Source organism: Nerophis ophidion, linkage group LG23 (assembly GCF_033978795.1).
Source record: "Nerophis ophidion isolate RoL-2023_Sa linkage group LG23, RoL_Noph_v1.0, whole genome shotgun sequence".
In the NCBI taxonomy this organism is placed as follows: domain Eukaryota; kingdom Metazoa; phylum Chordata; class Actinopteri; order Syngnathiformes; family Syngnathidae; genus Nerophis; species Nerophis ophidion.
In genome coordinates, this window is record NC_084633.1 from 22,740,200 (window position 1) to 22,884,378 (window position 144,179).

Here is a 144,179-nt window from a genome sequence, read left to right on the forward strand (position 1 = left end):
TTCTAACAGGCTGCACTAAATTAAATTAAATATTTTTTCATTGAATATGTATTATTTTGTTGTATTATATTCTCAAAACATGAAGGTCTTTATTGTCTACACAAGCACAACAAAACTTTGTTTTCAGCACAAACCCGTTCAAGATGAGACAAACAAACAGTGTACAAGGTTACGGAACAGGAACGCTGATAAAAGATGGGAAAAAGGTCAACGCTGGGGAAAGATGAGTTAAAAAAAAAAAATACAATCCAGATATGGCTGCAAGGGGGGCCCAGTCTGGAGTGGGGAAAAAACCTCCATAGCAAAGCACATATACATATTACTTTCCAATACGCTTTTGATACTTGGTCTGACCAAGTCAAGTCAAGTCAGCTTCATTTGTCAGTTTCTTTACATGTAAAGACATACAAAGGAATCAAAATTTTGTTTCGCATTCTCCCATGCGTAGACAAAAAGAAAAGAAAACACAACAGTAAAGTGCAACGTAAATATATCTACCTACTAAAAGAACAATATAATTACAACATCCATCTCCAAACTTGCAACAGGGGAGGGAGTGGGGGCCACGGTGGTGGGCTGCAGCTCTTCAGGCGCTGCCCAGCCGTCCATCACACCTAAGGGATTTGCGTCAAGGGCGGTGTGTGTGTGTGTGTGTGTGTGTGTGTGTGTGTGTGTGTGTGTGTGTGTGTGTGTGTGTGTGTGTGTGTGTGTGTGTGTGTGTGTGTGTGTGTGTGTGTGTGTGTGTGTGTGTGTGCTGTGCATGTGTTTTGTGGATGCGTGATGGATGATGAATGATGGAATAATATCACTTAAGCAGGAGTGTATAAATTCTTTGACTGGGGGTAATATGTAGCCAAAGGCATGTTATGCAACTCATATATATACTGTGTGTATATATATATATATATATATATATATATATATATATACATACACTTATATATATATATATATATATACACTTATATATATATATATATATATATATATGTATATATACATATATATGTATATATAAATATACATATACATATATACTTGTATGTATATATACATATATATATATGTATTTATGTATGCACCTGGGGATAGGTTGATTGGCAACACTAAATTGGCCCTAGTGTGTGAATGTGAGTGTGAATGTTGTCTGTCTATCTGTGTTGACCCTGCGATGAGGTGGCGACTTGTCCAGGGTGTACCCTGCCTTCCGCCCGATTGTAGCTGAGATAGGCGCCAGCGCCCCCCGCGACCCCGAAAGGGAATAAGCGGTAGAAAATGGATGGATGGATGGATATTTATGTATGAATATATATGAATTTATATTTATCTATGTACATATATATATATATATGCTTATGTATGTATATATTAGGGGTGGGCAAATTAATGCGTTAATTATGAGTTAACTCATCAACCTATTAACGCCGACAATTATTTTATTGCGCATTTGCGTATGTTGTTTACATGCTTTTATTTTGTTAACGCCTTTTCTTAACAAGATGGCATCTCCCGGATGTACTTCGGCGTGGAGGGGCTCATGGTAAAGATGGAACATTTGTCAAAAATACCGGACAATTCTGCAAATGTCATGGCTGGCTTACAGCGTGGTCACTCCGGGATCACTTACGACCGCCAGACAATTCTGGATGTGGATAGATCGGGCCGTTTTGGACTGAATGAGGCGTGCTTGCTAGAGCGGCTAGCTAGCATGGGAATACTTTGCCGGCTACATCCAGCGGCCTGTGAAGCAGCGGAGTATATGTGTTGTCTGTCTATTTATGAATAATGCAGACCAGGAGTGTTGGCTGAGTTCTTAACGTTTGCTTTCAGAGCGTGCATATCACAACATACAAGATGCCGTCATGGCGACACACAACCTATACATGCTCCTCACTCCTGTTGCATGCTGGGTAGGGTAGTTCTTTTTTCCCTGGCTCATAACATCACAATATAGTACCATGTATATGATGCCTTCAGTTTATCAAAGCACCAAGCAAACAATCGGAAAATTCCCATCATATCAATTCCTAGATATGGTCATAATTATTTTAAGTGCACTACGCAGAATAAACACAACATTATTAATATTGCTACTACGGATAATTTGATCCAAAATTCCCTAAAACAGCCCACTACCTATATTATAGGTTTTTTTAAACATAAGATCCCTGATAAAAAAAATGTATCTGCTGTTACCTCAGAAATTGCCTTTTCAGATGTTATGATTGTGGCTCAGAGATTTGTATGTAGATTATATTTATTTTCCATAACAAACAGGATAACTTAAATACCCTGGCAGTGGCAATAAGCTTAAATGTTTGTATTTACATTTTTGGAGTTGATTTTCATCAAATATGCTATTTAACTGCTACTGTTTAACAGGGACTGATTTTAATTGTGTTTGCACAACAAATGTTTTGGCGCTTTTGTTCATGTGGGAGAATATTCCAATAAAGGTGCACTACACACTACTTTTGAATTCATTATTGGGCTTTGTGTATACAATGCAGTTAATCGCGATTAATCAGAGAAACAGTGCGATTAACTTTGATTAAAATTTTTAATCGTTGCCCAGCCCTAGTATATATATATATATATATATATATATATATATATATATATATATATATATATATATATATATATATATATATATATATATATCCATCCATTTTATACCGCTTATTCCCTTTTTGGGGGCGCGGGGGGCGCTGTCGCCTATCTCAGCTACAATCTGGCGGAAGGCGGGGTACACCCTGGACAAGTCGCCACCTCATCGCAGGGCCAACACAGATAGACAAACAACATTCACACTCACATTCACACTCTAGTATATATATATATATATATATATATATATATATATATATATATATATATATATATATATATATATACATCTGTGTGTATGTATGTCCATCCATTTCCTACTGCTTATTCCCTTTTGGGGTCGCTGGCGCCTATCTCAGCTACAATCGGGCGGAAGGCGGGGTACACCCTGGACAAGTCGCCACCTCATCACAGGACCAACACAGATAGACAGACAACATTCACACACTAGGGCCAATTTAGTGTTGCCAATCAACCTATCCCCAGGTGCATGTCTTTGGAGGTGGGAGGAAGCCGGAGTACCCGGAGGGAACCCACACATTCACGGAGAGAACATGCAAACTCCACACAGAAAGATCCCGAGCCTGGGATTGAACCCAGGACAACTCAGGACCTCCGTGTTGTGAGGCAGACGCACTAACCCCTCTTCCACCGTGAAGCCCTGTGTGTGTATGTATGTATGCATGTGTTTGTGTATATATATATATATATATATATATATATATATATATATATGTGAAGTGAATTATATTTATATAGCGCTTTTCTCTAGTGACTCAAAGCGTTTTACATAGTGAAAGCCAATATCTAAGTTACATTTAAAGCAGTGTGGGTGGCACTGGGAGCAGGTGGGTAAAATGTCTTGCCCAAGGACACAACGGCGGTGACTAGGATTGCGGAAGCGGGAATCGAACCTGCAACCCTCAAGTTGCTGGCACGGCCGCTCTACAACCGAGCCATACCACCCCATATATATATATATATATATATCCCACAAGACTTGGAAAGAATGCAAAAGGGCTGCAATTCCCCGGGGACTCGCGCTGGACACCTCGGTGTCTGGTTCTTTCACGAAGGCCCACTTGGAAAAAATGCAATTCTTTTTGGGGTGCAACTGCGGTGAAAGTCCACAGGAGGGCGCACCTCCCCCTCCAAAGTATATTGCTGTCATTAAAAGACACTTGGGCCACAGCCAGAGTTTATTTCTTCATTATTCTAGGCCTCTCACTAAGGCACACTTGGGAATAATGCATTTCTTGCATCCCGCGGCTTTGGTGAGCAAACTGGACTCCCTTGGATTCAGTGGCTGCTTGACTTCCACAGTCTGTGAGAGTGGGCAACAACTCCTCCAGTGCCATCTCCCTGAGCACCGGCTCCCCCCAGGGCTGCGTCCTGAGTCCTGAGTTCACGTTGATGACTCAGGACTGCTGGACCAGGTCCACTACTAACCACATCGTGAAGTATGCGGACGACACCACAGTCGTGGGCCTCCTTCGTGACAACAACGACATGGACTGCAGGGAGGGGGCGAAACATCTGGTTGACTGGTGCAGAACCAACAAGCTGGTCCTGAACGTCGACAAGACCAAGGAGATCATCGTCGACTTCAAGAGGCAGCAGTCCAGCCACGCTCCACTCTTTATCAACGGCACAACGGTGGAGATGGTAAGCAGCACCAAGATCCTGGGGGTGCAGATCACTGACCGGGTGCCCTACACACTGGAGCTCTTGTAAAAAGAGCTCAGCAGCGCATGCACTTTTTGCGTGGGATGAAAAGAGAACAACTCTCTCCCCACATTCTACAGAGGCACTATAGAGAGCCTACTATGAATGGCAACACAAAGCCTGCAATGCCTCGGACTGGAAGTCTCTCCAGAGAGTGGTGAGAACGGCGAAAAGATCATCAGGACTCCTCTTCCTCCTATCCAGGAGATGGCAAAAAGCCGCTGCCTGACCGGGGCTCAGAAAATCTGCAAAGACTCCTCCCTCAGGCCATAAGACTCTTGAACGCATCATAATTAAATGATCCCCTCAATTCCCCCCAAAATGTGTTAACTGGCTGGAATATAAAGACAATATAACATACATCCATAAACATGGATGCATATGAAAAAGTGCAATATATTTATCTGTACAGTAATCTATTCCTCTATATCCGCACTTTAATTGCTGTTTTATCCTGCACTACCATGGGCTAAGGCAGGGGTAGGGAACCTATGGCTCTAGAGCCAGATGTGGCTCTTTTGATGACTGCATCTGGCTCTCAGATAAATCTGAGCTGACATTGCTTAACACGATAAGTCATGAACTATTCCACTGGTAATCAAAGTGTTAAAAATAACATTCAAAATGTAAAAAAATGGTCATGCATTTTAATCCAACCATCCCTTTTCTATCACACCTGTTCAAGATGTAGCATTGATGGTAAGAAGTATTATATTTATTATTGCTTAACTTTAGAATAACAATGTTATTATATAGACTTATTATAATGTTGGTCTTACTTAAAAAGGCACGCATTTAGTTGTATTCAGTGTTAAAAAATATTATATTGCTCTCGGAAATACATTTTGAAATATTTGGCTTTCATGGCTCTCTCAGCCCAAAAGGTTCCCGACCTCTGCACTAATGCAACCAAATGTATTTCTTATTTGCAGAGGTGGCTAGTAACGCGCTACATTTACTCCGTTACATCTACTCCAGTAACTTTTGGGATCAATTGTACTTCTAAGAGTAGTTTTTATGCAACATACTTTTACTTTTACTTGAGTATATTTATATAGAAGAAACGCTACTTTTACTCCGCTCCATTTATCTACAATCCGCTCGTTACTCGCTACTTTTGTTTTTATCGATCTGTTAATGCACGCTTTGTTTGTTTTGATTTTGTCAGACACGCATTTAAAGTAGGAACTGCGCATGCCTGCGTTTCACCAATCAAATGCAGTCACTGGTGACGTTGGACCAATCAAACAAAACCAGGCGGTCACGTGACCGTCACACGTCGAATCCGACCTAAAAAAGTGGACAAACTTATTGGGGTGTTACCATTTAGTGGTCAATTGTACGGAATATGTACTGTACTGTGCAATCTAATGATAAAAGTTTCAATCAATCAATCAAAAGTGTAAAGGAAAAAAGACACTTTTTATTTCAACCGTACTTCCCGTCAAAAGCCTAAAGACTGATCGCACAGTTCCTGTCGTCACAATAAAAGCGCCGCTCCATCGCGCCTGCGCTAACAAAATAAGAGTCTCCGAAAGCCAGCGCAAACAAGCTAGCAAGATACGGAGTCTGCCGCCAATGTATTTCTTGTAAAGTGTATAAAAACGAATATGGAAGCTGGACAAATAAGATGCCAAAAACCAACGTTTTTCATGTGGTATTAGACAGAAAAGAGGACCTTTTTTTCTCCTCCATTTGAAAATGTGGACATTATCAGCACTATACTGTCTGATTCCAATCAATGCAAGTCATCAGAGTCAGGTAATACACCAACTTATATTCTTGTCTTCATGAAAGATAGAAATCTATGTGTTAAACATGCATGTATATTCATTAAAACACCTTCAACATGTCAACAAAACCGGCAAAATAAATAACTATAAATTGAATACTATATATATATATATATATATATATATATATATATATATATATATATATATATATATATATATATATGAGGTAGATCACCTCGACTTGGTCATTTATTAAGTAATTGATTAACGTTGAAAAACTTATTGGGGTGTTACCATTTAGTGGTCAATTGTAGGGAATATGTACTGTACTGTGCAATCTAATAATACAACCTTTAATCAATCAATAACTGCCTACTGAGCCTATGGTACTGTTAGTTATTGTGGCTCAATTTGCCTTATTTTTTTTTATTTTGATGTATTACTATTTAATATATATTATTGTTTTAGTTGCTTAAGAGATATTCCTGTCTATGAATTTGCTCATTGCTATTTTTATGTTTTTGTGCATTATTTGTTGCTGTAATCATTAAATAGACAGGTTACTCATCAGTTACTCAGTACTTGAGTAGTTTTTTCACAACATACTTTTTACTTTTACTCAAGTAAATATTTGGATGACTACTCCTTACTTTTACTTGAGTAATAAATCTCTATGTAACTTTACTCTTACTTGAGTACAATTTCTGGCTACTCTACCCACCTTTGTACTGTAAAGTTCAAATTTGAATGACAATAAAAAGGAAGTCTAAGTCTTTTTGGGATGCAATTGCCGTGGTAGTCCACAGAAGGGCGCACCTGGATCTACCCTCTGTTTTGTGCTGCCTTTTTTTTGTATATATATATTTTTTAATTATTATTTTGTATATATTTGTTTTTAAATAAATGTTATTGGCTGCAGATGTTACTTACACTGTGATATATCCAACCCTGACCCTAGCACCTCGGTATTTTGGACAGTATTGGACAGTATCTCGTGGGCTATGACGACATGTAAGTAGATTTTGATGATTTATGTAAAAAAAAAAAAAAACAATGATAAAGTTGTTGACAACTATAAAACACATATTTATAAATACATAAAACATATTATCAATAATCCAGTGTGTTATTTTGAATGTTTTTTACCGGTGACACTTCCGGCTTTTAGGCAAGACTCCGCCTTGTCCGTGACGTCACCGCATACTTCCTCGCAGAATGGGCGGAGCTACTAACCGGAAGTCACTTCCCGCGCTCTCCGACCAGAATTGAAGAAGAGTGGCGGGAGTGTTCTTCTGCCTGCGAGCCGCCGTGAAGAAGCCAGCTAACTCGCAGCCGACTTGGCCACAAACTTCACAGACGTCAGTATTTCCACGCTTGGGTAAGATGGACGATGGACCCACACGGGCGTGTTTATCCTGCTTGCTTACTTGCTAGTTTGTCGACTGTCGCAGCTGCTTCGTCGAACTCTCGCACAACGTGGAGGATTTGCAACCATTTATGTCTGCTCGCGTCAAGGGAAATGTGAAATAAGGATGCACTAAACTAGTCATCCAGGTGACACACTGCTGATTAAACACGATGGAGCTCATTAGCAGCTAACTAAAGTAGTATATTTACAGCAGGTGACACATTAGAATCTGCATACAAATACAGTAAAGTAGTATATTTACAGCAGGTGACACATTAGAATCTGCATACAAATACAGTAAAGTAGTATATTTACAGCAGGTGACACATTAGAATCTGCATACAAATACAGTAAAGTAGTATATTTACAGCAGGTGACACATTATAATCTGCATAGAAATACAGTAAAGTAGTATATCTACAGCAAGTGATGATACTCAGTATTATAATCTGCATAGAAATACAGTAAAGTAGTATATCTACAGCAAGTGATGATACTCAGTATTGTAATCTGCATAAAAATACAGTAAAGTAGTATATTTACAGCAGGTGACACATAATCTGCATAGAAATACAGTAAAGTAGTATATTTACAGCAGGTGACACATTATAATCTGCATAGGAATACAGTAAAGTAGTATATATATACAGCAAGTGATGATACTCAGTATTATAATCTGCATAGAAATACAGTAAAGTAGTATATTTACAGCAGGTGACACATTATAATCTGCATAGGAATACAGTAAAGTAGTATATCTACAGCAAGTGATGATACTCAGTATTATAATCTGCATAGAAATACAGTAAAGTAGTATATTTACAGCAGGTGACACATTATAATCTGCATAGAAATACAGTAAAGTAGTATATCTACAGCAAGTGATGATACTCAGTATTATAATCTGCATAGAAATACAGTAAAGAAGTATATTTACAGTAGGTGACACATAATCTGCATAGAAATACAGTAAAGTAGTATATTTACAGCAGGTGACACATTATAATCTGCATATAAATACAGTAAAGTAGTACATCTACAGCAGGTGACACATTATAATCTGCATAAAAATACAGTAAAGAAGTATATTTACAGTAGGTGACACATAATCTGCATAGAAATACAGTAAAGTAGTATATTTACAGCAGGTGACACATTATAATCTGCATATAAATACAGTAAAGTAGTATATATACAGCAGGTGACACCACTCAGTATTTTAATCATCATATAAATACAATAAAGTAGTATATCTACAGCAAGTGATGATACTCAGTATTATAATCTGCATAAAAATACAGTAAAGTAGTATATCTACAGCAGGTGACACATTATAATCTGCATATAAATACAGTAAAGTAGTTTATTTACAGCAGGTGACACATTATAATCTGCATAGAAATACAGTAAAGTAGTATATCTACAGCAAGTGATGATACTCAGTATTATAATCTGCATCTAAATACAGTAAAGTAGTATATTTACAGCAGGTGACACATTATAATCTGCATATAAATACAGTAAAGTAGTACATCTACAGCAGGTGACACATTATAATCTGCATATAAATACAGTAAAGTAGTATATATACAGCAGGTGACACCACTCAGTATTATAATCAGCATATAAATACAGTAAAGTAGTATATCTACAGCAAGTGACACCACTCAGTATTATAATCTGCATAGAAATACAATAAAGTAGTATATCTACAGCAAGTGATGATACTCAGTATTATAATCTGCATAGAAATACAGTAAAGTAGTATATTTACAGTAGGTGACACATTATAATCTGCATAGAAATACAGTAAAGTAGTATATTTACAGCAGGTGACACACTATAATCTGCATAGAAATACAGTAAAGTAGTATATATACAGCAGGTGACACATTATAATATGCATATAAATACAGTAAAGTAGTAGATCTACAGCAGGTGACACCACTCAGTATTATAATCAGCATAGAAATACAGTAAAGTAGTATATCTACAGCAAGTGATGATACTCAGTATTATAATCTGCATAAAAATACAGTAAAGTAGTATATTTACAGCAGGTGACACATTATAATCTGCATACAAATACACTAAAGTAGTATATCTACAGCAGATGACACCACTCAGTGTTAGAATCTGCATAAAATACAGTAAAGTAGTATATCTACAGCAGATGACACCACTCAGTGTTAGAATCTGCATAAAATACAGTAAAGTAGTATATTTACAGCAGGTGACACCACTCAGTGTTAGAATCTGCATAAAATACAGTAAAGTAGTATATCTACAGCAGGTGACACCACTCAGTATTATAATCTGCATAGAAATACAGTAAAGTAGTATATCTACAGCAAGTGATGATACTCAGTATTATAATCTGCATAAAAATACAGTAAAGTAGTATATTTACAGCAGGTGACACCACTCAGTATTATAATCTGCATAGAAATACAGTAAAGTAGTATATCTACAGCAAGTGATGATGCTCAGTATTGTAATCTGCATAAGAATGGAATACGATAGAAAATACAGTGTTCTCTAAAAATAAATATTTTCACTTTTTCTTCTTTCCGGTCACAGTCATGAATTTGAACAAGAGGCGCAACGGGGGCCTTTTGGGGGCCGTCAAGGACCTGGCCAAACGCAGCAAGGCGGCCGGTGAATGGGAGGACAGCCCCTCGCACTTTGAGGAGGAACTGTCCACGTTTGAGGACGCCGAGCTGGACTCGGAGGAGACGGAGGGGCAGGCGGGACACGACGTCATCCCTGTTGGTATGGAAGATATACTGGCAATGTTCTTGTTGTCAAATAACCTTTTAGAACCGTGTGTTGCCAGGTGACCTCTTTTCAGCAGATCTCAACCCGCGTTGGCGGAGGCCTCACGCCCCCCCGCTGCAGCCAGACTCTGACTCTTTAGTCTTCCAGCAGATTGACCTGGACTATTACTTAGGTACTTCATCCAGCATTTGCAGCGTTTCCCGCCGCCTTTTTCATCTTGTGTTGTGTCGTGTTCTGCAGGAGCGGCGGTGGCGGGCATGCCCGGCCAGCTACAAGGAAAAGTGCCCATCATTCGAATGTTTGGGGTGACGGACGACGGCAACAGCATTTGTTGTCACATTCACGGTTTCGCGCCTTACTTCTATGTCCCGGCTCCGAGCGGTGAGTACCGCCTGTCCTTCATTTCAGGAAGTCTACCACTGGCACACGAGGAATTAAAAAAAAAGCAAAATTAAAGCTGCAAACAGCAATGGACGGGACCGGCTTTTGCTGGTGTTTCCTGCCTTTACCCATTCAACATATCTTTACCTGCACGTTACCTACCTTCTCTGTATCCTGGAGTCAAACTGGTGCCTCCTTCTTTCCCCCAGTCAACTTATCGTTACCTGCACATTACCTACCTTCCCTGCTTCCTGGGGTCAAACTGGTGCCTCCATTCACCCAGTCAACATATCTTTACCCGCACATTACCTACCTTCTCTGCATCGTGTGGTCACGCTGATGCTTCCTGCTTTTAAGCGGCCATCTTGAGATGGCAGAAGCATCAGCGCAGCAGTTCTTTGAAGGCTCGTAAAATCAAAACCGGAGCAGTTAGAAAAACTCTTTCCGCACCTCTTAATCAAAAGGTTTCAATCTCTTTACTGTGCGAGTTTGAAGCCGACACAACAAACACGCTCAGAGGAGATAATGTTTGAAAAAAGGTGACGTGTTTTTACAAAACTTGTTTTGAAGGGGTAATTACCAACTTCCTGTTGATTTTTGCTGAATGATGTAAACGAATGAAATGTAGGTCTGAGTGAGACCTACATATAGGTTTATGTTTCATGTCTCTACGACATTCCTACCGGTAGTTACAAGCAGTTTTGTCTGTGTTTTCTTCCAAGGAGCAGTTTTGTCTGTTTTGTTCCTAGGGGGCGCTAGAGCGCAATTTTGAGTTTTGGGGTTTGGTTTTTTTATTAGATCGCAATTTTCAACAGTCCTGATGTGTGTGTCCAGTTTGGTGAGTTTTGAAGCATTTGAAGGGGGTCAAATTACAGCTCAAAGAGGCAAAAATGACATTTTTAGGAAACTTGTTTTGAAGGGGTGTTTGCCAACTTCCTGTTGATTTTTGCTGAAGGATGTGAGTGTATGTTATGTAGGTCTAAGTCAGACCTACGTAGCGGTTTTTGTTTCATGTCTCTACGACATTCCTAACGGAAGTTACAAGCAGTTTTGTCTGTGTTTTTTCCTAGGGGGCACTAGAGCGCAGTCTTGAGTTTCGGGGTTTGTATTTTGGATTAGATCGCAATTTTCGCCAGTCCTCATGTGTGTGTCAAATTTGGTGAGTTTTGAAGCATACTAAGGGGGTCAAATTACAGCTCAAAGAGGCGACGGAATAATAACAATAAGACCTTAGAAATTCAATAGGGTCCTCTGTCCCAAGGGGACATCGGTCCCTAACAAAACAAAAAAAAAACACTTTATATGGGACTGTGTGACTGTACAAACAGTAGGTGGGATTGTAACTCCACTTCCTGTCACATCTCACACGCACCTGGTCTGTCAGAGAATAAGAAGACCTAGCAGGAGGGATCAATGTTGCCAACTTTGTGACTTTGAGTTTTCAGATCAGGGCTGATTCATACGGCCAAAAAAAGGATCCCGATTTAGTTTTTTCATGTCTCAAATTTATAAGCGCAGGCCTAAATTTACCGCATGCCTTTGGTAAATAATTGGTGCCCCCGTGGCAATTTAAGGAAATACGTTCTAAGTCTAAGTTACAATCAAACAGTTGGTGCTTCATAAGTACAATACTTGGAGTATTAACACTTCTTGGGGCACAACAAAGACACACCATAAACTTCCCACGCTGGTGCGGTGTCTTTTTGGGACTCACATTGAGTTGGCAAAAACGGACAAATCTTGTCAGAAGGTGAGAAAACCACAGAAACGCCTCCCCAAAAATGCTGCGCCCTGCTTTTTGTCTGCAGGCAGGACACAAAGTGAAGGAGGACTTGGTAAACAGAAGTGGTCACATTTATTTCTGTCTGCTTCCAGGGTTCACGCCTGATCACTTGAGTGAGTTCAAGCGCGAGCTGAACTGTGCGGTGTTGAGGGACATGCGCTCCAACAAAGACAACATCTCCATCACGGTGCTGGCAGTGGACATCACCCGCAAAGAGAGTGAGTACATGTGACCGTCGGACAAGAGACACCATGAAGCAAATGTCCCCCCCTCCCTCCCCAGACATGTACGGTTACCACGGGAAGAAGGTTTTGGACTTCTTACGGATCACCATGGCCATGCCGCGACTCCTTGCCCCCGCCAAGCGGCTGCTGGAGCAAGGCTTGAAGTGCGGACCCTTTCCCCTCCAGAGTTACCAATCCTTTGAGGCCAACATAGATTTTGAAATCAGGTATGTGTTTTCAAAGGACGTGGGGGGAAAAATGGTGGAATACCGTATTTCCCTGAATTTCCGCCGGGTATATAGTATGCGCCTGCCTAGAATTACTGCCGGGTCAAACTCGTTTCGCAAAATAATTAGCATATGCCAAGAATTTCTGCCGCTATTCAGTAGGATTTAAGGTCCAAGCTATTGAATATGCTAAAAAGAACATTAAGCAGCTATGTTTTATTAATATACCGTAGCTGCGTGTGTCAAATATGAGTCATTAAATGACTCCTGGTGGTAGAGGGCGCTAGTGATCCTTCTTTCGACTACTCGGCTGCAGAAGAAGTGACAACAAGCAGCAAAAGTGAGCAGCGTGTGTTTATTTTTTCCTCTCGCTTGCACTTTTAACATGGAGGATTACATATCTAAAGTAAAACAGTTTTCTAAACTGGACTTTCAATCGAAGCAGGAGGTAATAAAGGAAGATCTCCATCGAGACAGAGGGAATTTTAAAACTGAAGAAAGATAAGGAAGACTTCTATAAACAAGTTATCGATGCTTTTGATCAGAAGGAGCTGCGCATGGACTTCATTTATAAGTAAAGGTAAGACCATAATAACGTTGTTTTTATTAAATGTGCTTTTCATGATGGTATCCTTACATCACACTCAAATTTTTAAGCATAGGTCTAATTTTACCACATACCTTTGGTAAGTGCCGGAGTGATAAGAGGTTTTAAAATAATTAGCGCATGCTTGCCTTTACTGCATGCCTTTGATAAACACCAGAGTGAAAAGAGGTTTTAAATTAATTAGCGCCCCAGCAGCAATTCAAGGAAATACAGTAACTGAAAACATGTTTTATATTGTTTCTTCAAAATAGCCACCCTTTGCTCTGATTACTGCTTTGCACACTCTTGGCATTCTCTTCATGAACTTCAAGCACACCTGTGAAGTGGAATCCATTTCGGGCGAATACGTCTTGAAGAGTGTGCAAAGGGTGGCTCTTTTGAAGAAACTACAATACAAAACATGTTTTTTGTGAAGTACATACAGTAACTCCACATGTGTTTATTCATAGTTTTGACGTGACAATCTTCAATGTAAATACTAGGGGTGCAACGATACGTGTATTTGTATTGAACCGTTTCGGTTCGGTGCGGAGGTGTACCGAACGAGTTTCCACATGGACATATTAAGTAGCGTAAACAATACTCAAAATGCAGGACATTTGAGGCATTTAAGAAACTCCACCCGGACAGCCCCGCAAAAGACGATATGTCCGGTGAAAAGAGGACGTATGGTCAGTCTATTCTAGCCCAGTTGCTGCTAGCATGCTAGCAAAAGGGGACATGTCCGGTGCTAGCAGCGGCCGAGCTTGGATAGACTGACCATACGTCCTCTTTTCACCGGACATGTCCTCTTTTGCGGGGCTGTCCGGGTGGAGTTTCTTAAATGTCCAGCATTTTAAGTTATGGTTGCGTGTATTAACAATGTACGTTCAGGGTTAAGAAGGGGTTAAAAACAAAACAAAAGGTGCGCGGAGCAGCAGCATTGGTGAGGGAGGGGCAGAGACAGAGAGAGTTAGGATAAAAGCGCATGCGTCGCCAGGCTCTGCTTTTCATCCATTGATTGTTTTTGGATACATTTTTTTATTATCTATGGCAGGGGTGTCAAATGTGTGCCCCGGAGGCCATTTGCGGCCCACAGCTAATGTTTTAAAGGCCCACGGCACATTCTAAAAATACTATTAAAATAAACAAAAAGATATGCAAAAGTGAAATAAAAAAGCTTAAAGGCTAAATGTAATTTAGAAAAAGTTGCAACGTTGACTAATAAAACAAAGCTGTTTTTTTTTCTTTCAGACTGTCATTGCTCAAAACATAATATTGAATCAAGATCAATGTTATTATGAATTATTGACCTATCCAAGGTTCTCATTACTTCACATCAAATTTTCCACTAAGAAAAACATTTTTGCTGGAAGATTTACCAAATTTGTTAAATAAATAACCAAAAAACGTATATTTGGTTGTTTTCTTACTGTACCGAAAATGAACCGAACCGTGACCTCTGAACCGAGGTACGTACCGAACTAACATTTTTGTGTAGCGTTACACCCCTACTGTATAGATTGAGTTATACCATATCTTGGTATTATATCTTTGCATAATGCTTTTGCTACTGTTAGCGCGAGTGCTTTTCCCGTAGGAAATATGTCTACCCATTTTGAAAATGCATCTGTTATGACCAGACAATAGTTTTCCTTCACTCTTATTTTGTTCAATAAAATCCATGACTGAGAAGCTGGACAGGACAAAAAAATAAAAAAAATCCTTGTTTACTTTTTGATATCAGTATAAAACACAAAGCAGTTTGGCTAGTAAAGTCGAAGTCTAATAAACAAGCTTTGGCAAACAAAGAGGAGTGACGCCATCGAATACAAAATCTGCGCAGCCTGCGTTCAATTTGATAAGATGACAAAACGTCTTCCCACCTACAGCTTTCTTCTTTGACGTCTCCATTATTCATTGAACAAATTGCACGCTGGTACAGTTAAATAAAGGAGTGAACGTCCCAGTAAACACAGTAAATACTTTATAAACAAGTTGTGGCAACGTTCAGGACACATAACCTGCTGCATGTTTCATTAACTCTCAGTCACAGCAGCTGATGGACGCTGTATTGAGAAAATAAAAGTTAATAGTTTTCTGTATACTTTTAGCGCGGGGACAATATTGTCCACACTTGTCTCCATCTAAACACTCTCTAACACGCACGGGGAAATCTCCACAGCAAAGTCTGTGTAGTTAGTCCGCCATGAGTATCAAGCCAAACGACGCGAGCGCATACGCCTGACTTCCTGTGGCCTAAAATGCATTAACATGACGTTTTTTCTGGAATTAAAAATATGACTTATTACTAGCCGTCGGGAATTTTATCGCACATTATCTTTATACTGTTTAATTGTTACATCCTCAAAGGCCTACTGAAATGACATTTTCTTATTTAAACGGGGATAGCAGGTCCATTCTATGTGTCATACTTCATCATTTCGCCATATTGCCTCATATTTTAGTAGAGAACATCGACGATAAAGTTTGCAACTTTTGGTGCTGATAAAAAAGCCTTGCCTGTACCGGAAGTAGCAGACGATGTGCGTGTGACGTCACGGGTTGTGGAGCTCCTCACATCTGAAGATTGTTTACAATCATGGCCACCAGCAGCGAAAGCGATTCGGACCGAGAAAGCCACGATTTTCCCATTAATTTGAATGAGGCTGAAAGATTTGTGGATGAGGAAAGTGAGAGTGAAGTACTAGAAAAGAAAAAAAAAAGCGGCTGGAGCGATTCAGATGGTATTAGACACATTTACTAAGACAATTCTGGAAAATCCCTTATCTGCTTATTGTGTTACTACTGTTTTAGTGAGATTATATTAGTATTTGCTGCCAGCAACACGGGACAAAAAAGTTGGGAAAGGTGGCAATAAATACTGATAAAGTTGAGGAAATTTTGGTCCATTTATGTCACCAGCCACTCTACCAACCGGTTGGTAGAGTGGCCGTGCCAGCAACTTGAGGGTTGCAGGTTCGATTCCTGCTTCCGCCATCCTAGTCACTGCCGTTGTGTCCTTGGGCAAGACACTTTACCCACCTGCTCCCAGTGCCACCCACACTGCTTTGAATGTAACTTAGATATTGGGTTTCACTATGTAAAGCGCTTTGAGTCACTAGGGAAAGAGCGGTATATAAATATTATTCAATTCAATATGGTCGTAACTGTACAACCTGAAGGTCGGCCCCGCACCTTTCTTCAGAACCAGTGGACAGGTGGTGGCGATGCCCATCCCTGCCCTTCGCAAGGGACCCTCTTCGAAACACGATTTTTCAAAATGATGGCTGCATAATACACTGTACTTTGTGTGTGTGGTCCAATCCAACCGTGATCGCTTGACCGCTCTGTTCCATAGTAAAGCTTCACCGTCATCTTTGGGGAATGTAAACAAGGAAACCCCGGCGGTGTTTGTGTTGCTAAAGGCGGCCGCAATACACCGCTTCCCACCTGCAGCTTTCTTCTTTGACGTCTCCATTATTCATTGAACAAATTGCAAAAGATTTAGCAACACTGATGTCCAGAATACTGTGGAATTATGCGATGAAAACAGATGACTTGTAGCTGGGAACGGTGCTAGAACAAGATGTCCTCTACAATGCGTGACGTCACACGCACGCGTCATCATACCGCGACGTTTCAGCAGGATACTTTGGCGCAAAACTTAAAATTGCAGTTCAGTTAAGTAAAAAGGCCGTATTGGCATGTGTTGCAATGTTCATATTTCATCATTGATGTATAAACTATCAGACTGCGTGGTGGGTAGTAGTGGCTTTCAGTAGTCCATTAGGGGAAAAGTCCAGGTTGGTCACGGCATGCTCTTGCCATAGATGTTGCTCCATTTATGTCACCGGCTGCTTGCGTTGAAGCCATAATTGTGTTCCATGGATCAATAACAAGCATCTTTGGCAGATTCATGGTGGACTGTGATATCGTGGGATGCTGCTGGATTGAACTTCCTAAAAGCAAATACAGAGTCCGAGAGGAGAGGAGTCCAGGAGACACAGATCCTTATCGTCCAGGCAAAGTAGGCTCTTCAGGGTTGATTTGAGCGGTCTTACTTGAAAGTGTGTTGGTAACATCTCCATGGCACAGGTGTCCCTGTGTCAGTACGAGGTGGACGTGGCCTGGACCCACCTGACCAGTCACCCGGCAGAAGGAGACTGGCAGAGGATCGCTCCTCTCCGAGTCCTCAGCTTTGACATCGAATGTGCCGGAAGGAAAGGTGCCTTCAAGTCTGCTCAGATGGCCTGACATAATTGGTCATTATTAGTAGTCCTGATATTTGAAGCAGATAGTCCAAGTTATTTCAACAGCTGGACTAGACTTGCAATAGATCTTAAATCGTATTGTATAACGAGCAAACCCAAGTTCATAGATGAAACATAAGAATATTGGTACTAAAATAAAAAAAGACTTGACGTTGTTTTAAACATTTGTAGGAATGTTTGATGCTGTTTTTAATTTAGCAGCTTTATTACATGTGTCCAAGTGGAACATCAACATTTTATTTAAAAATATGAACAATCTCCAGGGAAAATGGGTAAAAAAAAAAAGAAGAAAACATTTCGCTACAAATCCCGTTTCCATAAGAAGTGGTTTTCTGAAGTGTTCCTGAGCCCACGTGGTGATATCCTTTAGAGATTGATGTGGGTTTTTGATACAGTGCCGTCTAAGGGATGGAAGGTCACGGTCATTCAATGTTGGTTTCCGGCCATGCCGCTTACGTGGAGTGATTTCTCCAGATTCTCTGAACCTTTTGATGATATTATGGAGCGTAGATGTTGAAATCCCTAAATTTCTTGCAATGTCACTTTGAGAAAGGTTGTTCTTAAACTGTTTGACTATTTGCTCACGCAGTTGTGGACAAAGGGGTGTACCTCGCCCCATCCTTTCTTGTGAAAGACTGAGCATTTTTTGGGAAGCTGTTTTTATAGCCAATCATGGCACCCACCTGTTCCCAATTAGCCTGCACACCTGTGGGATGTTCCAAATAAGTGTTTGATGAGCATTCTTAAACTTCATCAGTATCTATTGCCACCTTTCCCAAGTTCTTTGTCACGTGTTGCTGGCATCAAATTCTAAATTTAATGATTATTTGAACATGAAATATGTTGTCTTTGTAGCATATTCAACTGAATATGGCTTGAAAAGGATTTGCAAATCATTGTATTCTGTTTATATTTACATCTAACATAATTTCTCAACTCATATGGAAACGGGGTTTGTACATCATAATAACTACTACTCCATTTTTTGGATTTATTGTGCTAACGTTTGAATAAAAACACTTCTGGACACCTTTACCGAGATTATAGTTGAGACATTTTTCAAGATGGCTGAAATTTTGTGTAGGATGTTACACAAAGTAGGAGAATGTGTGAGCTGCTGCCTCACCTTCTTTACTTGTATAAAAAGTCAGGCTATTAACCCACATTAAGGGTTTTTCTCGGATATCTTTTCTGTCGTTGTCACGTCCGTCTTTTAGTTACTGGACTGAGTCATGAAAGTCGCCGCTCCCCTTAAACGAGCACACATTCCACGGCCTTGTCGTGCCACTCCATTGCTGCAGCGGCAAAGACCCCAGGAAAGAAGAACTAAAACTGGAACCCATAGTTTTACATGTTCATGTCAGAAGAGAGAGGGGGCGTGGTAGACTGGGGAAGAATTCTCACAAGAATTCCAATAAATTCCCTGTAAGATATGAAAACTTATTTGGGGAGAATTATTAACAATGAGAGTGACTTTTATTCTGAAATGACAAGAAAGTGTTAAATACGTGACTAATGATTATTCTTTAAAGCAGGGGTCAGCAACCTTTTTGAAAGCAAGAGCTACTTCTTGGGTACTGATTCATGCCAAGGGCTACCAGTTTGATACACACTTCAATAAATTGCCAGAAATAGCCAATTTGCTCAATTTACCTTTAATAAATAAATGTATATATAAAAAATGGATATTTTTGTCTGTCATTCCATCGTACATTTTTTTCCTTTTACGGAAGTTTTTTTTTTAGAGAATAAATGATGAAAAAAACACTTAATTGAACGGTTTAAAAGAGGAGAAAACAGGAAAAAAATAAAAATTGAATTTTGAAACATAGTTTATCTTCAATTTCGACTCTTTAAAATTCAACCGAAAAAAATGAAGAGAAAAACTAACTAATTCGAATCATTTTGAAAAAATTTAGAAAAGAATTTATGGAACATCATTAGTAAATTTTCCTGATTAAGATTAATTTTAGAATTTTGATGACATGTTTTAAATAGGTTAAAATCCAATCTGCACTTTGTTAGAATATATAACAAATTGGACCAAGCTATATTTCTAACAAAGACAAATCATTATTTCTTCCAGATTTTACAGAACAAAATGTTTAAATAAAATCAAAATGCTTTGAAATAAGATTTAAATTTGATTCTACAGATTTCTGGATTTGCCAGAATAATTTTTTTTAATTTTAATCGTAACAAGTTTGAAGAAATATTTCACAAGTATTCTTCGTCGGAAAAACAGAAGCTAAAATGAAGAATTAAATTAAAAAAATTTTACTATTTTTTTACAATAAAAAAAATAAAATTACTTGAACATTGATTTAAATTGTCAGGAAAGAAGAGGAAGGAATTTAAAAGGTAAAAAGGTATATGTGTTTAAAAATCCTAAAATCATTTTTAAGGTAGTATTTTTTTTTCTAAAATTGTCTTTCTGAAAGTTATAAGAAGCAAACTAAAAAAATAAATGAATTTATTTAAACAAGTGAAGACCAAGTCTTTAAAGTATTTTCTTGGATTTTCAAATTCTATTTGAGGTTTGTCTCTTTTAGATTTAAAAATGTCCAGCAAAGCGAGACAAGCTTGTTAGTAAAAAAATACAATTTAAAAAAAATAGAGGCAGCTCACTGGTAAGTGCTGCTATTTGAGCTTTTTTTAGAACAGGCCAGCGGGCGACTCATCTGGTCCTTACGGGCGACCTGGTGTTGGTGAGCCCTGCTTTAAACAGTAAATATTAGCCCATTTCGTGTATAAATTGTGTAATTCTGTTGTGCTTGCAAAAACAAAGTTCCATACCAGTTTAATGGCAAGAAAATACCAACTTTTCCATTGTTTTCTTTTTAGGGATCTTTCCGGAAGCCGACAAGGATCCGGTGATCCAGATCGCGTCCATGGTGCAGCGTCAGGGTGAGACGGAGCCTTTCATCCGTACGGTTTTTACACTCCAGTCCTGCGCCAGCATTGTGGGCTCCCAGATCTTGTGCTTTACTCAGGAGAAACAGCTTCTGCAGGTATGGGAATACTTCTTTGATGCAGTATTATGTCAGTTTGTTGGGACTAATCTGTGTGTGTGATAGAGGAATGTTTGATGCAGTATTATGTCAGTTTGTTGGGACTAATCTGTGTGTGTGACAGAGGAATGTTTGATGCAGTATTATGTCAGTTTGTTGGGACTAATCTGTGTGTGTGATAGAGGAATGTTTGATGCAGTATTATGTCAGTTTGTTGGGACTAATCTGTGTGTGTGATAGAGGAATGTTTGATGCAGTATTATGTCAGTTTGTTGGGACTAATCTGTGTGTGTGACAGAGGAATGTTTGATGCAGTATTATGTCAGTTTGTTGGCACTAATCTGTGTGTGTGACAGGAATGTTTGATGCAGTATTATGTCAGTTTGTTGGCACTAATCTGTGTGTGTGACAGAGGAATGTTTGATGCAGTATTATGTCAGTTTGTTGGCACTAATCTGTGTGTGTGACAGGAATGTTTGATGCAGTATTATGTCAGTTTGTTGGGACTAATCTGTGTGTGTGACAGAGGAATGTTTGATGCAGTATTATGTCAGTTTGTTGGCACTAATCTGTGTGTGTGATAGAGGAATGTTTGATGCAGTATTATGTCAGTTTGTTGGGACTAATCTGTGTGTGTGACAGAGGAATGTTTGATGCAGTATTATGTCAGTTTGTTGGCACTAATCTGTGTGTGTGATAGAGGAATGTTTGATGCAGTATTATGTCAGTTTGTTGGGACTAATCTGTGTGTGTGACAGAGGAATGTTTGATGCAGTATTATGTCAGTTTGTTGGGACTAATCTGTGTGTGTGAGCAGAGGAATGTTTGATGCAGTATTATGTCAGTTTGTTGGGACTAATCTGTGTGTGTGAGCAGAGGAATGTTTGATGCAGTATTATGTCAGTTTGTTGGGACTAATCTGTGTGTGTGACAGAGGAATGTTTGATGCAGTATTATGTCAGTTTGTTGGGACTAATCTGTGTGTGTGATAGAGGAATGTTTGATGCAGTATTATGTCAGTTTGTTGGGACTAATCTGTGTGTGTGACAGAGGAATGTTTGATGCAGTATTATGTCAGTTTGTTGGCACTAATCTGTGTGTGTGACAGGAATGTTTGATGCAGTATTATGTCAGTTTGTTGGCACTAATCTGTGTGTGTGATAGAGGAATGTTTGATGCAGTATTATGTCAGTTTGTTGGGACTAATCTGTGTGTGTGACAGAGGAATGTTTGATGCAGTATTATGTCAGTTTGTTGGGACTAATCTGTGTGTGTGACAGAGGAATGTTTGATGCAGTATTATGTCAGTTTGTTGGCACTAATCTGTGTGTGTGATAGAGGAATGTTTGATGCAGTATTATGTCAGTTTGTTGGGACTAATCTGTGTGTGTGACAGAGGAATGTTTGATGCAGTATTATGTCAGTTTGTTGGGACTAATCTGTGTGTGTGAGCAGAGGAATGTTTGATGCAGTATTATGTCAGTTTGTTGGGACTAATCTGTGTGTGTGAGCAGAGGAATGTTTGATGCAGTATTATGTCAGTTTGTTGGGACTAATCTGTGTGTGTGACAGAGGAATGTTTGATGCAGTATTATGTCAGTTTGTTGGGACTAATCTGTGTGTGTGACAGAGGAATGTTTGATGCAGTATTATGTCAGTTTGTTGGGACTAATCTGTGTGTGTGACAGAGGAATGTTTGATGCAGTATTATGTCAGTTTGTCGGGACTAATCTGTGTGTGTGACAGAGGAATGTTTGATGCAGTATTATGTCAGTTTGTTGGGACTAATCTGTGTGTGTGACAGAGGAATGTTTGATGCAGTATTATGTCAGTTTGTTGGGACTAATCTGTGTGTGTGACAGAGGAATGTTTGATGCAGTATTATGTCAGTTTGTTGGCACTAATCTGTGTGTGTGACAGGAATGTTTGATGCAGTATTATGTCAGTTTGTTGGCACTAATCTGTGTGTGTGACAGAGGAATGTTTGATGCAGTATTATGTCAGTTTGTTGGCACTAATCTGTGTGTGTGACAGGAATGTTTGATGCAGTATTATGTCAGTTTGTTGGCACTAATCTGTGTGTGTGATAGAGGAATGTTTGATGCAGTATTATGTCAGTTTGTTGGGACTAATCTGTGTGTGTGACAGAGGAATGTTTGATGCAGTATTATGTCAGTTTGTTGGGACTAATCTGTGTGTGTGAGCAGAGGAATGTTTGATGCAGTATTATGTCAGTTTGTTGGGACTAATCTGTGTGTGTGAGCAGAGGAATGTTTGATGCAGTATTATGTCAGTTTGTTGGGACTAATCTGTGTGTGTGACAGAGGAATGTTTGATGCAGTATTATGTCAGTTTGTTGGGACTAATCTGTGTGTGTGATAGAGGAATGTTTGATGCAGTATTATGTCAGTTTGTTGGGACTAATCTGTGTGTGTGACAGAGGAATGTTTGATGCAGTATTATGTCAGTTTGTTGGGACTAATCTGTGTGTGTGACAGAGGAATGTTTGATGCAGTATTATGTCAGTTTGTTGGGACTAATCTGTGTGTGTGACAGAGGAATGTTTGATGCAGTATTATGTCAGTTTGTTGGGACTAATCTGTGTGTGTGACAGAGGAATGTTTGATGCAGTATTATGTCAGTTTGTTGGCACTAATCTGTGTGTGTGATAGAGGAATGTTTGATGCAGTATTATGTCAGTTTGTTGGGACTAATCTGTGTGTGTGACAGGAATGTTTGATGCAGTATTATGTCAGTTTGTTGGCACTAATCTGTGTGTGTGATAGAGGAATGTTTGATGCAGTATTATGTCAGTTTGTTGGGACTAATCTGTGTGTGTGACAGAGGAATGTTTGATGCAGTATTATGTCAGTTTGTTGGGACTAATCTGTGTGTGTGAGCAGAGGAATGTTTGATGCAGTATTATGTCAGTTTGTTGGGACTAATCTGTGTGTGTGAGCAGAGGAATGTTTGATGCAGTATTATGTCAGTTTGTTGGGACTAATCTGTGTGTGTGACAGAGGAATGTTTGATGCAGTATTATGTCAGTTTGTTGGGACTAATCTGTGTGTGTGACAGAGGAATGTTTGATGCAGTATTATGTCAGTTTGTTGGGACTAATCTGTGTGTGTGACAGAGGAATGTTTGATGCAGTATTATGTCAGTTTGTTGGGACTAATCTGTGTGTGTGACAGAGGAATGTTTGATGCAGTATTATGTCAGTTTGTTGGGACTAATCTGTGTGTGTGACAGAGGAATGTTTGATGCAGTATTATGTCAGTTTGTTGGGACTAATCTGTGTGTGTGACAGAGGAATGTTTGATGCAGTATTATGTCAGTTTGTTGGGACTAATCTGTGTGTGTGACAGAGGAATGTTTGATGCAGTATTATGTCAGTTTGTTGGCACTAATCTGTGTGTGTGATAGAGGAATGTTTGATGCAGTATTATGTCAGTTTGTTGGGACTAATCTGTGTGTGTGACAGGAATGTTTGATGCAGTATTATGTCAGTTTGTTGGCACTAATCTGTGTGTGTGATAGAGGAATGTTTGATGCAGTATTATGTCAGTTTGTTGGGACTAATCTGTGTGTGTGACAGAGGAATGTTTGATGCAGTATTATGTCAGTTTGTTGGGACTAATCTGTGTGTGTGAGCAGAGGAATGTTTGATGCAGTATTATGTCAGTTTGTTGGGACTAATCTGTGTGTGTGAGCAGAGGAATGTTTGATGCAGTATTATGTCAGTTTGTTGGGACTAATCTGTGTGTGTGACAGAGGAATGTTTGATGCAGTATTATGTCAGTTTGTTGGGACTAATCTGTGTGTGTGACAGAGGAATGTTTGATGCAGTATTATGTCAGTTTGTTGGGACTAATCTGTGTGTGTGACAGAGGAATGTTTGATGCAGTATTCTGTCAGTTTGTTGGGACTAATCTGTGTGTGTGACAGAGGAATGTTTGATGCAGTATTATGTCAGTTTGTTGGGACTAATCTGTGTGTGTGATAGAGGAATGTTTGATGCAGTATTATGTCAGTTTGTTGGGACTAATCTGTGTGTGTGACAGAGGAATGTTTGATGCAGTATTATGTCAGTTTGTTGGGACTAATCTGTGTGTGTGACAGAGGAATGTTTGATGCAGTATTATGTCAGTTTGTTGGGACTAATCTGTGTGTGTGAGCAGAGGAATGTTTGATGCAGTATTATGTCAGTTTGTTGGGACTAATCTGTGTGTGTGAGCAGAGGAATGTTTGATGCAGTATTATGTCAGTTTGTTGGGACTAATCTGTGTGTGTGACAGAGGAATGTTTGATGCAGTATTATGTCAGTTTGTTGGGACTAATCTGTGTGTGTGACAGAGGAATGTTTGATGCAGTATTATGTCAGTTTGTTGGGACTAATCTGTGTGTGTGACAGAGGAATGTTTGATGCAGTATTATGTCAGTTTGTTGGGACTAATCTGTGTGTGTGACAGAGGAATGTTTGATGCAGTATTCTGTCAGTTTGTTGGGACTAATCTGTGTGTGTGACAGAGGAATGTTTGATGCAGTATTCTGTCAGTTTGTTGGGACTAATCTGTGTGTGTGACAGAGGAATGTTTGATGCAGTATTATGTCAGTTTGTTGGGACTAATCTGTGTGTGTGATAGAGGAATGTTTGATGCAGTATTATGTCAGTTTGTTGGGACTAATCTGTGTGTGTGACAGAGGAATGTTTGATGCAGTATTATGTCAGTTTGTTGGGACTAATCTGTGTGTGTGACAGAGGAATGTTTGATGCAGTATTATGTCAGTTTGTTGGGACTAATCTGTGTGTGTGACAGAGGAATGTTTGATGCAGTATTATGTCAGTTTGTTGGGACTAATCTGTGTGTGTGACAGAGGAATGTTTGATGCAGTATTATGTCAGTTTGTTGGGACTAATCTGTGGTGTGACAGAGGAATGTTTGATGCAGTATTATGTCAGTTTGTTGGGACTAATCTGTGTGTGTGATAGAGGAATGTTTGATGCAGTATTATGTCAGTTTGTTGGGACTAATCTGTGTGTGTGAGCAGAGGAATGTTTGATGCAGTATTATGTCAGTTTGTGGGACTAATCTGTGTGTGTGACAGGAATGTTTGATGCAGTATTATGTCAGTTTGTTGGGACTAATCTGTGTGTGTGACAGAGGAATGTTTGATGCAGTATTATGTCAGTTTGTTGGGACTAATCTGTGTGTGTGACAGAGGAATGTTTGATGCAGTATTATGTCAGTTTGTTGGGACTAATCTGTGTGTGTGACAGGAATGTTTGATGCAGTATTATGTCAGTTTGTTGGGACTAATCTGTGTGTGTGACAGAGGAATGTTTGATGCAGTATTATGTCAGTTTGTTGGGACTAATCTGTGTGTGTGACAGAGGAATGTTTGATGCAGTATTATGTCAGTTTGTTGGGACTAATCTGTGTGTGTGATAGAGGAATGTTTGATGCAGTATTATGTCAGTTTGTTGGGACTAATCTGTGTGTGTGAGCAGAGGAATGTTTGATGCAGTATTATGTCAGTTTGTTGGGACTAATCTGTGTGTGTGAGCAGAGGAATGTTTGATGCAGTATTATGTCAGTTTGTTGGGACTAATCTGTGTGTGTGACAGAGGAATGTTTGATGCAGTATTATGTCAGTTTGTTGGGACTAATCTGTGTGTGTGACAGAGGAATATTTGATGCAGTATTATGTCAGTTTGTTGGGACTAATCTGTGTGTGTGACAGAGGAATGTTTGATGCAGTATTATGTCAGTTTGTTGGGACTAATCTGTGTGTGTGACAGAGGAATGTTTGATGCAGTAGTATGTCAGTTTGTTGGGACTAATCTGTGTGTGTGACAGAGGAATGTTTGATGCAGTATTATGTCAGTTTGTTGGGACTAATCTGTGTGTGTGACAGAGGAATGTTTGATGCAGTATTATGTCAGTTTGTTGGCACTAATCTGTGTGTGTGATAGAGGAATGTTTGATGCAGTATTATGTCAGTTTGTTGGGACTAATCTGTGTGTGTGACAGGAATGTTTGATGCAGTATTATGTCAGTTTGTTGGCACTAATCTGTGTGTGTGAGCAGAGGAATGTTTGATGCAGTATTATGTCAGTTTGTTGGGACTAATCTGTGTGTGTGACAGAGGAATGTTTGATGCAGTATTATGTCAGTTTGTTGGGACTAATCTGTGTGTGTGAGCAGAGGAATGTTTGATGCAGTATTATGTCAGTTTGTTGGGACTAATCTGTGTGTGTGAGCAGAGGAATGTTTGATGCAGTATTATGTCAGTTTGTTGGGACTAATCTGTGTGTGTGACAGAGGAATGTTTGATGCAGTATTATGTCAGTTTGTTGGGACTAATCTGTGTGTGTGACAGAGGAATGTTTGATGCAGTATTATGTCAGTTTGTTGGGACTAATCTGTGTGTGTGACAGAGGAATGTTTGATGCAGTATTATGTCAGTTTGTTGGGACTAATCTGTGTGTGTGACAGAGGAATGTTTGATGCAGTATTATGTCAGTTTGTTGGGACTAATCTGTGTGTGTGACAGAGGAATGTTTGATGCAGTATTCTGTCAGTTTGTTGGGACTAATCTGTGTGTGTGACAGAGGAATGTTTGATGCAGTATTATGTCAGTTTGTTGGGACTAATCTGTGTGTGTGATAGAGGAATGTTTGATGCAGTATTATGTCAGTTTGTTGGGACTAATCTGTGTGTGTGACAGAGGAATGTTTGATGCAGTATTATGTCAGTTTGTTGGGACTAATCTGTGTGTGTGACAGAGGAATGTTTGATGCAGTATTATGTCAGTTTGTTGGGACTAATCTGTGTGTGTGAGCAGAGGAATGTTTGATGCAGTATTATGTCAGTTTGTTGGGACTAATCTGTGTGTGTGAGCAGAGGAATGTTTGATGCAGTATTATGTCAGTTTGTTGGGACTAATCTGTGTGTGTGACAGAGGAATGTTTGATGCAGTATTATGTCAGTTTGTTGGGACTAATCTGTGTGTGTGACAGAGGAATGTTTGATGCAGTATTATGTCAGTTTGTTGGGACTAATCTGTGTGTGTGACAGAGGAATGTTTGATGCAGTATTATGTCAGTTTGTTGGGACTAATCTGTGTGTGTGACAGAGGAATGTTTGATGCAGTATTCTGTCAGTTTGTTGGGACTAATCTGTGTGTGTGACAGAGGAATGTTTGATGCAGTATTCTGTCAGTTTGTTGGGACTAATCTGTGTGTGTGACAGAGGAATGTTTGATGCAGTATTATGTCAGTTTGTTGGGACTAATCTGTGTGTGTGATAGAGGAATGTTTGATGCAGTATTATGTCAGTTTGTTGGGACTAATCTGTGTGTGTGACAGAGGAATGTTTGATGCAGTATTATGTCAGTTTGTTGGGACTAATCTGTGTGTGTGACAGAGGAATGTTTGATGCAGTATTATGTCAGTTTGTTGGGACTAATCTGTGTGTGTGACAGAGGAATGTTTGATGCAGTATTATGTCAGTTTGTTGGGACTAATCTGTGTGTGTGACAGAGGAATGTTTGATGCAGTATTATGTCAGTTTGTTGGGACTAATCTGTGTGTGACAGAGGAATGTTTGATGCAGTATTATGTCAGTTTGTTGGGACTAATCTGTGTGTGTGATAGAGGAATGTTTGATGCAGTATTATGTCAGTTTGTTGGGACTAATCTGTGTGTGTGAGCAGAGGAATGTTTGATGCAGTATTATGTCAGTTTGTGGGACTAATCTGTCTGTGTGACAGGAATGTTTGATGCAGTATTATGTCAGTTTGTTGGGACTAATCTGTGTGTGTGACAGAGGAATGTTTGATGCAGTATTATGTCAGTTTGTTGGACTAATCTGTGTGTGTGACAGAGGAATGTTTGATGCAGTATTATGTCAGTTTGTGGGGACTAATCTGTGTGTGTGACAGGAATGTTTGATGCAGTATTATGTCAGTTTGTTGGGACTAATCTGTGTGTGTGACAGAGGAATGTTTGATGCAGTATTATGTCAGTTTGTTGGGACTAATCTGTGTGTGTGACAGAGGAATGTTTGATGCAGTATTATGTCAGTTTGTTGGGACTAATCTGTGTGTGTGACAGAGGAATGTTTGATGCAGTATTATGTCAGTTTGTTGGGACTAATCTGTGTGTGTGATAGAGGAATGTTTGATGCAGTATTATGTCAGTTTGTTGGGACTAATCTGTGTGTGTGATAGAGGAATGTTTGATGCAGTATTATGTCAGTTTGTTGGCACTAATCTGTGTGTGTGATAGAGGAATGTTTGATGCAGTATTATGTCAGTTTGTTGGGACTAATCTGTGTGTGTGACAGAGGAATGTTTGATGCAGTATTATGTCAGTTTGTTGGGACTAATCTGTGTGTGTGACAGAGGAATGTTTGATGCAGTATTATGTCAGTTTGTTGGCACTAATCTGTGTGTGTGACAGAGGAATGTTTGATGCAGTATTATGTCAGTTTGTTGGGACTAATCTGTGTGTGTGACAGAGAATGTTTGATGCAGTATTATGTCAGTTTGTTGGGACTAATCTGTGTGTGTGACAGAGGAATGTTTGATGCAGTATTATGTCAGTTTGTTGGGACTAATCTGTGTGTGTGACAGAGGAATGTTTGATGCAGTATTATGTCAGTTTGTTGGGACTAATCTGTGTGTGTGACAGAGGAATGTTTGATGCAGTATTATGTCAGTTTGTTGGGACTAATCTGTGTGTGTGACAGAGGAATGTTTGATGCAGTATTATGTCAGTTTGTTGGGACTAATCTGTGTGTGTGACAGAGGAATGTTTGATGCAGTATTATGTCAGTTTGTTGGGACTAATCTGTGTGTGTGACAGAGGAATGTTTGATGCAGTATTATGTCAGTTTGTTGGGACTAATCTGTGTGTGTGACAGAGGAATGTTTGATGCAGTATTATGTCAGTTTGTTGGGACTAATCTGTGTGTGTGATCAGAGGAATGTTTGATGCAGTATTATGTCAGTTTGTTGGGACTAATCTGTGTGTGTGACAGGAATGTTTGATGCAGTATTATGTCAGTTTGTTGGGACTAATCTGTGTGTGTGACAGAGGAATGTTTGATGCAGTATTATGTCAGTTTGTTGGGACTAATCTGTGTGTGTGACAGAGGAATGTTTGATGCAGTATTATGTCAGTTTGTTGGGACTAATCTGTGTGTGTGACAGAGGAATGTTTGATGCAGTATTATGTCAGTTTGTTGGGACTAATCTGTGTGTGTGACAGAGGAATGTTTGATGCAGTATTATGTCAGTTTGTTGGGACTAATCTGTGTGTGTGACAGAGGAATGTTTGATGCAGTATTATGTCAGTTTGTTGGGACTAATCTGTGTGTGTGACAGAGGAATGTTTGATGCAGTATTATGTCAGTTTGTTGGGACTAATCTGTGTGTGTGACAGAGGAATGTTTGATGCAGTATTATGTCAGTTTGTTGGGACTAATCTGTGTGTGTGACAGAGGAATGTTTGATGCAGTATTATGTCAGTTTGTTGGGACTAATCTGTGTGTGTGATAGAGGAATGTTTGATGCAGTATTATGTCAGTTTGTTGGGACTAATCTGTGTGTGTGATAGAGGAATGTTTGATGCAGTATTATGTCAGTTTTTTGGGACTAATCTGTGTGTGTGACAGAGGAATGTTTGATGCAGTATTATGTCAGTTTGTGGGGACTAATCTGTGTGTGTGACAGGAATGTTTGATGCAGTATTATGTCAGTTTGTTGGGACTAATCTGTGTGTGTGACAGAGGAATGTTTGATGCAGTATTATGTCAGTTTGTTGGGACTAATCTGTGTGTGTGACAGAGGAATGTTTGATGCAGTATTATGTCAGTTTGTTGGGACTAATCTGTGTGTGTGACAGAGGAATGTTTGATGCAGTATTATGTCAGTTTGTTGGGACTAATCTGTGTGTGTGATAGAGGAATGTTTGATGCAGTATTATGTCAGTTTGTTGGGACTAATCTGTGTGTGTGATAGAGGAATGTTGATGCAGTATTATGTCAGTTTGTTGGCACTAATCTGTGTGTGTGACAGAGGAATGTTTGATGCAGTATTATGTCAGTTTGTTGGGACTAATCTGTGTGTGTGACAGAGGAATGTTTGATGCAGTATTATGTCAGTTTGTTGGGACTAATCTGTGTGTGTGACAGAGGAATGTTTGATGCAGTATTATGTCAGTTTGTTGGGCACTAATCTGTGTGTGTGACAGAGGAATGTTTGATGCAGTATTATGTCAGTTTGTTGGGACTAATCTGTGTGTGTGACAGAGGAATGTTTGATGCAGTATTATGTCAGTTTGTTGGGACTAATCTGTGTGTGTGACAGAGGAATGTTTGATGCAGTATTATGTCAGTTTGTTGGGACTAATCTGTGTGTGTGACAGAGGAATGTTTGATGCAGTATTATGTCAGTTTGTTGGGACTAATCTGTGTGTGTGACAGAGGAATGTTTGATGCAGTATTATGTCAGTTTGTTGGGACTAATCTGTGTGTGTGACAGAGGAATGTTTGATGCAGTATTATGTCAGTTTGTTGGGACTAATCTGTGTGTGTGACAGAGGAATGTTTGATGCAGTATTATGTCAGTTTGTTGGGACTAATCTGTGTGTGTGACAGAGGAATGTTTGATGCAGTATTATGTCAGTTTGTTGGGACTAATCTGTGTGTGTGACAGAGGAATGTTTGATGCAGTATTATGTCAGTTTGTTGGGACTAATCTGTGTGTGTGACAGAGGAATGTTTGATGCAGTATTATGTCAGTTTGTTGGGACTAATCTGTGTGTGTGATAGAGGAATGTTTGATGCAGTATTATGTCAGTTTGTTGGGACTAATCTGTGTGTGTGACAGGAATGTTTGATGCAGTATTATGTCAGTTTGTTGGGACTAATCTGTGTGTGTGACAGAGGAATGTTTGATGCAGTATTATGTCAGTTTGTTGGGACTAATCTGTGTGTGTGACAGAGGAATGTTTGATGCAGTATTATGTCAGTTTGTTGGGACTAATCTGTGTGTGTGACAGGAATGTTTGATGCAGTATTATGTCAGTTTGTTGGGACTAATCTGTGTGTGTGACAGAGGAATGTTTGATGCAGTATTATGTCAGTTTGTTGGGACTAATCTGTGTGTGTGACAGAGGAATGTTTGATGCAGTATTATGTCAGTTTGTTGGGACTAATCTGTGTGTGTGATAGAGGAATGTTTGATGCAGTATTATGTCAGTTTGTTGGGACTAATCTGTGTGTGTGACAGAGGAATGTTTGATGCAGTATTATGTCAGTTTGTTGGGACTAATCTGTGTGTGTGACAGAGGAATGTTTGATGCAGTATTATGTCAGTTTGTTGGGACTAATCTGTGTGTGTGACAGAGGAATGTTTGATGCAGTATTATGTCAGTTTGTTGGGACTAATCTGTGTGTGTGATAGAGGAATGTTTGATGCAGTATTATGTCAGTTTGTTGCGACTAATCTGTGTGTGTGATAGAGGAATGTTTGATGCAGTATTATGTCAGTTTGTTGGGCACTAATCTGTGTGTGTGACAGAGGAATGTTTGATGCAGTATTATGTCAGTTTGTTGGGACTAATCTGTGTGTGTGACAGAGAATGTTTGATGCAGTATTATGTCAGTTTGTTGGGACTAATCTGTGTGTGTGACAGAGGAATGTTTGATGCAGTATTATGTCAGTTTGTTGGGACTAATCTGTGTGTGTGACAGAGGAATGTTTGATGCAGTATTATGTCAGTTTGTTGGGACTAATCTGTGTGTGTGATAGAGGAATGTTTGATGCAGTATTATGTCAGTTTGTTGGGACTAATCTGTGTGTGTGAGCAGAGGAATGTTTGATGCAGTATTATGTCAGTTTGTTGGGACTAATCTGTGTGTGTGAGCAGAGGAATGTTTGATGCAGTATTATGTCAGTTTGTTGGGACTAATCTGTGTGTGTGACAGAGGAATGTTTGATGCAGTATTATGTCAGTTTGTTGGGACTAATATCTGTGTGTGTGACAGAGGAATGTTTGATGCAGTATTATGTCAGTTTGTTGGGACTAATCTGTGTGTGTGACAGAGGAATGTTTGATGCAGTATTATGTCAGTTTGTTGGCACTAATCTGTGTGTGTGATAGAGGAATGTTTGATGCAGTATTATGTCAGTTTGTTGGACTAATCTGTGTGTGTGACAGAGGAATGTTTGATGCAGTATTATGTCAGTTTGTTGGGACTAATCTGTGTGTGTGACAGAGGAATGTTTGATGCAGTATTATGTCAGTTTGTTGGCACTAATCTGTGTGTGTGATAGAGGAATGTTTGATGCAGTATTATGTCAGTTTGTTGGGACTAATCTGTGTGTGTGACAGGAATGTTTGATGCAGTATTATGTCAGTTTGTTGGCACTAATCTGTGTGTGTGACAGAGGAATGTTTGATGCAGTATTATGTCAGTTTGTTGGCACTAATCTGTGTGTGTGATAGAGGAATGTTTGATGCAGTATTATGTCAGTTTGTTGGCACTAATCTGTGTGTGTGACAGAGGAATGTTTGATGCAGTATTCTGTCAGTTTGTTGGGACTAATCTGTGTGTGTGACAGAGGAATGTTTGATGCAGTATTATGTCAGTTTGTTGGACTAATCTGTGTGTGTGATAGAGGAATGTTTGATGCAGTATTATGTCAGTTTGTTGGGACTAATCTGTGTGTGTGACAGAGGAATGTTTGATGCAGTATTATGTCAGTTTGTTGGGACTAATCTGTGTGTGTGACAGAGGAATGTTTGATGCAGTATTATGTCAGTTTGTTGGGACTAATCTGTGTGTGTGACAGAGGAATGTTTGATGCAGTATTATGTCAGTTTGTTGGGACTAATCTGTGTGTGTGACAGAGGAATGTTTGATGCAGTATTATGTCAGTTTGTTGGACTAATCTGTGTGTGTGACAGAGGAATGTTTGATGCAGTATTATGTCAGTTTGTTGGGACTAATCTGTGTGTGACAGAGGAATGTTTGATGCAGTATTATGTCAGTTTGTTGGGACTAATCTGTGTGTGTGACAGAGGAATGTTTGATGCAGTATTATGTCAGTTTGTTGGGACTAATCTGTGTGTGTGACAGAGGAATGTTTGATGCAGTATTATGTCAGTTTGTTGGGACTAATCTGTGTGTGTGACAGGAATGTTTGATGCAGTATTATGTCAGTTTGTTGGCACTAATCTGTGTGTGTGACAGGAATGTTTGATGCAGTATTATGTCAGTTTGTTGGCACTAATCTGTGTGTGTGACAGAGGAATGTTTGATGCAGTATTATGTCAGTTTGTTGGCACTAATCTGTGTGTGTGACAGAGGAATGTTTGATGCAGTATTATGTCAGTTTGTTGGGACTAATCTGTGTGTGTGACAGAGGAATGTTTGATGCAGTATTATGTCAGTTTGTTGGGACTAATCTGTGTGTGTGACAGAGGAATGTTTGATGCAGTATTATGTCAGTTTGTTGGCACTAATCTGTGTGTGTGATAGAGGAATGTTTGATGCAGTATTATGTCAGTTTGTTGGACTAATCTGTGTGTGTGACAGGAATGTTTGATGCAGTATTATGTCAGTTTGTTGGCACTAATCTGTGTGTGTGATAGAGGAATGTTTGATGCAGTATTATGTCAGTTTGTTGGGACTAATCTGTGTGTGTGACAGAGGAATGTTTGATGCAGTATTATGTAAGTTTGTTGGGACTAATCTGTGTGTGTGACAGGAATGTTTGATGCAGTATTATGTCAGTTTGTTGGGACTAATCTGTGTGTGTGACAGAGGAATGTTTGATGCAGTATTATGTCAGTTTGTTGGGACTAATCTGTGTGTGTGAGCAGAGGAATGTTTGATGCAGTATTATGTCAGTTTGTTGGGACTAATCTGTGTGTGTGACAGAGGAATGTTTGATGCAGTATTATGTCAGTTTGTTGGGACTAATCTGTGTGTGTGACAGAGGAATGTTTGATGCAGTATTATGTCAGTTTGTTGGGACTAATCTGTGTGTGTGACAGAGGAATGTTTGATGCAGTATTATGTCAGTTTGTTGGGACTAATCTGTGTGTGTGACAGAGGAATGTTTGATGCAGTATTATGTCAGTTTGTTGGGACTAATCTGTGTGTGTGACAGAGGAATGTTTGATGCAGTATTATGTCAGTTTGTTGGCACTAATCTGTGTGTGTGACAGAGGAATGTTTGATGCAGTATTATGTCAGTTTGTTGGCACTAATCTGTGTGTGTGATAGAGGAATGTTTGATGCAGTATTATGTCAGTTTGTTGGGACTAATCTGTGTGTGTGACAGAGGAATGTTTGATGCAGTATTATGTCAGTTTGTTGGGACTAATCTGTGTGTGTGAGCAGAGGAATGTTTGATGCAGTATTATGTCAGTTTGTTGGGACTAATCTGTGTGTGTGAGCAGAGGAATGTTTGATGCAGTATTATGTCAGTTTGTTGGGACTAATCTGTGTGTGTGACAGAGGAATGTTTGATGCAGTATTATGTCAGTTTGTTGGGACTAATCTGTGTGTGTGACAGAGGAATGTTTGATGCAGTATTATGTCAGTTTGTTGGGACTAATCTGTGTGTGACAGAGGAATGTTTGATGCAGTATTATGTCAGTTTGTTGGGACTAATCTGTGTGTGTGACAGAGGAATGTTTGATGCAGTATTATGTCAGTTTGTTGGGACTAATCTGTGTGTGTGACAGAGGAATGTTTGATGCAGTATTCTGTCAGTTTGTTGGGACTAATCTGTGTGTGTGACAGAGGAATGTTTGATGCAGTATTATGTCAGTTTGTTGGGACTAATCTGTGTGTGTGACAGAGGAATGTTTGATGCAGTATTATGTCAGTTTGTTGGGACTAATCTGTGTGTGTGACAGAGGAATGTTTGATGCAGTATTATGTCAGTTTGTTGGGACTAATCTGTGTGTGTGAGCAGAGGAATGTTTGATGCAGTATTATGTCAGTTTGTTGGGACTAATCTGTGTGTGTGAGCAGAGGAATGTTTGATGCAGTATTATGTCAGTTTGTTGGGACTAATCTGTGTGTGTGACAGAGGAATGTTTGATGCAGTATTATGTCAGTTTGTTGGGACTAATCTGTGTGTGTGACAGAGGAATGTTTGATGCAGTATTATGTCAGTTTGTTGGGACTAATCTGTGTGTGTGACAGAGGAATGTTTGATGCAGTATTATGTCAGTTTGTTGGGACTAATCTGTGTGTGTGACAGAGGAATGTTTGATGCAGTATTATGTCAGTTTGTTGGGACTAATCTGTGTGTGTGACAGAGGAATGTTTGATGCAGTATTCTGTCAGTTTGTTGGGACTAATCTGTGTGTGTGACAGAGGAATGTTTGATGCAGTATTATGTCAGTTTGTTGGGACTAATCTGTGTGTGTGATAGAGGAATGTTTGATGCAGTATTATGTCAGTTTGTTGGGACTAATCTGTGTGTGTGACAGAGGAATGTTTGATGCAGTATTATGTCAGTTTGTTGGGACTAATCTGTGTGTGTGACAGAGGAATGTTTGATGCAGTATTATGTCAGTTTGTTGGGACTAATCTGTGTGTGTGACAGAGGAATGTTTGATGCAGTATTATGTCAGTTTGTTGGGACTAATCTGTGTGTGTGACAGAGGAATGTTTGATGCAGTATTATGTCAGTTTGTTGGGACTAATCTGTGTGTGACAGAGGAATGTTTGATGCAGTATTATGTCAGTTTGTTGGCACTAATCTGTGTGTGTGATAGAGGAATGTTTGATGCAGTATTATGTCAGTTTGTTGGGACTAATCTGTGTGTGTGAGCAGAGGAATGTTTGATGCAGTATTATGTCAGTTTGTGGGGACTAATCTGTGTGTGTGACAGGAATGTTTGATGCAGTATTATGTCAGTTTGTTGGGACTAATCTGTGTGTGTGACAGAGGAATGTTTGATGCAGTATTATGTCAGTTTGTTGGGACTAATCTGTGTGTGTGACAGAGGAATGTTTGATGCAGTATTATGTCAGTTTGTGGGGACTAATCTGTGTGTGTGACAGGAATGTTTGATGCAGTATTATGTCAGTTTGTTGGGACTAATCTGTGTGTGTGACAGAGGAATGTTTGATGCAGTATTATGTCAGTTTGTTGGGACTAATCTGTGTGTGTGACAGAGGAATGTTTGATGCAGTATTATGTCAGTTTGTTGGGACTAATCTGTGTGTGTGATAGAGGAATGTTTGATGCAGTATTATGTCAGTTTGTTGGGACTAATCTGTGTGTGTGATAGAGGAATGTTTGATGCAGTATTATGTCAGTTTGTTGGCACTAATCTGTGTGTGTGATAGAGGAATGTTTGATGCAGTATTATGTCAGTTTGTTGGGACTAATCTGTGTGTGTGACAGAGGAATGTTTGATGCAGTATTATGTCAGTTTGTTGGGACTAATCTGTGTGTGTGACAGAGGAATGTTTGATGCAGTATTATGTCAGTTTGTTGGGACTAATCTGTGTGTGTGACAGAGGAATGTTTGATGCAGTATTATGTCAGTTTGTTGGCACTAATCTGTGTGTGTGACAGAGGAATGTTTGATGCAGTATTATGTCAGTTTGTTGGGACTAATCTGTGTGTGTGACAGAGGAATGTTTGATGCAGTATTATGTCAGTTTGTTGGGACTAATCTGTGTGTGTGACAGAGGAATGTTTGATGCAGTATTATGTCAGTTTGTTGGGACTAATCTGTGTGTGTGACAGAGGAATGTTTGATGCAGTATTATGTCAGTTTGTTGGGACTAATCTGTGTGTGTGACAGAGGAATGTTTGATGCAGTATTATGTCAGTTTGTTGGGACTAATCTGTGTGTGTGACAGAGGAATGTTTGATGCAGTATTATGTCAGTTTGTTGGGACTAATCTGTGTGTGTGACAGAGGAATGTTTGATGCAGTATTATGTCAGTTTGTTGGGACTAATCTGTGTGTGTGACAGAGGAATGTTTGATGCAGTATTCTGTCAGTTTGTTGGGACTAATCTGTGTGTGTGACAGAGGAATGTTTGATGCAGTATTATGTCAGTTTGTTGGGACTAATCTGTGTGTGTGATAGAGGAATGTTTGATGCAGTATTATGTCAGTTTGTTGGGACTAATCTGTGTGTGTGACAGGAATGTTTGATGCACTATTATGTCAGTTTGTTGGGACTAATCTGTGTGTGTGACAGAGGAATGTTTGATGCAGTATTATGTCAGTTTGTTGGGACTAATCTGTGTGTGTGACAGAGGAATGTTTGATGCAGTATTATGTCAGTTTGTTGGGACTAATCTGTGTGTGTGACAGGAATGTTTGATGCAGTATTATGTCAGTTTGTTGGGACTAATCTGTGTGTGTGACAGAGGAATGTTTGATGCAGTATTATGTCAGTTTGTTGGGACTAATCTGTGTGTGTGACAGAGGAATGTTTGATGCAGTATTATGTCAGTTTGTTGGGACTAATCTGTGTGTGTGATAGAGGAATGTTTGATGCAGTATTATGTCAGTTTGTTGGGACTAATCTGTGTGTGTGACAGAGGAATGTTTGATGCAGTATTATGTCAGTTTGTTGGGACTAATCTGTGTGTGACAGAGGAATGTTTGATGCAGTATTATGTCAGTTTGTTGGGACTAATCTGTGTGTGTGATAGAGGAATGTTTGATGCAGTATTATGTCAGTTTGTTGGGACTAATCTGTGTGTGTGATAGAGGAATGTTTGATGCAGTATTATGTCAGTTTATTGGGACTAATCTGTGTGTGTGATAGAGGAATGTTTGATGCAGTATTATGTCAGTTTGTTGGCACTAATCTGTGTGTGTGACAGAGGAATGTTTGATGCAGTATTATGTCAGTTTGTTGGGACTAATCTGTGTGTGTGACAGAGGAATGTTTGATGCAGTATTATGTCAGTTTGTTGGGACTAATCTGTGTGTGTGACAGAGGAATGTTTGATGCAGTATTATGTCAGTTTGTTGGGACTAATCTGTGTGTGTGACAGAGGAATGTTTGATGCAGTATTATGTCAGTTTGTTGGCACTAATCTGTGTGTGTGACAGGAATGTTTGATGCAGTATTATGTCAGTTTGTTGGGACTAATCTGTGTGTGTGACAGAGGAATGTTTGATGCAGTATTATGTCAGTTTGTTGGCACTAATCTGTGTGTGTGACAGGAATGTTTGCAGTATTATGTCAGTTTGTTGGGACTAATCTGTGTGTGTGACAGAGGAATGTTTGATGCAGTATTATGTCAGTTTGTTGGGACTAATCTGTGTGTGTGACAGGAATGTTTGATGCAGTATTATGTCAGTTTGTTGGGACTAATCTGTGTGTGTGACAGAGGAATGTTTGATGCAGTATTATGTCAGTTTGTTGGCACTAATCTGTGTGTGTGACAGGAATGTTTGATGCAGTATTATGTCAGTTTGTTGGGACTAATCTGTGTGTGTGACAGAGGAATGTTTGATGCAGTATTATGTCAGTTTGTTGGGACTAATCTGTGTGTGTGACAGGAATGTTTGATGCAGTATTATGTCAGTTTGTTGGGACTAATCTGTGTGTGACAGAGGAATGTTTGATGCAGTATTATGTCAGTTTGTTGGGACTAATCTGTGTGTGACAGAGGAATGTTTGATGCAGTATTATGTCAGTTTGTTGGGACTAATCTGTGTGTGTGACAGAGGAATGTTTGATGCAGTATTATGTCAGTTTGTTGGGACTAATCTGTGTGTGTGACAGAGGAATGTTTGATGCAGTATTATGTCAGTTTGTTGGCACTAATCTGTGTGTGTGATAGAGGAATGTTTGATGCAGTATTATGTCAGTTTGTTGGGACTAATCTGTGTGTGTGACAGAGGAATGTTTGATGCAGTATTATGTCAGTTTGTTGGGACTAACCCTGTGTGTGTGACAGGAATGTTTGATGCAGTATTATGTCAGTTTGTTGGGACTAATCTGTGTGTGTGACAGAGGAATGTTTGATGCAGTATTATGTCAGTTTGTTGGGACTAATCTGTGTGTGTGACAGAGGAATGTTTGATGCAGTATTATGTCAGTTTGTTGGCACTAATCTGTGTGTGTGACAGAGGAATGTTTGATGCAGTATTATGTCAGTTTGTCGGGACTAATCTGTGTGTGTGACAGAGGAATGTTTGATGCAGTAGTATGTCAGTTTGTTGGGACTAATCTGTGTGTGTGACAGAGGAATGTTTGATGCAGTATTATGTCAGTTTGTTGGGACTAATCTGTGTGTGTGACAGAGGAATGTTTGATGCAGTATTATGTCAGTTTGTTGGCACTAATCTGTGTGTGTGATAGAGGAATGTTTGATGCAGTATTATGTCAGTTTGTTGGGACTAATCTGTGTGTGTGACAGGAATGTTTGATGCAGTATTATGTCAGTTTGTTGGCACTAATCTGTGTGTGTGATAGAGGAATGTTTGATGCAGTATTATGTCAGTTTGTTGGGACTAATCTGTGTGTGTGACAGAGGAATGTTTGATGCAGTATTATGTCAGTTTGTTGGGACTAATCTGTGTGTGTGAGCAGAGGAATGTTTGATGCAGTATTATGTCAGTTTGTTGGGACTAATCTGTGTGTGTGAGCAGAGGAATGTTTGATGCAGTATTATGTCAGTTTGTTGGGACTAATCTGTGTGTGTGACAGAGGAATGTTTGATGCAGTATTATGTCAGTTTGTTGGGACTAATCTGTGTGTGTGACAGAGGAATGTTTGATGCAGTATTATGTCAGTTTGTTGGGACTAATCTGTGTGTGTGACAGAGGAATGTTTGATGCAGTATTATGTCAGTTTGTTGGGACTAATCTGTGTGTGTGACAGAGGAATGTTTGATGCAGTATTATGTCAGTTTGTTGGCACTAATCTGTGTGTGTGATAGAGGAATGTTTGATGCAGTATTATGTCAGTTTGTTGGGACTAATCTGTGTGTGTGACAGAGGAATGTTTGATGCAGTATTATGTCAGTTTGTTGGGACTAATCTGTGTGTGTGACAGGAATGTTTGATGCAGTATTATGTCAGTTTGTTGGCACTAATCCGTGTGTGTGATAGAGGAATATTTGATGCAGTATTATGTCAGTTTGTTGGGACTAATCTGTGTGTGTGACAGAGGAATGTTTGATGCAGTATTATGTCAGTTTGTTGGGACTAATCTGTGTGTGTGAGCAGAGGAATGTTTGATGCAGTATTATGTCAGTTTGTTGGGACTAATCTGTGTGTGTGAGCAGAGGAATGTTTGATGCAGTATTATGTCAGTTTGTTGGGACTAATCTGTGTGTGTGACAGAGGAATGTTTGATGCAGTATTATGTCAGTTTGTTGGGACTAATCTGTGTGTGTGACAGAGGAATGTTTGATGCAGTATTATGTCAGTTTGTTGGGACTAATCTGTGTGTGTGACAGAGGAATGTTTGATGCAGTATTATGTCAGTTTGTTGGGACTAATCTGTGTGTGTGACAGAGGAATGTTTGATGCAGTATTATGTCAGTTTGTTGGGACTAATCTGTGTGTGTGACAGAGGAATGTTTGATGCAGTATTCTGTCAGTTTGTTGGGTCTAATCTGTGTGTGTGACAGAGGAATGTTTGATGCAGTATTATGTCAGTTTGTTGGGACTAATCTGTGTGTGTGATAGAGGAATGTTTGATGCAGTATTATGTCAGTTTGTCGGGACTAATCTGTGTGTGTGACAGAGGAATGTTTGATGCAGTATTATGTCAGTTTGTTGGGACTAATCTGTGTGTGTGAGCAGAGGAATGTTTGATGCAGTATTATGTCAGTTTGTTGGGACTAATCTGTGTGTGTGAGCAGAGGAATGTTTGATGCAGTATTATGTCAGTTTGTTGGGACTAATCTGTGTGTGTGACAGAGGAATGTTTGATGCAGTATTATGTCAGTTTGTTGGGACTAATCTGTGTGTGTGACAGAGGAATGTTTGATGCAGTATTATGTCAGTTTGTTGGGACTAATCTGTGTGTGTGACAGAGGAATGTTTGATGCAGTATTATGTCAGTTTGTTGGGACTAATCTGTGTGTGTGACAGAGGAATGTTTGATGCAGTATTCTGTCAGTTTGTTGGGACTAATCTGTGTGTGTGACAGAGGAATGTTTGATGCAGTATTATGTCAGTTTGTTGGGACTAATCTGTGTGTGTGATAGAGGAATGTTTGATGCAGTATTATGTCAGTTTGTTGGGACTAATCTGTGTGTGTGACAGAGGAATGTTTGATGCAGTATTATGTCAGTTTGTTGGGACTAATCTGTGTGTGTGACAGAGGAATGTTTGATGCAGTATTATGTCAGTTTGTTGGGACTAATCTGTGTGTGTGACAGAGGAATGTTTGATGCAGTATTATGTCAGTTTGTTGGGACTAATCTGTGTGTGTGACAGAGGAATGTTTGATGCAGTATTATGTCAGTTTGTTGGGACTAATCTGTGTGTGACAGAGGAATGTTTGATGCAGTATTATGTCAGTTTGTTGGCACTAATCTGTGTGTGTGATAGAGGAATGTTTGATGCAGTATTATGTCAGTTTGTTGGGACTAATCTGTGTGTGTGACAGAGGAATGTTTGATGCAGTATTGTGTCAGTTTGTGGGGACTAATCTGTGTGTGTGACAGGAATGTTTGATGCAGTATTATGTCAGTTTGTGGGGACTAATCTGTGTGTGTGACAGAGGAATGTTTGATGCAGTATTATGTCAGTTTGTTGGGACTAATCTGTGTGTGTGACAGAGGAATGTTTGATGCAGTATTATGTCAGTTTGTTGGGACTAATCTGTGTGTGTGATAGAGGAATGTTTGATGCAGTATTATGTCAGTTTGTTGGGACTAATCTGTGTGTGTGATAGAGGAATGTTTGATGCAGTATTATGTCAGTTTGTTGGGACTAATCTGTGTGTGTGACAGAGGAATGTTTGATGCAGTATTATGTCAGTTTGTGGGGACTAATCTGTGTGTGTGACAGGAATGTTTGATGCAGTATTATGTCAGTTTGTGGGGACTAATCTGTGTGTGTGACAGAGGAATGTTTGATGCAGTATTATGTCAGTTTGTTGGGACTAATCTGTGTGTGTGACAGAGGAATGTTTGATGCAGTATTATGTCAGTTTGTTGGGACTAATCTGTGTGTGTGATAGAGGAATGTTTGATGCAGTATTATGTCAGTTTGTTGGGACTAATCTGTGTGTGTGATAGAGGAATGTTTGATGCAGTATTATGTCAGTTTGTTGGCACTAATCTGTGTGTGTGATAGAGGAATGTTTGATGCAGTATTATGTCAGTTTGTTGGGACTAATCTGTGTGTGTGACAGAGGAATGTTTGATGCAGTATTATGTCAGTTTGTTGGGACTAATCTGTGTGTGACAGAGGAATGTTTGATGCAGTATTATGTCAGTTTGTTGGGACTAATCTGTGTGTGTGACAGAGGAATGTTTGATGCAGTATTATGTCAGTTTGTTGGGACTAATCTGTGTGTGTGACAGAGAAATGTTTGATGCAGTATTATGTCAGTTTGTTGGGACTAATCTGTGTGTGTGACAGAGGAATGTTTGATGCAGTATTATGTCAGTTTGTTGGGACTAATCTGTGTGTGTGACAGAGGAATGTTTGATGCAGTATTATGTCAGTTTGTTGGCACTAATCTGTGTGTGTGACAGAGGAATGTTTGATGCAGTATTATGTCAGTTTGTTGGGACTAATCTGTGTGTGTGACAGAGGAATGTTTGATGCAGTATTATGTCAGTTTGTTGGGACTAATCTGTGTGTGTGACAGAGGAATGTTTGATGCAGTATTATGTCAGTTTGTTGGGACTAATCTGTGTGTGTGACAGAGGAATGTTTGATGCAGTATTATGTCAGTTTGTTGGGACTAATCTGTGTGTGTGACAGAGGAATGTTTGATGCAGTATTATGTCAGTTTGTTGGCACTAATCTGTGTGTGTGACAGGAATGTTTGATGCAGTATTATGTCAGTTTGTTGGGACTAATCTGTGTGTGTGACAGAGGAATGTTTGATGCAGTATTATGTCAGTTTGTTGGCACTAATCTGTGTGTGTGACAGGAATGTTTGATGCAGTATTATGTCAGTTTGTTGGGACTAATCTGTGTGTGTGACAGAGGAATGTTTGATGCAGTATTATGTCAGTTTGTTGGGACTAATCTGTGTGTGTGACAGGAATGTTTGATGCAGTATTATGTCAGTTTGTTGGGACTAATCTGTGTGTGTGACAGAGGAATGTTTGATGCAGTATTATGTCAGTTTGTTGGCACTAATCTGTGTGTGTGACAGGAATGTTTGATGCAGTATTATGTCAGTTTGTTGGGACTAATCTGTGTGTGTGACAGAGGAATGTTTGATGCAGTATTATGTCAGTTTGTTGGGACTAATCTGTGTGTGTGACAGGAATGTTTGATGCAGTATTATGTCAATTTGTTGGGACTAATCTGTGTGTGACAGAGGAATGTTTGATGCAGTATTATGTCAGTTTGTTGGGACTAATCTGTGTGTGACAGAGGAATGTTTGATGCAGTATTATGTCAGTTTGTTGGGACTAATCTGTGTGTGTGACAGAGGAATGTTTGATGCAGTATTATGTCAGTTTGTTGGGACTAATCTGTGTGTGTGACAGAGGAATGTTTGATGCAGTATTATGTCAGTTTGTTGGCACTAATCTGTGTGTGTGATAGAGGAATGTTTGATGCAGTATTATGTCAGTTTGTTGGGACTAACCCTGTGTGTGTGACAGGAATGTTTGATGCAGTATTATGTCAGTTTGTTGGGACTAATCTGTGTGTGTGACAGAGGAATGTTTGATGCAGTATTATGTCAGTTTGTTGGGACTAATCTGTGTGTGTGACAGGAATGTTTGATGCAGTATTATGTCAGTTTGTTGGCACTAATCTGTGTGTGTGACAGGAATGTTTGATGCAGTATTATGTCAGTTTGTTGGCACTAATCTGTGTGTGTGACAGAGGAATGTTTGATGCAGTATTATGTCAGTTTGTTGGCACTAATCTGTGTGTGTGACAGAGGAATGTTTGATGCAGTATTATGTCAGTTTGTCGGGACTAATCTGTGTGTGTGACAGAGGAATGTTTGATGCAGTAGTATGTCAGTTTGTTGGGACTAATCTGTGTGTGTGACAGAGGAATGTTTGATGCAGTATTATGTCAGTTTGTTGGGACTAATCTGTGTGTGTGACAGAGGAATGTTTGATGCAGTATTATGTCAGTTTGTTGGCACTAATCTGTGTGTGTGATAGAGGAATGTTTGATGCAGTATTATGTCAGTTTGTTGGGACTAATCTGTGTGTGTGACAGGAATGTTTGATGCAGTATTATGTCAGTTTGTTGGCACTAATCTGTGTGTGTGATAGAGGAATGTTTGATGCAGTATTATGTCAGTTTGTTGGGACTAATCTGTGTGTGTGACAGAGGAATGTTTGATGCAGTATTATGTCAGTTTGTTGGGACTAATCTGTGTGTGTGAGCAGAGGAATGTTTGATGCAGTATTATGTCAGTTTGTTGGGACTAATCTGTGTGTGTGAGCAGAGGAATGTTTGATGCAGTATTATGTCAGTTTGTTGGGACTAATCTGTGTGTGTGACAGAGGAATGTTTGATGCAGTATTATGTCAGTTTGTTGGGACTAATCTGTGTGTGTGACAGAGGAATGTTTGATGCAGTATTATGTCAGTTTGTTGGGACTAATCTGTGTGTGTGACAGAGGAATGTTTGATGCAGTATTATGTCAGTTTGTTGGGACTAATCTGTGTGTGTGACAGAGGAATGTTTGATGCAGTATTATGTCAGTTTGTTGGGACTAATCTGTGTGTGTGACAGAGGAATGTTTGATGCAGTATTATGTCAGTTTGTTGGCACTAATCTGTGTGTGTGATAGAGGAATGTTTGATGCAGTATTATGTCAGTTTGTTGGGACTAATCTGTGTGTGTGACAGGAATGTTTGATGCAGTATTATGTCAGTTTGTTGGCACTAATCTGTGTGTGTGATAGAGGAATGTTTGATGCAGTATTATGTCAGTTTGTTGGGACTAATCTGTGTGTGTGATAGAGGAATGTTTGATGCAGTATTATGTCAGTTTGTTGGGACTAATCTGTGTGTGTGAGCAGAGGAATGTTTGATGCAGTATTATGTCAGTTTGTTGGGACTAATCTGTGTGTGTGAGCAGAGGAATGTTTGATGCAGTATTATGTCAGTTTGTTGGGACTAATCTGTGTGTGTGATAGAGGAATGTTTGATGCAGTATTATGTCAGTTTGTTGGGACTAATCTGTGTGTGTGACAGAGGAATGTTTGATGCAGTATTATGTCAGTTTGTTGGGACTAATCTGTGTGTGTGACAGAGGAATGTTTGATGCAGTATTATGTCAGTTTGTTGGGACTAATCTGTGTGTGTGACAGAGGAATGTTTGATGCAGTATTATGTCAGTTTGTTGGGACTAATCTGTGTGTGTGACAGAGGAATGTTTGATGCAGTATTATGTCAGTTTGTTGGGACTAATCTGTGTGTGTGACAGAGGAATGTTTGATGCAGTATTATGTCAGTTTGTTGGGACTAATCTGTGTGTGTGATAGAGGAATGTTTGATGCAGTATTATGTCAGTTTGTTGGGACTAATCTGTGTGTGTGACAGAGGAATGTTTGATGCAGTATTATGTCAGTTTGTTGGGACTAATCTGTGTGTGTGAGCAGAGGAATGTTTGATGCAGTATTATGTCAGTTTGTTGGGACTAATCTGTGTGTGTGACAGAGGAATGTTTGATGCAGTATTATGTCAGTTTGTTGGGACTAATCTGTGTGTGTGACAGAGGAATGTTTGATGCAGTATTATGTCAGTTTGTTGGGACTAATCTGTGTGTGTGATAGAGGAATGTTTGATGCAGTATTATGTCAGTTTATTGGGACTAATCTGTGTGTGTGACAGGAATGTTTGATGCAGTATTATGTCAGTTTGTTGGGACTAATCTGTGTGTGTGACAGAGGAATGTTTGATGCAGTATTATGTCAGTTTGTTGGGACTAATCTGTGTGTGTGACAGAGGAATGTTTGATGCAGTATTATGTCAGTTTGTTGGGACTAATCTGTGTGTGTGACAGGAATGTTTGATGCAGTATTATGTCAGTTTGTTGGGACTAATCTGTGTGTGTGACAGAGGAATGTTTGATGCAGTATTATGTCAGTTTGTTGGGACTAATCTGTGTGTGTGACAGAGGAATGTTTGATGCAGTATTATGTCAGTTTGTTGGGACTAATCTGTGTGTGTGATAGAGGAATGTTTGATGCAGTATTATGTCAGTTTGTTGGGACTAATCTGTGTGTGTGATAGAGGAATGTTTGATGCAGTATTATGTCAGTTTATTGGGACTAATCTGTGTGTGTGATAGAGGAATGTTTGATGCAGTATTATGTCAGTTTGTTGGGACTAACCCTGTGTATGTGATAGAGGAATGTTTGATGCAGTATTATGTCAGTTTGTTGGGACTAATCTGTGTGTGTGATAGAGGAATGTTTGAGGCAGTATTATGTTAGTTTGTTGGGACTAATCTGTGTGTGTGACAGGAATGTTTGATGCAGTATTATGTCAGTTTGTTGGGACTAATCTGTGTGTGTGACAGAGGAATGTTTGATGCAGTATTATGTCAGTTTGTTGGCACTAATCTGTGTGTGTGATAGAGGAATGTTTGATGCAGTATTATGTCAGTTTGTTGGGACTAATCTGTGTGTGTGACAGAGGAATGTTTGATGCAGTATTATGTCAGTTTGTTGGCACTAATCTGTGTGTGTGACAGAGGAATGTTTGATGCAGTATTATGTCAGTTTGTTGGGACTAATCTGTGTGTGTGACAGAGGAATGTTTGATGCAGTATTATGTCAGTTTGTTGGCACTAATCTGTGTGTGTGATAGAGGAATGTTTGATGCAGTATTATGTCAGTTTGTTGGGACTAATCTGTGTGTGTGACAGAGGAATGTTTGATGCAGTATTATGTCAGTTTGTTGGGACTAATCTGTGTGTGTGACAGAGGAATGTTTGATGCAGTATTATGTCAGTTTGTTGGGACTAATCTGTGTGTGTGATAGAGGAATGTTTGATGCAGTATTATGTCAGTTTGTTGGGACTAATCTGTGTGTGTGACAGAGGAATGTTTGATGCAGTATTATGTCAGTTTGTTGGGACTAATCTGTGTGTGTGACAGAGGAATGTTTGATGCAGTATTATGTCAGTTTGTTGGGACTAATCTGTGTGTGTGACAGAGGAATGTTTGATGCAGTATTATGTCAGTTTGTTGGCACTAATCTGTGTGTGTGACAGAGGAATGTTTGATGCAGTATTATGTCAGTTTGTTGGGACTAATCTGTGTGTGTGACAGAGGAATGTTTGATGCAGTATTATGTCAGTTTGTTGGGACTAATCTGTGTGTGTGACAGGAATGTTTGATGCAGTATTATGTCAGTTTGTTGGGACTAATCTGTGTGTGTGACAGGAATGTTTGATGCAGTATTATGTCAGTTTGTTGGGACTAATCTGTGTGTGTGACAGAGGAATGTTTGATGCAGTATTATGTCAGTTTGTTGGGACTAATCTGTGTGTGTGACAGAGGAATGTTTGATGCAGTATTATGTCAGTTTGTTGGGACTAATCTGTGTGTGACAGAGGAATGTTTGATGCAGTATTATGTCAGTTTGTTGGGACTAATCTGTGTGTGACAGAGGAATGTTTGATGCAGTATTATGTCAGTTTGTTGGGACTAATCTGTGTGTGTGACAGAGGAATGTTTGATGCAGTATTATATCAGTTTGTTGGGACTAATCTGTGTGTGTGACAGAGGAATGTTTGATGCAGTATTATGTCAGTTTGTTGGGACTAATCTGTGTGTGTGACAGAGGAATGTTTGATGCAGTATTATGTCAGTTTGTTGGGACTAATCTGTGTGTGTGACAGGAATGTTTGATGCAGTATTATGTCAGTTTGTTGGGACTAATCTGTGTGTGTGACAGAGGAATGTTTGATGCAGTATTATGTCAGTTTGTTGGGACTAATCTGTGTGTGTGACAGAGGAATGTTTGATGCAGTATTATGTCAGTTTGTTGGGACTAATCTGTGTGTGTGACAGAGGAATGTTTGATGCAGTATTATGTCAGTTTGTTGGGACTAATCTGTGTGTGTGACAGAGGAATGTTTGATGCAGTATTATGTCAGTTTGTTGGGACTAATCTGTGTGTGTGACAGGAATGTTTGATGCAGTATTATGTCAGTTTGTTGGGACTAATCTGTGTGTGTGACAGAGGAATGTTTGATGCAGTATTATGTCAGTTTGTTGGGACTAATCTGTGTGTGTGACAGAGGAATGTTTGATGCAGTATTATGTCAGTTTGTTGGGACTAATCTGTGTGTGTGACAGAGGAATGTTTGATGCAGTATTATGTCAGTTTGTTGGGACTAATCTGTGTGTGTGACAGAGGAATGTTTGATGCAGTATTATGTCAGTTTGTTGGGACTAATCTGTGTGTGTGACAGGAATGTTTGATGCAGTATTATGTCAGTTTGTTGGGACTAATCTGTGTGTGTGACAGAGGAATGTTTGATGCAGTATTATGTCAGTTTGTTGGGACTAATCTGTGTGTGTGACAGAGGAATGTTTGATGCAGTATTATGTCAGTTTGTTGGGACTAATCTGTGTGTGTGACAGAGGAATGTTTGATGCAGTATTATGTCAGTTTGTTGGGACTAATCTGTGTGTGTGACAGGAATGTTTGATGCAGTATTATGTCAGTTTGTTGGCACTAATCTGTGTGTGTGAGCAGAGCTGGGCTGAGTTCCTCAGGACGGTGGATGCTGACATCATCACAGGGTACAACATCCAGAACTTTGACTTCCCATACCTGCTCAATAGGGCGGCGGCTTTAAAGGTTGGTGTTGCACAGTCTCTCATGGCCGTCTGCTCCTGATGTTTGACTCGCGCACATGACCGTCTGCTCCTGATGTTTGACTTGCGCACATGACCGTCTGCTCCTGATGTTTGACTTGCGCACATGACCGTCTGCTCCTGATGTTAGACTCGTGCACATGACCGCCTGCTCCTGATGTTAGACTCGTGCACATGACCGCCTGCTCCTGATGTTAGACTCGTACACATGACCGTCTGCTCCTGATGTTAGACTCGTGCACATGACTGCCTGCTCCTGATGTTAGACTCGTGCACATGACCGTCTGCTCCTGATGTTAGACTCGTGCACATGACCGCCTGCTCCTGATGTTTAACTTGCGCACATGACCGTCTGCTCCTGATGTTTGACTCGCGCACATGACCGCCTGCTCCTGATGTTTGACTTGCGCACATGACCGTCTGCTCCTGATGTTTGACTTGCGCACATGACCGTCTGCTCCTGATGTTAGACTCGCGCACATGACCGTCTGCTCCTGATGTTAGACTCGCGCACATGACTGCCTGCTCCTGATGTTAGACCCGTGCACATGACCGCCTGCTCCTGATGTTTGACTCGCGCACATGACCGCCTGATCCTGATGTTTGACTCGCGCACATGACCGCCTGCTCCTGATGTTTGACTCGCGCACATGACCGCCTGCTCCTGATGTTTGACTCGCGCACATGACCGCCTGATCCTGATGTTTGACTCGCGCACATGACCGCCTGATCCTGATGTTTGACTCGCGCACATGACCGCCTGCTCCTGATGTTTGACTTGCGCACATGACCGCCTGCTCCTGATGTTTGACTTGCGCACAGTTGGTCATGACCGCCTGCTCCTGATGTTTGACTCGCGCACATGACCATTTGCTCCTGATGTTTGACTCGCGCACATGACATGACCGTCTGCTCCTGATGTTTGACTTGCGCACATGACCGTCTGCTCCTGATGTTTGACTCGTGCACATGACTGCCTGCTCCTGATGTTTGACTTGCGCACAGTTGGTCATGACCGCCTGATCCTGATGTTTGACTTGCGCACATGACCGCCTGCTCCTGATGTTTGACTTGCGCACATGACCGCCTGCTCCTGATGTTTGACTTGCGCACATGACCGCCTGCTCCTGATGTTTGACTTGCGCACATGACCGCCTGCTCCTGATGTTTGACTTGCGCACATGACCGCCTGCTCCTGATGTTTGACTTTCGCACATGACCGCCTGCTCCTGATGTTTGACTTTCGCACATGAGCGCCTGCTCCTGATGTTTGACTTGCGTACATGACCGCCTGCTCCTAATGTTTGACTTGCGCACATGACCGCCTGCTCCTGATGTTTGACTTGCGCACAGTCGGCCATGAGCGCCTGCTCCTGATGTTTGACTTGCGCACATGAGCGCCTGCTCCTGATGTTTGACTTGCGTACAGTCGGTCATGAGCGCCTGCTCCTGATGTTTGACTTGCGCACATGAGCGCCTGCTCCTGATGTTTGACTTGCGTACAGTCGGTCATGAGCGCCTGCTCCTGATGTTTGACTTGCGCACATGACCGTCTGCTCCTGATGTTTGACTTGCGCACATGACCGTCTGCTCCTGATGTTAGACTCGTGCACATGACCGCCCGCTCCTAATGTTTGACTTGCGCACAGTTGGTCATGACCGCCTGCTCCTGATGTTTGACTTGCGCACATGACTGTCTGCTCCTGATGTTTGACTTGCGCACATGACCGTCTGCTCCTGATGTTAGACTCGTGCACATGAGCGCTTGCTCCTGATGTTTGACTTGCGCACATGACCGCCTGCTCCTGATGTTTGACTTGCGCACATGACCGCCTGCTCCTGATGTTTGACTCGTGCACATGACCGCCTGCTCCTGATGTTTGACTTGCGCACAGTCGGTCATGAGCGCCTGCTCCTGATGTTTGACTTGCGCACATGACCGCCTGCTCCTGATGTTTGACTTGCGCACAGTCTGTCATGAGCGCCTGCTCCTGATGTTTGACTTGCGCACATGACCGCCTGCTCCTGATGTTTGACTTGCGCACATGACCGCCTGCTCCTGATGTTTGACTTGCGTACAGTCGGTCATGAGCGCCTGCTCCTGATGTTTGACATGCATGCAGGTCAACCTGTTCCCGTACTTGGGCAGAGTGCGAGGGATCAAGTCGGTGTTGCGAGACCTGAACTTCCAGAGCAAGCAGATGGGCCGCAGAGAGAACAAGGTCATCAACATGGAAGGTCGCGTCCAGTTTGACCTTCTGCAGGTCAGCAACTCTGGACATGTACCTGCTCTGAATTAGGGCAGGACAGACGTTGATGTTAGAATTCTCACTGAAAATATCATCGGAAACAACGATTCATGCAAATGTTTATGCTAGCATTTTACAGGACTTGGCGGTGTCACGCCAAATTTCTTCCCCCCTACAAAAACCTTCCCCCCGGAAGACATTTGGCGTGACAGCCCCTCTAATGCCTGAAGGACCCCAATGAAGGTGGAAGGACCTTAAAGCAGCCCACACAGCTGCCTGTTTTAAAAGCATTGTAATTGGCTGATTGTCATTGGTGAAAAATAACGGTGAGGAAAAAATATTAGCATTCCAGCATGCTAACCTTTCAAGCTATTTTTGCTTTGCTAATTTTGCAGCTGTAACCCTTAAGAGTCATATAACTTGGTATTATCACGCCCTCATTGGGGTCCTTCAGGCATTAGAGGGGGTGTCACGCCAAATGTCTTCCGGGGGGAAGACATTTGGCGTGACAGCGGCATCTTTGAATTATGCCAACTTCTGCCATGTCATCATGCTAACATGTTATGCTAGAATTTTAACAATTTGCTTTGTTTGAATCTTAAAATCATGGCTTTCAAAACTTGGAAGCATCTTAGAATTAAGCCAACTTTTCCTATGTAATCATGCTAACAGTAACATGCTAACATTTTATGCTAGAATTTTAACAATTTGCTTTGTATGAATCTTAAAATCATGGATTTCAAAACTTGGCGGCATCTTAGAATCAAGCCAACTTTTCCTATGTAATCATGCTAACAGTAACATGCTAATATTTTTTCCAATGATATTTATATGAATCGTAAAATCGTGGCTCTCAATACTTGTCAGCATCTTATAATTACGCTAACTTTTGCTATGTCATCAGCTACTGGTAACATGCTAACATTAAAGAATTTCATTTGTATGAATCTTAAAATCATGGCTTTCGATACTTGTCAGCATCGTAGAATTACGCTAACTTTTGGTATGTCGTCATGCTAACGGTAACGTGCTGACATTTTATGCTAGCATTTTTGCCATTTTTATTGCTATGACCTTAATATCTTGGCTTTCAATACCTGGTGCCATCTTGGAACTGATTCACCAACTCAGCTTCTACAGTCACACACAGCTTGATGACAAAAAGAAATCCGGCGCTGGTAGTCTGCTCTGTAAAGTTACCAATAGGCATTTAGTTTAAAATCCCATCAGCACAATATTTCGGGTGAAAACGAGAATTAAAAACCTACCTCGATCAGAAATACAATCTGTCTGCCCTCACGTCCTGTCTATTGGCCACTTCCTGCTGCCGGCAAACAACCAAAGCTGATTGGACTATGGCAATCACCTGACTAGGGAGAGCGCAAAGAGTAAATACAGGGCAAGATCCTAATAGTCTCTGCAAAAGTATCTACAAACCCTGTTTCCATATGAGTTGGGAAATTGTGTTAGATGTAAATATAAACAGAATACAATGATTTGCAAATCCTTTTCAAGCCATATTCAGTTGAATATGCTACAAAGACAACATATTTCATGTTCAAACTCATAAACTTTTTTTTTTGCACATAAACATTAACTTTAGAATTTGATGCCAGCAACACTTGACAAAGAAGTTTGTAAAGATGGCAATAAATACTGATAAAGTTGAGGAATGCTCATCAAACACTTATTTGGAACATCCCACAGGTGTGCAGGCTAATTGGGAACAGGTGGGTGCCATGATTGGCTATAAAAACAGCTTCCATGAAATGCTAAGTCATTCACAAGAAAGGATGGGGCGAGGGACACCACTTTGTAAACAAATGCATGGGCAAATAATCAAACAGTTTAAGAACAACCTTTCTCAAAGTGCAATTGCAAGAAATTTAGGGATTTCAACATCTACGCTCCATAATATCATCAAAAGGTTCAGAGAATCTGGAGAAATCACTCCACGTAAGCGGCATGGCCGGAAACCAACATTGAATGACCGTGACCTTCCATCCCTCAGACGGCACTGTATCAAAAACCAACATCAATCTCTAAAGGATATCACCACATGGGCTCAGGAACACTTCAAAAAACCACTGTCACTAATTACAATTCGTCGCTACATCTGTAAGTGCAAGTTAAAGCTCTACTATGCAAAGCGAAAGCCATTTATCTACAACATCCAGAAACGCCGCCGGCTTCTCTGGGCCCAAGATCATCCAAGATGGACTGATGCAAAGTGGAAAAGTGTTCTGTGGTCTGACGAGTCCACATTTTAAATATTTTTTAGAAATATTTGACATGGTGTCATCCGGATCAAAGGGGAAGCAAACCATCCAGACTGTTATCGACACAAAGTTGAAAAGCCAGCATCTGTGATGGTATGGGGGTGCATTAGTGCCCAAGGCATGGGTAACTTACACATCTGTGAAGGCACCATTAATACTGAAAGGTACATACAGGTTTTGGAACAACATGCTGCCATCTAAGCGCCGTCCTTTTCATGGACGCCCCTGCTTATTTCAGCAAGACAATGCCAAGCCACATTCAGCACGTGTTACAACAGCGTGGCTTCATAAAAAAAGAGTGTGGGTACTTTCCCGGCCCGCCTGCAGTCCAGACCTGTCTCCCATGGAAAATGTGTGGTGCATTATGAAGCGTAAAATACGACAGCTGAGACCCCGGACTGTTGAAGGACTGAAGCTCTACATAAAACAAGAATGCGAAAGAATTCCACTTTCAAAGCTTCAACAATTAGTTTCCTCAGTCCCCAAATGTTGATTGAGTGTTAAAAGAAAAGGTGATGTAACACAGTGGTGAACATGCCCTTTCCCAACTACTAAGTTAATTATTATTTGCCAAAAAAAAAAAAGTTTGAGGTTCAACATCAAATATGTTGTCTTTGTAGCATATTCAACTGAATATGGGCTGAAAAGGATTTGCAAATCATTGTATTCTGTTTATATTTACATCTAACACAATTTCCCAACTCATATGGAAACGGGGTTTGTATGAACCTTAAAATTATGTCCTTTTAATACTTGGTGGCATCTTAGAACTTTGCTAACTTTTGCTATGTCATCAGCTACTGGTAACTTGCTCACATTTTATGCTAGCATGTTTGCCAATTTTATGTGTATGAACCTTAAAATGCTGCCTTATTACTTGCTATGTCAGCTTCTTATAAGAGCTTCTGCTTCTACTTGTGTGAAATTGTCCTTCACGGCGGACAATGCATGTACCTTGTGGTCCTTTTCCCTCGCATACCTGTTCTATTATTTCCAAGACATGTGCGTCCGTCCCTCAGGTTCTGCTCCGGGACTACAAACTGCGCTCGTACACCTTGAATGCTGTGAGCTTCCACTTCCTGCAAGAACAGAAAGAGGACGTGCAGCACTCCATCATCACTGACCTGCAGGTACGGGAAAACATCTGGCGACGTCTCCAACCTTCCCAACTCACCGGGTTTCCCCACGCCTGGCAGAACGGCAACGAGCAGACGCGGCGCCGCCTGGCCGTGTACTGCCTGAAGGACGCCTACCTGCCCCTGCGGCTGCTGCAGAAGCTGATGTGTGTCATCAACTACATGGAGATGGCCAGAGTCACAGGTGTGCCGCTCACCTACCTGCTCTCCAGAGGCCAGCAGATCAAGGTGGTCTCCCAGCTGCTGCGACAGGTGAAGGCACAGAGATGTGGTCCTCACATCAACACTTGCCCAACTGACCGTGTGTCGTGTTCACCTGTAGGCCGCCAAACAGGACCTGGTGATGCCGGTTGTCAAGTCTCAGGGAGGAGAAGATTACACGGGAGCTACGGTCATTGAGCCAGAGAAAGGGTGCGTACGTGTGTGTGTGTGTGTGTGTGTGTGTGTGTGTGTGTGTGTGTGTGTGTGTGCGTGTGTGTGTGCGTGTGTGTGAGTGTGTGTGTTCTTGTATTTCAGGGGTAAGCAACCTTTTTGAAAGCAAGAGCTACTTCTTGGGTACTGATTAATGCCAAGGGCTACCAGTTTGATGCACACTGGTAGCTCGGTTGGTAGAGCGGCCGGGCCAGCAACTTGAGGGTTGCAGGTTCAATTCCCGCTTGTGCCATCCTAGTCACTGCCGTTGTGTCCTTGGGCAAGACACTTTACCCACCTGCTCCCAGTGCCACCCACACTGCTTTAAATGGAACTTAGATATTGGCTTTCACTATGTAAAGCGCTTTGAGTCACTTGAGAAGTGAAGTGAAGTGAATTATATTTATATAGCGCTTTTTCTCTGGTGACTCAAAGCGCTTTACATAGTGAAACCCAATATCTCATTTTTAGATTTAAAGCAGTGTGGGTGGCACTGGGAGCAGGTGGGTAAAGTGTCTTGCCCAAGGACACAACGGCAGTGACTGGGATGGCGTTGAAGTCATTTATGGTCTAGAACAGGGGTAGGGAACCTATGGCTCTAGAGCCAGATGTGGCTCTTTTGATGACTGCATCTGGCTCTCTGATAAATCTGAGCTGACATTGCTTAACATGATAAGTCATGAATAATTCCACTTGTAATCACAGTGTTAAAAATAATGTTCAAAATATAAAACATTCTCATGGATTTTTAATTCCATCCATCCGTTTCTACCGCACCTGTTCAAGTAGTTGCGCTAATTGTAAGAAGTTATTTATTTATTATTGGTTAGTGTGGGGCTTGCCCTCCTGGTGGTTCTTCAGACCACCAAGCACCGACATGAGAGCCTGTTTCAGGGTTACATTATTGTTTTAATTTTCAATAAGTCCCTCAGTTGCTTTCCAGCAATTGTATTTTTCTCTTTCGTTTTCGCTCGGGCTCTGGCTCCAGCCCCAACCCCGTCTCTCCTCCTGGCTGCTGCTTATAACAGAGCGACAGGTGATTAGATAACAAGGCCCAGGTGGGCTGTCTACGCACCTGTCGCTGATTTAGAGGCCGGTCCTGGCACACCCCAGTTTATTGCAGGCCCACAGGCCACGCCCCCTCCACAGTTAGCCTCAGAATAATAATGTTATTATTCAGAATAAGAGACCTGTTTTACTCTAGAAATGTTGGTCTTACTTAAAAATGCATGTGTTTAGTTGTGTTCAGTGTTGAAAAAAAAAATATTTTATGGCTCTTACGAAAATACATTTTAAAATATTTGGCTTTTTGGCTCTCTCAGCCAAAAAGGTTCCCGACCCCTGGTCTAGAACATGTTTAGTTTTATTCATTATTGAAATATTTCTTGCTACTTTATATTGTATATTTTTTACATGAGGTTTCCTGTTTATTTTTTCATCTATTATTACTCTTTCAAATGTGATTTATTTCACATTTCAATGTCTACTCCGTCTATTTATTTGACTTTTTCTTCTTTGATTGAAACTTGTATTAGTAGATTGCACAGTACAGTACATATTCCCTACAATTGAGCATTAAATGGTAACACCCCAATAAGTTTTTCAACTTGTTTAAGGTTAATCAATTCACGGTAGATGAATACAGAATATCATTATTTTAGTTTCACGGAGATAGTCTGTTTGTTGGAAAGCAGACGCTTTGTGCTTCAGTCAAGCAAACAAGTAATGAGCCACTTCACCTTCTCAGGGAAGAGTAATTAGATTGTTCCTGACTGAGTAAATGTTCTTACCAACACTGAAACAAGTATTAATTTCCCCTCCGTCTGCCAGCTATTACAGCGTTCCCATCGCCACCCTGGATTTCTCCTCCCTGTACCCGTCCATCATGATGGCCCACAACCTGTGCTACACCACCTTGCTGCAGAAAGGGTCGGCAGATAAGCTGGGGTGAGTTTAACCAACCACCTTTCAACTCCTGGAATCCTGTCCAACATGGCGGCCTGTTCAGGTTGTCCCCAAAGGACTTCATCAAGACCCCCACCGGGGATCTGTTTGTGAAGAGTTGTGTGAGGAAAGGCCTCCTGCCTGAGATCCTGGAGAACCTTCTCTCGGCCAGAAAGAGGTAGGGATAAGGAGTGGAGAAGGCCTTTGGCCAGAATGTGGCCTCAGGACCCATCCGGCCCCGTCTGTCCACAGGGCCAAGTCGGAACTGAAGAAGGAAACGGACCCTTTCAAGAAGCAAGTGCTGGACGGCCGACAGCTGGCCCTCAAGATCAGCGCCAACTCCGTCTACGGCTTCACGGGGGCTCAGGTGGGCAAGCTGCCCTGCCTGGAGATCTCTCAGGTGAGTTTGAGGGACCTGACACCTTCCCAAAAGAGGAGGATTTGAAACATCAGCCAATATGATGACTGTCAATTTGCTGACACCTGGCGTGCCAAAGTCCTGAGTTATAGAACTCATGACATCTCACGGGGTGCAGTTTGGACACCTTCATATAGACCAGGGGTCGGGAACCTTTTTGGCTGAGAGAGCCATAGAAGCCAAATATTTTAAAATGTATTTCCGTGAGAGCCATATAATGTTTTTTCAATATTGAAGACAACTAAATGTGTGCATTTTATGTAAAACAGGTGCGGTAGAACAGTCTTTTTCAACCACTGTCCCGTTAGTTACAGTCTGGTGTGCCGTGGGAGATGATCTCATTTCACCTATATGGGTTAATAATATTTTTTGCAAACCATGAATTACAGTCTTAAAATGATGTGTTGTTGTTGAGTGGTCGGTGCTGTCTAGAGCTAATTGCTTTGTAGGTGTCGGAAATAGCGGGAGGCAGAGTGCAGGTAAAAAAAAAAAGATGTCTAATGCTTAAAACATCCATTTTCCATCCATTTTCTACCGCTTATTCCCTTTTGGGGTCGCGGGGGGCGCTGGCGCCTATCTCAGCTACAATTGGGCGGAAGGCGGGGTACACCCTGGACAAGTCGCCACCTCATCGCAGGGCCAACACAGATAGACAGACAACATTCACACACTAGGGCCAATTTAGTGTTGCCAATCAACCTATCCCCAGGTGCATGTCTTTGGAAGTGGGAGGAAGCCGGAGTACCCGGAGGGAACCCACGCATTCACGGGGAGAACATGCAAACTCCACACAGAAAGATCCCGATCCTGGATTTGAACCCAGGACTGCAGGACCTTCGTATTGTGAGGCAGACGCACTAACCCCTCTGCCACCGTGAAGCCCTTGCTTAAAACATAAATAAACAAAAGGTTAATTCCCCTAAGAAAAGGCATTGAAGCTTAGGGAAGGCTATGCAGAGCAAAACTAAAAATTAACTGGCTACAAAGTAAACAAAAAAACAGAATGCTGGACAACAGCAAAGACTTACTGTGGAGCAAAGACAATGTACTTCCGAACATGACATGACAATCGACAATGTCCCCACAAACAGGAGATAAACGACTGAAATATTTTTGATTGCTAAAACAAAGTAGAGGCGGGAAGTAGCGCTCAAAGGAAGACATGAAACTGCTACAGGAAAATACCAAAAAAAGAGAAAAAGCCAGCAAAATAGGAGCGCAAGACAAGAACTAAAACACTGCACACAGGAAAACAGCAAACAACTCCAAATAAGTCACGGCATGATGTGACAGGTGGTGACAGTACATCTACTTTGAGACAAGAGCTATAGTCATGCATGGTTGGTTATGCTTTAAAGTCGTATCCAACAATTGTGACAACGACTTTTTATTGTCAACTGAGTTACGTTTTTAATACATTTCTGCTGGTGTTGTGCCTCCGGATTTTTTAAAAGCAAAAAATGTGCCTTGGCTCAAAAGAGGTTGAAAAACACTGCGGTAGAAAACGGATGAAGGGATAAAAATGCATGAGAATTTTTTACATTTTCAACGTTATTTTTAACACTTATTACCAGTGGAATTATTCATTACTTATTGTGTTAAGCAATGTAAGATAAGATTATTCTGAGAGCCAGATGCAGTCATCAAAAGAGCCACATCTGTCTCTAGAGCCTTAGGTTCCCTACCCCTGTTCTAGACCATTCTAAGCTCTTGACTATATAAAGTAACAATCTGCAGTGAGACATTAAAGGCCTACTGAAATGAGATGTTCTTATTTAAACGGGGATAGCAGCTCCATTCTATGTGTCATACTTCATCATTTCAACATATTGCCATATTTTTGCTGCAAGGATTTAGTAGAGAACATCCACGATGAAGTTGGCAACTTTTGGTCGCTAATAAAAAAGCCTTGCCTGTACCGGAAGTAGCAGACCATGTGCGCGTGACGTCACGGGTTGTGGAGCTCCTCACATCTGAACATTGTTTACAATCATGGCCACCAGCAGCTAGAGCGATTCGTACTGAGAAAGCGACGATCTGCTCATTATTTTGAGGGAAGATTAAAGATTCGTGGATGAGGAAAGTGAGAGTGAAGGACTAGAAAAAGGAAAAAAAAAAGACGAGGGCATTGGGAGCGATTAAGATGTTATTTTGGATCCATTATGGATTGAACTTTCACAGTATCATGTTAGACCCGCTCGACATCCATTGCTTTCGTCCTCTCCAAGGTTCTCATAGTCATCATCGTCACCGACGTCCCACTGGGTGTGAGTTTTCCTTGCCCTTGTGTGGGCCTACCGAGGAGGTCGTAGTGGTTTGTTTTGTGGTTTGTGCTGCCCTTTGAGACACTAGTGATTTAGGGCTGTATAAGTAAACATTGATTGATTGATTTATATTAGACACATTTACTAGGATAATTCTGGAAAATCCCTTCTCTGCTTCTTGTGTTACTTGTGTTTTAGTAAGATTATATGGTCGTACCTGTACAACCTGAAGGTCGGCCCCGCACCTTTCTTCAGCACCAGTCGATGGGTGGTGGCGATGCCCAGCTATGCCGTTCGCAAGGGACCCTCTTCGAAACACGACTTTTTCGAAATGATCGCTGCATAATATACTGTACTTTGTGTGTGTGGTCCAATCCAACCGTGTTCGCTTCACATCTCTGTTCCATAGTAAAGCTTGACTGTCATCTTTCGGGAATGTAAACAATGAAACACCGGCTGTTTGCTGCCGCAATACACTGCTTCCCACTTACAGCTTTCTTCTTTGACGTCTCCATTATTCATTGAACAAATTGCAAAATATTCAGCAACACAGATGTCCAGAATACTGTGGAATTATGCAATGAAAGCAGACAACTTATAGCTGTGAACGGTGCTGGAACAAAATGTTTTCTATAATGCGTGACGTCACGCGCACGCGACATCATACCGAGACGTTTTAGCATGATACTTCCGCGCGAAATTCCATCCATCTATCTATCCATCCATTTTCTACCGCTTATTCCCTTTCGAGGTCGCGGGGGGCGCTGGCGCCCATCTCAGCTACAATCGGGCGGAAGGTGGGGTACACCCTGGACAAGTCGCCACCTCATCGCAGGGCCAACACAGAATGACAGACAACATTCACACTCACATTCACACACGAGGGCCAATTTAGTGTTGCCAATCAACCTATCCCCAGGTGCATGTCTTTGGAGGTGGGAGGAAGCCGGAGTACCCGGAGGGAACCCACGCATTCACGGGGAGAACATGCAAACTCCACACAGAAAGATCCCGAGCCTGGATTTGAACCCAGGACTGCAGGAACTTCGTATTGTGAGGCAGACGCACTAACCCCTCTGCCACCGTGAAGCCCGCGCAAAATTTAAAATTACAATTTAGTAAACTAAAAAGGCCGTCTTGGCATGTGTTGCAATGTTAATATTTCATCATTGTTATATAAACTATCAGACTGCGTGGTGGCTAGTAGTGGCTTTAACTTCCATGTTGACAACATAGCCATGTTGCACCAGGTTTTACTCATAACGATGGCCAAGTTACATCCAATGTCTTCAGAATAGCAAAAAAACACTTGAAAATATGCAAATTAGGGGTCTAGACACACCCAAAAATAAAAATGAGCATTCCAACATATTTCTAATTGTCAAAACACATGAAATAGACACCAGGTTTACATTTGTAGCTCATCTGTTTCAAATGTTGGAGACACAATTGGCGGCCATATTTGATTGGCCGCTGTGGGGACCCCCAAAGGTCACCGGTGTGGCCGCCCTAGCTAAATCATTTAAAGGGGAACATTATCACCAAACCTATGCAAGCGTCAATATATACCTTGATGTTGCAGAAAAAAGACCATATATTTTTTAACCGATTTCCAAACTCTAAATGGGTGAATTTTGGTAAATTAAGGGCCTTTCTGTTTATCGCTCTTTTAGCGATGACGTCAGAATGTGACGTCGCCGAGGTAACACACCCGCCATATTCATTTTCACATTACAAACACCGGGTCTCAGCTCTGTTAGTTTCCGTTTTTTTGACTATTTTTGGGAACCTTGGAGACATCATGCCTGGTGGGTGTGTTGTCGGAGGGTGTAACACCACTAACAGAGAGGGATTCAAGTTGCACCACTGGCCCCAAGATGCCAAAGTGTCTTCCGCCAGACCCCCATTGAAATTGTAACAACACTAACAGGGAGGAATTCAAGTTGCACCACTGGCAAGAAATCTGCCGCCAGACCCCCATTGAATGTACCAGAGTGTCTTCACATTTGAGCGGTGATGCTAAGACAGACATGGCACAGAGATGTATGGATAACCTGCAGATGCATTTGCAACGATTAAATCAACAAAATCACAAAGGTGAGTTTTGTTGATCTTGTTGACTTATGTGCTAATCAGACATATTTGGTTGCAGCATGACTGCCAGCTAATCGATGCTAATATGCTACGCTAATCGACGCTAACATGCTGTATGTACATTTGAAACTAGATACCCACATTTAATGCGAAACAAACACTTACCAATCGACGGATTTAAGTTGCTCCAGTGTCACAAGATGCGAAAGTCCTGATCGTTTGGTCCACACATTTTACCGGCGATGCTAATAAGGCAGCCATGCTTTGGGCCACTTCATTAGGTACACCCACGCTATGGCCGAATAGCGCCAATAGCTATTCGCTCAATAGCTTCAATTTCTTCTTCAATTTCGTTTTCGCTATCTGCCTCCATACTCCGACCATCTGTTTCAATACATGCGTAATCTGTTGAATCGCTTAAGCCGCTGAAATCCGAGTCTGAATCCGAGCTAATGTCGCTATATCTTGCTGTGGTAACCGCCATGTTGTTTGTATTGGCAGCACTGTATGACGTCACAGGGACATGGATAGTGGTTTCGAAGATAGCCAAAATAAGGCACTTTAAAGCTTTATTTAGGGATATTCCGGGACCGGTCAAATTTTGAAAAAAACTTCCAAAAATACAACAAGCCACTGGGAACTGATTTTTATTGTTTTTAACCCTTTTGAAATTGTGATAATGTTCCCCTTTAAGTATGCCCTGAGCTACACCTGTGCCAAATTTGGTGCTTTTAGACAAAAGTGAAGGAAACTATCACTAAGAAGTCCAATAAAATGTGTTAGCTGCTAATATCCTGTGAGGACTTCAGTGGGACACTTTCAGCTTTCATGTGGAAATATAAGACTGATATTTTTCTTTATGGACTTCAGAGTGTGACGGGATTTGGAAGACAGATGATAGAAGAAACCAAAAGGTTGGTGGAGTCCAAGTACACCATTTCCAACGGTTACCAAGGCGACGCCAAGGTGAGGCGCACGCCTGGGTCCTTCTCATCGCCATCTGCGCATGCCGATTGATTTTTTCATTTTTTTTCAAGGTCATTTATGGAGACACCGACTCCGTCATGGTGAAGCTGGGCGTGGCCACGGTGCAGGACGCCATGAACGTCGGCAAGGAGGCCGCCGAGTGGGTGTCGTCCCATTTCGTAGCGCCCATCAAACTGGAGTTTGAGAAGGTACCGCATCTAGAGATGGTTACCAAGTGAGGTACCGACCCAAATTCTTGGCTACTACCGGGTACCTAATCATGTGGTCAAACAGTGACATACACACACACCTTTGTTGCATGTGACTTCACGTCCGTTTGCAGACTCAGCATTTTCAAAATGTGCTAGCTCAATGCTAATTGGATATGTCATTTACATGTTATTGATTAGCATTTGCGATTTTGCTTTTCACTTTCAAATTTTTCAATTAAAACTACGACTAAGGTGCACGTTACAAACAGCTTCTGCGTTATAAGAACAACACTTAGAGCAGGGGTCACCAACGCCATGCCCGTAAGGACCAGATGAGTCGCCCGCTGGCCTGTTCTGAAAATAGCTCAAATATTTTTTAAATTTTATTTATTTACTAGCAAGCTGGTCCTGCTTTGCTGGACATTTTTAATTCTAAGAGAGACAAAACTCAAATAGAATTTGAAAATCCAAGAAAATATTTTAAAGACTTGGTCTCCACTTGTTTAAATAAATTCTTTTTTTTTTTTTTACTTTGCTTCTTATAACTTTCAGAAAGACAATTTTAGAGAAAAAATTAGGGGTGGGCAAATTAATGCGTTAATTATGAGTTAACTCATCAATCTATTAACGCCGACAATTATTTTATCGCACATTTGCGTATGTTGTTTACATGCTTTTATTTTGTTAACGCCTTTTCTTAACAAGATGGTGTCGCCCGGCGTGGAGGGGCTCATGGTAAAGATGGAACATTTGTCAAAAATACCGGACAATTCTGCAAATGTCATGGCTGGCTTACAGCGTGGTCACTCCGGGATCACTTACGACCGCCAGACAATTCTGGATGTGGATAGATCGGGCCGTTTTGGACTGAATGAGGCGTGCTTGCTAGAGCGGCTAGCTAGCATGGGAATACTTTGCCGGCTACATCCAGCGGCCTGTGAAGCAGCGGAGTATATGTGTTGTCTGTCTATTTATGAATAATGCAGACCAGGAGTGTTGGCTGAGTTCTTAACGTTTGCTTTCAGAGCGTGCATATCACAACATACAAGATGCCGTCATGGCGACACACAACCTATACATGCTCCTCACTCCTGTTGCATGCTGGGTAGGGTAGTTCTTTTTTCCCTGGCTCATAACATCACAATATAGTACCATGTATATGATGCGTTCATTTTATCAAAGCACCAAGCAAACCATCGGAAAATTCCCATCATATAAATTCCTAGATATGGTCATAATTATTTTAAGTGCACTACACAGAATAAACACAACATTATTAATATTGCTACTATGGATAATTTGATGAAAACTTCCCTAAAACAGCCTACTACCTATAATATAGGTTTTTTGAACATAAGATCCCTGATAAAAAAAATGTTTCTGCTGTTACCTCAGAAATTGCCTGTTCAGATGTTATGATTGTGGCTCAGAGATTTGTATGTAGATTATATTTATTTTCCATAACAAACAGGATAACTTAAATACCCTGGCAGTGGCAATAAGCTTAAATGTTTGTATGTACGTTTTTTGAGTTGATTTTCATAAAATATGCTATTTAACTGCTACTGTTTAACAAGGACTGATTTAAATTGTGTTTGCACAACAAATGTTTTGGCGCTTTTGTTCATGTGGGAGAATATTCCAATAAAGGTGCACTACACACTACTTTTTAACAAGGACTGATTTTTAACAAGGACTGATTTAAATTGTGTTTGCACAACAAATGTTTTGGCGCTTTTGTTCATGTGGGAGAATATTCCAATAAAGGTGCACTACACACTACTTTTGAATTCATTATTGGGCTTTGCGTATACAATGCAGTTAATCGCGATTAATCAGAGAAACAGTGCGATTAACTTCAATTAAAATGTTTAATCGTTGTCCAGCCCTAGAAAAAATACAACCTTTTTAAATTCCTTCCTCTTCTATCCTGACAATTTAAATCAATGTTCAAGTAAATTTATTTTTGTATTGTAAAGAATAATAGATACATTTTAATTAAATTCTTCATTTAGCTTCTGTTTTTTCGACCAAGAATATTTGTGAAATATTTCCTCTAACTTATTATGATTAAAATTCAAAATAATTATTCTGGAAAAACTAGAACATCTGTAGAATCAAATTTAAATCTTATTTTAAAGTCTTTTGAATTTATTTTAAAATTTTTGTTCTGGAAAATCTAGTAGAAATAATGCTTTGTCTTTGTTAGAAATATAGCTTGGTCCAATTTGTTATATATTCTAACAAAGTGCTGATTGGATTTTAACCTATTTAAAACATGTCATCAAAATTCTAAAATTGATCTTAATCAGGAAAAATTACTAAAGATATTCCATAAATTATTTTTTAAATGTTTTCTTAAAGATTCGAATAAGCTAGTTTTTCTCATCATTTTTTCCAGTTGAATTTTGAATTTTAAAGAGTCGAAATTGAAGATAAACTATGTTTCAAAAATTAATTTTCATTTTTTTTTCCTGTTTTCTCCTCTTTTAAACCGTTCAATTAAGTGTTTTTTTCATCATTTATTCTCTACAAAAAACCTTCCGTTAAAGGAAAAAAAAAATTACGACGGAATGACAGACAGAAAAACCCATTTTTTTATATATATAGATTTATTTATTAAAGGTAAATTGAGCAAATTGGCTATTTCTGGCAATTTATTGAAGTGTGTATCAAACTGGTAGCCCTTGGCATGAATCAGTACCCAAGAAGTAGCTCTTGCTTTCAAAAAGGTTGCTGACCCCTGACTTAGAGTATTAGTACTTTGGAGGAATCAAGACACAGACGAGACTGGCACTTTCAACTAAATGGCAAAGACTACTTTCTGACCAGGGCTGGGCACCATTCACAATCGGGACCAATTTTCGGTACTTTTGTGTCTAAATAGTCAGGCTACCAGGAACTAAGTAATCAAGGAAAGCATTAAGAATCAGAAGTGACACAAAAACACTTGACTGGGAAAACTGCCATGAAAAATGTTATCCGGAAATGAAAGTGAGTTTTATTAGTGGTTGTTACCTGCTCAGGTGTACTTCCCCTACCTGCTGATCAACAAGAAGCGCTACGCGGGCCTCTACTTCTCCTCCAGCGCAGACGTGCACGACAAGATGGACTGCAAGGGCATCGAAACGGTCCGCAGGGACAACTGCCCCCTGGTGGCCAACCTGATAAACACCTGTCTGCAGAAGATCCTCATCGACAGGTGCGCTCACCTGCACTTTGAGAGGGAGGAAGGGGGGCGGGAAGGCCTTCAAGGCACTCTGGTGTGTTTTTAGGGACCCCCAGGGTGCGGTCGCTCACGCCAAGGAGGTGATCTCGGACCTGCTGTGCAACCGCATCGACATCAGCCAGCTGGTCATCACCAAGGAGCTAACTCGCACCGCCCAGGAGTACGCCGGCAAGCAGGCCCACGTGGAGCTGGCAGAGAGGTCCGCCTGCCGCCTTGGAATCTTATCAGGTCCTCACCTGTCGGAGCTTCACACCTGTCTGGCTTTCACAGGATGAAGAAGAGGGACGCGGGCAGCGCCCCCAACCTGGGAGACAGAGTTCCGTACGTCATCGTGAGGGCCGCCAAGGGAGCAGCGGCGTACATGAAGTCAGAGGTGGGTCCCTGGCCTTGGAACTTAGTCAGCCTCGCAGCGACCAGGAAGTTAGTCAAGATAGCGGGAATTAAGTCAATTAGCCGGGCTACAGGGAACTAAGTCATCTCGGAAAGAGACCGGAAGTTAGCCAGGCTACTAGCTACCAGGTATTTAGTCAGGCTACTAGGAACCATACTTGCCAACCTTGAGACCTCCGATTTCGGGAGGTGGGGTGTGGTTAAGAGGAGAGTATATTTATAGCCAATATTTTTATATGGGCTGTAATTGATATATATTTATATATATATATATATATATATATATATATAAATAAAAGAAATAGTTGAATTTCAGACGGCACCTATCAAATACACAGTAATAAAAACACAGTTGTTCTACTAACTGTACTGTGCTTGCTGCTTACTAAAAAAAATACAACACTTACCTTTCACTATTTGAGTAACGTCACTTGTGAGTTTCCAAAAGATGGCGCCAGTATGTGCTTTGCCCCTTTCCCACTGATGTGATCAACTTCGACGTTGGTTTTTCGACGTCCCAGTCAGCAAAAACCTGGCCAGATTCCTGCCTTCCTTTCCCGCCTCGTGGCTCCTCTCCCACCCCACCTGCAAGACCCCCTGGATTAGCTGCGCCCTTGGACGTGCTGGCCCCCGCCAGATTCGGTCTTGTGAACGCAAGCTCTTTGACAAACAAAACGTTTATCCTGAAGAATTTTTTCACTTCCCGTGAACTTGACTTCCTCTGTATGACGGAAACATGGCTGAGAACCGGTGAGTCCGCCCCTCTTAATGAACTTCTGCCTCTGGAGTGTTCCTACTTTAATTCTCCGCGGTTGTCCGGTCGAAAAGGAAGGGGATTAGCAGTCGTTTTTAAAAATGACTTTAAATGCCATCAGATCCGCCTGCAATCTTCCTTTTCAAGCTTCGAACTGTGCATGTTTGAGCTGGAGAGGGCGTGGCCTCCAGCTCCAGCTGAATTTCGGGAGAAAATTTCTTCTGTAAGGTTTTCGGGAGAGGCGCTGAATTTCGGTAGTCCGGGAGGGTTGGCAAGTATGCCAGGAACTAAGTAATCAAGGAAAGACACCGGGAGTTAGCCATGCTACTAGCTACCAGGAAGTTAATCAGGCTACCAGGACTTAAGTCATCAAGGAAAGAGACCGAAGGTTAGCCAGGTTACTAGCTACCAGGAAGTTAGCTACCAGGATGTTAATCAGGCTACCAGTAACTAAGTAATCAAGGAAATAGACTGGAAGTTAGCCAGGCTACTAGGCGGCAGTTAGTCAGGCTACCAGGAACTAAGTAATCAACAAAAGAGACCGGAAGTGAACCAGGCTACTAGCTAACAGGAAGTTAGTCAGGCTACCAGGAACTAAGTAATCAAGGAAAGAGACCGGAAATCAGCCAGGCTACTAGCTACCAGTAACTAAGTAATCAAGAAAAGAGACTGGAAGTTAGCCAGGCTACTAGATACCAGGAAATTAGTCAGGCTACCAGGACCTAAGTAATCAAGGAAAGAGACCGAAAGTTAACCAGGCTACTAGGAGGAAGGTAGTTGGGCTACCAGGAACTAAGTCATCTAGGAAAGAGACCGGAAGTTAGCCAGGCTACTAGCTACTAGGAGGAAGGTAGTTGGGCTACCAGAAACTAAGTCATCTAGGAAAGAGACCGAAAGTTAGCCAGGCTACTAGCTACTAGGAGGAAGGTAGTTGGGCTACCAGGAACTAAGTAATCTAGGAAAGAGACCGGAAGTTAGCCAGGCTACTAGGAAGAAGGTAGTTGGGCTACCAGGAACTAAGTCATCTCGGAAAGAGACCGGAAGTTAGCCAGGCTACTAGCTGCTAGGAGGAAGGTAGTTGGGCTACCAGGAACTAAGTCATCTAGGAAAGAGACCGAAAGTTAGCCAGGCTACTAGCTACTAGGAGGAAGGTAGTTGGGCTACCAGGAACTAAGTCATCTAGGAAAGAGACCGGAAGTTAGCCAGGCTACTAGGAAGAAGGTAGTTGGGCTACCAGGAACTAAGTCATCTCGGAAAGAGACCGGAAGTTAGCCAGGCTACTAGCTACTTGGAGGAAATTAGTCAGGCTACTAGCTACCAGGAAGTTAATTAGGGCTACCAGGACCTAAGTAATCAAGGAAAGAGACCGAAAGTTAGCCAGGCTACTAGCTGCTAGGAGGAAGGTAGTTGGGCTACCAGGAACTAAGTCATCTAGGAAAGAGACCGAAAGTTAGCCAGGCTACTAGCTACTAGGAGGAAGGTAGTTGGGCTACCAGGAACTAAGTCATCCAGGAAAGAGACCGGAAGTTAGCCTGAGTTCCAAGGAGGACAACAAACTTGTTTTAATGTTATGAGGCAACTGATTTTTTGTCTTGTTGGAAAAAAAAAACGAAAAAAAAAACAACCTTTTCATTCTGTCAAATCTTTTCTTTTCATGTGGTTTATGTCTCCAAAGATGTGTCTTCCACCGCTCTGACGTCCCTGGTAGCTAACTTCCTGCTAGCTAGCTATCTTCTGTCTTGTTTCTGTAAACTTGAAGCATTCTCTAGTTTGTGTGTTTACCTTTTGGACTCTTCTTTTCCTGACTCAGGACCCCATCTATGTGCTGGAGAACAACATCCCCATCGACACGCAGTACTATCTGGACCAGCAACTATCCAAGCCCCTGCTGAGGATATTTGAGCCTATCCTGGGCGAGAGCAAGGCGGAGAGCGTCCTCCTCAGTAAGTTTTCTCCCACCTTCTTTGCTGCATGAAGTCAGTGTGCTAGTTAAAGGCCTACTGAAATGAGATTGTATTATTTAAACGGGGATAGCAGGTCCATTTTATGTGTCATACTTCATCATTTCTGCCATATTGCCATATTTTTGCTGAAAGGATTTAGTAGAGAACATCCAGGATAAAGTTGGCAACTGTCGGTGTTAAGACAAAAGCCCCGCCTCTACCGGAAGTGGCAGACGATGACGTCACATGTTGATGACTTCCCACATATTCACATTGATTTTAAAGGGAGCCTCCAACAAAAAGAGCTATTCGGACCGAGAAAACGACAATTTCCCCATTAATTTGAGCGAGGATGAAAGATTTGTGTTTGAGGATATTGATAGCGACGGACTAGAAAAAGAAAAAGCGCAATTGCAATCTCGTTGCATTGAGACGGATTCATATGTTTTTAGACACATTTACTAGGATAATTCTGGGGAATCCCTTATCTTTCTATTGTGTTGCTCGTGTTTTAGTTAGTTTAATAGTACCTGACAGTCAGAAGTGTACGTCCACGGCCGGGTGTTGACGCGCAGTGTCTCAGGGAAGTTGACGGCAGCTGTACGGACGACACAAGCTCAGCTGATATCCGGTAAGTGGCGACTTTTTAACCACAATTTTCTCACCGAAACTTGCTGGTTGACATTCGGTCGGGATCCATGTCCGCTGTGATCCATAGTAAAGTTTCATCTCCGTGAATTTTAAACAAGGAATCATTGTGTGTGTGTGTGTGTGGCTAAAGGCTAAATCTTCCGAACTCCATCTTTCTACTTTGATTTCTCCAATATTAATTGAACAATTGCAAAAGATTCAGCAACACAGATGTCCAAAATACTGTGTAATTATGCCGTTAAAGCAGACGACTTTTAGCTGTGTGTGTGTGCAGCGCTCATATTCATAACAGCCCGTGACGTCACGCGTACACGTCATCATTACGCGACGTTTTCAAGGAAAAAGTCCCGGGATATTTAAAATTGCAATTTAGTAAAGTAAAAAGGCCGTATTGGCATGTGTTGCAATGTTAATATTTCATCATTGATGTATAAACTATCAGACTGCGTGGTGGGTAGTAGTGGCTTTCAGTAGGCCTTTAATAGTCCATGTACATTTATTTGTATTTTCGTTTTATAAGACGAATATACAAAGACAGGTGTGACATCATCGTCCTATTAAAGGTGTGACGTCGTCATCCTAGTAAAGGTCTAACGTCATCATCCTAGTGAAGTTGTGACGTCATCATCCTAGTAAAGTTGTGACATCATCATCCTAGTAAAGGTGTGACGTCAACATCCTAGTGAAGTTGTGACGTCATCATCCTAGTAAAGTTGTGACATCATCATCCTAGTAAAGGTGTGACGTCAACATCCTAGTGAAGTTGTGACGTCGTCATCCTAGTAAAGGTGTGACGTCAACATCCTAGTGAAGTTGTGACGTCAACATCCTAGTGAAGTTGTGACGTCAACATCCTAGTAAAGGTGTGACGTCAACATCCTAGTGAAGATGTGACGTCAACATCCTAGTGAAGATGTGACGTCAACATCCTGGTAAAGATGTGACGTCATCATCCTGGTGAAGATGTGACGTCAACATCCTAGTGAAGTTGTGACGTCAACATCCTAGTGAAGTTGTGACGTCATCATCCTAGTAAAGTTGTGACATCATCATCCTAGTAAAGGTGTGACGTCAACATCCTAGTGAAGATGTGACGTCAACATCCTAGTGAAGTTGTGACGTCGTCATCCTAGTAAAGGTGTGACGTCAACATCCTAGTGAAGTTGTGACATCATCCTAGTAAAGGTGTGACGTCAACATCCTAGTGAAGTTGTGACGTCATCATCCTAGTAAAGTTGTGACATCATCATCCTAGTAAAGGTGTGACGTCAACATCCTAGTGAAGTTGACATCATCATCCTAGTGAAGTTGTGACGTCATCATCCTAGTAAAGGTGTGACGTCGTCATCCTAGTGAAGTTGTGACGTCGTCATCCTAGTGAAGTTGTGACGTCAACATCCTAGTAAAGGTGTGACGTCAACATCCTAGTAAAGGTGTGACGTCAACATCCTAGTGAAGTTGTGACGTCAACATCCTAGTGAAGTTGTGACGTCAACATCCTAGTGAAGTTGTGACGTCAACATCCTAGTGAAGTTGTGACGTCAACATCCTAGTAAAGTTGTGACGTCAACATCCTAGTAAAGGTGTGACGTCAACATCCTAGTAAAGGTGTGACGTCAACATCCTAGTAAAGGTGTGACGTCAACATCCTAGTGAAGTTGTGACGTCGTCATCCTAGTGAAGTTGTGACGTCAACATCCTAGTAAAGGTGTGACGTCAACATCCTAGTAAAGGTGTGACGTCAACATCCTAGTGAAGTTGTGACGTCAACATCCTAGTGAAGTTGTGACGTCAACATCCTAGTGAAGTTGTGACATCAACATCCTAGTGAAGTTGTGACATCAACATCCTAGTGAAGTTGTGACATCAACATCCTAGTGAAGTTGTGACGTCAACATCCTAGTAAAGGTGTGACGTCAACATCCTAGTGAAGTTGTGACGTCGTCATCCTAGTAAAGTTGTGACATCAACATCCTAGTGAAGTTGTGACATCAACATCCTAGTGAAGTTGTGACATCAACATCCTAGTGAAGTTGTGACGTCAACATCCTAGTAAAGGTGTGACGTCAACATCCTAGTGAAGTTGTGACGTCAACATCCTAGTGAAGTTGTGACGTCAACATCCTAGTGAAGTTGTGACGTCAACATCCTAGTGAAGGTGTGACGTCAACATCCTAGTGAAGTTGTGACGTCAACATCCTAGTGAAGTTGTGACATCAACATCCTAGTAAAGGTGTGACGTCAACATCCTAGTAAAGGTGTGACGTCAACATCCTAGTAAAGGTGTGACATCAACATCCTAGTGAAGTTGTGACGTCAACATCCTAGTAAAGGTGTGACGTCAACATCCTAGTAAAGGTGTGACGTCAACATCCTAGTGAAGTTGTGACGTCGTCATCCTAGTGAAGTTGTGACGTCAACATCCTAGTAAAGGTGTGACGTCAACATCCTAGTAAAGGTGTGACGTCAACATCCTAGTGAAGTTGTGACGTCAACATCCTAGTGAAGTTGTGACGTCAACATCCTAGTGAAGTTGTGACATCAACATCCTAGTGAAGTTGTGACATCAACATCCTAGTGAAGTTGTGACATCAACATCCTAGTGAAGTTGTGACGTCAACATCCTAGTAAAGGTGTGACGTCAACATCCTAGTGAAGTTGTGACGTCGTCATCCTAGTAAAGTTGTGACATCAACATCCTAGTGAAGTTGTGACATCAACATCCTAGTGAAGTTGTGACATCAACATCCTAGTGAAGTTGTGACGTCAACATCCTAGTAAAGGTGTGACGTCAACATCCTAGTGAAGTTGTGACGTCAACATCCTAGTGAAGTTGTGACGTCAACATCCTAGTGAAGTTGTGACGTCAACATCCTAGTGAAGGTGTGACGTCAACATCCTAGTGAAGTTGTGACGTCAACATCCTAGTGAAGTTGTGACATCAACATCCTAGTGAAGTTGTGACGTCAACATCCTAGTAAAGGTGTGACGTCAACATCCTAGTAAAGGTGTGACGTCAACATCCTAGTGAAGTTGTGACGTCAACATCCTAGTGGAGTTGTGACGTCAACATCCTAGTGAAGTTGTGACGTCAACATCCTAGTAAAGGTGTGACGTCATCATCCTAGTAAAATTGTGACGTCATCATCCTAGTAAAATTGTGACGTCATCATCCTAGTAAAGTTGTGACGTCATCATCCTAGTAGAATTGTGACGTCATCATCCTAGTAAAATTGTGACGTCATCATCCTAGTGAAGTTGTGACGTCATCATCCTAGTGAAGTTGTGACGTCAACATCCTAGTAAAGTTGTGACGTCAACATCCTAGTAAAGGTGTGACGTCATCATCCTAGTAAAGATGTGACGTCAACATCCTAGTAAAGGTGTGACGTCAACATACTAGTAAAGGTGTGACGTCAACATCCTAGTGAAGCTGTGACGTCAACATCCTAGTGAAGTTGTGACGTCAAAATCCTAGTGAAGTTGTGACGTCAACATCCTAGTGAAGTTGTGACGTCATCATCCTAGTAAAGGTGTGACGTCAACATCCTAGTAAAGGTGTGACGTCAACATCCTAGTAAAGGTGTGACGTCAACATCCTAGTAAAGGTGTGACGTCATCATCCTAGTAAAGGTGTGACGTCAACATCCTAGTGAAGTTGTGACGTCATCATCCTAGTAAAGGTGTGACGTCAACATCCTAGTGAAGTTGTGACGTCATCATATTAAAGGTGTGACGTCATCACCCTAAATTAACGTGTGACATCATCCTAGTTATTGTGTGACGTCATGACATCATCATCCTAGTAAAGGTGTGATATCCTAAATGAATGCGTGACGTCATCATCCTAAATGGTGTGACGTCATCATCCTAAAAGAACATGTGACGTCATCGCCTGAATGAACATGTGACGTCGTCATACTAGCAACGGTATGACGTCATCGCCTGAATGAACGTGTGATGTCATCCGCTTAAAGGTGTGATGTAATTGCCTGAATGGACGTGTGACGTCATCATGCTAGTAAAGGTGTGACGTATTTGCCTGAAGAACATGACATTTTCCTGGATGAACATGTGACGTCATCCTAAATGAGCGTGACGTCATGGCCTGAGTGAACGTGTGACATCGTCATGCTAGTATAGGTGTGATGTCTTCGCTTGAATAAACCTGTGACGTCATGCGAGTAAAGGTGTGACGTCATCTTAGTAAAGGTGTGATGTCATCGCCTGAATGAATGTTTGAAGTGTGATGTCATCATCCTAGTAAAGGTGTGACGTAATTGCCTGAATGAACGTGTGACGTGATCATCCTAGTAAAGGTGTGACGTAAGTGCCTGAAGATTGTGACGTCATCATGCTAAAAAAGGTGTGATGTCCTCATCCTAAATGAACGTGACGTCATGGCCTGAATGAACGTGTGACATCGTCATGCTAGTATGGGTGTGACGTCTTCGCTTGAATAAACCTGTGACGTCATGCGAGTAAAAGTGTGACATCATCTTAGTAAAGGTGAGATGTCATCGCCTGAATGAATGTTTGAAGTGTGACGTAATCATCCATGTAAAGGTGTGATGTCATCATCCTAGTGTGACGTAATTGCCTGAATGAACGTGATGTCATCGTGCTTGTAAAGGTGTGATGTCATCATCCTAAATTCATGTGTGATGTCATGTTAGTAAAGGTGTGACATCATAGCTTGATTGAACGTGTGACGGTGTCATCTGAATAATGGTGTGATGTCGTTGCCTGAATACTAACACGATGTCATCATCCTAGTAAACGTATTGCATCATCCTTCGCGTGGTGCTAGTAAAGATTAGATGTCATGGTGCTAGTAAAGATGTGATGTCATGGTGCTAGTAAAGGTGTGACGTCATGGTGCTAGTAAAGTTGTGATGTCATGGTGCTAGTAAAGATGTGATGTCATGGTGCTGGTAAAGTTGCGACGTCATGGTGCTAGTAAAGATGTGATGTCATGGTGCTGGTAAAGTTGCGACGTCATGGTGCTAGTAAAGGTGTGATGACATGGTGCTAGTAAAAGTGTGACGTCATGGTGCTAGTAAAGATGTGATGTCATGGTGCTAGTAAAGATGTGATGTCATGGTGCTAGTAAAGGTGTGACGTCATGGTGCTAGTAAAGGTGTGATGTCATGGTGCTAGTAAAAGTGTGATGTCATGGTGCTAGTAAAGGTGTGATGTCATGGTGCTAGTAAAGATGTGATGTCATGGTGCCAGTAAAAGTTTGATGTCATGGTGCCAGTAAAAGTGTGATGTCATGGTGCTAGTAAAGATGTGATGTCATGGTGCCAGTAAAAGTGTGATGTCATGGTGCTAGTAAAAGTGTGATGTCATGGTGCCAGTAAAAGTGTGATGTCATGGTGCTAGTTAAAGTGTGATGTCACGGTGCTAGTAATAGTGTGATGTCACGGTGCCAGTAAAAGTGTGATGTCATGGTGCCAGTAAAAGTGTGATGTCATGGTGCCAGTAAAAGTGTGATGTCATGGTGCCAGTAAAAGTGTGATGTCATGGTGTGGCTTTCAGAGGGCGAGCACACGCGCTGCAAGACGGTGTTGACGTCCAAGGTGGGAGGCCTCATGGCGTTCGCCCAGAAGAGAAGCACGTGTATCGGATGCAAAGCCGTGCTGAAGACAGACGGTGAGTAAAAAAACATTTTCAGTATCCATCAAATGAAGGTTCATCACCTTCATCAGCGCTGTGGAAGAAACCAAAACCAAAATGTATTCAGGCAGTGGCTTTTTTTAAATATATTTTTTTATAAATACTTGCCAAGTTGGCAAGACAGATTCCTCCTGCTCCGTCTACTTACTCTCTGACAGACCAGCTGCCTTTAAAGCTGCCACCACGTGCAGTCCCGTCATAATGTGTTTGTAAGCCAGCAGGAAATATGTCCGTATGTGAGTGACAGTAAGAGAAGCTGTCACTTGTATAGAAAGATGTATGTGAGTGACAGGAAGTAAAGCTGTCACTCACAATGAAAGATGGACAGGAAGAAATGCTGTTACTGACATAGAAAAATGTCTGATGGCATCGAGTTTTTCACACAGTTGTGTTCTTACAGTTGTCAAGATTGTGTGTGTGTTGTTGTGTAGCAGTTGAAGACGTGTGTGCTCTTCTTACAGCTGCTGTGTGTGACTTCTGTCGTGCTCGGGAGTCTGAACTTTACCAGAAGGAGGTAGGTCTGATCCACCTTCTTACCTTCATGTCCCCCTTAGTGGACAGACATGTGTATTACCTTCATGTCCCCCCTGGTGGACAAACACGTGTGTTACCTTCATTTCCCCCTAGTGGACAGACACGTGTGTTACCTTCATGTCCCCCCTAGTGGACAGACATGTGTATTACCTTCATGTCCCCCCTAGTGGACAAACACGTGTGTTACCTTCATTTCCCCCTAGTGGACAGACACGTGTGTTACCTTCATGTCCCCCCTAGTGGACAGACATGTGTATTACCTTCATGTCCCCCCTAGTGGACAAACACGTGTGTTACCTTCATTTCCCCCTAGTGGACAGACACGTGTGTTACCTTCATGTCCCCCCTAGTGGACAGACATGTGTGTTACCTTCATGTCCCCCCTAGTGGACAGACATGTGTATTACCTTCATGTCCCCCCTAGTGGACAAACACGTGTGTTACCTTCATTTCCCCCTAGTGGACAGACACGTGTGTTACCTTCATGTCCCCCCTAGTGGACAGACATGTGTATTACCTTCATGTCCCCCCTAGTGGACAAACACGTGTGTTACCTTCATTTCCCCCTAGTGGACAGACACGTGTGTTACCTTCATGTCCCCCCTAGTGGACAGACATGTGTATTACCTTCATGTCCCCCCTAGTGGACAGACATGTGTATTACCTTCATGTCCCCCCTAGTGGACAGACATGTGTATTACCTTCATCTCCCCCCTAGTGGACAGACATGTGTATTACCTTCATGTCCCCCCTAGTGGACAGACATGTGTATTACCTTCATGTCCCCCCTAGTGGACAGACATGTGTATTACCTTCATGTCCCCCCTAGTGGACAGACATGTGTATTACCTTCATGTCCCCCCTAGTGGACAGACATGTGTATTACCTTCATCTCCCCCCTAGTGGACAGACATGTGTATTACCTTCATGTCCCCCCTAGTGGACAGACATGTGTATTACCTTCATTTCCCCCTAGTGGACAGACATGTGTATTACCTTCATCTCCCCCCTAGTGGACAGACATGTGTATTACCTTCATGTCCCCCCTAGTGGACAGACATGTGTATTACCTTCATGTCCCCCCTAGTGGACAGACATGTGTATTACCTTCATGTCCCCCCTAGTGGACAGACATGTGTATTACCTTCATGTCCCCCCTAGTGGACAGACATGTGTATTACCTTCATGTCCACCCTGGTGGACAAACACGTGTATTACCTTCATGTCCACCCTGGTGGACAAACACGTGTATTACCTTCATGTCCACCCTGGTGGACAAACACGTGTATTACCTTCATGTCCCCCCTGGTGGACAAACACGTGTGTTACCTTCATGTCCCCCCTGGTGGACAAACACGTGTGTTACCTTCATGTCCCCCCTAGTGGACAGACATGTGTATTACCTTCATGTCCCCCCCTAGTGAACAAACACGTGTATTACCTTCATGTCCCCCCTAGTGGACAGACATGTGTATTACCTTCATTTCCCCCTAGTGGACAGACATGTGTATTACCTTCCTGTCCCCCCTGGTGGACAAACACGTGTGTTACCTTCATGTCCCCCCTAGTGGACAAACACGTGTGTTACCTTCATGTCCCCCCCTAGTGGACAAACACGTCAGTTACCTTCATGTCCCCCCTAGTGGACAAACACGTGTATTACCTTCATGTCCCCCCCTAGTGAACAAACACGTGTATTACCTTCATGTCCCCCCTAGTGGACGGACATGTGTATTACCTTCATATCCCCCCCTAGTGGACAGACATGTGTATTACCTTCCTGTCCCCCCTGGTGGACAAACACGTGTATTACCTTCATGTCCCCCCTGGTGGACAAACACGTGTTTTACCTTCATGTCCCCCACTAGTAAACAAACGCGTGTAATACCTTCATGTCCCCCCTAGTGGACAAACATGTGTATTACCTTCATGTCCCCCCTAGTGGACAGACATGAGTATTACCTTCATGTCCCCCCTAGTGGACAGACATCTGTATTACCTTCATGTCCCCCCTGGTGGACAAACATGTGTTTTACCTTCATGTCCCCCCCCCCTAGTGAACAAACACGTGTATTACCTTCATGTCCCCCCTAGTGGACAGACATCTGTATTACCTTCATGTCCCCCCTGGTGGACAAACACGTGTTTTACCTTCATGTCCCCCCCTAGTGAACAAACACGTGTATTACCTTCATGTCCCCCCTAGTGGACAAACACGTGTATTACCTTCATGTCCCCCCTAGTGGACAGACATGTGTATTACCTTCATGTCCCCCCTAGTGGACAGACATGTGTATTACCTTCATGTCCCCCCTGATGGACAAACACTTGTATTACCTTCATGTCCACCTTAGTGGACAAACACGTGTATTACCTTCATGTCCCCCCTAGTGGACAGACATGTGTATTACCTTCATGTCCCCCCTAGTGGACAAACACGTGTATTACCTTCATGTCCCCCCTGGTGGACAAACACGTGTGTTACCTTCATGTCCCCCCTAGTGGACAAACACGTCAGTTACCTTCATGTCCCCCCTAGTGGACAAACACGTGTATTACCTTCATGTCCCCCCTGGTGGACAAACACGTGTGTTACCTTCATGTCCCCCCTAGTGGACAAACACGTGTATTACCTTCATGTCCCCCCTGGTGGACAAACACGTGTGTTACCTTCATATCCCCCCTAGTGGACAAACACGTGTATTACCTTCATGTCCCCCCTGGTGGACAAACACGTGTGTTACCTTCATGTCCCTCCTAGTGGACAAACACGTGTGTTACCTTCATGTCCCCCCCTAGTGGACAAACACGTCAGTTACCTTCATGTCCCCCCTAGTGGACAGACATGTGTATTACCTTCATGTCCCCCCCTAGTGAACAAACACGTGTATTACCTTCATGTCCCCCCTGGTGGACAGACACGTGTATTACCTTCATGTCCCCCCTAGTGGACAGACATGTGTATTACCTTCATGTCCCCCTTAGTGGACAGACATGTGTATTACCTTCATGTCCCCCTTAATGGACAGACATGTGTATTACCTTCATGTCCCCCCTAGTGGACAGACATGTGTATTACCTTCATGTCCCCCCTAGTGGACAGACATGTGTATTACCTTCATGTCCCCCCTAGTGGACAGACATGTGTATTACCTTCATGTCCCCCCCTAGTGGACAAACACGTGTATTACCTTCATGTCCCCCCCTGGTGGACAAACACGTGTATTACCTTCATGTCCCCCCTAGTGGACAAACACGTGTATTACCTTCATGTCCCCCCTAGTGGACAAACACGTGTATTACCTTCATGTCCCCCCTAGTGGACAAACACGTGTATTACCTTCATGTCTCCCCTAGTGGACAAACACGTGTATTACCTTCATGTCCCCCCTAGTGGACAGACATGTGTATTACCTTCATGTCCCCCCTAGTGGACAGACGTGTATTACCTTCATGTCCCCCCTGGTGGACAGACATGTGTATTACCTTCATGTCCCCCCTGGTGGACAAACACGTGTATTACCTTCATGTCCCCCCTAGTGGACAAACACGTGTATTACCTTCATGTCCCCCCTGGTGGACAGACACATGTATTACCTTCATGTCCCCCCTGGTGGACAAACACGTGTATTACCTTCATGTCCCCCCTAGTGGACAAACACGTGTATTACCTTCATGTCCCCCCTAGTGGACAAACACGTGTATTACCTTCATGTCCCCCCTAGTGGACAAACACGTGTGTTACCTTCATGTCCCCCCTAGTGGACAAACACGTGTGTTACCTTCATATCCCCCCTAGTGGACAAACACGTGTATTACCTTCATGCCCCCCCTAGTGGACAAACACGTGTATAACCTTCATGTCCCCCCTAGTGGACAAAACCCTAACCCTAAGGAGAAAAGATGTTGACCCACAATGCAATGTGCAGATCTTCCATCTGAGCACACTGGAGGAAAGATTCTCTCGCCTGTGGACTCAATGCCAGCGTTGTCAGGGATCTCTGCATGAGGACGTCCTCTGCACCAGGTGACTTCCTCTGCTGTCCCCGATGCACCTCTAAATCTGCTGTCCCTTCCACTCTGCTGTCCCTGCTGCACCTCTAAATCTGCTGTCCCTTCCACTCTGCTGTCCCTGATGCACCTCTAAATCTGCTGTCCCTGCTGCACCTCTAAATCTGCTGTCCCTTCCACTCTGCTGTCCCTGATGCACCTCTAAATCTGCTGTCCCTTCCACTCTGCTGTCCCTGATGCACCTCTAAATCTGCTGTCCCTGATGCACCTCTAAATCTGCTGTCCCTTCCACTCTGCTGTCCCTGATGCACCTCTAAATCTGCTGTCCCTTCCACTCTGCTGTCCCTGATGCACCTCTAAATCTGCTGTCCCTTCCACTCTGCTGTCCCTGATGCACCTCTAAATCTGCTGTCCCTGCTGCACCTCTAAATCTGCTGTCCCTTCCACTCTGCTGTCCCTGATGCACCTCTAAATCTGCTGTCCCTTCCACTCTGCTGTCCCTGATGCACCTCTAAATCTGCTGTCCCTGATGCACCTCTAAATCTGCTGTCCCTTCCACTCTGCTGTCCCTGATGCACCTCTAAATCTGCTGTCCCTTCCACTCTGCTGTCCCTGCTGCACCTCTAAATCTGCTGTCCCTTCCACTCTGCTGTCCCTGATGCACCTCTAAATCTGCTGTCCCTGCTGCACCTCTAAATCTGCTGTCCCTTCCACTCTGCTGTCCCTGCTGCACCTCTAAATCTGCTGTCCCTTCCACTCTGCTGTCCCTGATGCACCTCTAAATCTGCTGTCCCTTCCACTCTGCTGTCCCTGCTGCACCTCTAAATCTGCTGTCCCTTCCACTCTGCTGTCCCTGATGCACCTCTAAATCTGCTGTCCCTGCTGCACCTCTAAATCTGCTGTCCCTGCTGCACCTCTAAATCTGCTGTCCCTGCTGCACCTCTAAATCTGCTGTCCCTGCTGCACCTCTAAATTTGCTGTCCCTGATGCACCTCTAAATCTGCTGTCCCTTCCACTCTGCTGTCCCTTCCACTCTTCCATTACAACTCTGCTGTTCCTTCCACACCTCCAATCTGTTGTCCCTTCCACACCTCCATAACAACTCTGCTGTTCCTTCCACACCTCCAATCTGTTGTCCCTTCCACTCTTCCATAACAACTTTGCTGTTCCTTCCACACCTCCAATCTGTTGTCCCTTCCACACCTCCAATCTGTTGTCCCTTCCACTCTTCCATAACAACTTTGCTGTTCCTTCCACACCTCCAATCTGTTGTCCCTTCCACACCTCCAATCTGTTGTCCCTTCCACTCTTCCATAACAACTCTGCTGTTCCTTCCACACCTCCAATCTGTTGTCCCTTCCACACCTCCATAACTCAACTCTGCTGTCCCTCAGCCGCGACTGTCCCATCTTCTACATGAGGAAGAAAGTGCAGAAGGACTTGGAGGACCAGAGCACAGTGGTGTCACGTTTCGGATGGTGACGATCGAGGGCACATTTCTCTAGTCTTGTATTTTCTCAATAAAATGTTGTTTTGTATTAATGTTTTTGTTCTCACTTATTTGACAGTCCTGTTGATCAAATCCTTACTTTGTCTGCTGGTGTTGACCTCTTGCAATCAAGCTTTACCATCCATCCATTTACTACCGCTTGTGGTTGTTGGAGCCTATTTCAGCAGCATTTGGACGGTTGGTGGCCTACACCCTGGACAAATCACCACCTCATCACAGGACCAACACAGATAGACAACATTCACACACTATGACCATTTAGTCCCCAAGTGCATGTCTTTGGAGGTGGGAGGGGCCTATCCCCAGGTGCATGTCTTTGGAGGTGGGAGGAAGCCGGAGTACCAGGAGGGAACCCACGCAGTCACGGGGAGAACATGCAAACCCCACACAGAAAGATCCCGAGCCTGGGATTGAACCCAGGACTACTCAGAACCTTCGTATTGTGAGGCAGACGCACTAACCCCTCTCCCACCGTGAAGCCCATGTCTAGTATAGGATTATTAAATTTAATAATGTCTAGTATAGTATTATTAAATACATGTTCAGTATATGAATATTAAATACATGTTCAGTGTATGAATATTAAATGTTTAGTGTATGATAAATACATGTTTACTGTATGAATATTAAAAATATGATTAGTATATGAATAAATATATGTTTAGTGTTTGAATATTAAATATATTATTAGTATATAATTAAATAGATGTTTAGTATATGATTATTAAATACATGTTTAGTGTATGAATATTAAATACATGTTTAGTGTTTGAATATTAAATATATTATTAGTATATAATTAAATATATGTTTAGTATATGATTAATAAATACATGTTTAGTGTATAAATGTTCAATACATGTTTAGTCTATAAATGTTAAATACATATTTAGTGTGTGAATATTAAATACATGTTTAGTGTATGAATATTAAATATATAATTAGCATATAAATAAATATGTTTAGTATATGATTATTATATACATATTTAGTGTATGAATATTAAATACATGTTTAGTGTATGAATATTAAATGCATGTTTAGTGTATAAATATTAAATACATGTTTAGTATATGATTATTAAATACATGTTTAGTGTATAAATATTAAATACATGTTAACTGTATGAATATTAAATAAATGATTTGTATATAATTATATGTTTAGTATATGATTGTTAAATAGATGTTTAGTGTATAAATATTAAATACATGGTTAGTGTATTAATATTAAATACATATTTAGTGTATTGATATTAAATACATGTTCAGTGTATTAATATTAAATACATGTTTGGCGTATAAATTAATTATATGTTTAGTGTATAATTATTTAATACATGTTTGGTGGATGAATATCAAATTCCTGTTTAGTGTATGAATGACCAGACTTATGAAGAGGAACGTGCGCCCTCCAGTGGAATTTTGCCGCAACTGCACACAAAGAAATTAATTATTTCTGAGTGCACCTTATTTAGAGAATAATAAATACATGATTACTGTATGAATATTAATCATGTGTTTAGTATATGATTATTAAATAAATGTTCAGTGTATGAATATTAAATACATGTTCATTGTATTAATATTAAATGTTTAGTGTATAAATGTTAGACATATTTAGTGTATTAATATTAAATACATGTTTAGTGTATAAATATTAAATACATTTTTAATGTATGAATATTAAATACATGTTTGGTGTATAAATTAAATATATGTTTAGTGTATAATTATTTAGTACATGTTTGGTGGATGAATATCAAATTCTTGTTTAGTGTATGAATGACCAGATTTATGAAGAGGGAATGTGCGCCCTCCAGTGGACTTCTGCCGCAACTGCACACAAAGACATTAATTAATTCCAAGTGTGCCTTATTTAGAGAATAATAAATACATGTTTACTGTATGAATGTTAAATATATGATTACTATATAAACACTAAATATATGTTTAGCATATGATTATTAGATACATGTTTACTGTATGAGTATTAAATATATAATTATTATAATATTAGATATATGTTTAGTATATGATTATTAAATACATGTGTAATGTATAAATATTAAATACATTTTTAGTGTATTAATATTAAATACATGTTTTGTACCACTGTGGTTTGTGTACATACACTGGTTTGTGTACATACACTGTGGTTTGTGTACATTCACTGTGGTTTGTGTACATACACTGTGGTTTGTGTACATACACTGTGGTTTGTGTACCACTGGTGGTACGTGGGCTCCATTGAGTAGAAGCATTTAAGTCCAATTTTAAAAGTCAATTGTATACTTTAAAAAGAGCCCTTTTAGACCAGTTGATCTCCAGTCTTTCTTTTCTGTTTTGCTCCCACCTCATGTATGTAGAGAGGAAGTGCTAGCTGTTCAAAGTCCCCACATCTGCAGTCCATTCCAAGGATTATGGTTGTTCCCATTGGGCTGACTTTTTTCTTGCCCTGATGTGAGATCTGAGCCCTGGATGTCGTCGTAGCTTGTGCAGCCCTTTGAGACGTTTGTGATTAGTGGCTATGTAAATACATTTGAATTGATTGTGGTACGTCAAATAATCACACCAAGTACATTTTGTCCCCTTATATGTCAATACAGTGTTACTTTTCAAACTGTGTGGAATGTTACTGCGGCTTAATATATGTGTGTGTTTGTATATATATATATATATATATATATATATATATATATATATATATATATATACACATGTTTACTGTATGAATATTAATCATGTGTTTAGTATATGATTATTAAATACATGTTCAGTGTATATATATATATATATATATATATATACACATATATATAGATATCTATATGTATATATATATAGATAGATATCTATATATATATATATATGTGTGTGTGTTTTATATTTACATGTATGTGTATATATGTGTGTGTGTGTATATACAGTATATATATATATATATATATATACACACATATATATATGTGTGTGTGTGTATATATATACACACACAAATATAAACACACACACGTGGTATATATATGTATATATATATATACATATATATATATATATATATATATATATATATATATATATGTCTTGATTGGATTATCCAGAGAATAGTGTTCGATACCGTGGTAGAGCGCAATATGTAGGTGTGGGAAAAATCACAAGACTACTTCATCTCTACAGAACTGTTTCATGAGGGGTTCCCTCAATCATCAGGAGTTTTTTTTTTTTTTTTTAATCTCCTGATGATTGAGGGAACCCCTCATGAAACAGTATATTAATGTATATATCTGTATGTATGTATTTATGTATATGTATATATATATGTATACAGTATATATATACTGTATATGTATATACTGTATATAAATGTGTATGTATATATATATATATATGTATATATATATATATACAAACACACACATGTGGTATATATGTATATATATATATATATACCATGTGTGTGTGTATATATATTTGTATGTATATATGTGTGTGTATATATATTTGGATGTTTATATGTGTGTGTATATATATTTGTATGTATATATGTGTGTGTATATATATAGTATATATATGTATATGTATATGTATATACAGTGCCATCCAAAAGTATTGGAACATTTTGACCAATTCCTTTATTTTGTTGTAGACTGAAAACATTTGGGTTTGACATCAAAAGATGAATATGAGACAAGAGATCAACATTTCAGCCTTAATTTCCAGGTATTTACATCTGAATGTGATACACAACTTAGAATACACACAACATTTTTAGTTGAGCAAAAAATATATATTGGAACATATAAACATTCAATACAAACCCCGTTTTCATATGAGTTCGGAAATTGTGTTAGATGTAAATATAAACAGAATACAATGATTTGCAAATCCTTTTCAAGCCATATTCAGTAGAATATGCTACAAAGACAACATATTTCATGTTCAAACTCATAAACTTTTTTTTTGCAAATAATAATTAACTTAGAACTTCATGGCTGCAACACGTGCCAAAGTAGTTGGGAAAGGGCATGTTCACCACTGTGTTACATCACCTTTTCTTTTAACAACACTCAATAAACGTTTGGGAACTGAGGAAACTAATTGTTGAAGCTTTGAAAGTGGAATTCTTTCCCATTCTTGTTTTATGTAGAGCTTCAGTCCTTCAACAGTCCCGGGTCTCCGCTGTCCTATTTTATGCTTCATAATGCGCCACACATTTTCCATGGGAGACAGGTCTGGACTGCAGGCGGGCCAGGAAAGTACCCGCACTCTTTTACTACGAAACCACGCTGTTGTAACACGCGCTGAATGTGGCTTGGCATTGTCTTGCTGAAATAAGCAGGGGCGTCCATGAAAAAGACGGCACTTAGATGGCAGCATATGTTGTTCCAAAACCTGTATGTACCTTTCAGCATTAATGGTGCCTTCACAGATGTGTAAGTTACACATGCCTTGGGCACTAATGCACCCCCATACCATCACACATGTGTAAGTTACCCATGTCTTGGGCACTAATGCACCCCCATACCATCACACATGTGTAAGTTACCCATGTCTTGGGCACTAATACACCCCCATACCATCACACATGTGTAAGTTACCCATGTCTTGTTCACTAATACACCCCCATACCATCACACATGTGTAAGTTACCCATGTCTTGGGCACTAATACACCCCCATACCATCACACATGTGTAAGTTACCCATGCCTTGGGCACTAATACACCCCCATACCATCACAGATGTGTAAGTTACCCATGCCTTGGGCACTAATACACCCCCATACCATCACACATGTGTAAGTTACCCATGTCTTGTTCACTAATACACCCCCATACCATCACACATGTGTAAGTTACCCATGTCTTGTTCACTAATACACCCCCATATCATCACACATGTGTAAGTTACCCATGCCTTGTTCACTAATACACCCCCATACCATCACACATGTGTAAGTTACCCATGTCTAGGCCACTAATACACCCCCATACCATCACACATGTGTAAGTTACCCATGTCTTGTTCACTAATACACCCCCATACCATCACACATGTGTAAGTTACCCATGTCTTGTTCACTAATACACCCCCATACCATCACACGTGTAAGTTACCCATGTCTTGGGCACTAATACACCCCCATACCATCACACATGTGTAAGTTACCCATGCCTTGTTCACTAATACACCCCCATACCATCACACATGTGTAAGTTACCCATGTCTTGTTCACTAATACACCCCCATACCATCACACATGTGTAAGTTACCCATGCCTTGGGCACTAATACACCCCCATACCATCACACATGTGTAAGTTACCCATGCCTTGGGCACTAATACACCCCCATACCATCACACATGTGTAAGTTACCCATGTCTTGTTCACTAATACACCCCCATACCATCACACGTGTAAGTTACCCATGTCTTGGGCACTAATACACCCCCATACCATCACACATGTGTAAGTTACCCATGCCTTGTTCACTAATACACCCCCATACCATCACACATGTGTAAGTTACCCATGTCTTGTTCACTAATACACCCCCATACCATCACACATGTGTAAGTTACCCATGCCTTGGGCACTAATACACCCCCATACCATCACACATGTGTAAGTTACCCATGCCTTGGGCACTAATACACCCCCATACCATCACAGATGTGTAAGTTACCCATGCCTTGGGCACTAATGCACCCCCATACCATCACACCTGCTAGCTTTTGAACTTTTCGTCGATAACAGTCTGGATGGTTCGCTTCCCCTTTGGTCCGGATGACACGATGTCGAATAATTCCAAAAACAATTTGAAATGTGGACTCGTCAGACCACAGAACACTTTTCCACTTTGCATCAGTCCATCTTAGATGATCTCGGGCCCAGAGAAGCCGGCGGCGTTTCTGGATTTTGTTGATAAATGGCTTTCGCTTTGCATAGTAGAGCTTTAACTTGCACTTACAGATGTAGCGACCAACTGTATTTAGTGACAGTGGTTTTCTGAAGTGTTCCTGAGCCCATGTGGTGATATCCTTTTGAGATTGATGTCGGTTTTTGATACAGTGCCGTCTGAGGGATGGAAGGTCACGGTCATTTAATGTTGGTTTCCGGCCATGTCGCTTACGTGGAGTGGTTTCTCCAGATTCTCTGAACCTTTTGATGATATTATGGAGCGTAGATGTTGAAATTCCTGAATTTCTTGCAATTGCACTTTGAGAAAGGTTGTTCTTAAACTGTTTGACTATTTGCTCACGCAGTTGTGGACAAAGGGGTGTACCTCGCCCCATCCTTTCTTGTGAAAGACTGAACATTTTTTGGGAACCTGTTTTTATAGCCAATCATGGCACCCACCTGTTCCCAATTAGCCTGCACACCTGTGGGATGTTCCAAATAAGTGTTTGATGAGCTTTCCTCAACTTTATCAGTATTTATTGCCACCTTTCCCAACTTCTTTGTCACGTGTTGCTGGCATCAAATTGTAAAGTTAAAGATTACTTGCATTAAAAAAGTGTTTATTAGTTTGAAATTTGAACATGAAATATGTTGTCTTTGTAGCATATTCAACTGAATATGGCTTGAAAAGGATTTGCAAATCATTGTATTCTGTTTATATTTACATCTAACACAATTTCCCAACTCATATGGAAACGGGGCTTGTATATATATATATATATATATATATATATATATATATATATATATATTTATATATATATATATATATATATATATGTATGTACATATATATGTATATACAGTATATATGTGTGTATATGTATGTATAAATATATATATATTTATATATATATATATATATATACATATGTATGTATATATATATATATGTATATATATATATATATATATATATATATATATACATATGTATGTATATATATATATATGTATATATATATATATATATATATATATATATATATATATATATATATATATTCTTTTTATTCTTACACCAACAAAAATAACTTTTTTTTGCTTTGGTTGACAAATAACAAACAAGATGGATTTTTTTTTTGTTCCTTTTTCTTTGTATTTTCATTGCAGGACAAGAACTCCCAAGATGAAGATTGAAGAAAAAACACATTTGAATATTAATACTAGTAATAATAGTAACACTGCGCTAATGGGGAAAGTCACAGTGTGGCTCAGGTGGTGGAGCAACTGGAAGGGTTCCAGGTTCGATCCCCGCTTCTGCCATCCGAATCAGTGCCAATGTGTCCTTGGGCAAGGCACCTGCTTTCCCTTCACTTATTAACAGTAATTACAGTAGTCAGTACTTGAAGGTAGAAAATGACTACTGTCAGAGGTGGGTCGAGTAGCCAGAAACTGTACTCAAGTAAGAGTACTGTTACTTTAGAGATTTATTACTCAAGTAAAAGTAAGGAGTAGTCACCCAAATATTTACTTGAGTAAAAGTAAAAAGTATGTTGTGAAAAAACTACTCAAGTACTGAGTAACTGATGAGTAACCTGTTTGTTTAATGATGACGGCAACAAATAATGCACAAAAACATAAAAATAGCAACGAGCAAATTGACAGCCAGGAATATCTCTTAAGCAACTAAAACAACATTATATATTAAATAATAGTACATTAAAATAAAATAAAAAAAAAAATGGCACATTGAGCCACAATAACTTAACTGCACCATAGGCTCAGTAGGCATTGATTGATTGATTGATTGATTGATTAAAACTTTTATTAGTAGATTTTACAGTACAGTACATATTCCCTACAATTGACCACTAAATGGTAACACCCCAATAAGTTTGTCAACGTTTATCAATTACTTAATAAATGACCAAGTCGAGGTGATCTACCTCATATATCCATATACACAAATCATTTATACACACACATATCATATATATAATGTGTATATATATATATATATATATATATATATATATAAATATATATATATATATATATATATATACATACATTTATATATACAGTATATAATTTATATTTATTTATTTTGCCGTTTTTGTCGACATGTTAAAGGTGTTTTAATGAATATACATGCATGTTTAAGATATAGATTCCTATCTTTCATGAAGACAAGAATATAAGTTGGTGTATTACCTGATTCTGATGACTTGCATTGATTGGAATCAGACGTCCATGTTTTCAAATGGAGGAGAAAAAATGTCCTCTTTTCTGTCTAATACCACATGAAAGTCATTGGTTTTTGGCATCTTATTTGTCCAGCTTCCATATTCGTTTTTATACACTTTACAAGAAATACATTGGCGGCAAACTCCGTAGTTTGCTAGCTTGTTTGCTGTGGCTTTCGGAGACTCTTATTTTGTTAGCGCAGTCGCGATGGAGCGGCGCTTTTATTGTGACGACAGGAACTGTGCGATCAGTCTTTAGGCTTTTGACGGGAAGTACGGTTGAAATAAAAAGTGTCTTTTTTCCTTTACACTTTTGATTGATTGATTGAAAGTTGTATTATTAGATTGCACAGTACAGTACATATTCCGTACAATTGACCACTAAATGGTAACACCCCAATACGTTTTTCAACTTGTTTAAGTCGGGTCATGTGACCGCCTGGCTCTGTTTGATTGGTCCAAGGTCACCAGTGACTGCATGTGATTGGTGAAACGCAGACATGCGTAGATCCTACTTTGAAAAACCAAAACAAACATTAATAAATCGATTAAAAAAAAAGTAGCGAGCTGAATGTACATAAATGGAGCGGAGTAAAAGTAGCGTTTCTTCTCTATAAGTATACTCAAGTAAAAGTAAAAGTATGTTGCATAAAAACTACTCTTAGAAGTACAATTGATCCCAAAAGTTACTCAAGTAGATGTAACGGAGTAAATGTAGCGCGTTACTACCCACCTCTGACTACTGTGTACAATAAAAAGAAAGGAATACTTATATATGCATGTTGAGAATAATACATGAATGAATGCTTCATTTTAAAGAATAAATAATAAAAGTAATAAGTAACAGAATGTGTGACCATTAAATATCTGAATGTGAATAAATGTTGATATTATGAAATGAAAAGAGAATGTTATTACTAAATGTATGTTTAATTTACATGTTGTACGTTAGGGTTAGGTAACAAATAGGTGAATGTACTGCAATTTAATAATGAGTGTTATTTTCAGCAAGGTACTTGTGTTGTACTTTGATGTACTCCTACTTCCAAGTGACTTTGTCAAGTACTAGTAAAGGAAGAGATGATGCAGTACTTGAAGTCTTTACTTTTGTCCTGAGATGAAGATCAACTTCATGAAGACACCTTATCAATGTCAAAGTGACCAAAGTGGGCGTGGCCACAAAGAAAGAAGGAAGGGGGCGGAGCCTCTTTCATTTTCTGATGTTAAGTTGGCCCTGTGATGAGATGGCGACTTGTCCAGGGTGTATCCCGCCTTCCGCCCGAATGTAGCTGGGATAAGCACCAGCGCCCCCCGCGACCCCAAAGGAAATAAGCGGTAGGAAATGGATGGATGAATGAAATTCCTGGTAAAAGCTGTTATACATTATATGCCTTGAGCTCTTACTTTGAAGGCCCTAAGAGCGGAAGTGGTGACACGATGAGTGCAGCGGAGATGTTTATATATGTCGCCTATACTGTATAAAAGTACAAAATAACAAACACCGAGGGAGGCTCCAGTTTTACACCAGGACCACTTTATTTACTTTCTTTCAAAAACTACCGCTCCACACAACCTCTCACCACTTCCGCTCTCAGTGACTTCAAAATAAGAGCGCGAGGCAAATACTGTATTACAGCTTATAACAGGAACTTAACATCACAAAGAGGCAAGTCCATAAAATAGGTTGCATTATTTTGTGGTTTTATACAGTATAGGCGACATATATAAACCATCGGTTACATTTTGTTGTTGTTGTTGTTTTGTGTGTTGTGAGGCTCTGTATATTTGGGGGGACAGGTTAATATGTTTTTGTTTTAACTGCCTGTGTTGTTTTTGCACTTATCCTGTTATTTGTGTTGAAACGAGGACATTTCTTTTTGTAGGAGGGGAGGTATGTAACCTATTTTTATGGGCTTGCCTCTTTGTGATGTTAAGTTCCTGTTAGAAGCTCTTCTAGAGTATATGCCTTGGAGTCTTATTTTGAAGGCCCGAGGAGCGGAAGTGGTGACAGGTTGAGTGGAGCGGAGGTTTTTGAAAGAAAGTAAATAAAGTGGTCCTAAATAAAGTGTAAAACTGCAGCCTCCCATTTTGTACTTTTATACAGTATAGGCGACATATATAAACTCTCGCTTACAATAACAAAGACGCAGGCTCTAGTTTTACACGAGGACCACTTTATTTCAAACTTGTTTTTTAAATGTTTATTTACAAATTTCAACAATAACAAACAGATGAGAAACAATAATCAAAATAGTTCAAAAACAGTATAAAACATTACAAAAAAATATAAAAACAGTCCAAACAGCGCCAGGAGATTGTAAATTCAAAGTAACAAAATTAGAATACAAAAATATATATATATATATAATAACCAAGTGCAAATTAATCAAGCCATAGGCTCATTCAGATTCATTAAATAACTTAAATTTGGAACACAGTGTCATCGTTTTCAACTTTATTTCAACCCCTTTTTTTTTATTTATAAATTTCCACAATTACAAACAGTAAGTCCAACAACAATATAAAACATTACAAAACATTATAAAAACAGTCCAAACAGCGCCAGGGGGTTGTAAATTCAAAGTAACGAAAATAGAATACAAAGAAATGAATACATAATAAACAAAGTACAAAGCCATAGGCTCATTCAGATTAATCAAATAACTTAAATTTGGAACACAGCATCATCGTTTTTAACTTTATTTCAAACCTGTCTCTGCCTGCGTCACACAAGTGACGTCACTGTTGGAGAGCCATATAGCACACCGTGATTGGTGGATTCCTTCAGCTCCGCCCACAACGCTGTCAAGCACCATTCATATCAAACTCTCACTAACATTCAACTTTCATATTAGCGTGGGAGCCGCAAAATAAGATCTCACGTGTCTGAGACCCTGGTCTAATATATATATAGATGTGTCAGAAGTGCTACTGACACTTTGCTCATGTTTGCTTTTCCTGTCTTTGAAATCACTTCCTGTCCTGCTGCTCTTATTTTCTCACTGTTTCCTGTTTGCTCTCTGTCTTTTGTGGCACCTTTACTCTCTGCTCCGTGTCTGCACACCTGTTCCTCGTTTAATTAGTTGTATTTAGTTCCACCTGAGTCCCTCCTTCACTGCTTCATCATTATTCTTTTTTGACGGATGTGGATCGGACGGGTTTTATTCGCAGTGAGTAATACTTTGCTCTTTTACACTGGCGTTCTATTGTTTGTCTTCATGCTTCTACCGTGTGCTTTGCTGATTTAAAGTTGTGTTTGTGTTGCTGTGACAGTTTGCTCTTTTACACTGGCGTTCTATTGTTTGTCTTCATGCTTCTACCGTGTGCTTTATTGCTGATTTAAAGTTGTGTTTGTGTTGCTGTGACAGTTTGCTCTTTTACACTGGCGTTCTATTGTTTGTCTTGATGCTTCTACTGTGTGCTCTATTGCTGCTTTTAAATTGTTTGATTCGCACTGCACGTGCACATGTGTTAGGAACACAACATGTAGAAACACACATTTAGTGACAAACATGCACATGTGTTAGGAACACAACATGTAGAAACACACATTTAGTGACAAACATGCACATGTGTTAGGAACACAACATGTAGAAACACACATTTAGTGACAAACATGCACATGTGTTAAGAACACAACATGTAGAAACACACATTTAGTGACAAACATGCACATGTGTTAGGAACACAACATGTAGAAACACACGTTTAGTGACAAACATGCACATGTGTTAGGAACACAACATGTAGAAACACACGTTTAGTGACAAACATGCACATGTGTTAGGAACACAACATGTAGAAACACACGTTTAGTGACAAACATGCACATGTGTTAGGAACACAACATGTAGAAACACACATTTAGTGACAAACATGCACATGTGTTAGGAACACATGTAGAAACACACATTTAGTGACAAACATGCACATGTTAGGAACACAACATGTAGAAACACACATTTAGTGACAAACATGTACATGTGTTAGGAACACATGTAGAAACACACATTTAGTGACAAACATGCACATGTGTTAGGAACACAACATGTAGAAACACACATTTAGTGACAAACATGCACATGTGTTAGGAACACAACATGTAGAAACACACATTTAGTGACAAACATGCACATGTTAGGAACACAACATGTAGAAACACACAGTGACAAACATGCACATGTGTTAGGAAACACAACATGTAGAAATACACATTTATTAGTCAGTGACAAACATGCACATGTTAGGAACACAACATGTAGAAACAAGACACATTTAGTTGCTGACAAGCTGTCAGTCACCATGGCTCTCAACTGCTGGCTAAGAGAGTCAAGGTGTGGCTGAGTGTTTGCTACAGGTGAACACACCTGCCCTCACTGATTAGTGTTTGCTACAGGTGAACACACCTGCCCTCACTGATTAGTGTTTGCTACAGGTGAACACACCTGCCCTCACTGATTTGGTTCAACTATGGTTGTCAAAAGCTGGGTGTTTAGGACATTTCAAAGTTGGGATCTCCAAGCTCAAAAGTCCGCTGTGAATACGTTTACACTTGTGATGCTTTGTTTAAGGTGTATTTACATAAAGTTGTCAGCTCTCCATGCATCACCAAACATCTGCAGAGATGTTGGTGCTGGCTTTCTTGTTGTTGTTGTTGTTGTTGTTGTTGTTCACCTTTGACATTTTGGGGTTTAAATAAATGTTAGTGTTAAACTGCATGTTTTGCCGTCCTTGGTTTGAAAGTCCAGTTTACAATGCTTACATGGCCTTCACCCAAGGCGGGGTGTGATAGTTGCTGCTTTTTGGTGTGTGTGTGCGCTTTTTAGATTTTAATATTTATTATTAGGGGTGTGGGGAAAAAATCAATTCGAATTAGAATCACGATTCTCATATTGTGCGATTTAGAATAAATTCTCATTTTTAGAAAAATCGACTAAAAAAAGAAAAATATATATTTTAAATTAATCAACCCAACAAAGCACTACACAACAATACCATAACAATGCAATCCAATTCCAAAAGCAAAGCAAAGCTGAGCCAGCAACACTCAGAACTGCAATAAACAGAACAATTGAGAGGAGACACAAACACCACACAGAACAAAACAAAAGTAGTGAATATTATCAACAACAGTATCAATATTCGTTATAATTTCAGCATAGCAGTGATTAAAAATCCCTCTGACATTATCATTAGACATTTATAAAAATAATAAAGAACAATAGTGTCACAGTGGCTTACACTTGCATGGCATCTCATAAGCTGGACAACACACTGTGTCCAATGTTTGCACAAAGATAAAATAAGTCATATTTTTGGTACGTTAAACAGTTCAAACAAATTTACATTATTGCAATCAGTTGATAAAACATTGTCCTTTACAATTATAAAAGCTTTTTTTTTTTTTTTATTTTTTTTGTTTTGAAACTACTACTCTGCTAGCATGTGAGCAGACTGGGGTAGATCCTGCTGAAATCTATGTATTGAATGAATACACAATCCTTCTGAATTGGAAAAATATTGTTGTGAATTCAGAATCGCGTTGAATAGAAAAAATTGAATTATAATCGAATTGCGACCCTAAATCGATATTGAATCGTGGGACACCCAAAGTCAATGTTCTTTTGGTTTATTTTGGGGACTGCGTGGTTGGTAGAGTGACCGTGCCAGCAACCTGTGGATACCTCCAATCCACTTTATTTACCGTATATAGCACATTTAAACAAAATGTTTCCAAAGTGCGGCACAACAATATTAAAAACAACATTCGAATACTATCTTAAGCTCCACCAATGACTGAATAAAAATAAAAATTAATTATAATAAATATATACATAGAATAGAATGTACTTTATTGATCCTTGGGGGAAATTCAACACCACAGTTTGCTCACAATGATATAGATATATATAATTTTCCCACGAAAGGAATAAATGTTTTGCTATGTCCTCATTTTCAATACAATGCAACTGTAAAAAATGTTCATAACATCGGAGGCTAGCAATTTGTGTTTTGTGGTAGTGTGCTTACAATTATGCTTCATAAAACTTTCTGAATTGTAAACTTAAAGGATTATATTTTTTGACCACACAACTCACGTAGTGTTAAAAGCCAAAGAATAAAAATGGGTCTTAAGACGAGACTTAAAACACTCCACATCGGGAGCAGTTTGAGTATGGAGGGGCACAGTGTTCCACAGCTTAGGGCCGACCACAGAGAAGGTCCTGTCTCCCCTAGTTTTAATTCCTGGTTCAATTCCCACCTTCTATTGACCTCGTCATGTACGTTGTGTCCTTGAGCAAGACGCTTCACTCTTGTTCCTGACGGTCGTCGACAAGGCTAATGTTTGTTTGGCGTTGGTAGTCTGAGGCCAATGTTCAAGTACCAATAATTGTCACACACTAGGTGTGGCAAAATTATCTGCATTTGACTCCTCACCCTGGATCACTTCCTGGGAGGTGAGGGGAGCAGTGAGCAGCAGTGGTGGCTGAGCTCGGGAATAAATTTGGGTGATTAAACCCCCAATTACAACCCTTGATTCTGAGTGCCAAGCAGGGAGGTAATGGCTCCCATTTTTATAGTCTTTGGTATGACTCAGGCGGGGTTTGAACTCCAAACCTACCCATCTCAGGGCGGACTAATTGGTTTGGCGTTGGTCGTGTGCGACGCCAATGTTTATGTATGTAGTGTTTTATGCTCTTTTACAGGCCTGACATGTATGTATTGTTTCTGCTCGTATACAGGCCCGGCATTTATGTATGTATTCATGTTCATTTACATGCCCGACATGTATGTATTGTTTATGGTCATTTACAGGCCCCGGCATGTATGAATGTGTGTATTGTTTATGCTCATTTACATGCTTGACATGTATTGTTGATGCTCATTGACAGGCTTGACATGTTTGTATGTCTTGTCAAGCATGTCAATAAGCATTAACAACACATACATGCATGTGGAGCTTGTCAATGAGCATTAACAATACATACATTCATACGTGTGGAGCTTGTCAATGAGCATTTATAATACATACGTGTGGAGCATGTCAATGAGCATTTATAATACATACGTGTGGAGCATGTCAATGAGCATTAACAATACATAGGCTCCATATGTATATGTTTTGGAGTGTTTATTTTTGTCCTGAGATAAAGATAAATTTCATGAAGGCATCTCGTGAATGTCAACATAGATAGATAGTACTTTATTGATTCCTTCAGGAAAATTAAAATTCCAGCAGCAGTGTACAGAGTTGAGATCAATTTAAATAAAAGTAAATAATGGGGGTTTAAATGGAAACACAATAGAGAATTACAATAAGAATAAAAAATAAAAAGCAACAATGGGGGGAAAAAATATATATATATATATAACAGTAAAATAAGAATATAACAAGACAAAGTAGGCAGTAGTGACCATGTTATGAAAACGTAATGCACATGACCAAAGTAGGGTTAGGGTTAGAGAAAGAAAGAAAGAAAGAAGGGTGGGCGTAGCATTTTCATTTTGTGATGTTAAGTTGGTCCTGTGATGAGGTGGTGACTTGTCCAGGGTGTACTCCGCCTTCCGGCCTGATTGTAGCTGAGATAGGTATCCGTGACCCAAAAGGAAATAAGTGGTAGGAAATGAATGGTGGGGCTGAGTGTTTGCTACAGGTGAACACACCTGCCCTCACTGATTTGGCCCTACTATGGTTGTCAAAAGCTGGGTGTTGGGACATTTCAAAGTTGTGATCTCCAAGCTGAAAAGTACGCTGTGAATATTTTTGCACTTGTGATGCTTTATGTAAGATGTATTTACAAAAGGTTCTTAGCTCTCCATGCATCACCAAACATCTGCAGAGATGTTGGTGCTGGCTTTCTTGTTGTTGTTGTTCACCTTTTGACATTTTGGGGTTTAAATAAATGTTGTGCCATCCTTGGTTTGAAAGTCTGGTTTACAATAGTTACATTACCTTCACCCGAGGCGGGGGGGGGGGGGGGGGGTGATAGTTGCTGCTTTTGTGTGTGTGTGGCCGGCCAATGTTGGATGTATTGTGTATCTGGGGAAATAAGAGGTCGACATCACTAACATAGCCCTGTGCTGGTTTACGTCCTCAACAACGGAACCTTCTCTGTGAACAGAGCCAAACATTCCTCCCGCTGTGCCAACCTCACCTGTGGGGTCCCTAAGGCTCAATACTGGGTTCCATCCTGTTCTCCATCTACATGCTCTCCCTCAGCCAAGTCATTCATCGCCTTAAAATTTCCTTTCATTTCTACACTGATGATACTAAATCTATCTTCCACTCAAGACAGACGATCCATCTGGACTGGACCATTTGAAGGACTGCTTGCAGGACATAAAAGAGTGGATGTCAAAATTTCCTGCAGCTCAATGACAGAGTGAAATTCTTCTGTTCGGGAACTCCAACTCCAACCCCCCAACTGTGCACAATAGCCAAGATCAAGTATGTCCTCTCCCCCAGTGACTTAGAGGGTCGTGTTCATGCTCATCTTCTGCAGACTGGACTAATGGAATGCCTTCTATGCTTGGGTCACTGACAAGACCATATACAGCATGCAGTTGGTACAAAATGCTGGTGACAGGCACAAAAATGAGGGAACACATTTCTCCCATCCTCTCCTCCCTTCACTGGCTCCTGGTGAAGCACAGAGTGAAATTTAAGATCCTTACGTATGTGTTCAAAGCGCTCCGTGGTCTTGCCCCAGCTTACATCAAACATCTCCTGGACCAACCTATCAGCTCCAGGCTTGGTCGTTGCCTCAGATCTGACAACCAGATGACCTTGAAGGTCCCACAGTCAAACCTAGTGACAAAGAGAGACTGTGCATTTTCAATGATGGTACCTGGCCTATGGAATAAGCTCCCCCTGAAAGTCAAGTCTGCCACCTCTCTGGACACTTTTAGAGCACAGCTTAAAACTCACCTCTTTGCCGCAAATGACTTGATTTGTGTTCATGTGTCTTAAATGTTTGTTCTAAATTCCTTTCTGTCCCTGTTTTTTTTTTCTCTACTCAGGCTGCACCCCAGGCTGATGTAATGGTTCCTTGTGTGGGTGCAATAATTGAAAATAACATTATTTTTTTTCTTCAAGGTCAATTTTGTGGAGTCTGGTCTACAATACAAGGTCTATGTATATTTTCTTTTCTTTTTTTTTCCATTTTTTTTTTAATTTCAAGGTCAATTTTGGGGGTCTAGTCATCTACAATACAACGTCAAAATGTATTTCATTTGTCATGGTTTTTGTTATCTACAAGGTCAATTTTAAGGAGTCTGTTCATCTACAGTGCAAGGTAAATTTGTATTTTATTTGTCATGGTTTTTAACTACAAGGTCAGTATGTATTCAACTTGTGTCCTCATGGTTTTTGTTAACTACAAGGTCAATTTTGGGGGGGAAGGGGAGTCTGATGAATAAAATACATATTGACCTTGTATTGTAGATGACCAGACTCCCCTTCCCCCCCACAAATTGACCTTGTAGTTAACAAAAACCATGAGGACACAAATAAAATACACATTTACCTTGTATTGTAGATGACCAAAGTTTAACTACAAGATCAATTTGTGGGGTTTTTTTTTTTGTCATTGTTTTTGTTTCCTCGTGGTTTTTGATATCTACAATACAAGGTAAATGGTTTTTTTTTTCTGTTTTTTATCTTCAAGGTCAATTTTGTGGGGTCTAGTCATCTATAATACAGGGTCAGTATGTATTTGTGTCATGGTTTTTAACTACAAGGTCAGTATGTATTTAACCTGTGTCACTGTTTTTGTTTCCTCATGGTTTGTGATATCTACAATACAAGGTCAATATGTATTTAATTTGTCAAGGTTTTTGTTATCTACAAGGTAAATTTTAAGGAGTGTGGGCATCAAAAATACAAGGTAAATTTGTATTTTAACTACAAGGTCAGTCTGTATATTGTGTCATTGTTTTTGTTTCCTCATGTTTTTTTATATCTACAATACAAGGTCAATGTATATTTTATTTGTGTCATGGTTTCTATTAACAACAAGGTCTATTTTGGGGGGTGTCTCATCTCTAATACAAGGTCAATATGTCTTTTTTTGTCATGGTTTTTAACTACAAAGTCAATATTTAATTTGCCATGTTTTTTGTTATCTACAAGGTCAATTTTAAAGAATCTGGTCATCTACAATACAAGGTAAATTTGTATTTTATTTGTCATGGTTTTTGTTACTACAAGGTTGGTATGTATTTTGGGCTTTTTTTGTTTTGTTTCCTCGTGGTTTTTGATATCTACAATTCAAGGTTAATATCTATTAGGTCAAGTTTAAGATGTCAGGTCATCTATAATACAAGGTAAATTTTGTATTTAATTAGTGTCCATGGATTTTGTTGTCTACAAGGTCAATTTTAAGGAGTCTTGTCTTCTACAATACAAGGTAAATTTGTATTTCATTTGTCATGGTTTTTGTTATCTATTAGGTCAATTTTAAGAAGTCTGGTAATCTACAATACAAGGTAAATATTTTATTTGTCATGGTTTTTGTTAACTACAAGGTCAATTTGCGGGGTTTTGGTCATATACAATAAAAGGTCAGTATGTATTTAGTTTGTGTTTTTTGTTTCCTCATGTTTTTGATATCTACAATTCGTCTATTTTGTGTCATCATGGTTTCTATTAACTACAAGGTCAATTTTGGGTTCTGGTCATTTTCAATCCAAGTTCGATTTGTATTTAATTTGTGTCCTTTTCGTCCTCAAGGTCACTTTTGCGGGTCTGGTCATCTACAATACAAGGTCAACATGTATTTCATTTGTCATGGTTTCTATTAATTACATGTTTGGGGGGCTCTGGTCATGTACAATGCAAGGTAAATTTGTATTTAATTAGTGTCCATGGATTTAGTTGTCTACAAGGTCAATTTTAAGGAGTCTTCTACAATACAAGGTAAATTTGTATTTTATTTGTCATGGTTTTTGTTATTACAAGGTCGGTATGTATTTGGGCCTTTTTTTTTTTCCTCATGGTTTTTGATATCTACAATACAAGGTTAATATGTATTTCATTTGTCATGGTTTTTCTTATCTACAAGGTCAATTTGAAGGAGTCTGTTCATCTACAATACAAGGTAAATTTGTATTTTATTTGTGTCATGGTTTTTAACTACAAGGTCAGTATGTATTTAACTTGTGTCACTGTTTTTGTTTCCTCATGGTTTTTGATATCTACAATACAAGGTTAATATGTATTTCATTTGTCATGGTTTTTATTAACAAGGTCAATTTTGGGGGGTGGGGGATCATCTATAATACAAGGTCAATATGTATTTTTTTTTGTCATGGTTTTCAACTACAAAGTCAATATGTAATTTGTCATGTTTTTTGTTATCTACAAGGTCAATTTTAAAGAATCTGGTCACCTACAATACAAGGTAAATTTATTTTATTTGTGTCATGGTTTTTAACTACATGGTCAGTATGTATTTAACCTGTGTCACTGTGTTTCCTCATGGTTTGTGATATCTACAATACAAGGTCAATATGTATTTAATTTGTCATGATTTTTGTTATCTACAAGGTAAATTTTAAGGAGTGTGGGCATCAAAAATACAAGGTAAATTTGTATTTTAACTACACGGTCAGTACGTATATTGTCATTGTTTTTGTTTCCTCATGGTTTTTGATATCCTCTAATACAAGGTCAATGTATATTTTATTTGTGTCATGGTTTCTATTAACAACAATGTCAATTTTGGGGGGTGTCTGATCATCTATAATAAAAGGTCAATAGTGAAGTGAATGATATTTATATAGCGCTTTTCTCAAGTGACTCAAAGCGCTTTACATAGTGAAACCCAATATCTAAGTTACATTTAAACCAGTGTGGGTGGCACTGGGAGCAGGTGGGTAAAGTGTCTTGCCCAAGGACACAACGGCAGTAACTAGGATGGCACAAGCGGGAATCGAACCTGCAACCCTCAAGTTGCTGACACGGCCTCCCTACCAACCGAGCTATACACTGTCAAACTCGTTTGCACTTGCACTTGCACTTGCACTTGCATGGCTTAATCTTTGAGACAAGCATATGCTACAATATGTATTTTTTTTGTCATGGTTTTTAACTACAAAGTCAATATGTAATTTGTCATGTTTTTTGTTATCTACAAGGTCAATTTTAAAGAGTCTGGTAATCTACAATACAAGGTCAATTTGTATTTTATTTGTCATGGTTTTTGTTACTACAAGGTTGGTATGTATTTCGGGACTTTTTTTTTTTTTAGGGTTAGGGTTTGGCCTTTGTTTTAATGTTTTTGATATCTACAATAAGTTTATGTATTTTGTCGTCATGGTTTCTATTAACTACAAGGTCAATTTTGGGGTTCTGGTCATCTACAATCCAAGTTAGATTTGTATTTAATTTGTGTCCTTTTTATCTTCAAGGTCACTTTTGCACATATGGTCATCTACAATACAAGGTCACTATGTATTTCATTTGTCATGGTTTCTATTAATTACAAGGTCAATTTTGGGGGGCTTTGGTTATCTACAATACAAAGTAAATATGTATATTTTGCCATGGTATTTATCTACAAGGTCAATTTTGGGGGTCTGGTTATCTATAATACAAGGTCAATATGAATTTTATTTGTGTCTCGTGGTTTTTATCTACAAGGTCAATTTTGGGGGTCTGGTCATCTACAATACAAGGTCAATATGTATTTCCTTTGTCATGGTTTTTGTTATCTACAAGGTCAATTTTGGGGGTCTGGTTATCTATAATACAAGGTCAGTATGAATTTTATTTGTGTCTCGTGGTTTTTATCTACAAGGTCAATTTTGGGGGTCTGGTCATCTACAATACAAGGTCAATATGTATTTCCTTTGTCATGGTTTTTGTTATCTACAAGGTCAATTTTAAGGAGTCTGGTCTTCTACAATACAAGGTCAGTATGTATTTAATTTGTGTCCTCATGGTTTTTGTTTTCTACAAGGTCAATTTTAGGAGTCTTGTCATCGACAATACATGTTAAATATGTATTTAATTTGTGTCATGGTTTTTCATATCTACAAGGTCAATATGTATATAATTTGTGTCCTCATGGTGTTTGTTTCCTCAGTTTTTGATATCTACAAGGTCAAAATTGGTTTATTCCACTATGCAATGCAACACTCTTACCTAATGTTATCCATTTATTCATTCATGTGACTAATTTCTCATTCTTACACCCTGCAGCGCTACAACAGTACACAAGTCTTACACAATGTGTTATGGGTCACGTTCCTGCTTCTCCTCCTGCTGTGCGGACTGAGTGCATGGCGGAGCACATAAACAGGTGTTCCCTCTCCGCTGCGGGTGTGCCTCTGCAAGAGATCTGCAATCAACACACCTGCCGGTGATGAGCAACCAGCCTTCATAAGCCAGCGCGTCTTAAGATCCGGTGCCAGAACGTAGTTTCTCCTACCAGTACAGTAAGCCAACACATCTCCAGCCTTCTCGCTCCCTGTGTTCCCTTCCTGTCGTGTTTACGGTCTTTCGTGTTGTGTCGTCCTCCAGCTTCCTCGTCGTCTACCTGGACCCACTTTGGATTCCTTCTTGCCTTCCTGGACCAAGACCTCGCTCCTGCCCTCTGACGTCCAAGCCTTTTTCTCCTTTTGGACTTCCACCTCTATCTCAACACGCACACTCAACACCCTCTGGTGACCACGCTCAGATAATACTTACACATAGTCACACTCCATCTCTTTAAGGTAATCACACACTGCACTCACATACTGAGTTGTCAATAAACACGCTGGCAGCTAACATCATCGTCTCTCTGCAGTCTTCTTTTCCCGCTGTTATGTCACACAATCTTACTTATTTTGTCATTCATTTGTTCATCCACGTTATCATTCTTACACCATGCACCGCAACAACACTATAGTATAGGTGTAATATGATCAAACTTTCTTGTTAAAAGTATAGCAGCTGCATTTTGTACCAACTAATATTTTAATGCTAGACAAAAGGAGGCCTGAAAAAAATAGATAACAGTAATGTAGAGAGATGTAAATAACGCATGAATAATGATCTCAGAGTCTCTAGTGGACAAAATAGGACATATTTCAGGGAGATTACGGAGATGAAAGAAGGCTGTTTTACACTCCTAATGTGACTGAAAAGAAAGTTGTGTTGGTTACACTCTTAATGTGTGACTCAAACGAGAGAGTTGGGTTGAAGATAATATCCAGATTCTTTATCGAGTAGCTTTGTGTAATTGGTTGTCAAACTGTTATGGTGGTGTTATTAAATGGGTGTGGAATTGTTTGCTTCTCAAATTTTACGGTGGTATTAAATATATGGATAAATGTTTGGTTGTCAAATGTCGCGGTGGTCTTATCAAATAGGTGTGGAATTATTTGGTTGTCACTGGGGTGTAACGGTACGTCTATTTGTATTGAACCGTTTCGGTACAGGATTTCGGTTTGGTTCGGAGGTGAACTGAACGACACGGACATATAAGTAGCGCATCGCACGTTGTGTAAACAATGCACACCGAGGCACCATGAATTCATTTACGTGGACCCCGACTTAAACAAGTTGAAAAACGTATTCGGGTGTTGAATGGAATATGTACTGTATTGTGCAATCTACTAATAAAAGTTTGAATCGATCAAAAAAAAACAACACACAGCATGCTAGCAACGACTGGTAGATAGACTGACCACACCTCCACTTTTCACGGGATAAGTCCTCTTTGCGGAGCTGTCCAGGTGGAGTTTCTTAAATGCCTCAAATGTCCGGCATTTTAAGTTATGGTTGCGTGTATTTTCAATGTACGTTCAGGGTTAAAGGGGCTAAAAACAAAAAAGTGGTGCATGCAGCGTTAACATTGGTGAGGGCGGGCCAGAGACAGAGAGTGAGAGAGTTATGATAAACGCGCATGCGTCGCCAGGCTCTGCTTTTTACCCATACATTTATCACTTTTTGTTATCTATAGCAGGGGTGTCAAAAGTGTGCCCCGGAGGCCATTTGCTGAACACAGCTAATGTTTTAAAGGCCCATGGCACATTCTAAAAATACTATTAAAATAAACATAAACAAAAGTGAAATTAAAAAGCTTAAAGGCTAAATGTAATTTAGAAAAAGTTGCAATGTTGACTAATAAAACAAAGCTGTTTTTTTTTCTTTCAAACTGTCATTGCTCAAAACATAATATTGAATAAAAATTAATATTATGAATTATTGACCTATCCAAGTTTCCGATTTACTTCACATCAAATATTCCACAAAGAAAAATATTTTTGGTGGAAGATTTATCAAATGTGTTAAATCAAAAAATTTATATTTTGTTGTTTTCTTACTGTACCGAAAATGAACCGAACTCTGACCTCTGAACCGAGGTATGTACCGAACCAACATTTTTGTGTAGCGTTACACCCCTAGTTGTCACATGTTATGGTTGTATTAAATGGGTGTGTAATTGTTTGGTTGTCACATGTTACGGTGGTTTATTAAATGGGTGTGTAATTGATTGGTTGTCAAATGTTACGGTGGTTTATTAAATGGGTGTGTAATTGATTGGTTCTCAAATGTTACGGTGGTTTATTAAATACGTGGATAAATATTTGGTTGTCACAAGTGGTATTATTAAATGAGTGTCTTTGTTCAGCAGGACCGATAATCAGCATTTTCGTTTCCTTAGCGATGAGTTGCAAAACGTTAGCTGACATCCATTGTTTAATTTCATTAAAACACGCCTCCAGCTGACTACAATCCGGCGTGTGGGTCAGCTTTGGGGGCATGTAGAGTTGGGTGTCATGATCATAACAGTGAAAGCTAACACGTATGATGTCACCTAGCGGCAGCATGTAGATGCTGAAGAGTGCAGGGCCAAGGACCGAACCCTGGGGAACTCCACACGTTACCTTAACATAGTCCGAGGTCACACTGTTATGGGAGACACACTGCACCCTGTCAGTAAGATAAGAGTTAAACCAAGACAGGGCTAAGTCTGACATACCAATTCGTGTTTTGATACGCTCTAATAAAATATTGTGATCGACTATCGAAAGCAGCGCTAAGATTGAGGAGCAGCAACATAGATGACGCATCAGAATCTATCGTTAGCAATAGATCATTAGTCATTTTTGCGAGGGCTGTCTTAGTAGAGTGATTTGCCCTGAAACTGGATTGAAAGGTTTCACATAGATTTTTAGACGCTAAGTGTTCATTTAACTGCTTTGCAACAATTTTTTCGAGGATTTTCGAAATAAAGGGAAGGTGAGACACCGGTCGGTAGTTTACCATGAGGTCAGGATCGAGGTTAGGTCTTTTAAGGAGAGGATGAATAACCGCTTTTTTGAATGCTAGGGGAACAGTGCCCGAGGAAAGTGATAAGTTTATAATATTTAGCACTGATGGACCTAATAATACAAAGAAGTCCTTAAAAAGTTTCCCAGGAAGTGGGTCAAATAAACATGTTTGTTTTATTCCATTTACACGTAACAATTCTTCTGTTATTTCATCAAAACGAGAGAAACTATTTTGGATATTTGCAGTATCCGCCGTATATAGTCGTATCTGTGTTAATAGAACCTAGTTGTAGCTGGGACGCATTGTCTTTAATCTCCTTTCTAATAAGTTCAATTTTCTTATTAAAGAACTTCATAAAGTCATCTGCCGAATGGGTGGAGCTACTGGAAGGAGTCCCTTGTTGGGTTAGCGATGCTACTGTACTAAACAAAAATTTGGGATCGTTTTTATTAAGGCGGATGAGATTGGAGTAATTCGTTTTAGCTAAGGTAAGCATGCGTTTATAAGTTATTAAACTATCACTCCATGCTTGATGGTGCACCTCAAGTTTAGTCGTGCGCCATTTGCGTTCCAGCTTTCTACATAAGAATTTCTGAGCTCTAATTTCTTCTGTAAACCATGGCGTACGCCTTTTTGGAGCCTTTTTTTAACTTCAGTGGTGCTATACTATCAATGGTTTCGCGCAGGGCGTGGTTAAAGTTGTTAGTGAGGTTATCAATAGAGCCCACATACTTTGGGAATGGTGCCATTACCGAGGGCAGTGAGCCAGCAAGAGTTGTCGTTGTGGCAGCATTAATGTTGCGGCTGCTATAGCAGTTTTTATTATTATTATTAGCTTGCCGAACATGAGTCTGAACCTCGAATTTTATAAGGTAATGATCGAACATTACTTTAGTGGAGTATCATAACTTTGGAAACGGTGATACCTCTGACAAGCACTAGGTATATCGTATTACCGCTGTGATGCGTCGGTCCATTTATTATTTGTGTAAGTCCACAGCTATCGATTATAGTCTGGAGCGCCACGCACGCTGGGTCCGATGGGGTATTCATATGGGTATTAAAGTCCCCCATTATGATTATATTATCGGCGTACGTCACTAGATCAGCAACAAACTCTGAGAACTCACTGATAAAGTCCAAATAGGGCCCTCGGGGGCGGTAGATAACAGCCAGGCACAGAGGCAGTGGTGTGGCAGACCTCATAGAAAGCACCTCAAACGATTTATATTTATTATTTAAGTTAGGACTAAAATTAAAGTTTTCGTTGTATATTAGTGCGCCCCCCTCCTTTTAAGGGGACGGGCAATATGCGCATTCGTATAGTTAGGAGGAGATGCCTCATTTATTGCAAAAAAGTTGTCTGGTTTAAGCCAGGTTTTGCTAAGACCGATGACGTTAAGATTGTTGTCTCTAATGACCTCATTAACTAATAACGTTTTGGGAGACAATGATCTGATGTCTAGAAAGCCCATATTATAGGTAGTGGGCTGTTTTAAGGAGTTGTTGATAAAATGATCCGTAGTAGCAATATTAATAATGTTGCGTTTATTATGCGCAGTGTACTTAAAATAGCTACGACCATATCTAGGAATTGATATGACGGGAATTTTCAGATTGTCTACTTGGTGCCGCGTTAAACTGAACTCATCATAATTTGCCACCTCAGTAGAACGCATTTCTAACTCTGACGTAGTCATAGCAGAAAAAACATTATGTGAGTTGTTTATTATTCTAAGAAAATTGCTATGTGCACAGGGTTTATCCAGCCTGGCGCTGGCTAATTCTAATTTAACTGACTCCATACCCAGGCTAGCAGGCTCTGCAATTGCTTGTGACCGGGCTTGCACTAGTGCAGTTAGTCAAATGTGGCTCAATGCGAAATCTATGTTCCAAGACAAGAGGATAGCGCCTTCCTCAGCAAGCCAGGTTTGCCCCAGAAAGAGGGCCAATTATCAATAAACGTAAATCCCTGTTGTCTACAGAAGCTATCCAGCCACTTGTTAAGAGAGACTAATCTGCTATATCTCTCATCATTGCCTCTCCCAGGCAGGGGGCCAGAAACAATTACTCGATGCCTGGACATCTTTCTAGCGAGATTATGTTTCTCTTTGTAATCTCTGATTGTCTCATCCTAACGTCATTGGAGCAAACGTGTATTACTATATTCGCATAACTAGTGGTGCGGTTAGCCTGCCGTACGTGTTTACTCGGCCTGTTGCGAGTCAGCTCCTTAAGATTAGCTTCAATGTCAGGTGCTCTGCCCCCGGGAATACACTTGATTGTGGCTGGTTTGCTAAGCTTTATGTTTCGGGTGATGTAGTCCCCTATGACTAAAGTGTGGTGCCCGGTAGACTGGGGTGTAGGACTAACTAAAGGGCTAAATCTATTATGCGTCTCAACCGGTACACCGTAGCTTGTAGGCCGCTTAGGGCTGCTACAAGCTGGGCTAGTTAGCTTGCTACAGCTAACGCTAGCAGATGTGTCCGCAACATCTAAAGTTACGAAATTACACTGCTCTAACTGGCGGACACGGCTCTCTAGCATAGCCAACCTATCCATGAGTAAAGTGCACGAAGCGCAGGAAGCCATACTCACAGAACTTTCTGTCGCCGAGTGGAGTGCCAGCTGTCTTCGGGAAGTGGTGGTCACGGTGGCGGGGGACTAGCTTCCTTCAGACCGGTGCTGCATTTCTCCGCTAGCTTCGTTAGCTTAGTCGCTAGCTAGCTGAGAGCGGAGTGGTGAGACAGAGATCGGGTGATTTGCAAGTTAAATTGAAATATTAAATATGTTTGAGAAGTTGTAAATAAATCTGCAAAACAGTTAAAAGCACACAGAACGATACTTAGCTTTTTTGCAACAAAAGCAGTCAGCAGGCAGCCATTCACGTTGATAAAACATTGTCCTTTACAATTATAAAAGCTTTTTTTTTCAAATCTACTACTTTGCTTGCATGTCAGCAGACTGTGGTGGATCCTGCTAAAATCCTTTGTATTGAATGAATACAGAATCGCGTTGAATCGAAAAAAATCGATATATTATCGAATCGTGACTCCAAGAATCGATATTGAATCGAATCGTGGGACACCCAAAGACTCTCAGCCCTAATATATATACATATAAATATGTAAATACATACATACATATATACATACATCCTCTCTTCTCTTAGGCGGTCCATCGTATCGAAGATGACGTAGCTTCCATTTTGTTGCTCTGGTGGGTGGCTATCGTTGCTGGCGACGATGCCACTCCATATGACTATGAAGTCCAATCCTGGAACCACACGTCCTGACACAATGGGGACATGTCAGGCCTGGATCAGGGGGCTGGGATGATTTTGGAATTGCAGGGTGGTGTCTTCGCCTCCGCTGATCCCTCCATTGTTGGTTCCGACACTCCTCCAGGAACATGACCTCGTCATGCAACAGCGAACGCCAGAGCGATCAATTAGCTGCAGCTGTCTGAAGTTGCTGGGGTTTGATGTTGCAGCTCTTCAATATCCCTTTCAGTTGGTCTTTGTACCGCAGCTTTTGTCCTCCGGGCTTTCTGCTGGCTGAAAGGAGCTCACCATAAAGCAACTGACGAGGCAATCGGTGTCCTGGCATCCGGATGGTGTGACCAACCCACCGGAGTTGTCGCTGTGCCAGGGTAGCCTCTATGCTTATGGACTCAGTGTGCTGTAAGATGTCCGTATGAGGAACTCGGTCCTGCCATGTGATGCCAAGAATGCGTTGGAGACATCTGATGTTAAATGCATCAAGGCAGCGGATGTGTCTGCGGTATATCGTCCAGGCTTCTGACCCATACAGCAGAGTTGAAAGACACACCGCCCTGTAGACTGACACTTTCGTTGAGTTCGAAGGTGGTTGTTTTCAAACACCCGAGAGCGCAGTCTTCCAAAGGCAGAGGAGGCTGAGTTGATATGAGCCTGGATGTCATCATCGATCTGGTATGTTGGTGTCAGAGTACTGCCGAGGTAGAAAAACTACTCAACGAGCTTGTGTGCCGCTGATGGTAAAGACAGTGTGTAGGGATGGGGTCCTCTCCTGGATGAGAACCTCTGTTTTCTGGGTGTTGATCACCAGACCTAGTGAGCGGTAGACTGATGATATGGTGTCTAGTGCATGCTGCATGGCATCAGGAGTGTGGGCGAGGAGTGCGTAGTCGTCTGCATATTGCAGCTTCTGGATGTTGGTGCCTGCCATCTTCGTCTTTGCCTGTAGGCGCCGGATGTTGAATAGGCTCCAAACCAGGCAAAACTCGATGGCGACACCACTATCCTTTGTGATGGACTGGCAGAGCAGGAGTGTGGCTGCCGCCAGGAAAAGATTAAAGATTGCTGGGGCCAGTACACACCCCTGCTTCTGTGTCTCTGGGAGGATGCCTTCTGTTGGAAATGTAAGGCGAAAAAGCATAATTTTCGCAAATACCTTGCCGGACACTGAGAGAAGGGAGATGCCACGAATATATCCACAAGATGATATATATATATATATATATATATATATATATATATATATATATACAAACCCATTTCCATATGAGTTGTGAAATGGTGTTAGATGTAAATATAAACAGAATACAATGATTTGCAAATCCTTTTCAAGCCATATTCAGTTGAATATGCTACAAAGACAACATATTTCATGTTCAAACTCATAAACATTTTTTTTTTGGCAAATCATTAACTTTAGAATTTGATGCTAGCAACACGTGACAAAGAAGTTGGGAAAGGTGGCAATAAATAATGATAAAGTTGAGGAATGCTCATCAAACACTTATTTGGAACATCCCACAGGTGTGCAGGCTAATTAGGAACAGGTGGGTGCCATGATTGGGTATAAAGGCAGCTTCCATGGAATGCTAAGCAATTCACAAACAAGGACGGGGTGAGGGTCACCACTTTGTAAGCAAATTGTCGAAAAGTTTTAGAACAACAATTCTCAACGAGCTATTTCAAGGAATTTAGGGATTTTACCATCTACGGTCCGTAAAATCATCAAAAAGTTCAGAGAATCTGGAAAAATCACTGCATGTAAGTGATGATATTATGGACTTTCGATTCCCTCAGGCGGTATGCACCAAAAATCGACTTCAGTGTGTAAAGGATATCACCACATGGGCTCAGGAACACTTCATAAAACCACTGTCAGTAACTACAGTTGGTCGCTACATATGTAAGTGCAAGTTAAAACTCTACTATGCAAAGCCAAACCCATTTATCAACAATATCCTGAAATGCCGCCGGCTTGGCTGGGCCCACGCTCATCTAAGATGGACTGATGCAAAGTGGAAAAGTGTTCTGTGGTCTGACGAGTCTTCAATATCGATTCTTGGGGTCACAATTTGATAATAAATCGATTTTTTTCGATTCAATGCGATTCTCGATTCAAAAACGATATTTTTCCAATTGAAACGGATTGTGTATTCATTCAATACATAGATTTCAGCAGGATCTACCCCAGTCTGCTCACATGCTGGCAGAGTAGTAGATTTTTTTTAAAGCTTTTATAATTGTAAAGGACAATGTTTTATCAACTGATTGCAATAATGTAAATGTGTTTGAGCTAGTAAAAGAACCAAAAATATGACTTATTTTATCTTTGTGAAAACATTGGACACAGTGTGTTGTCCAGCTTATGAGATGCCATGCAAGTGTAAGCCACTGTGACACTATTGTTCTTTTCTATTATTTTTATAAATGTCTAATGATAATGTCAATGTCAATGTATATGTATATGTATATATATATGTATATGTATATATATATGTATATATATATATATATATACATATATATATATGTATGTATGTATAAATGGGGGGTGGGAGGACGTTGTTTACATATTTGGTGTATAAATATTAAATGCATGTTTGGTGTATAAATATTAAATACATGTTTAGTGTATGAATATTAAATACATGTTTAGTATATAAATATTAAATACATGTTTAGTATATAAATATTAAATGCATGTTTGGTGTATAAATATTAAATACATGTTTAGTGTATGAATATTAAATACATGTTTAGTATATAAATATTAAATACATGTTTAGTATATAAATATTAAATGCATGTTTGGTGTATAAATATTAAATACATGTTTAGTGTATGAATATTAAATACATGTTTAGTATATAAATATTAAATACATGTTTAGTATATAAATATCAAATGCATGTTTGGTGTATAAATATTAAATACATGTTTGGTGTATAAATATTAAATACATGTTTAGTGTATGAATATTAAATACATGTTTACTGTGGACTTCTGCTGCAACTGCACACATAAAGAAATTCATTATTTCCAAGTGTGCCTTATTTAGAGAATAATAAATATATAAATGATAAATGGGTTGTACTTGTATAGCACTTTTCTACCTTCAAGGTACTCAAAGCGCTTTGACACTACTTCCACATTCACACACTGATGGAGGGAGCTGCCATGCAAGGCGCCAACCAGCACCCATCAGGAGCAAGGGTGAAGTGTCTTGCTCAGGACACAACGGACGTGACGAGGTTGGTATTAGGTGGGATTTGAACCAGTGACATCGGGTTGCGCACGTCCACTCTTCCACTGCGCCACGCCGTTCTTAATTAAAATATTATTTAGTGTCCCAGACTTCCAATTGGTCCTTTACATGTTTAGTGTATAAATATTTATTAAACAACTGTTCAATATAATAATAATAAATACTTGCTTAGTTTATAAATATTAAATACCTGTTTAGTCTATAAATATTAAATACATGTTTAGTGTATAAATATTAAATATATGTTTAGTATATTATTAAATATATTTTTAGTATATTATTATTAAATATATGTTCAGTGTATGAATATTAAATACATGTTTAGTGCATAAATATTAAATACCAGTTTACTGCATGTATATTAAATACATGTTTGGCATATAAATTAAGTGTATGTTTAGTGTATAATTATTTGTAACATTTATGAATATCAAATTCATGTTTAGTGTATGAATGACCAGATTTATGAAGAGGGAATGTGCGCCCTCCAGTGGACTTCTGCCGCAATTGAACACATAAACAAATGTATTATTTCCAAGTGTGCCTTATTTAGAGAATAATAAATACATGTTTACTGTATGAATGTTAAAAAATATGATTAGTAAATGAATATTAAATGTGTTTAGTATATGATTATTAAATACATGTTCAGTGTATGAATATTAAACACATGTTTAGTGTATAAATATTAAACACGTTTAGTGTATGAATATTAAATACATGTTTAGTGTATAAATATTAAATACATGTTTAGTGTATAAATATGAAATACATGTTTAGTGTATGAATATGAAATACATGTTTAGTGTATAAATATGAAATACATGTTTAGTGTATGAATATGAAATACATGTTTAGTGTATGAATATGAAATACATGTTTAGTGTATAAATATGAAATACATGTTTAGTGTATGAATATGAAATACATGTTTAGTGTATAAATATGAAATACATGTTTAGTGTATGAATATTAAATACATTTTTAGTGTATAAATATTAAACACATGTTAATGTATAAATATTTATTAAATACGTTTTTGGTGTATAAATATTAAATATATGTTTGGCATATAAATTAAATATATGTTTAGTGTATAATTATTTAATACATGTTTGGTGGATGAATATCAAATTCCTGTTTAGTGTATGAATGACCAAACTTATTAAGCGGGAATGTGCGCCCTCCAGTGGACTTCTGCCGCAACTGCACACAAATAAATTAATTATTTCCGAGTGTGCCTTATTTAGAGAATAATAAATACATGATTACTGTATGAATGTTAAACAATATGATTAGTATATGAATATTAAATATGTGTTTGGTATATGATTATCAAATACATGTTCAGTGTACGAATATTTCAGTGTATTAATATTAAATACATGTTTAGTGTATGAATAATACATGTATAGTGTACAAATAGTCAAATAATGTTTAGTGTATAAATATTTAATACATGTTTGGTGGATGAATATCAAATTCCTGTTTAGTGTATGAATGACCAGATTTATGAAGAGGGAATGTTCACCTTCCAGTGGACTTCTGCCGCAATTGCACACAAATAAATTGATTATTTCCTAATGCGCTTTATTTAAAGAATAATAAATACATATTTACTGTATGAATGTTAAAATATATGATTAGTATATGAATATTAAATGTGTTTAGTATATGATTATTAAATACATGTGCAGTGTATGAATATTAAATACATGTTTAGTGTACGAATATTTCAGTGTATAAATATTAAATACGTTTAGTGTATTAACATTAAATACATGTTTAGTGTATAAATATTAAATTTTTAGTGTATAAATATTAAATACATGTTTAGTGTATAAATATTAAATACATGTTTAGTGTATAAATATTAAACACATGTTTAGTGTATGAATATGAAATACATGTTTAGTGTATAAATATGAAATACATGTTTAGTGTATAAATATTAAATACATGTTCAGTGTATAAATGTTAAATACATGTTTAGTGTATACATATTAAATACATGTTTAGTGTATAAATAACAAATACATGTTTAGTGTATTAAAATGAAAGACATGTTTAGTGTATAAATATTAAATACTTGTTTAGTGTAGGAATTTTAAATACATGTTTAGTGTATGATTACTAAATACATGTTAAGTGTATTAATATTAAATACAAGTTTACTGTTTGAATATTAAATACATGTTTAGTGTATTATTATTTAATACATGTTTAGAGTATGAATATTAAATAAACGTTTAGTGTATTATTATTAAATATATGTTTGGTGTACAAATAGTAAAAATATGTTTAGTGTATAAATATTAAAAACTATGTTTAGTGTATGAATATCAAATACATGTTTAGTGTATAAATATTAAATACATGTTTGGCATATAAATTAAATATATGTTTAGTGTATAATTATTTAATACATGTTTAGTGTATAAATATTAAATATGTTTTGGGTGTATAAATATTATATATATGTTTGGCGTATAAATTAAATATATGTTTAGTGTATAATTATTTAATACATGTTTGGTGGATGAATATCAAATTCATGTTTAGTGTATGAATGACCAGATTTATGAAGAGGGAATGTGCGCCCTCCAGTGGACTTCTGCCAAAACTGCACACAATAACATTTCCGAGAGCGCCTTATTTAGAAAATAATAAATACATGTTTACTGTATGAATATTAAAAAATATGATTAGTATATGAATATTAAATATGTTTTAGTATATGATTAAATACATGTGCAGTGTATGAATTCTAAATATATGTTTAATGTATAAATATTAAATGCATGTTTAGTGTATGAATATTAAATATAAGATTAGTATATAATTAAATATATGTTTAGTACATCCATCCATTTTCTACCGCTTATTCCCTTTTGGGGTCGTGGGGGGCGCTGGCGCCTATCTCAGCTACAATCGGGCGGAAGGTGGGGTACACCCTGGACAAGTCTCCATCTCATCGCAGGGCCAACACAGATAGACGGACAACATTCACACACTAGGGACCATTTAGTGTTGCCAATCAACCTATCCCCAGGTGCATGTCTTTGGAGGTGGGAGGGGCCTATCCCCAGGTGCATGTCTTTGGAGGTGGGAGGGGCCTATCCCCAGGTGCTTGTCTTTGGAGGTGGGAGGGGCCTATCCCCAGGTGCATGTCTTTGGAGGTGGGAGGGGCTTATCCCCAGGTGCATGTCTTTGGAGGTGGGAGGGGCCTATCCCCAGGTGCATGTCTTTGGAGGTGGGAGGGGCCTATCCCCAGGTGCATGTCTTTGGAGGTGGGAGGGGCCTATCCCCAGGTGCATGTCTTTGGAGGTGGGAGGAAGCCGGAGTACCAGGAGGGAACCCACACATTCACGGGGAGAACATGCAAACTCCACACAGAAATATCCCGTTCCTGGGATTGAACCCAGGACTACTCAGAACCTTTGTATTGTGAGGCAGACGCACTAACCCCTCTCCCACCGTGAAGCCCATGTCTGGTATAGGATTATTAAATTTAATAATGTCTGGTATAGTATTATTAAATACATGTTCAGTGTATGAATATTAAATATATGTTTAGTGTATGAATATTAAATACATGTTCAGTGTATGAATATTAAATACATGTTTGTGTACAATAAAAACAAAGGAATACTTATATATGCATGTTGAGAATAATACATGAATGAAGGCTTCATTTCAGAGAATAAATAATAAAAGTAATAAGTAACAGAATGTGTGACCATTAAATATCTGAATGTGAATAAATGTTGATTTTATGCAGTAAAAAGAGAATGTTATTACTAAATGTATGTTTAATTTACATGTTGTACATTAACATTAGGTAACAAATAGGTGAATGTCCTGCAATTTAATAATGAGTGTTATTTTCATCAAGGTACTTGTGTTGTACTTTGATGTACTCCTACTTCCAAGTGACTTTGTCAAGTACTAGTAAAGGAAGAGATGATGCAGTACTTGAAGTCTTTACTTTTGTCCCGAGATGAAGATCAACTTCATGAAGACACCTTATCAATGTCAACATGACCAAAGTAGGAAGAAAGAAGGAAGGGGGCGGAGCCTCTTTCATTTTCTGATGTTAAGTTGGCCCTGTGATGAGATGGCCACTTGTCCAGGGTGTATCCCGCCTTCCGCCCGATTGTAGCTGAGATAGGCACCAGCGCCCCCTGCGACCCCAAAGGGAATAAGCGGTAGGAAATGGATGGATGAATGAAGTTCCTGGTAAAAGCTGTTATACATTATATGCCTTGAGCTCTTACTTTGAAGGCCCTAAGAGCGGAAGTGGTGACACGATGAGTGGAGCGGAGATGTTTATATATGTCGCCTATACTGTATAAAAGTACAAAATAACAAACACCGAGGGAGTCTCCAGTTTTACACGAGGACCACTTTATTTCCTTTCTTTCAAAAACTACCGCTCCACTCAACCTTTCACCACTTCCGCTCTTAGCGACTTCAAAATAAGAGCTCGGGGCAAATACTGTATAACAGCTTATAACAGGTACTTAACATCACAAAGAGGCAAGCCCATAAAATAGGTTGCATTATTTTGTGGTTTTATACAGTATAGGCGACATATATAAACCATCGGTTACATTTTTTTGTTGTTGTTTTGTGTGTTGTGAGGCTCTGTATATTTGGGGGGACAGGTTAATATGTTTTTGTTTTAACTGCCTGTGTTGTTTTTGCACTTATCCTGTTATTTGTGTTGAAACGAGGACGTTTCTTTTTGTAGGAGGGGAGGTATGTAACCTATTTTTATGGCCTTGCCTCTTTGTGATGTTAAGTTCCTGTTAGAAGCTCTTCTACAGTATATGCCTTGGAGTCTTATTTTGAAGGCCCGAGGAGCGGAAGTGGTGACAGGTTGAGTGGAGCGGAGGTTTTTGAAAGAAAGTAAATAAAGTGGTCCTAAATAAAGTGTAAAACTGCAGCCTCCCTCTTTGTTATTTTGTACTTTTATACAGTATCGGCGACATATATAAACTCTCGCTTACAATAACAAAGACGCAGGCTCTAGTTTTACACGAGGACCACTTTATTTCAAACTTTTTTTTTAAATGTTTATTTACAAATTTCAACAATAACAAACAGATGAGAAACAATAATCAAAATAGTTCAAAAACAGTATAAAACATTACAAAAAATTATAAAAACAGTCCAAACAGCGCCAGGAGATTGTAAATTCAAAGTAACAAAATTAGAATACAAAAATATATATATATATATAATAACCAAGTGCAAATTAATTAAGCCATAGGCTCATTCACAGTGTCATCGTTTTCAACTTTGTTTCAACCCTTTTTTTTTATGTTTATTTATAAATTTCCACAATTACAAACAGTAAGTCCAACAACAATATAAAACATTACAAAACATTATAAAAACAGTCCAAACAGCGCCAGGGCGTTGTAAATTCAAAATAACAAAAATAGAATACAAAGAAATGAATACATAATAAACAAAGTACAAAGCCATAGGCTCATTCAGATTCATTAAATAACTTAAATTTGGAACACAGCATCATCGTTTTTAACTTTATTTCAAACCTGTCTCTGCCTGCGTCACACAAGTGACGTCACTGTTGGAGAGCCATATAGCACACCGTGATTGGTGGATTCCTTCAGCTCCGCCCACAACGCTGTCAAGCACCATTCATATCAAACGCTCACTAACATTCAACTTTCATATTAGCGTGGGAGCCGCAAAATAAGATCTCGCGTGTCTGAGACCCTGGTCTAATATATATATAGATGTGTCAGAAGTGCTACTGACACTTTGATCATGTTTGCTTTTCCTGTCTTTCAAATCACTTCCTGTCCTGCTGCTCTTATTTTCTTACTATTTCCTGTTTGCTCTCTGTCTTTTGTGGCACCTTTACTCTCTGCTCCGTATCTGCACACCTGTTCCTCGTTTAATTAGTTGTATTTAGTTCCACCTGAGTCCCTCCTTCACTGCTTCATCATTATTCTTTTTGGACGGATGTGGATCGGACGGGTTTTATTCGCAGTGAGTAATACTTTGCTCTTTTACACTGGCGTTCTATTGTTTGTCTTCATGCTTCTACCGTGTGCTTTGCTGATTTAAAGTTGTGTTTGTGTTGCTGTGACAGTTTGCTCTTTTACACTGGCGTTCTATTGTTTGTTTTGATGCTTCTACTGTGTGCTTTATTGCTGCTTGAAAATTGTTTGATTCGCACTGCACGTGCACATGTGTTAGGAACACAACATGTAGAAACACACATTTAGTGACAAACATGCACATGTGTTAGGAACACAACATGTAGAAACACACATTTAGTGACAAACATGCACATGTTAGGAACACAACATGTAGAAACACACATTTAGTGACAAACATGCACATGTTAGGAACACAACATGTAGAAACACACATTTAGTGACAAACATGCACATGTGTTAGGAACACAACATGTAGAAACACACATTTAGTGACAAACATGCACATGTGTTAGGAACACAACATGTAGAAACACACATTTAGTGACAAACATGCACATGTGTTAGGAACACAACATGTAGAAACACACATTTAGTGACAAACATGCACATGTTAGGAACACAACATGTAGAAACACACATTTAGTGACAAACATGCACATGTGTTAGGAACACAACATGTAGAAACACACATTTAGTGACAAACATGCACATGTTAGGAACACAACATGTAGAAACACACATTTAGTGACAAACATGCACATGTGTTAGGAACACAACATGTAGAAACACACATTTATTAGTCAGTGACAAACATGCACATGTTAGGAACACAACATGTAGAAACAAGACACCTTTAGTTGCTGACAAGCTGTCAGTCACCATGGCTCTCAACTGCTGGCTAAGAGAGTCAAGGTGTGGCTGAGTGTTTGCTACAGGTGAACACACCTGCCCTCACTGATTAGTGTTTGCTACAGGTGAACACACCTGCCCTCACTGATTTGGTCCAACTATGGTTGTCAAAAGCTGGGTGTTTAGAAGGACATTTCATAGTTGGGATCTCCAAGCTCAAAAGTACGCTGTGAATACTTTTACACTTGTGATGCTTTGTTTAAGGTGTATTTACATAAAGTTGTCATGCTTTGTTTAAGGTGTATTTACATAAAGTTGTCAGCTCTCCATGCATCACCAAACATCTGCAGAGATGTTGGTGCTGGCTTTGTTGTTGTTGTTGTTCACCTTTGACATTTTGGGGTTTAAATAAATGTTAAAGTTTTAAACTGCATGTTTTGCCGTCCTTGGTTTGAAAGTCCAGTTTACAATGCTTACATGGCCTTCACCCAAGGCGGGGTGTGATAGTTGCTGCTTTTTGGTGTGTGTGTGCGCTTTATAGATTTTAATATTTATTAGTAGGGGTGTGGGGAAAAAAATCAATTTGAATTAGAATCACGATTCTCATATTGTGTGATTTAGAATCAATTCTCATTTTTAGAAAAATCGACTAAAAAAAGAAAAATATATATATTTTTTAAATTAATCAACCCAACAAACCACTGCACAGCAACACCATAACAATGCAATCTAATTCCAAAGCTGAGCCAGCAACACTCAGAACTGCAATAAACAGAACAATTGAGAGGAGACACAAACACCACACAGAACAAACCAAAAGTAGTGAAACAAAAATGATTAACAGTATCAATATTATGATTTCAGCATAGTGATTAAAAATCCCTCATTGACCTTATCATTAGACATTTATGAAAATAATAAAAAAGAACAATAGTGTCACAGTGGCTTACACTTGCATGGCATCTCATAAGCTGGACAACACACTGTGTCCAATGTTTTCACAAAGATAAAATAAGTCATATTTTTGGTAAGTTAAACAGTTCAAACAAATTTACATTATTGCAATCAGTTGATAAAATATTGTCCTCTGCAATTATAAAAGCTTTTTTTTTTTTTTTTTAATCTACTACTCTGCTAGCATGTCAGCAGACTGGGGTAGATCCTGCTGAAATCTATGTATTGAATGAATACACAATCCTTCTGAATTGGAAAAATATTGTTGTGAATTAAGAATCGCGTTGAATAGAAAAAATCGAATTGCGACCCTAAGAATCGATATTGAATCGTGGGAAACCCAAAGATTCACAGCCCTATTTATTAGTATATGTCCTATACAAAGTCAATGTCCTTTTGGTTTATTTTGGGGACTGTGCGGTTGGTAGAGTGACCGTGCCAGCAACCTGTGGATTCCTCCAATCCACTTTATTTACCATATATAGCACATTTAAACAAAATGTTTCCAAAGTGCGGCACAACAATATTAAAAACAACATTTGAATACTATCTTAAACTCCCCCAATGACTGAATAAAAACAAAAAATTTAAATTAACAATAATAGATATATACATAAAATAGAATGTACTTTATTGATCCTTGGGGGAAATTCAACACCACAGTTCGCTCACAATGATATATATATTATTATCATCATAGTTTGTGAGCGAACTGTGGTGTTTAACATCCCCCAGGGATCAATAAGTACATTTTATTCTATGTATGTATTTTCCCACTAAAGGAATAAATGTTTTGCTATGTCCTCATTTTCAATACAATGCAACTGTAAAAAATGTTCATAACATCGGAGGCTAGCAATTTGTTTTGTGGTAGTGTGCTTACAATTATGCTTCATAAAACTTTCTGAATTGTAAACTTAAAGGATTATATTTTCTGACCACACAACTCACTTAGTGTTAAAAGCCAAAGAATAAAAATGGGTCTTAAGACGAGACTTAAAACACTCCACATCGGGAGCAGTTTGAGTATGGAGGGGCACAGTGTTCCACAGCTTAGGGCCGACCACAGAGAAGGTCCTGTCTCCCCTACTTTTAATTCCTGGTTCAATTCCCACCTTCTAGTGACCTCGTCCTGTACGTTGTGTCCTTGAGCAAGACGTTTCACTCTTGTTCCTGACGGTCGTCGACAAGGCTAATGTTGGTTTGGCGTTGGTAGTCTGAGGCCAATGTTCAAGTACCAATAATTGTCACACACTAAGTGTGGCAAAAGTATCTGCATTTGACTCATCTCCCTGGATCACTTCCTGGGAGGTGAGGGGAGCAGTGAGCAGCAGCAGCGGTGGCTGAGCTAGTGAATACATTTCGGTGATTAAACCCCCAATTACAAGCCTTGATTCTGAGTGCCAAGCAGGGAGGTAATGGCTCCCATTTTTATAGTCTTTGGTATGACTCAGGCGGGGTTTGAACTCAAAACCTACCCATCTCAGGGCGGACTAATTGGTTTGGCGTTGGTCGTGTGCGACGCCAATGTTTATGTATGTAGTGTTTTATGCTCTTTTACAGGCCCGACATGTATGTATTATTCATGGTCATTTACAGGCCCGGCATGTATGTTTTGTTCATGGTCATTTACAGGCGCGGCATGTATGTATTATTCATGGTCATTTACATGCCCGACATGTATGTATTGTTTATGGTCATTTACAGGCCCCGGCATGAATGAATGTGTGTATTGTTTATGCTCATTTACATGCTTGACATGTATTGTTGATGCTCATTGACAGGCTTGACATGTTTGTATGTCATGTCAAGCATGTCAATAAGCATTAACAACACATACATGCATGTGGAGCTTGTCAATGAGCATTAACAATACATACATTCATACGTGTGGAGCATGTCAATGAGCATTAACAATACATACGTGTGGAACATGTCAATGAGCATTTATAATACATACGTGTGGAGCATGTCAATGAGCATTAACAATACATAGGCTCCATATGTATATGTTTTGGAGTGTTTATTTTTGTCCTGAGATAAAGATAAATTTCATGAAGGCATCTCGTGAATGTCAACATAGATAGATAGTACTTTATTGTTTCCTTCAGGAAAATTTAAATTCCAGCAGCAGTGTACAGAGTTGAGATCAATTTAAATAAAAGTAAATAATGGGGGTTTAAATGGAAACACAATAGAGAATTACAATAAGAATAAAAAATAAAAAGCAACAATGGGAAAAAAAAAAAAGATATATATATATATATAACAGTAAAATAAGAATATAACAAGACAAAGTAGGCAGTAGTGATGGTCAAATGGTCCAGTCCAGAGGGATCGTCTGTCTTGAGTGGAAGATAGATTTAGTATCATCAGTGTAGAAATGAAAGGAAATTTTATGGCGACGAATGACTTGGCTGAGGAAGAGCATGTAGATGGAGAACAGGATGGAACCCAGTATTGAGCTCTAGGGAACCCACAGGTGAAGTTAGCACAGCGGGAGAAATGTTTGGCTCTGTTCACAGAGAAGGTTCCGTTGTTGAGGACGTAAACCAGCACAGGGCTATGTTAGTGATGTCGACCTCTTATTTCCCCAGATACACAATACATCCAACATTGGCCGGCCACACACACACACACACACAAAAGCAGCAACTATCACCCCCCCCCGCCTCGGGTGAAGGTAATGTAACTATTGTAAACCAGACTTTCAAACCAAGGATGGCACAACATTTATTTAAACCCCAAAATGTCAAAAGGTGAACAACAACAAGAAAGCCAGCACCAACATCTCTGCAGATGTTTGGTGATGCATGGAGAGCTAAGAACCTTTTGTAAATACATCTTACATAAAGCATCACAAGTGCAAAAATATTCACAGCGTACTTTTCAGCTTGGAGATCACAACTTTGAAATGTCCCAACACCCAGCTTTTGACAACCATAGTAGGGCCAGATCAGTGAGGGCAGGTGTGTTCACCTGTAGCAAACACTCAGCCCCACCTTCATTCATCCATCCATCCATCCATTTCCTACCACTTATTTCCTTTGGGGTCACGGATACCTATCTCAGCTACAATCAGGCCGGAAGGCGGTGTACACCCTGGACAAGTCACCACCTCATCCAAGGACCAACTTAACATCACAAAATGAAAATGCTACGCCCACCCTTCTGTCTTTCTCTGACCCTACTTTGGTCATGTGCAATACGTTTTCAGAACATGGTCACTACTGCCTACTTTGTCTTGTTATATTCTTATTTTACTGTTATATATATTTATATATATATTTTTTTTCCCATTGTTGCTTTTTATTTTTTATTCTTATTGTAATTCTCTATTGTGTTTCCATTTAAACCCCCATTATTTACTTTTATTTAAATTGATCTCAACTCTGTACACTGCTGCTGGAATTTAAATTTTCCTGAAGGAAACAATAAAGTACTATCTATCTATGTTGACATTCACGAGATGCCTTCATGAAATTTATCTTTATCTCAGGACAAAAATAAACACTCCAAAACATATACATATGGAGCCTATGTATTGTTAATGCTCATTGACATGCTCCACACGTATGTATTATAAATGCTCATTGACATGTTCCACACGTATGTATTGTTAATGCTCATTGACAAGCTCCACACGTATGTATTATAAATGCTCATTGACATGTTCCACACGTATGTATTATAAATGCTCATTGACATGCTCCACACGTATGTATTATAAATGCTCATTGACATGCTCCACACGTCTGAATGTATGTATCGTTAATGCTCATTGACAAGCTCCACATGCATGTATGTGTTGTTAATGCTTATTGACATGCTTGACATGACATACAAACATGTCAAGCCTGTCAATGAGCATCAACAATACATGTCAAGCATGTAAATGAGCATAAACAATACACACATTCATTCATGCCGGGGCCTGTAAATGACCATAAACAATACATACATGTCGGGCATGTAAATGACCATGAATAATACATACATGTCGGGCATGTAAATGACCATGAACAAAACATACATGCCGGGCCTGTAAATGACCATGAATAATACATACATGCCGGGCCTGTAAATGACCATGAATAATACATACATGTCGGGCCTGTAAATGACCATGAATAATACATACATGCCGCGCCTGTAAATGACCATGAACAATACATACATGCCGGGCCTGTAAATGACCATGAATAATACATACATGTCGGGCCTGTAAAAGAGCATAAAACACTACATACATAAACATTGGCGTCGCACACGACCAACGCCAAACCAATTAGTCCGCCCTGAGATGGGTAGGTTTTGAGTTCAAACCCCGCCTGAGTCATACCAAAGACTATAAAAATGGGAGCCATTACCTCCCTGCTTGGCACTCAGAATCAAGGCTTGTAATTGGGGGTTTAATCACCGAAATGTATTCACTAGCTCAGCCACCGCTGCTGCTGCTCACTGCTCCCCTCACCTCCCAGGAAGTGATCCAGGGAGATGAGTCAAATGCAGATACTTTTGCCACACTTAGTGTGTGACAATTATTGGTACTTGAACATTGGCCTCAGACTACCAACGCCAAACCAACATTAGCCTTGTCGACGACCGTCAGGAACAAGAGTGAAACGTCTTGCTCAAGGACACAACGTACAGGACGAGGTCACTAGAAGGTGGGAATTGAACCAGGAATTAAAAGTAGGGGAGACAGGACCTTCTCTGTGGTCGGCCCTAAGCTGTGGAACACTGTGCCCCTCCATACTCAAACTGCTCCCGATGTGGAGTGTTTTAAGTCTCGTCTTAAGACCCATTTTTATTCTTTGGCTTTTAACACTAAGTGAGTTGTGTGGTCAGAAAATATAATCCTTTAAGTTTACAATTCAGAAAGTTTTATGAAGCATAATTGTAAGCACACTACCACAAAACAAATTGCTAGCCTCCGATGTTATGAACATTTTTTACAGTTGCATTGTATTGAAAATGAGGACATAGCAAAACATTTATTCCTTTAGTGGGAAAATACATACATAGAATAAAATGTACTTATTGATCCCTGGGGGATGTTAAACACCACAGTTCGCTCACAAACTATGATGATAATAATATATATATCATTGTGAGCGAACTGTGGTGTTGAATTTCCCCCAAGGATCAATAAAGTACATTCTATTTTATGTATACTGTATATCTATTATTGTTAATTTAAATTTTTTGTTTTTATTCAGTCATTGGGGGAGTTTAAGATAGTATTCAAATGTTGTTTTTAATATTGTTGTGCCGCACTTTGGAAACATTTTGTTTAAATGTGCTATATATGGTAAATAAAGTGGATTGGAGGAATCCACAGGTTGCTGGCACGGTCACTCTACCAACCACACAGTCCCCAAAATAAACCAAAAGGACATTGACTTTGTATAGGACATATACTAATAAATAGGGCTGTGAATCTTTGGGTTTCCCACGATTCAATATCGATTCTTAGGGTCGCAATTCGATTTTTTCTATTCAACGCGATTCTTAATTCACAACAATATTTTTCCAATTCAGAAGGATTGTGTATTCATTCAATACATAGATTTCAGCAGGATCTACCCCAGTCTGCTGACATGCTAGCAGAGTAGTAGATTAAAAAAAAAAAAAAAAAGCTTTTATAATTGCAGAGGACAATATTTTATCAACTGATTGCAATAATGTAAATTTGTTTGAACTGTTTAACTTACCAAAAATATGACTTATTTTATCTTTGTGAAAACATTGGACACAGTGTGTTGTCCAGCTTATGAGATGCCATGCAAGTGTAAGCCACTGTGACACTATTGTTCTTTTTTATTATTTTCATAAATGTCTAATGATAAGGTCAATGAGGGATTTTTAATCACTATGCTGAAATCATAATATTGATACTGTTAATCATTTTTGTTTCACTACTTTTGGTTTGTTCTGTGTGGTGTTTGTGTCTCCTCTCAATTGTTCTGTTTATTGCAGTTCTGAGTGTTGCTGGCTCAGCTTTGGAATTAGATTGCATTGTTATGGTGTTGCTGTGCAGTGGTTTGTTGGGTTGATTAATTTAAAAAATATATATATTTTTCTTTTTTTAGTCGATTTTTCTAAAAATGAGAATTGATTCTAAATCACACAATATGAGAATCGTGATTCTAATTCAAATTGATTTTTTTCCCCACACCCCTACTAATAAATATTAAAATCTATAAAGCGCACACACACCAAAAAGCAGCAACTATCACACCCCGCCTTGGGTGAAGGTCATGTAAGCATTGTAAACTGGACTTTCAAACCAAGGACGGCAAAACATGCAGTTTAACACTTTAACATTTATTTAAACACCAAAATGTCAAAGGTGAACAACAACAAGAAGAAAGCCAGCACCAACATCTCTGCAGATGTTTGGTGATGCATGGAGAGCTGACAACTTTATGTAAATACACCTTAAACAAAGCATGACAACTTTATGTAAATACACCTTAAACAAAGCATCACAAGTGTAAAAGTATTCAGTGTACTTTTGAGCTTGGGGATCACAACTTTGAAATGTCCTTCTAAACACCCAGCTTTTGACAACCATAGTTGGGCCAAATCAGTGAGGGCAGGTGTGTTCACCTGTAGCAAACACTAATCAGTGAGGGCAGGTGTGTTTACCTGTAGCAAACACTAATCAGTGAGGGCAGGTGTGTTCACCTGTAGCAAACACTAATCAGTGAGGGCAGGTGTGTTTACCTGTAGAAAACACTAATCAGTGAGGGCAGGTGTGTTCACCTGTAGCAAACACTAATAAGTGAGGGCAGGTGTGTTCACCTGTAGCAAACTCAGCCACACCTTGACTCTCTTAGCCAGCAGTTGAGAGCCATGGTGACTGACAGCTTGTCAGCAACTAAATGTGTCTTGTTTCTACATGTTGTGTTCCTAACATGTGCATGTTTGTCACTGACTAATAAATGTGTGTTTCTACATGTTGTGTTCCTAACACATGTGCATGTTTGTCACTAAATGTGTGTTTCTAACACATGTGCATGTTTGTCACTAAATGTGTGTTTCTACATGTTGTGTTCCTAACATGTGCATGTTTGTCACTGACTAATAAATGTGTGTTTCTACATGTTGTGTTCCTAACATGTGCATGTTTGTCACTAAATGTGTGTTTCTACATGTTGTGTTCCTAACATGTGCATGTTTGTCACTAAATGTGTGTTTCTACATGTTGTGTTCCTAACATGTGCATGTTTGTCACTAAATGTGTGTTTCTACATGTTGTGTTCCTAACATGTGCATGTTTGTCACTAAATGTGTGTTTCTACATGTTGTGTTCCTAACATGTGCATGTTTGTCACTAAATGTGTGTTTCTACATGTTGTGTTCCTAACACATGTGCATGTTTGTCACTAAATGTGTGTTTCTACATGTTGTGTTCCTAACACATGTGCATGTTTGTCACTAAATGTGTGTTTCTACATGTTGTGTTCCTAACATGTGCATGCTTGTCACTAAATGTGTGTTTCTACATGTTGTGTTCCTAACATGTGCATGTTTGTCACTAAATGTGTGTTTCTACATGTTGTGTTCCTAACATGTGCATGTTTGTCACTAAATGTGTGTTTCTACATGTTGTGTTCCTAACATGTGCATGTTTGTCACTAAATGTGTGTTTCTACATGTTGTGTTCCTAACATGTGCATGTTTGTCACTAAATGTGTGTTTCTACATGTTGTGTTCCTAACATGTGCATGTTTGTCACTAAATGTGTGTTTCTACATGTTGTGTTCCTAACATGTGCATGTTTGTCACTAAATGTGTGTTTCTACATGTTGTGTTCCTAACATGTGCATGTTTGTCACTAAATGTGTGTTTCTACATGTGTTCCTAACATGTGCATGTTTGTCACTAAATGTGTGTTTCTACATGTTGTGTTCCTAACATGTGCATGTTTGTCACTAAATGTGTGTTTCTACATGTTGTGTTCCTAACATGTGCATGTTTGTCACTAAATGTGTGTTTCTACATGTTGTGTTCCTAACACATGTGCATGTTTGTCACTAAATGTGTGTTTCTACATGTTGTGTTCCTAACACATGTGCATGTTTGTCACTAAGTGCGTTTCTACATGTTGTGTTCCTAACATGTGCATGTTTGTCACTAAATGTGTGTTTCTACATGTTGTGTTCCTAACACATGTGCATGTTTGTCACTAAATGTGTGTTTCTACATGTTGTGTTCCTAACACATGTGCATGTTTGTCACTAAATGTGTGTTTCTACATGTTGTGTTCCTGTTTGTCACTAAATGTGTGTTTCTACATGTTGTGTTCCTAACACATGTGCATGTTTGTCACTAAATGTGTGTTGTGTTCCTAACACATGTGCATGTTTGTCACTAAATGTGTGTTGTGTTCCTAACACATGTGCATGTTTGTCACTAAATGTGTGTTGTGTTCCTAACACATGTGCATGTTTGTCACTAAATGTGTGTTTCTACATGTTGTGTTCCTAACACATGTGCACGTGCAGTGCGAATCAAACAATTTAAAAGCAGCAATAAAGCACAAGGGAGAAGCATCAAGACAAACAATAGAATGCCAGTGTAAAAGAGCAAACTGTCACAGCAACACAAACACAACTTTAAATCAGCAAAGCACACGGTAGAAGCATGAAGACAAACAATAGAACGCCAGTGTAAAAGAGCAAAGTATTACTCACTGCGAATAAAACCCGTCCGATCCACATCCATCAAAAAAGAATAATGATGAAGCAGTGAAGGAGGGACTCAGGTGGAACTAAATACAACTAATTAAACGAGGAACAGGTGTGCAGACACGTAGCAGATAGTAAAGGTGCAACAAAAGACAGAGAGCAAACAGGAAACAGTGAGAAAATAAGAGCAGCAGGACAGGAAGTGATTTCAAAGACAGGAAAAGCAAACATGAGCAAAGTGTCAGTAGCACTTCTGACACATCTATATATATATTAGACCAGGGTCTCAGACACGCGAGATCTTATTTTGCGGCTCCCACGCTAATATGAAAGTTGAATGTTAGTGAGAGTTTGATATGAATGGTGCTTGACAGCGTTGTGGGCGGAGCTGAAGGAATCCACCAATCACGGTGTGCTATATGGCTCTCCAACAGTGACGTCACTTGTGTGACGCAGGCAGAGAAAGGTTTGAAATAAAGTTGAAAACGATGATGCTGTGTTCCAAATGTAAGTTATTTAATGAATCTGAATGAGCCTATGACTTTGTACTTTGTTTATTATGTATTCATTTCTTTGTATTCTATTTTTCTTATTTTGAATTTACAACCCCCTGGCGCTGTTTGGACTGTTTTCATAATGTTTTGTAATGTTTTATATTGTTGTTGGACTTACTGTTTGTAATTGTTGAAATTTATAAATAAACATAAAAAAAATGTTTGAAATAAAAATGAAAACGATGATACTTTGTTCCAAATTTAAGTTATTTAATGAATCTGAATGAGCCGCTTTGTACCTGCTTTATTATATATATATTTTTTTGTATTCTATTTTTGTTACTTTGAATTTACAACCCCCTGGTGCTGTTTTTATAATGTTATGTAATGTTTTATACGGTTTTGAACTATTTTGATTATTGTTTCTCATCTGTTTGTTATTGTTGAAATTTATAAATAAACATTAAAAAAAAAAGTTTGAAATAAAGTGGTCCTCGTGTAAAACTAGAGCCTGCGTCTTTGTTATTGTAAGCGAGAGTTTATATATGTCGCCTATATTGTATAAAAGTACAAAATAAGAAAGAGGGAGGCTGCAGTTTTACACTTTATTTAGGACCACTTTATTTACTTTCTTTCAAAAACCTCCGCTCCACTCAACCTGTCACCACTTCCGCTCCTCGGGCCTTCAAAATAAGACTCGAAGGCATACACTGTAGAAGAGCTTCTAACAGGAACTTAACATCACAAAGAGGCAAGGCCATAAAAATAAGTTACATACCTCCCCTCCGACAAAAAGAAACGTCCTCGTTTCAACACAAATAACAGGATTAGTTCAAAAACAACACAGGCAGTTAAAACAAAAACAAAAACATATTAACCTGTCCCCCCAAATATACAGAGCCTCACAACACACAAAACAACAACAACAAAATGTAACCGATGGTTTATATATGTCGCCTATACTGTATAAAACCACAAAATAATGCAACCTATTTTATGGGCTTGCCTCTTTGTGATGTTAAGTACCTGTTATAAGCTGTTATACAGTATTTGCCCCGAGCTCTTATTTTGAAGTCGCTAAGAGCGGAAGTGGTGAAAGGTTGAGTGGAGCGGTAGTTTTTGAAAGAAAGGAAATAAAGTGGTCCTCGTGTAAAACTGGAGACTCCCTCGGTGTTTGTTATTTTGTACTTTTATACAGTATAGGCGACATATATAAACATCTCCGCTCCACTCATCGTGTCACCACTTCCGCTCTTAGGGCCTTCAAAGTAAGAGCTCAAGGCATATAATGTATAACAGCTTATATCAGGAACTTCATTCATCCATCCATTTCCTACCGCTTATTCCCTTTGGGACCGCGGGGGGTGCTGGTGCCTATCTCAGCTACAATCGGGCGGAAGGCGGGATACACCCTGGACAAGTCACCACCTCATCACAGGGCCAACTTAACATCACAAAATAAAAGAGGCTCCGCCCCCCTTCCTTCTTTCTTCCTACTTTGGTCATGTTGACATTGATAAGGTGTCTTCATGAAGTTGATCTTCATCTCAGGACAAAAGTAAAGACCTCAAGTACTGCATCATCTCTTCCTTTACTAGTACTTGACAAAGTCACTTGGAAGTAGGAGTACATCAAAGTACAACACAAGTACCTTGCTGAAAATAACACTCATTATTAAATTGCAGTACATTCACCTATTTGTTACCTAACCCTAACGTACAACATGTAAATTAAACATACATTTAGTGATAACATTCTCTTTTCATTTCCTATCAACATTTATTTACATTCAGATATTTAATGGTCACACATTCTGTTACTTATTACTTTTATTTTTATTTATTCTTTGAAATGAAGGATTCATTCATGTATTATTCTCAACATGTGTATATATATATATATATATGGGGACGGCGTGGCGAAGTTGGTAGAGTGGCTGTGCCAGCAATCTGAGGGTTCCTGGTTCAATCCCCACCTTCTACCATCCTAGTCACGTCCGTTGTGTCCTTGGGCAAGACACTTCACCCTTGCTCCTGATGGGTCCTGGTGAGCGCCTTGCATGGCAGCTCCCACCATCAGTGTGTGAATGTGGGAATAGTGTCAAAGCGCTTTGGGCTCCTTAAAAAGGGTTAGAAAAGTGGTATACAAGTACAACCATTTACCATATAAGTATTACTTAGTTTTTATTGTACACAGTAGTCATTTTCTACCTTAAGTACTTATTACTATGATTACTGTTAATAAGTGAGGGGAAAGCAGGTGCCTTGCCCAAGGACACATTGCCAGTGACTCGGATGGTAGAAGCGGGAATCGAACCTGGAACCCTCGAGTTGCTCCACCACCCAAGCCACGCTATGACTTTCCACATTAGCGTAGTATTACTATTATTACTAGTATTACTATTCAAATGTGTTTTTTTCGTCAATCTTCATCTTGGGAGTTCTTGTCCTACAATGAAAATACAAAGAAAAAGCAACAACAACAAAATCCACCTTGTTTGTTATTTCTCAACCAAAGCAAAGAAACAAATATATTTTTGTTGGTGTAAGAATAAAAAGAAGACTTTTATTTTTTTATAATTATTGTATTAAAAACAGTAAGAAACTTATTTTATTTCAGAGACAAAAATGCTGACTGGACGACTTTGGTTTTGTTAGAACATCCATCCATCCATAAATGACAATCCAAGTAAACTATTTAACAACGTGGACTGGAGTACTACCAAAGTACAGTAGTACTACTAAAGAGAGACAAGTGGATTCCTATATATATATATATATATATATATATGTCTTGATTGGATTATCCAGAGAATAGTGCTCGATACCGTGGTAGAGCGCAATATGTAGGTGTGGGAAAAATCACAAGACTACTTCATCTTTACAGAACTGTTTCATGAGGGGTTCCCTCAATCATCAGGAGATTGAGGGAACCCCTCATGAAACAGCTCTGTAGAGATGAAGTAGTCTTGTGACTTTTCCCACACCTACATATATATATATATATATATATATATATATATATAAACCCCGTTTCCATATGAGTTGGGAAATTGTGTTAGATGTAAATATAAACAGAATACAATGATTTGCAAATCCTTTTCAAGCCATATTCAGTTGAATATGCTACAAAGACAACATATTTGATGTTCAAACTGATAGTTTTTTTTTTTTTGAAAATAATCATTAACTTTAGAATTTGATACCAGCAACACGTGACAAAGAAGTTGGGAAAGGTGGCAAAAAGTACTGATAAAGTTGAGGAATGCTCATCAAAGACTTATTTGGAACATCCCACAGGTGTGCAGGCTAATTGGGAACAGGTGGGTGCCATGATTGGCTATAAAAAACGCTTCCCAAAAAATGCTCAGTCTTTCACAAGAAAGGATGGGGCGAGGTACACCCCTTTGTCCACAACTGCGTGAGCAAATAGTCAAACAGTTTAGGAATAACGTTTCTCAAAGTGCAATTGCAAGAAATGTAGGGATTTCAACATCTACGCTCCATAATATCATCCAATGGTTCAGAGAATCTGGAGAAATCACTCCACATAAGCGGCATGGCCGGAAACCAACATTGAATGACCGTGACCTTCCATCCCTCAGACGGCACTATATCAAAAACCGACATCCATCTCTAAAGGATATCACCACATGGGCTCAGGAACACTTCAGAAAACCACTGTCACTAAATACAGTTTGTCGCTACGTCTGTAAGTGCAAGTTAAAGCTCTACTATGCAAAATGAAAGCCATTTATCAACAACATCCAGAAACGCCGCCAGCTCCTCTGGGCCCGAGATCATCTAAGATGGACTGATGCAAAACGGAAATGTGTTTTGTAGTCTGACAAGTGCACATTTCAAATTGTTATTGGAAATATTCGACATTGTGCGAACCATCCAGACTGTTATCGACGCAAAGTTGAAAAGCCAGCATGTGTGATGGTATGGGGGTGCATTAGTGAACAAGACATGACTAACTTACACATGTGTGATGGTATGGGGGTGTATTAGTGAACAAGACATGACTAACTTACACATGTGTGATGGTATGGGGGTGTATTAGTGAACAAGACATGACTAACTTACACATGTGTGATGGTATGGGGGTGTATTAGTGAACAAGACATGACTAACTTACACATGTGTGATGGTATGGGGGTGTATTAGTGAACAAGACATGACTAACTTACACATGTGTGATGGTATGGGGGTGTATTAGTGAACAAGACATGGGTAACTTACACATGTGTGATGGTATGGGGGTGTATTAGTGAACAAGACATGACTAACTTACACATGTGTGATGGTATGGGGGTGTATTAGTGAACAAGACATGACTAACTTACACATGTGTGATGGTATGGGGGTGTATTAGTGAACAAGACATGACTAACTTACACATGTGTGATGGTATGGGGGTGTATTAGTGAACAAGACATGGGTAACTTACACATGTGTGATGGTATGGGGGTGCATTAGTGAACAAGACATGACTAACTTACACATGTGTGATGGTATGGGGGTGTATTAGTGCCCAAGACATGGGTAACTTACACATGTGTGATGGTATGGGGGTGCATTAGTGAACAAGACATGACTAACTTACACATGTGTGATGGTATGGGGGTGTATTAGTGAACAAGACATGACTAACTTACACATGTGTGATGGTATGGGGGTGTATTAGTGAACAAGACATGACTAACTTACACATGTGTGATGGTATGGGGGTGTATTAGTGAACAAGACATGACTAACTTACACATGTGTGATGGTATGGGGGTGTATTAGTGAACAAGACATGACTAACTTACACATGTGTGATGGTATGGGGGTGTATTAGTGAACAAGACATGACTAACTTACACATGTGTGATGGTATGGGGGTGTATTAGTGAACAAGACATGACTAACTTACACATGTGTGATGGTATGGGGGTGTATTAGTGAACAAGACATGGGTAACTTACACATGTGTGATGGTATGGGGGTGTATTTGTGAACAAGACATGGGTAACTTACACATGTGTGATGGTATGGGGGTGCATTAGTGAACAAGATATGACTAACTTACACATGTGTGATGGTATGGGGGTGTATTAGTGAACAAGATATGACTAACTTACACATGTGTGATGGTATGGGGGTGTATTAGTGAACAAGCCATGACTAACTTACACATGTGTGATGGTATGGGGGTGTATTAGTGAACAAGACATGGGTAACTTACACATGTGTGATGGTATGGGGGTGTATTAGTGAACAAGACATGACTAACTTACACATGTGTGATGGTATGGGGGTGCATTAGTGAACAAGACATGACTAACTTACACATGTGTGATGGTATGGGGGTGTATTAGTGAACAAGACATGACTAACTTACACATGTGTGATGGTATGGGGGTGTATTAGTGAACAAGACATGGGTAACTTACACATGTGTGATGGTATGGGGGTGTATTAGTGAACAAGACATGACTAACTTACACATGTGTGATGGTATGGGGGTGCATTAGTGAACAAGACATGACTAACTTACACATGTGTGATGGTATGGGGGTGTATTAGTGAACAAGACATGGGTAACTTACACATGTGTGATGGTATGGGGGTGTATTAGTGCCCAAGACATGGGTAACTTACACATGTGTGATGGTATGGGGGTGTATTAGTGCCCAAGACATGGGTAACTTACACATGTGTGATGGTATGGGGGTGTATTAGTGTCCAAGGCATGGGTAACTTACACATGTGTGATGGTATGGGGGTGTATTAGTGCCCAAGGCATGGGTAACTTACACATGTGTGATGGTATGGGGGTGTATTAGTGAACAAGACATGGGTAACTTACACATGTGTGATGGTATGGGGGTGTATTAGTGTCCAAGGCATGGGTAACTTACACATGTGTGATGGTATGGGGGTGTATTAGTGCCCAAGGCATGGGTAACTTACACATGTGTGATGGTATGGGGGTGTATTAGTGAACAAGACATGACTAACTTACACATGTGTGATGGTATGGGGGTGTATTAGTGAACAAGACATGACTAACTTACACATGTGTGATGGTATGGGGGTGCATTAGTGAACAAGACATGACTAACTTACACATATGTGAAGGCACCATTAATGCTGAAAGGTACATACAGAACAGGCACAACACCACTTCTTCCACCCTTGGAATGACGCACACAAGATAACTAGCAAAAGGCTGAGAGGAGACATATTGATTATAGTTTATTAGGCTGAGAAGAGACATGTTGATGATAGTTTATTAGGCAGAGAAGTGACATATTGATATTTTATTAGGCAGAGAAGTGACATATTGATTATAGTTTTTTAGGCAGAGAAGTGACATATTGATTATAGTTTATCAGGCAGAGAAGTGACATATTGATGATAGTTTTTTAGGCAGAGAAGTGACATATTGATGATAGTTTTTTAGGCTGAGAAGTGACATATTGATTATAGTTTATCAGGCAGAGAAGTGACATATTGATTATAGTTTTTTAGGCAGAGAAGTGACATATTGATATTTTATTAGGCAGAGAAGTGACATATTGATTATAGTTTATTAGGCAGAGAAGTGACATATTGATGATAGTTCTTAGGCTGAGAAGAGACATATTGATGATAGTTTATTAGGCAGAGAAGTGACATATTGATGATAGTTTATTAGGCAGAGAAGTGACATATTGATTATAGTTTATCAGGCAGAGAAGTGACATATTGATACATATTGACCAGCTCTTATTGGCGTGCAAATCAATGGTGGAATATAAAAGGGGAGGGACCTGTAAGAGAACACATGCATGAGATGACCTGTCAATCATATCAATAATCATATCCATAAACTCACCTAACGGCCAGATGGTGACGGAGGGCAGTTCCCTGTTGGTTTAAAAACAAAGAAAATGAAGGATTATGCACAAAGAAAAAGTATTTGGATGGCTTTACCTGCTGGAGGTGGCGTGAGAATGGCCTCTCGGGGAAATCCTCGTGACAAAGCAAAGGCTTTAAACTTTTGGATCACTTCTCAGCCTCTGAGAACCACCTACAGTATACACAGTAAGTACACTACTACGCAATCTGTGTATTATGTACATGGTAAGCACATGGAGAGTAGTACATGGTGTGTATTATGAACACAGTAAGTATAGAAGTACACAAGGTGTGTATTATGTACACAGTAAGTACAGTAGTACACAATCTGTATTATATACACAGTAAGTACAGTAGTACACAATGTGTGTATTATGTACATGGTAAGCACATGAGTAGTACACAGTGTGTATTATGTACACAGTAAGTACAGAAGTACACAAGGTGTGTATTATGTACACAGTAAGTACAGTAGTACACAATCTGTGTATTACATACACAGTAAGTACAGTAGTACACAATGTGTGTATTTTGTACACAGTAAGTACATGAACAGTAGTACACAATGTATGTATTATGTACACAAAACATGAATAGTAGTACACAATGTGGGTATTATTTACACAGTAAGTACTGTACATAAATAGTAGTACACAATGTGTGTATCATGTATACAGTTAGTACATGAACAGTATTACACAATGTATGTATTATGTACACAGTTAGTGCATGAATAGTAGAACACAATGTGTGTATTATGTACACAGTTAGTACATGAATAGTAGTACACAATGTTTGTATTATGTACACAGTTAATACATGAATAGTAGTACACAATGTGTGTATTATGTACACAGTAAGTAAGGTACATAAATAGTAGTAAACAATGTGTGTATCATGTACACAGTAAATGAACAGTAGTACACAATGTATTTTTCCAAGATGGCGGCGCCCGGACGGGCTGCGCTCTCGAGGAGCTCTTGCTAAAGATGGAACATTTGGCAGAAATACCGGACAATTCCACAAACTTTATGGCTGGCTCACATCGTGGTCACTCCGTGATCACGTACGACCGCCAGACACTTCTGGATGTGGACGAATCGGGCCGTTTTGGACTGATAGACGCGGGCGTGCTAGAATTGCTAACTAGCATGGGAATACATCGGCGGCTACATCCAGCAGCCTGTGAAGCAGGGGAGTCTAGTAGCAGCGGGGGCCGTCTACGGAGCAGACGCCAGCGGTGTGATCGGAAACGCGGATGCCGAGCGGGGCTAAAAACAAAGCAGAAGGCTAATCCCCACAGAACACCACTTTCCTCCATCCCGAAGACGGATTTAGATGGAAAATGCGAGACTACTGGTCTGGGTAAGGAGTCAGTTAAATTAGAACAAGTTTTTTCTGCTTTGAGTGTTTCAGAGTTGGACATGTGTTTTACTGAGGTGGCTAACTATGATGCGTGCAGTTTATCAAAGCAACAAACAAACAATCGGAAAATCCCCGTTACTGAGATGGCTAACCATGATGTGTGCAGTTTATCAAAGCAACAAACAAACAATCGGAAAATCCCCGTTACTGAGGTGGCTAACCATGATGCGTGCAGTTTATCAAAGCAACAATCAAACAATCGGAAAATTCCTGTCGTATCAATTCCTAGATATGGTCGTAACTATACTAAATGCACTGGGCATAATAAACACAACATTATTAATATTGCTACTACGGATAATTTGATCAAAAATTCCCTAAAACAGCCCACTACCTATAATATAGGTTTTTTAAACATAAGATCATTGTCTCCCAAAACGTTGTTAGTTAATGATATCATCAGAGACAACAATCTTAACGTCATCGGTCTCAGCGAAACCTGGCTTAAACCAAACGACTTTTTTGCGCTAAATGAGGCATGTCCTCCTAACTTTACACATGCGCATATTGCCCGTCCGCTCAAAAGGGGTGGGGGGGTCGCACTAATATACAACGAAAACTTTAACCTTAGTCCTAACATAAATAATAAATATAAATCGTTTGAGGTGCTTACTATGAGGTCTGTCACACCGCTGCCTCTACACCTGGCTGTTATCTACCGCCCCCCAGGGCCCTATTCGGACTTTATTAATGAATTCACAGAGTTCGTTGCTGATCTAGTGACACACGCCGATAATATAATCATAATGGGGGACTTTAATATCCATATGAATACCCCATCGGACCCACCGTGCGTAGCGCTCCAGACTGTAATTGATAGCTGTGGTCTCACACAAATAATAAATGAACCCACGCATCGCAACGGTAATACGATAGACCTAGTGCTTGTCAGGGGCATCACCGTTTCCAAAGTTACGATACTCCCGTATACTAAAGTATTGTCCGATCATTACCTTATAAAATTCGAGGTTCAGACGCATGTTCGTCAAACTAATAATAATAATACCTGCTATAGCAGCCGCAACATTAATACAGCCACAACGACAACTCTTGCTGACCTACTGCCCTCGGTAATGGCACCATTCCCAAAGTATGTGGGCTCTATTGATAACCTCACTAACAACTTTAACGACGCCCTGCGCGAAACCATTGATAACATAGCACCGCTAAAGTTAAAAAAGGCTCCAAAAAAGCGCACCCCGTGGTTTACAGAAGAAACTAGAGCTCAGAAATTATTATGTAGAAAGCTGGAACGCAAATGGCGCACGACTAAACTTGAGGTGCACCATCAAGCATGGAGTGATGGTTTAATAACTTATAAACGCATGCTTACCTTAGCTAAAGCTAAATATTACTCAAATCTCATCCACCGTAATAAAAACGATCCTAAATTTTTGTTTAGTACGGTAGCATCGCTAACCCAACAAGGGACTCCTTCCAGTAGCTCCACCCACTCAGCTGATGACTCTATGCAATTCTTTAGTAAGAAAATTGAAGTCATTAGAAAGGAGATTAAAGACAATGCGTCCCAGCTACAACGGGGTTCTATTAACACTGACACGATTGTATATACGGTGGATACTGCCCTCCAAAATAGTTTCTCTCGTTTTGAGGAAATAACATTAGAGGAATTGTTACAACGTGTAAATGGAATAAAACAGACAACATGTTTACTTGACCCTCTTCCTGGGAAACTGATCAAGGAGCTCTTTGAATTATTAGGTCCATCAGTGCTAAATATTATAAACTTATCACTCTCCTCGGGCAGTGTTCCCCTAGCATTCAAAAAAGCGGTTATTCATCCTCTTCTTAAAAGATCTAACCTCGATCCTGACCTCATGGTAAATTACCGACCGGTGTCTCACCTTCCCTTTATTTCAAAAATCCTTGAAAAAATTGTTGCGGAGCAGTTAAATGAACACTTAGCGTCTAACAATCTATGTGAAACCTTTCAATCCGGTTTCAGGGCAAATCACTCCACGGAGACAGCCCTCGCAAAAATGACTAATGATCTATTGCTAACGATGGATTCTGATGCGTCATCTATGTTGCTGCTCCTCGATCTTAGCGCTGCTTTCGATACCGTCGATCATAATATTTTATTAGAACGTATCAAAACACGAATTGGTATGTCAGACTTAGCCCTGTCTTGGTTTAACTCTTATCTTACTGATAGGATGCAGTGTGTCTCCCATAACAATGTGACCTCGGACTACGTTAAGGTAACGTGTGGAGTTCCCCAGGGTTCGGTCCTTGGCCCTGCACTCTTCAGCATCTACATGCTGCCGCTAGGTGACATCATACGCAAATACGGTGTTAGCTTTCACTGTTATGCTGATGACACCCAACTCTACATGCCCCTAAAGCTGACCAACACGCCGGATTGTAGTCAGCTGGAGGCGTGTCTTAATGAAATTAAACAATGGATGTCCGCTAACTTTTTGCAACTCAACGCCAAAAAAACGGAAATGCTGATTATCGGTCCTGCTATACACCGAACTTTATTTAATAATACAACTCTAACATTTGACAACCAAACAATTAAACAAGGCGACACGGTAAAGAATCTGGGTATTATCTTCGACCCAACTCTCTCCTTTGAGGCACACATTAAAAGCGTTACTAAAACGGCCTTCTTTCATCTCCGTAACATCGCTAAAATTCGCTCCATTCTGTCCACTAAAGACGCTGAGATCATTATCCATGCGTTTGTTACGTCTCGCCTCGACTACTGTAACGTATTATTTTCGGGTCTCCCCATGTCTAGCATTAAAAGATTACAGTTGGTACAAAATGCGGCTGCTAGACTTTTGACAAGAACAAGAAAGTTTGATCACATTACACCTGTACTGGCTCACCTGCACTGGCTTCCTGTGCACTTAAGATGTGACTTTAAGGTTTTACTACTTACGTATAAAATACTACACGGTCTAGCTCCATCTTATCTTGCCGATTGTATTGTACCGAATGTCCCGGCAAGAAATCTGCGTTCAAAGGACTCCGGCTTATTAGTGATTCCCAAAGCCCAAAAAAAGTCTGCGGGCTATAGAGCGTTTTCCGTTCGGGCTCCAGTACTCTGGAATGCCCTCCCGGTAACAGTTCGCGATGCCACCTCAGTAGAAGCATTTAAGTCTCACCTTAAAACTCATTTGTATACTCTAGCCTTTAAATAGACTCCCTTTTTAGACCAGTTGATCTGCCGTTTCTTTTCTTTTTCTTCTATGTCCCACTCTCCCGTGTGGAGGGGGTCCGGTCCGATCCGGTGGCCATGTACTGCTCGCCTGTGTATCGGCTGGGGACATCTCTGCGCTGCTGGTCCGCCTACGCTTGGGATGGTTTCCTGCTGGCTCCGCTGTGAACGGGACTCTCGCTGCTGTGTCTTGGATCCTCTTTGGACTAGACTCTCGCGACTGTGTTGTATCCATTGTGGATTGAACTTTCACAGTATCATGTTAGACCCGCTCGACATCCATTGCTTTCCTCCTCTCTAAGGTTCTCATAGTCATCATTGTCACCGACGTCCCACTGGGTCATCATTGTCACCGATGTCCCACTGGGTGTGAGTTTTCCTTGCCCTTATGTGGGCCTACCGAGGATGTCGTAGTGGTTTGTGCAGCCCTTTGAGACACTAGTGATTTAGGGCTATATAAGTAAACATTGATTGATTGATTGATATCTATTATGTACACAGTTAGTACATGAATAGTAGTACACAATGTGTGTATTATGTACACAGTTAATACATGAATAGTAGTACACAATGTGTGTATGATGTACACATTAGTATATGAATAGTAGTACACAATGTGTGTATTATGTACACATTAGTACAGTATTTTTCAAGAGTATAAGTCGCACCTGCCGAAAATGCATAATAAAGAAGGAAAAAAACATATATAAGTAGCACTGGAGTATAAGTCGCATTTTTGGGGTAAATGTATTTGATAAAAGCCAACACCAAGAATAAACATTTGAAAGGCAATTTAAAATAAATAAAGAATAGTGAAGAACAGGCTGAATAAGTGTAGGTTATATGAGGCATATATAAGCAACTGCTATGTTAAGCTAACATATTATGGTAAGAGCCATTCAAATAAATATAACATATAGAACATGCTATACCTTTACCAAACTGTCACTCCTAATCCACAAATCCCATGAAAGTGCCTTGCGGGCTGTTGACGGACAGTGCCCGCCCCCCCTTCCACTTACCCTTTCCCCAACCCCAATCCTAAACCTAACCGGATTCAATTTCTTCCAGGGTCCTTGGGGAGTCCTGCGTATGGCGTGGGTGTTGCCTGGACAGGTTGTAGATGGACAGTGCAAACCCTCCTCTTCCCCTAACCCCAACCCCAAACCAACCTGTGCCTCCAATCTGCTCCGGGTGACCCTGCCGGCGTGGAGACGACCTGGGTGGCCTGCTCGGTGAGTGCTTTGTTTTATAGCTCGGTGACAGAACAAGTCAAACATTTAGACTTGATTAAAACACATTTTCAACAGGAGGGAAAGGTACATCAATGCAAACATTTTATTGCTTTGATCAAACATCCCGATATTCACCGGGGTGTTTGACCACTACGTGCTGCACATAATATGTCAATTTGACGCATCACATATGTAGGATTTTATTTTGAGGGTCTCTAGACTCCACTGCAGCGGAGAGCATTAACCCCGCCCCCTGCAGCACTATTTAAGGCTGCTCCTGTTTGAAACAGGCTCATCCTCCCCCCGGCAGTCTAGAGAAACTCTCCTGCTGTGAGGAAACACAGGTAAGGCGACCTTAGCCATGGAGTTTCCAGGAAGCACCCTTTACCTACTGGGGAACTTGAAGACCCCTCAGCAGGCGTGGCTCAGCCAGCCTGACAAAAAGCGCGTCGCTGGATATCTATCCAACATGTGTTTGTCACTGCATTTAACGCCCCATTTGATTTCTTCCAGGGTCCTTGGGGGGTCCTGCGTTTGGTGCGGGCGTTGCCTGGACAGGTTGTAGACGGACCATGCAAAACCTCCTCTTCCCCTAACCCTAACTTTATCATAACCCTACCATAGTCCTGGCTCTTATCCTATCCTAACCCTAATCTTGTTATTACTTGTGCAACAATTTGTCAAGGCTTTAGGACTAATAATTGATGATTATGGCATAACAATGGGCTGATGGAGGAAGTTCTCTGCCACCTAGATTGTCTTTTAAAACTTCAACGGGGACAAACCATATCTAAGGTGTATTGTTTATATTTCAATTATTATTTTTCATAATTTAGAACGATTTATAGTCATATCCAGGTTAATTATGCAGTGCACTTTAGTAACCAGTTTTGTCCGCCAGGTGGCACTAGCTATCTATTTATATATGCATGTTGCTTCTTCTGTATTCATTCTGCTGGGGTGCCAGATCGAGGACAGAACGACTTCCACACTCTAAGCTTATTTGACTTAAATTTCCCTTTTTAATTTATATGGCACATCACGCCTGATGAAGGT

The 144,179-nt window shown here is 39.8% G+C and overlaps 1 protein-coding gene and 2 long non-coding RNA genes across 4 annotated transcripts; 2 read left to right on the forward strand and 1 right to left on the reverse strand.

Annotated features, from left to right (window-relative positions):
- Window positions 1–7,289: 7,289 nt before the first annotated feature.
- On the forward strand, window positions 7,290–82,476 carry pold1 (polymerase (DNA directed), delta 1, catalytic subunit). Its single transcript, XM_061885278.1, has 27 exons — window positions 7,290–7,449; window positions 10,060–10,251; window positions 10,316–10,429; window positions 10,498–10,638; window positions 12,514–12,639; window positions 12,704–12,872; window positions 17,374–17,488; window positions 17,557–17,686; window positions 20,577–20,743; window positions 49,653–49,757; window positions 51,898–52,038; window positions 55,322–55,432; window positions 55,499–55,690; window positions 55,761–55,849; window positions 57,680–57,796; window positions 57,858–57,971; window positions 58,046–58,193; window positions 63,440–63,535; window positions 63,607–63,744; window positions 66,774–66,949; window positions 67,023–67,175; window positions 67,247–67,349; window positions 69,931–70,063; window positions 76,256–76,369; window positions 76,855–76,907; window positions 80,857–80,954; window positions 82,333–82,476. Exons 2-27 carry the CDS (start codon window positions 10,062–10,064, stop codon window positions 82,418–82,420), a joined length of 3,321 nt encoding a protein of 1,106 aa, XP_061741262.1. The 5' UTR covers window positions 7,290–7,449; window positions 10,060–10,061; the 3' UTR covers window positions 82,421–82,476.
- An 11,071-nt stretch (window positions 82,477–93,547) lies between these two features.
- LOC133541720 (uncharacterized) lies at window positions 93,548–104,364 on the forward strand. 2 transcript variants are annotated; one of them, XR_009803963.1, is made up of 3 exons: window positions 93,548–93,770; window positions 103,805–104,040; window positions 104,126–104,364. It is a non-coding gene; the product is annotated as an uncharacterized LOC133541720 (long non-coding RNA). The 2 variants fall into 2 exon arrangements; XR_009803964.1 differs by lacking the exon at window positions 93,548–93,770 and adding an exon at window positions 100,009–103,321 and having other exon boundaries at window positions 103,401–104,040.
- A 32,652-nt stretch (window positions 104,365–137,016) lies between these two features.
- On the reverse strand, window positions 137,017–137,463 carry LOC133541476 (uncharacterized). Its single transcript, XR_009803889.1, has 3 exons — window positions 137,349–137,463; window positions 137,251–137,282; window positions 137,017–137,185 (listed from the first exon to the last, which is right to left on the reverse strand). It is a non-coding gene; the product is annotated as an uncharacterized LOC133541476 (long non-coding RNA).
- Window positions 137,464–144,179: the final 6,716 nt, after the last annotated feature.

Excerpts from the sequence above, each read along its gene's own strand:
- pold1 (XM_061885278.1), top strand. The coding sequence starts at position 10,062 with ATGAATTTGAACAAGAGGCGCAACGGGGGCCTTTTGGGGGCCGTCAAG. Across the intron at positions 10,430-10,497 it reads TGACCTGGACTATTACTTAG|GAGCGGCGGTGGCGGGCATG; the intron begins GTACTTCATCCA and ends CGTGTTCTGCAG. Across the intron at positions 66,950-67,022 it reads CAGAAGATCCTCATCGACAG|GGACCCCCAGGGTGCGGTCG; the intron begins GTGCGCTCACCT and ends GTGTGTTTTTAG.